At 45.3% G+C, this 144,179-nt stretch overlaps 5 protein-coding genes across 5 annotated transcripts in view; 4 read left to right on the forward strand and 1 right to left on the reverse strand.

The window, feature by feature from the left end:
- The first annotated feature begins 25,734 nt into the window (after positions 1-25,734).
- Positions 25,735-28,308, forward strand: LOC115129127 (beta-2 adrenergic receptor-like). Its single transcript, XM_065019879.1, has 2 exons — positions 25,735-25,945; positions 26,889-28,308. The coding sequence occupies exon 2, from the start codon at positions 26,892-26,894 to the stop codon at positions 28,197-28,199; it is 1,308 nt and encodes a 435-aa protein (XP_064875951.1). The 5' UTR covers positions 25,735-25,945; positions 26,889-26,891; the 3' UTR covers positions 28,200-28,308.
- A 33,980-nt stretch (positions 28,309-62,288) lies between these two features.
- LOC135572081 (serine/arginine repetitive matrix protein 5-like) lies at positions 62,289-69,734 on the forward strand. The gene is made up of 6 exons (XM_065019092.1): positions 62,289-62,344; positions 66,980-67,434; positions 67,557-68,051; positions 68,104-68,244; positions 68,297-69,136; positions 69,343-69,734. The coding sequence occupies exons 1-6, from the start codon at positions 62,289-62,291 to the stop codon at positions 69,732-69,734; spliced, it is 2,379 nt and encodes a 792-aa protein (XP_064875164.1).
- A 1,080-nt stretch (positions 69,735-70,814) lies between these two features.
- LOC115128125 (EF-hand calcium-binding domain-containing protein 9) lies at positions 70,815-73,480 on the reverse strand. The gene is made up of 4 exons (XM_029657728.1): positions 73,254-73,480; positions 72,834-72,982; positions 71,255-71,431; positions 70,815-70,895 (listed from the first exon to the last, which is right to left on the reverse strand). Exons 1-4 carry the CDS (start codon positions 73,387-73,389, stop codon positions 70,815-70,817), a joined length of 543 nt encoding a protein of 180 aa, XP_029513588.1. The 5' UTR covers positions 73,390-73,480.
- Positions 73,481-78,663: 5,183 nt separating this feature from the next.
- Positions 78,664-104,769, forward strand: LOC115128126 (interleukin-12 subunit beta-like). Its single transcript, XM_065019093.1, has 7 exons — positions 78,664-78,685; positions 87,978-88,298; positions 88,418-88,520; positions 90,990-91,237; positions 91,894-92,075; positions 92,313-92,422; positions 104,553-104,769. The coding sequence occupies exons 1-7, from the start codon at positions 78,664-78,666 to the stop codon at positions 104,767-104,769; spliced, it is 1,203 nt and encodes a 400-aa protein (XP_064875165.1).
- Positions 104,770-114,682: 9,913 nt separating this feature from the next.
- Positions 114,683-144,179, forward strand: part of LOC115128127 (transcription factor COE1-A-like) — a 124,067-nt gene continuing 94,570 nt past the window's right edge. The window contains exons 1-6 of the mRNA XM_065019880.1: positions 114,683-115,132; positions 116,043-116,199; positions 116,969-117,032; positions 120,233-120,288; positions 121,135-121,208; positions 131,785-131,853. Of these exons, the coding sequence (XP_064875952.1) occupies positions 114,999-115,132; positions 116,043-116,199; positions 116,969-117,032; positions 120,233-120,288; positions 121,135-121,208; positions 131,785-131,853 (554 nt within the window). The 5' untranslated portion in view covers positions 114,683-114,998. The remainder of the gene's footprint in view (positions 115,133-116,042; positions 116,200-116,968; positions 117,033-120,232; positions 120,289-121,134; positions 121,209-131,784; positions 131,854-144,179) is intronic.

Consider the following 144,179-nt stretch of genomic DNA (forward strand, 5'->3'; position numbering starts at 1 on the left):
GTGTCTGGGTGGGTACGTGGTTGGGTGTGTGTGGGTGGGTACGTGGTTGGGTGTGTGTGGGTGGGTACGTGGTTGGGTGGGTTGTTGCATGTGTGTGGGTGGGTACATGGTTGGGTGTGTGTGGGTGGGTACGTGGTTGGGTGGGTGGTTGCGTTTGTGTGGGTGGGTACGTGTTTGGGTGTGTGTGGGTGGGTACGTGGTTGGGTGTGTGTGGGTGGGTACGTGGTTGGGTGGGTGGTTGGGTGTGTGTGGGTGGGAACGTGGTTGGGTGGGTGGTTGGGTGTGTGTGGGTGGGAACGTGGTTGGGTGGGGTGGTTGGGTGTGTGTGGGTGGGAATGTGGTTGGGTGGGTGGTTGGGTGTGTGTGGGTGGGAACGTGGTTGGGTGGGTGGTTGGGTGTGTGTGGGTGGGAACGTTGTTGGGTGGGTGGTTGGGTGTGTGTGGGTGGGTACGTGGTTGGGTGGGTACGTGGTTGGGTGTGTGTGGGTGGGAACGTGGTTGGGTGGGTGGTTGGGTGTGTGTGGGTGGGAACGTGGTTGGGTGGGTGGTTGGGTGTGTGTGGGTGGGTGGGTTCGTGGTTGGGTGGGTGGTTGGGTGTGTGTGGGTGGGAACGTGGTTGGTTGGGTGTTTGGGTGTGTGTGGGTGGGAACGTGGTTGGGTGGGTGGTTGGGTGTGTGTGGGTGGGAACGTGGTTGGGTGGGTGGTTGGGTGTGTGTGGGTGGGAACGTGGTTGGGTGGGTGGTTGGGTGGGTGTGGGTGGGAACGTGGTTGGGTGGGTGGTTGGGTGTGTGTGGGTGGGTACGTGGTTGGGTGGGTGGTTGGGTGTGTGTGGGTGGGAACGTGGTTGGGTGGGTGGTTGGGTGTGTGTGGGTGGGAACGTGGTTGGGTGGGTGGTTGGGTGGGTGTGGGTGGGAACGTGGTTGGGTGGGTGGTTGGGTGTGTGTGGGTGGGAACGTGGGTGGGTGGTTGGGGTGTGTGGGTGGGTGCGTGTTTGGGTGGGTGGTTGGGTGTGTGTGGGTGGGAACGTGGTTGGGTGGGTGGTTGGGTGGGTGTGGGTGGGTGGGAACGTGGTTGGGTGGGTGGTTGGGTGTGTGTGGGTGGGTGGGAACGTGGTTGGGTGGGTGGTTGGGTGTGTGTGGGTGGGTTCGTGGTTGGGTGGGTGGTTGGGTGTGTGTGGGTGGGAACGTGGTTGGGTGGGTGGTTGGGTGTGTGGGTGGGTGGGTGGGTTCGTGGTTGGGTGGGTGGTTGGGTGTGTGTGGGTGGGTACGTGGTTGGGTGGGTGGTTGGGTGTGTGTGGGTGGGTACGTGGTTGGGTGGGTGGTTGGGTGAGTGTGTGTGGGTGGGTGGGTACGTGGTTGGGTGGGTGGTTGGGTGTGTGTGGGTGGGAACGTGGTTGGGTGGGTGGTTGGGTGTGTGTGGGTGGGAACGTGGGTGGGTGGTTGGGTGTGTGTGGGTGGGTGCGTGTTTGGGTGGGTGGTTGGGTGTGTGTGGGTGGGAACGTGGTTGGGTGGGTGGTTGGGTGGGTGTGGGTGGGAACGTGGTTGGGTGGGTGGTTGGGTGTGTGTGGGTGTGAACGTGGTTGGGTGGGTGGTTGGGTGGGTGTGGGTGGGAACGTGGTTGGGTGGGTGGTTGGGTGTGTGTGGGTGGGTACGTGGTTGGGTGGGTACGTGGTTGGGTGTGTGTGGGTGGGAACGTGGTTGGGTGGGTGGTTGGGTGTGTGTGGGTGGGAACGTGGTTGGGTGGGTGGTTGGGTGGGTGTGGGTGGGAACGTGGTTGGGTGGGTGGTTGGGTGTGTGTGGGTGGGTACGTGGTTGGGTGGGTGGTTGGGTGTGTGGGTGGGAACGTGGTTGGGTGGGTGGTTGGGTGTGTGTGGGTGGGAACGTGGTTGGGTGGGTGGTTGGGTGGGTGTGGGTGGGTGGGAACGTGGTTGGGTGGGTGGTTGGGTGTGTGTGGGTGGGAACGTGGGTGGGTGGTTGGGTGTGTGTGGGTGGGTGCGTGTTTGGGTGGGTGGTTGGGTGTGTGTGGGTGGGAACGTGGTTGGGTGGGTGGTTGGGTGGGTGTGGGTGGGTGGGAACGTGGTTGGGTGAGTGGTTGGGTGTGTGTGGGTGGGAACGTGGTTGGGTGTGTGTGGGTGGGTTCGTGGTTGGGTGGGTGGTTGGGTGTGTGTGGGTGGGAACGTGGTTGGGTGGGTGGTTGGGTGTGTGTGGGTGGGTTCGTGGTTGGGTGGGTGGTTGGGTGTGTGTGGGTGGGTACGTGGTTGGGTGGGTGGTTGGGTGTGTGTGGGTGGGTGGGTACGTGGTTGGGTGGGTGGTTGGGTGTGTGTGGGTGGGTGGGTGCGTGGTTGGGTGGGTGGTTGGGTGTGTGTGTGTGGGTGGGTGGGTACGTGGTTGGGTGGGTGGTTGGGTGTGTGTGGGTGGGTACGTGGTTGGGTGTGTGTGTGTGGGTTCGTGGTTGGGTGGGTGGGTACGTGGTTGGGTGTGTGTGGGTGGGTTCGTGGTTGGGTGGGTGTGGGTGGGTTCGTGGTTGGGTGGGTGGGTGATTGGGTGGGTGTGGGTGGCTACGTGGTTGGGTGGGTGGTTGGGTGATTGGGTGGGTGTGGGTGGGAACGTGGTTGGGTGGGTGGTTGGGTGTGTGTGGGTGGGAACGTGGTTGGGTGTGTGTGGGTGGGTTCGTGGTTGGGTGGGTGGTTGGGTGTGTGTAGGTGGGAACGTGGTTGGGTGGGTGGTTGGGTGGGTGTGGGTGAGTTCGTGGTTGGGTGGGTGGGTGGGTGGTTGGGTGAGTGTGGGTGGGAACGTGGTTGGGTGGGTGGTTGGGTGTGTGTGGGTGGGTTCGTGGTTGGGTGGGTGGTTGGGTGTGTGTGGGTGGGTTCGTGGTTGGGTGGGTGGTTGGGTGTGTGTGGGTGGGTACGTGGTTGGGTGTGTGTGTGTGGGTGGGTACGTGGTTGGGTGTGTCTGGGTGGGTACGTGGTTGGGTGTGTGTGGGTGGGTACGTGGTTGGGTGTGTGTGGGTGGGTACGTGGTTGGGTGGGTTGTTGCATGTGTGTGGGTGGGTACATGGTTGGGTGTGTGGGTGTGTACGTGGTTGGGTGGGTGGTTGCGTTTGTGTGGGTGGGTACGTGTTTGGGTGTGTGTGGGTGGGTACGTGGTTGGGTGTGTGTGGGTGGGTACGTGGTTGGGTGGGTGGTTGGGTGTGTGTGGGTGGGAACGTGGTTGGGTGGGTGGTTGGGTGTGTGTGGGTGGGAACGTGGTTGGGTGGGTGGTTGGGTGTGTGTGGGTGGGAATGTGGTTGGGTGGGTGGTTGGGTGTGTGTGGGTGGGAACGTGGTTGGGTGGGTGGTTGGGTGTGTGTGGGTGGGAACGTTGTTGGGTGGGTGGTTGGGTGTGTGTGGGTGGGTACGTGGTTGGGTGGGTACGTGGTTGGGTGTGTGTGGGTGGGAACGTGGTTGGGTGGGTGGTTGGGTGTGTGTGGGTGGGAACGTGGTTGGGTGGGTGGTTGGGTGGGTGTGGGTGGGAACGTGGTTGGGTGGGTGGTTGGGTGTGTGTGGGTGGGTGGGTGGGTGGGTACGTGGTTGGGTTGGTGGTTGGGTGTGTGTGGGTGGGTACGTGGTTGGGTTGGTGGTTGGGTGTGTGTGGGTGGGTACGTGGTTGGGTGGGTGGTTGGGTGATTGGGTGGGTGTGGGTGGTAACGTGGTTGGGTGGGTGGTTGTGTGTGTGTGGGTGGGAACGTGGTTGGGTGGGTTCGTGGTTGGGTGGGTGGTTGGGTGTGTGTGGGTGGGAACGTGGTTGGGTGGGTGGTTGGGTGGGTGGGTGTGGGTGGGTTCGTGGTTGGGTGGGTGGGTGGGTGATTTGGTGGGTGTGGGTGGGAACGTGGTTGGGTGGGTGGTTGGGTGTGTGTGGGTGGGTTCGTGGTTGGGTGGGTGGTTGGGTGTGTGGGTGGGAACGTGGTTGGGTGGGTGGTTGGGTGGGTGTGGGTGGGTGGGAACGTGGTTGGGTGGGTGGTTGGGTGTGTGTGGGTGGGAACGTGGTTGGGTGGGTGGTTGGGTGTGTGTGGGTGGGTTCGTGGTTGGGTGGGTGGTTGGGTGTGTGTGGGTGGGAACGTGGTTGGGTGGGTGGTTGGGTGTGTGTGGGTGGGTTCGTGGTTGGGTGGGTGGTTGGGTGTGTGTGGGTGGGTACGTGGTTGGGTGGGTGGTTGGGTGTGTGTGGGTGGGTACGTGGTTGGGTGGGTGGTTGGGTGTGTGTGTGTGGGTGGGTGGGTACGTGGTTGGGTGGGTGGTTGGGTGTGTGTGAGTGGGAACGTGGTTGGGTGGGTGGGTACGTGGTTGGGTGTGTGTAGGTGGGTACGTGGTTGGGTGGGTGGTTGGGTGTGTGTGGGTGGGTACGTGGTTGGGTGTGTGTGGGTTGGTTCGTGGTTGGGTGGGTGGGTACGTGGTTGGGTGTGTGTGGGTGGGTTCATGGTTGGGTGGGTGGGTGATTGGGTGGGTGTGGGTGGGCACGTGGTTGGGTGTGTGTGGGTGGGTTCGTGGTTGGGTGGGTGGGTACGTGGTTGGGTGTGTGTGGGTGGGTACGTGGTTGGGTGGGTGGTTGGGTGGGTACGTTGTTGGGTGGGTGGGGTACTGTGTTGCTGTTGGTTTATGTCTGTGAGCAACCATTTTGTGACCATGCTGTCATGAAGAAATGTTTGGGGCGTGGTTGTTCTGAACGTCATGTGTTAAGTTTGACCACCAGGGAGTTGATTACTGTGACAATATTCAATATGTTCATTAATATAAATCCGCTGCAGTGTTCTTTGGTTTTCAGTTGGTTTGTTTGGAGAGGCTTTTCTTATTTGACGTTGAGGCAGTTTGTTGGCAGTGCCCTCATAAGATGACTGTCTTTAAGTAGTAGTTTGTGCTTCTAAGATATCTATTGTTTATGTAAATGCAGTGCTTAGCTGTTCTTTCTTTTCTACCATCAGAAGTACAGTATTGTCTGTCACAGTTTTTGGTCATCTTGTGAAATTGGTCAGCTGAATCTCTGTGGAAGTAGCAGATGTACAGTGTGTGTCCCAAATGGAACTCCATTTCCTATATAGTGCACTACTTTTCACCAGGGCCCATAGTGAACGCACTACGTAGGGAATAGGAATGCTGTCTGGGACACAACCCAGCGGGTGAACCGGCGGCTACTGTACATTTTGAAATGCTCAACTAATTGATGGTTATCACATTCTCAGAAACAAATCTACTTGACCAGATCCAGGGCTCCCTTGAAAAGAGCGATTAGTATCTCAATGGGACTAACTTAGATCAATGAAGGACATTAAATATTGTGAAAACAAAGTTTTACAGTTATGTCTATTCTGATCATTACTATAGGAGGGGCCAAGCACCCTGGATCCATCCCCAACCCCAACCCCAACCCTGGATCTATCCCCAACCCCAACCCTGGATCCATCCCCATCCCAACCCCAACCCCAACCCTGGATCCATCCCCAACCTCAACCCCAACCCTGGATCCATCCCCATCCCCAACCCCAACCCCATCCCCAACCCCAACCCCAACCCTGGATCCATCCCCAACCCCAACATCAAACCCAACCCTGGATCCATCCCCAACCCCAACATCAACCCCAACCCCAGCCCCAACCCCATTCCCAAACCCCAACCCCATCCCCAACCCCATCCCCATCTCCTGGCTCCATCCCCATCCCCAACCCCATCCCCATCTCCTGGCTCCATCCCCAACCCCAACTCCAACCCCCATCCCCATCCCCAACCCCAGCCCCAACCCCATTCCCAAACCCCAACCCCATCCCCATCCCCATCTCCTGGCTCCATCCCCATCCCCAACCCCATCCACATCTCCTGGCTCCATCCCCAACCCCAATCCCATCCCCATCTCCTGGCTCCATCCCCATCCCCATCTCCTGGCTCCATCCCCATCCCCATCCCCATCTCCTGGCTCCATCCCCAACCCCAACCCCATCCCCATCTCCTGGCTCCATCCCCATCCCCATCCCCATCTCCTGGCTCCATCCCCAACCCCAACCCCATCCCCATCTCCTGGCTCCATCCCCAACCCCAACCCCATCCCCATCTCCTGGCTCCAGCCCCAACCCCAACCCCATCTCCTGGCTCCATCCCCAACCCCAACCCCATCCCCATCTCCTGGCTCCATCCCCAACCCCAACCCCATCCCCATCTCCTGGCTCCATCCCCATCCCCATCCCCATCCCCGTCTCCTGGCTCCATCCCCAATCCCAACCCCATCCCCATCTCCTGGCTCCATCCCCATCCCCATCCCCATCTCCTGGCTCCATCCCCAACCCCAACCCCATCCCCATCTCCTGGCTCCATCCCCAACCCCATCCCCATCTCCTGGCTCCAGCCCCAACCCCAACCCCATCTCCTGGCTCCATCCCCATCCCCAACCCCATCCCCATCTCCTGGCTCCAGCCCCAAGCCCCCAGTCCCTGGCTCCAACCCCAACCCCATCCCCAGCCCCATCCCTTGGCTCCAGCCCCTAGCCCCATGTCGCTGGCTCCAACCCCAAACCCAGCCCCAGCCCCATCACTTGGCTCCAGCATCAGCCCCCAGCCGCTGGCTCCCACCCTAACTCCTAGCCACATCTCTTGGCCCTAGCCCCATGTCAGTAGCCCCAAGCTCCAGCCCCTGTTGTCCTCTGTTACTGCATGACCAATTAGCGCTTAGATGTGACACGCTAATCCTTTGTGGAATGCCTTTGTCCAACTGCACTTAAAACAATTCCCTCAGACATCAATAAATTGTGGCAAGCTATTGCTCAAATCAGCCCCATGCTGAGTTAACTGGACTAATGTTTTATGTGTGTGTCATAGTTCATTTAAAACTGTAATTTCTCAACATACTTTCTCGTGCAAGATGTTCTCTCTCTATTATTGTAGTTTATAATCCAATCGTGGTGCGTGAATAGTCAAGGCGTTCAGTGATTAGCTGATAAAGGGCTAGTTGTCATAGAAACACTGCTGTCTGTCAGTGGGGATTCAAGTGGGGATGATACAACTGTTCCCACGGTAATTCCTATCCACATGTCTGATGCATATAGATCTGGCATGCTTTCAAAAATACGTTTGGGAAAATATGAGGAAAACCTGAAAGACTGGTTTGGGTTGAAAAATTGTATCCTTTCATTTGCGACACCAGGGTCAAGTCTTATAGCTCAGACACAACGGTAGGATTGTCAAACGTTTGCCTGCCGACTGTACTTAGCACCTCTGAACAGATTGTCAGTCAATCTCTTTCGTGTTCACACAGCAAAGACCTTGGAGTCTTCAGCCACTCAGCCTCTTTGAAATACTCCAAACCAGAAGGTGGCAGTAGCGTTGTTTGGCAATGCATGTCCGTGTGTGTTGCTAATGGTTTAGATTCTAATGCTAGCTATTTGCTATTTTGTAGATTGCCACAAATAGTTAACTACCTAGCAAGATGATGAAGAAGCAATTGAATTAACTCTCTATAATCCCATACTGCCAGTGACAGCCCATAAACAAATGTTTAGCTAGTTAGCTAATGCTAGCATATTCGCAGCTAGTACAAAATAGCTACTGTAGCTAGCTAAGGACACTGCACTAACACACGCAGCTGTTTCATGGAAATGAATCCATTGTTATTGAATTATAATGCCAATACTAGCTACAGTGGTTAGCTAGCTTGGAGGAATTATTTAGTGTTGTGCATTGCATCTGTGCACTTAGCTAGCTACCATCCCACAGCTTACAATGCAAATGTAGTGTACCTGGCTCATGACATTTAACTGGATTTACAGAGAAAATGGCCTCTTTTTTCCTTTTTGTTGTCACTCCTGTTTGCTCCCCCACGTGGGGGTTTGTGCCCTCTGATTGGCTCAAAGTAAAGTTGTTGGCCACTGATGAGCATTGCGATTCTGCAAGTTGAAATGGCAGGTCTGTTGCTACCGGATACAGCAGGTACCATCTTTGTACTAGCGAGAGCTTTTTGTTCTGTCACGTATTTATCAGCAGTCAATCAGCAGTGAGATTCTCTGTGTCTTTCATGCTATATACAGTACATTAAGGTTAGGAGAACAAGTAGGGGTTGCATCAAAGAAAACATCACGACTATGATACATCCACTTCTGAATGTACTGAAACAAGCGAAAGAGGGAGAGATAAAGAGAGAGAGAGAGAGAGAGACAGAGACGGAGAGCAAAGGGATAGAGGGAGGTTAAGTCTTACACATGAATGTGGGGAGACCATGTTTTGACAGTATAGTTATTGGGCATTCTCTATATCTGTTTCCAATGCATTACATCAAGGATTACATCAAAGAAAACACAATCATTCTTACAATATGGTACATTCACCTCTGAGCCTGGAACAAAAGAGAGAGGTAGAGAGAGAGAGAGAGAGAGAGAGAGAGAGAGAGAGTCAGAGGGAGAGAGAGGGAGAGAGAGAGTCAGAGAGAGAGTCAGAGAGAGAGAGAGAGAGAGTCAGAGGGAGAGAGAGAGTCAGAGAGAGAGTCAGAGAGAGAGAGAGAGAGTCAGAGGGAGAGAGAGAGTCAGAGAGAGAGAGAGAGAGTCAGAGATAGAGAGAGAGAGAGTCAGAGAGAGAGAGAGAGAGAGTCAGAGGAGAGAGAGAGTCAGAGAGAGAGAGTCAGAGTCAGAGAGAGAGAGTCAGAGTCAGAGGGAGAGAGAGAGTCAAAGAGAGAGAGAGAGAGTCAGAGAGAGAGAGTCAGAGAGAGAGAGTAAGAGAGAGAGAGAGAGTCAGAGAGAGAGAGAGAGAGTCAGAGGGAGAGAGAGAGTCAGAGAGAGGGAGTCAGAGAGAGAGAGTCAGAGAGAGAGAGAGAGTAAGAGAGAGAGAGAGAGAGTCAGAGAGAGAGAGAGAGAGAGAGAGAGAGAGAGAGAGAGACAGAGAGTCAGAGAGAGAGAGAGACAGAGAGAGAGGGGAAAGAAAGAGAAAGGGAGAGCTCTCATATCCTGTTGGCAGCGTCTGAGGAAGTGAAACATGATGTAGCGCAAGGTGAACGTACAGGACGCATACTCCTGTTCACACCCAGACCACACTGTACACAGTCTATGTCCCAAATAGCACCATATTCCCTTTGTAGTGCAATACTTCTGACCTGGGCCCATAGGATTCTGGACAAAAGTAGTGCACTATATATAGAAGACATGGTATCAATAACAAGTCCCCTGCGCTTCCCCACATGGCAGCTTCTTCTCATAGTTGCACTTGCGTCATTTGCGTGACGTTGTCAAAAATGCCATCGATGGGGAACAGGGTACCATTTGGGAGTCATACCACTTCTTGTCTTCAATAGATTTCTGTACTTAATTGTTAGGAACGTGCGCATTGAAATGCATTGTTTTGAGTGATTTGAATCCTTTTTTGTTCTATACATGTATGATACAGTTACAAGCAGAAGGAGTGCATTATTCTAAAGGTATACGTTTGGGTGTTTACCCAGATGACAATTGAATAGAAGAATACCTGTATTTCGCCTGTAAGATGGATACGCTGTCATGTGTAGCACAAACTTAACAATCATGCAAATCTCTAGCATATTCACAATTATTTTGATGTGAATGAAATGGGCTGAAATAGGTTGCAAATTGAATATGAAAAAAGAAACTGATTTAGAATGGAAATAAATGTTGTTATTATATGTGTTGTTAGATGTGACCCAGATACAGGTTTTTATCAGACAAAACACAGGCAGGGTTTCTATCTTGTCAGTCAGTATGATGTGGATTCTGGTTTCTTCTGGCTGGACGTACTGTACACAGCGTAGGTCTCCACACCACACACACACACATGCTTGTGTGCGTGTGTGCGTGTGTGTGTGTGTGTGTACGTGTGTAGGTGTGTGCGTGCGTGTGTGTGTGTGTATGTGGTGTGCTCCGCCAAAAGTGCAGATAACACTTCACAAGGCTGGAGCTGGAGCACAAACACACACGCACACACACACACACACACACACACACACACACACACACACACACACACACACACACACACACACACACACACACACACACACACACACTAATGATGATAATTTAATGACTGAAGATACTTTCTTTACACAGAGACACAGTTCAGAGCTGGAGATAAGGCAGACCAATACTCAGAAGGAGAAGGACTCAGATCCACAACTCAGAACCAGACCGTGAAGTACAACTCAGAACCACAACTCAGAACCAGACCGTGAAGTACAACTCAGAACCACAACTCAGAACCAGACCGTGAAGTTCAAATCAGATCCACAACTCAGAACCAGACCGTGAAGTACAACTCAGAACCACACCTCTCATAACCATGCTCTCTCTTCTTTCACAATCAACTCTTTCCCACAGGTCACTGCTGTAGAAGACAATGTGTTCTCTGTAAATGTACCTAGTGCTAAATGGATTAGATGACGTACAGTATGGGCTATACTAAATTATGGTGAAACACATAGTTCAATGTCCCGTGTGTTATTGCAGGTGTTTACACTGTTGCTCACCCATACTAGGTTCTAGATAGGGTTTACTCTATTGCTCACCCATACTAGGTTCTAGATAGGGTTTACACTGTTGCTCACCCATACTAGGTTCTAGATAGGGTTTACACTGTTGCTCACCCATACTAGGTTCTAGATAGGGTTTACTCTATTGCTCACCCATACTAGGTTCTAGATAGGGTTTACACTGTTGCTCACCCATACTAGGTTCTAGATAGGGTTTACACTGTTGCTCACCCATACTAGGTTCTAGATAGGGTTTACTCTATTGCTCACCCATACTAGGTTCTAGATAGGGTTTACACTGTTGCTCACCCATACTAGGTTCTAGATAGGGTTTACTCTTTTGCTCACCCATACTAGGTTCTAGATAGGGTTTACTCTGTTGCTCACCCATACTAGGTTCTAGATAGGGTTTACTCTGTTGCTCACCCATACTAGGTTCTAGATAGGGTTTACTCTATTGCTCACCCATACTAGGTTCTAGATAGGGTTTACTCTGTTGCTCACCCATACTAGGTTCTAGATAGTGTTTACACTGTTGCTCACCCATACTAGGTTCTAGATAGGGTTTACTCTGTTGCTCACCCATACTAGGTTCTAGATAGGGTTTACTCTGTTTCTCACCCATACTAGGTCTAGATAGGGTTTACTCTGTTGCTCACCCAGACTAGGTTCTAGATAGGGTTTACTCTTGTTTCTCACCCATACTAGGTCTAGATAGGGTTTACTCTGTTGCTCACCCATTCTAGGTTCTAGATAGGGTTTACTCTGTTGCTCACCTATAATAGGTCTAGATAGGGTTTTATCAGATGAGTTTATCCAGGAATCTTTGCATGTCTGAATGTTTGCACGAATCATATCAATGTTTTCCTTTTGGTCTTCATTTACAGAAGACCTCACAATGTGTAACATGTGCACTGGGAGTCGGGAAGCAAGTTCAGGGAGTATATATTTTAATAAACAAATGAACAAAACAAGAAACATGAACAACGCACAGAGAGGAAACTGAAACAGAAATAGAAAGACCTGGGGAAGGAACAGAAGGCATATATAGGGAAGGTAATCAAGGAGGTGACATATATAGGGAAGGTAATCAAGGAGGTGACACATATAGGGAAGGTAATCAAGGAGGTGACATATATAGGGAAGGTAATCAAGGAGGTGACATATATAGGGAAGGTAATCAAGGAGGTGACACATATAGGGAAGGTAATCAAGGAGGTGACATATATAGGGAAGGTAATCAAGGAGGTGACACATATAGGGAAGGTAATCAAGGATGTGACATATATAGGGAAGGTAATCAAGGAGGTGACATATATAGGGAAGGTAATCAAGGAGGTGACATATATAGGGAAGGTAATCAAGGAGGTGACATATATAGGGAAGGTAATCAAGGAGGTGACACATATAGGGAAGGTAATCAAGGAGGTGACACATATAGGGAAGGTAATCAAGGAGGTGACATATATAGGGAAGGAACCAAAGGGAGTGACATATATAGGGAAGGAACCAAAGGGAGTGACATATATAGGGAAGGTAATCAAGGAGGTGACATATATAGGGAAGGTAATCAAGGAGGTGACATATATGGGGAAGGAACCAAAGGGAGTGACATATATAGGGAAAGTAATCAAGGAGGTGACATATATATACGGAAGGAACCAAAGGGAGTGACATATATAGGGAAGGAACCAAAGGGAGTGACATATATAGGGAAGGTAATCAAGGAGGTGACATATATAGGGAAGGTAATCAAGGAGAAGACATATATAGGGAAGGTTATCAAGGAGGTGACATATATAGGGAAGGTAATCAAGGAGGTGACATATATAGGGAAGGTAATCAAGGAGGTGACACATATAGGGCAGGTAATCAAGGAGGTGACATATATAGGGAAGGTAATCAAGGAGGTGACATATATAGGGAAGGTAATCAAGGAGGTGACATATATAGCAAAGGAACCAAAGGGAGTGACATATATAGGGCAGGTAATCAAGGAGGTGACATATATAGGGAAGGTAATCAAGGAGGTGACATATATAGGGAAGGTAATCAAGGAGGTGACACATATATGGAAGGTAATCAAGGAGGTGACATATATAGGGAAGGTAATCAAGGAGGTGACATATATAGGGAAGGTAATCAAGGAGGTGATGGAATCCAGGTGAGTGCCAGGTGCGCCTAACGATGGTGACAGGTGTGCGCCATAACGAGCAGCCTGGTGACCTAGAGGCCGGAGAGGGAGCACACGTGACAGTACCTCCTCCCCAACACGCGGCTCCATCCGCAGGACGCCGACCAAAATGACGATCCCGGGGATCAGGACCGGACCGGACCGGACCGGTCACCTCCGCTGAGGCTCGGGAGCATGGCGACCTAGAGCGCCGGAGAGGGAGCACGTAGCAAGCGTAGCCATATCAGAAAATGACTGCCATCTGAACACACAAATCTGATTCGGCAACTTGTAACGTGCTGTTTGGACTGTCAGTAGTCCAAAAACGGATTTGAAAAACAAAACTGATATGAGCATTTAGACCTGCAGCGTGAAACAAGGCTTTGGAGACATTCAAATGATGGAACTTGAAATGGAACTTAGTCCAACTGGAGTGTGTGTAGAGTGATTTACAATGATCATGTAGCTATTTTAGAAACAAGAAAGACATATTGACGTATTACAGTCAGACGCAAACTGAGACTAACCTCCACATATTTGTTTATGCAATGAACTCAAATAGGGTAATATTCAGACACTGAATTTATACTGCAAGTTTCTAATCCAAAGATGTAAATATTTTCAGAAGACGGGGTGTGAGGAACAGCTAAAACAGATTACACGTTATTTGGTCCAAAGTTAACTTCCATTAAGGTCTTGTACTGTACAACTAAGACATGCAGCTTTATACAGACTTATCCCCCTATTGAAACAAGCTGGAATCCTGTGCTTTTCTACATGGAAAGAGAACAAACAGTGGAGTTGCTGGCAGTGTTGGCAGAGTGTTGCTAGTGGGAATAAAACCAATTTAATTAATGGTTACATCACCTTACAAACACTTTACACTTACCTGGGAGAATGAACTTGTATGTGACGTACTGCATTAGCCTGGATATTAATACTACCTAGCAGGAAACAGTAAAGCCTTTCCAATATCACAGATTATGGCATCATATTTTCTTAAAATAGGAGCGTTTCATTAATTTAAAAAATAATTGGAAATGTCCAAACCGGAAAAACAAAACTGATTTGAGCATTCATTTAAGCCTGCAGTGTGAACGAGGCTTTTGAAAAATTCAAATGACGTAACTTAAAATGGAACAGATTTCATTAACATAACCTTTACACTCACCTGGGAAAACGAACTCTTATGCACTGTCAAGACTTTACTTTCATTAATCTGATGACTCTTATATATCTAATCAACTGCCAATGTTTCATTGTTTTCCGATTCAATTAATAATGTAACAATTAACTCATTAGGAATTTGGGGCACCATGAGAGCGGTTGTTTAAAGAGTTACGCCCCAATTCAACTCTAAAGGTCTTTACCTATCACATCCATAAAACAGACACCGTATTAATCATAACATTGTATCTTATCATCATTCTGAATAATTGTACCCTCCTTGCATCTACAAAAACCACAGCCTTACTTAAGATTCATTACTACACAAATTGGTTTAATTATTTATTTACTAGCTAACAAAATGGTAACAAAATATCAACATGCACACTTAACACATTACATTTACATTACATTTAAGTCATTTAGCAGACGCTCTTATCCAGAGCGACTTACAAATTGGTGCATTCACCTTATGACATTAGAAACAGGTGGACTGACACAATATGGTGGCTTGTTACATAAGAGATGGAGAGTGTGTGAGAGAGAGAGAGGGGGGGGGGGAAAGAGAAAACAGAGCTAATTAGAAAGCTATTTTGCCCCTAAACAGAGGGAGAGAGGGGGAGAGAGAGAGTGGGGGGGAGAGAGAGAGAGATGGGGGAGGGGGGAGAGAGGGGGAGAGAGAGAGTGGGGAGAGAAAACAGAGCAAACTAGAAAGTTGTTTTGCCCTAAACAGAGAGTACACAGTGGCAGAATAGCTGACCACTGTGACTGACCCAAACTTATTCAAATCTTTGACTATGTACAGACAGTGAGCATAGCCTTGCTATTGAGAAAGGCTGCCATAGAGAGAAGACAGGCTGTGTGCACACTGCCCAGAAAATTAGGTGAAACTGAGATGTATTTCCTAACCTCCTGTCAAATGTATGACCATATTAGAGACACATATTTCCGATTTTGATAAACTTCCTCTGCACAACAGCAGAACCTGAGACAGAGCTGCATTTCCTGACAAAATGTAAAAAAATATAAAACAATTAGAATGTCGTTGTTACTATTGTCCTGTTGACAATTTTGATTCTCATTATTTTCATATTGTAAAAATCCAAAGTAAGCTTTGGCAATATGCACATTGTTACATCATGCCAATAAAGCAAATTGGAGAGAGAGAGAGAGAGAGAGAGAGAGAGAGAGAGAGAGAGAAAGAGAGAGAGAGAGAGAGAGAGAGAGGGAGAGAGAGAGACAATTAGGATCTGGCTAAAAATACTTGAATCAGTCATAGAGCCCATTGCCCTTTATGGTTGTGAGGTCTGGGGTCTGCTCACCAACCAAGATTTCACAAAATGGGACAAACACCAAATTGAGACTCTGCATGCAGAATTCTGCAAAAATATCCTCTGTGTACAACGTAGAACACCAAATAATGCATGCAGAGCAGAATTAGGCCGATACCCACTAATTATCAAAATCCAGAAAAGAGACGTTAAATTCTACAACCACCTAAAAGGAAGCGATTCCCAAACCTTCCATAACAAAGCCATCACCTACAGAGAGATGAACCTGGAGAAGAGTCCCCTAAGCAAGCTGGTCCTGGGGCTCTGTTCACAAACACAAACACACCCCACAGAGCCCCAGGACAGCAGCACAATTAGACCCAACCAAATCATGAGAAAACAAAAAGATAATTACTTGACACATTGGAAAGAATTAACAAAAAAACAGAGCAAACTAGAATGCTATTTGGCCCTAAACAGAGACTACACAGTGGCAGAATACCTGACCACTGTGACAGACCCAAACTTAAGGAAAGCTTTGACTATGTACAGACAGTGAGCATAGCCTTGCTATTGAGAAAGGCTGCCATAGAGAGAAGACAGGCTGTGTGCACACTGCCCAGAAAATTAGGTGGAAACTGAGATGTATTTCCTAACCTCCTGTCAAATGTATGACCATATTAGAGACACATATTTCCGATTTAGATAAACTTCCTCTGCACAACAGCAGAACCTGAGACAGAGCTGCATTTCCTGACAAAATGTAAAAAATATAAAACAATTAGAATGTCGTTGTTACTATTGTCCTGTTGACAATTTTGATTCTCATTATTTTCATATTGTAAAAATCCAAAGTAAGCTTTGGCAATATGCACATTGTTACATCATGCCAATAAAGCAAATTGGAGAGAGAGAGAGAGAGGGAGAGAGAGAGACAATTAGGATCTGGCTAAAAATACTTGAATCAGTCATAGAGCCCATTGCCCTTTATGGTTGTGAGGTCTGGGGTCTGCTCACCAACCAAGATTTCACAAAATGGGACAAACACCAAATTGAGACTCTGCATGCAGAATTCTGCAAAAATATCCTCCGTGTACAACGTAGAACACCAAATAATGCATGCAGAGCAGAATTAGGCCGATACCCACTAATTATCAAAATCCAGAAAAGAGCCGTTAAATTCTACAACCACCTAAAAGGAAACGATTCCCAAACCTTCCATAACAAAGCCATCACCTACAGAGAGATGAACCTGGAGAAGAGTCCCCTAAGCAAGCTGGTCCTGGGGCTCTGTTCACAAACACAAACACACCCCACAGAGCCCCAGGACAGCAGCACAATTAGACCCAACCAAATCATGAGAAAACAAAAAGATAATTACTTGACACATTGGAAAGAATTAACAAAAAAACAGAGCAAACTAGAATGCTATTTGGCCCTAAACAGAGACTACACAGTGGCAGAATACCTGACCACTGTGACAGACCCAAACTTAAGGAAAGCTTTGACTATGTACAGACTCAGTGAGCATAGCCTTGCTATTGAGTAAGGCCGCCGTAGGCAGACATGGCTCTCAAGAGAAGACAGGCTATGTGCTCACTGCCCACAAAATGAGGTGGACACTGAGCTGCACTTCCTAACCTACTGCCCAATGTATGACCATATTAGAGAGACATATTTCCCTCAGATTACACAGATCCACAAAAAAATTGAAAACAAATCCAATTTTGATAAACTCCCATATCTACTGGGTGAAATTCCACAGTGTGCCATCACAGCAGCAAGAGAGAGAGAGAGATAATAATTTGGTACTTTTAGAACCGCTCTCACAGTAATCATATTATTTGCATACAAACTGCTGCCCGTTTGGAGTAAGAAATCATGAATGCATTAATGTGGAAATGCCTTGGTTTTTCATGTATTTCTCCTAACCAGGCCTTCCTAACCACTGACTTCCGGCGCCGACAGAGATGGCCGCCTCGCTTCGCGTTCCTAGGAAACTATGCAGTTTTTTGTTTTTTTACGTGTTATTTCTTACATTAGTACCCCAGGTCATCTTAGGTTTCATTACATACAGTCGAGAAGAACTACTGAATATAAGATCAGCGTCAACTCACCATCAGTACGACCAAGAATATGTTTTCCGCGACGCGGATCCTGTGTTCTGCCTTACAAACAGGACAACGGAATGGATCGCATGCAGCGACCCAAGAAAACGACTCCGAAAAAGAGGGAAACGTAGTGGTCTTCTGGTCAGACTCCGGACAAGGGCACATCGCGCACCACTCCCCAGCATTCTTCTTGCCAATGTCCAGTCTCTTGACAACAAGGTTGATGAAATCCGAGCAAGGGTAGCATTCCAGAGGGACATCAGAGACTGCAATGTTCTATGCTTCACGGAAACATGGCTTACTGGGAAGACGCTATCCGATGCGGTGCAGCCAACGGGTTTCTCCACGCATCGCGCCGACAGAAACAAACATCTTTCTGGTAAGAAGAGCGGCGGGGGCGTATGCCTCATGACTAACGAGACATGGTGTGATGAAGGAAACATACAGGAACTCAAATCCTTCTGTTCACCTGATTTAGAATTCCTCACAATCAAATGTAGACCGCATTATCTTCCAAGAGAATTCTCTTAGATTATAATCATAGCCGTATATATCCCCCCCCAAGCAGACACATCGATGGCTCTGAACGAACTTTATTTAACTCTTTGCAAACTGGAAACCATTTATCCGGAGGCTGCATTCATTGTAGCTGGGGATTTTAACAAAGCTAATCTGAAAACAAGACTCCCTAAATTTTATCAGCATATCGATTGCGCAACCAGGGGTGGTAAAACCTTGGATCATTGTTACTCTAACTTCCGCGACGCATATAAGGCCCTGCCCCGCCCCCCTTTCGGAAAAGCTGACCACGACTCCATTTTGCTGATCCCTGCCTACAGGCAGAAACTAAAACAAGAGGCTCCCACGCTGAGGTCTGTCCAACGCTGGTCAGACCAAGCTGACTCCACACTCCAAGACTGCTTCCATCACGTGGACTGGGACATGTTTCGTATTGCGTCAGATAAAAATATTGACGAATACGCTGATTCGGTGTGCGAGTTCATTAGAACGTGCGTTGAAGATGTCGTTCCCATAGCAACGATAAAAACATTCCCTAACCAGAAACCGTGGATTGATGGCAGCATTCGCGTGAAACTGAAAGCGCGAACCACTGCTTTTAATCAGGGCAAGGTGTCTGGCAACATGACCGAATACAAACAGTGCAGCTATTCCCTCCGCAAGGCTATTAAACAAGCTAAGCGTCAGTACAGAGACAAAGTAGAATCTCAATTCAACGGCTCAGACACAAGAGGCATGTGGCAGGGTCTACAGTCAATCACGGACTACAAGAAGAAACCCAGCCCAGTCACGGACCAGGATGTCTTGCTCCCAGGCAGACTAAATAACTTTTTGCCCGCTTTGAGGACAATACAGTGCCACTGACACGGCCTGCAACGAAAACATGCGGTCTCTCCTTCACTGCAGCCGAGGTGAGTAAGACATTTAAACGTGTTAACCCTCGCAAGGCTGCAGGCCCAGACGGCATCCCCAGCCGCGCCCTCAGAACATGCGCAGACCAGCTGGCCGGTGTGTTTACGGACATATTCAATCAATCCCTATACCAGTCTGCTGTTCCCACATGCTTCAAGAGGGCCACCATTGTTCCTGTTCCCAAGAAAGCTAAGGTAACTGAGCTAAACGACTACCGCCCCGTAGCACTCACTTCCGTCATCATGAAGTGCTTTGAGAGACTAGTCAAGGACCATATCACCTCCACCCTACCTGACACCTAGACCCACTCCAATTTGCTTACCGCCCAAATAGGTCCACAGACGATGCAATCTCAACCACACTGCACACTGCCCTAACCCACCTGGACAAGAGGAATACCTATGTGAGAATGCTGTTCATCGACTACAGCTCGGCATTCAACACCATAGTACCCTCCAAGCTCGTCATCAAGCTCGAGACCCTGGGTCTCGACCCCGCCCTGTGCAACTGGGTACTGGACTTCCTGACGGGCCGCCCCCAGGTGGTGAGGGTAGGCAACAACATCTCCTCCCGCTGATCCTCAACACGGGGGCCCCACAAGGGTGCGTTCTGAGCCCTCTCCTGTACTCCCTGTTCACCCACGACTGCGTGGCCACGCACGCCTCCAACTCAATCATCAAGTTTGCGGACGACACAACAGTGGTAGGCTTGATTACCAACAACGACGAGACGGCCTACAGGGAGGAGGTGAGGGCCCTCGGAGTGTGGTGTCAGGAGAATAACCTCACACTCAACGTCAACAAAACTAAGGAGATGATTGTGGACTTCAGGAAACAGCAGAGGGAACACCCCCTATCCACATCGATGGAACAGTAGTGGAGAGGGTAGCAAGTTTTAAGTTCCTCGGCATACACATCACAGACAAACTGAATTGGTCCACTCACACTGACAGCGTCGTGAAGAAGGCGCAGCAGCGCCTCTTCAACCTCAGGAGGCTGAAGAAATTCGGCTTGTCACCAAAAGCACTCACAAACTTCTACAGATGCACAATCGAGAGCATCCTGGCGGGCTGTATCACCGCCTGGTACGGCAACTGCTCCGCCCTCAACCGTAAGGCTCTCCAGAGGGTAGTGAGGTCTGCACAACGCATCACCGGGGGCAAACTACCTGCCCTCCAGGACACCTACACCACCCGATGTTACAGGAAGGCCATAAAGATCATCAAGGACATCAACCACCCGAACCACTGCCTGTTCACCCCGCTATCATCCAGAAGGCGAGGTCAGTACAGGTGCATCAAAGCTGGGACTGAGAGACTGAAAAACAGCTTCTATCTCAAGGCTATCAGACTGTTAAACAGCCACCATTGAGTGGCTGCTGCCAACACACTGTCATTGACACTGACCCAACTCCAGCCACTTTAATAATGGGAATTGATGGGAAATGATGTAAATATATCACTAGCCACTTTAAACAATGCTACCTTATATAATGTTACTTACCCTACATTATTCATCTCATATGCATACGTATATACTGTACTCTACATCATCGACTGCATCCTTATGTAATACATGTATCACTAGCCACTTTAACTATGCCACTTTGTTTACTTTGTCTACATACTCATCTCATATGTATATACTGTACTCGATACCATCTACTGTATGCTGCTCTGTACCATCACTCACTCATATATCCTTATGTACATATTCTTTATCCCCTTACACTGTGTATAAGACAGTAGTTTTAGAATTGTTAGTTAGATTACTTGTTGGTTATCACTGCATTGTCGGAACTAGAAGCACAAGCATTTTGCTACACTCGCATTAACATCTGCTAACCATGTGTATGTGACAAATAAAATTTGATTTGATTTGATTTGATTTGAACGGGGGTTTGTTGTGCCTTTCCGCAGCATGCTTGTAAGCCTCTGATTGTCCTAAAGGGGTCCGTACCTATCTCACCGCTGCCGTCGCTCGGCATCTGGCGACCCGTGGTGTAGTCCAGAACAGAACTACAGAGCTCACTCTGCTTCCACTCGCTCTGGAAGATGACTCTTTGAAGATAAGCTGCCAGCCGTGTTGATGGTTCTCAGTGGTGATGAGAGTGGTAGCATACGATGGTTTGAAGAGAGTAGTAGAATGGTCCCCCTTAAATTTGTTTTTCTATGTACTTTACTTAGGACAGCAAATCAGCCGTACCAGTGATTGTACAAGAGGTGACGTTATTGTCTCGTTGTTGTGCTGAGAGTTCAGAGTTCAAACCACTTTGGATGTGAGCTACAGCTCAAAGCCTATGTTACTTCTTAACCCACCGTTTTATACAGTTTATTCAAAAGGGGTGGTTGGGAAGGCTGACACGCTCTTGGACCTCACTCGAAGGGCGGTGACTACCTACTTGTACAAAGTTACAGAAATAATTTCCTTTTAGAGTTTCTAAGGTCAAATCCCTCTCTTAACAAAAACACTTTCATCATTTTTTCATATTTCATGCACAATGTAGAAGATGTAGATTTTGTACATTTAGTAGGTATACTATTCAAGTTACAGTATTTACCTTAACTTCTTCGATATAGGGGGCGCTCTATTAATTTTTGGATGAAAAACGTTCCCGTTTTAAGCAAGATATTTTGTCACGAAAAGATGCTCGATTATGCATATAATTGATATCTTTGGAAAGAAAACACTCTGACGTTTCCAAAACTGCAAAGATATTGTCTGTGAGTGCCACAGAACTGATGTTACAGAAAAAACCCAGATAAAAATACAATCAGGAAGTGCCGCATTTTTTGAAAACGCCTCATGGCAATGACTCCTTATATGGCTGTGGAGGAGCTAGGAGTCAGCTTACCTTTTCCACGTTTTCCCCAAGGTGTCTGCAGCATTGTGACGTATTTGTACATTTACATTTACATTTAAGTCATTTACAAATTGGTGCATTCACCTTATGACATCCAGTGGAGCAGTAGTGCATCTAAATCTTTTAAGGGGGGGAGAGGGATTACTTTATCCTATCCTAGGTATTCCTTAAAGAGGTGGGGTTTCAGGTGTCTCCGGATAGTGGTGATTGACTCCGCTGTCCTGGCGTCGTGAGGGAGTTTATTCCACCATTGGGGGGCCAGAGCAGCGAACAGTTTTGACTGGGCTGAGCGGGAACTGTACTTCCTCAGTGGTAGGGAGGCGAGCAGGCCAGAGGTGGATGAACGCAGTGCCCTTGTTTGGGTGTAGGGCCTGATCAGAGCCTGGAGGTACTGAGGTGCCGTTCCCCTCACAGCTCCGTAGGCAAGCACCATGGTCTTGTAGCGGATGCGAGCTTCAACTGGGAGCCAGTGGAGAGAGCGGAGGAGCGGGGTGACGTGAGAGAACTTGGGAAGGTTGAACACCAGACGGGCTGCGGCGTTCTGGATGAGTTGTAGGGGTTTAATGGCACAGGCAGGGAGCCCAGCCAACAGCGAGTTGCAGTAATCCAGACGGGAGATGACAAGTGCCTGGATTAGGACCTGCGCCGCTTCCTGTGTGAGGCAGGGTCGTACTCTGCGGATGTTGTAGAGCATGAACCTACAGGAACGGGCCACCGCCTTGATGTTAGTTGAGAACGACAGGGTGTTGTCCAGGATCACGCCAAGGTTCTTAGCGCTCTGGGAGGAGGACACAATGGAGTTGTCAACTGTGATGGCGAGATCATGGAACGGGCAGTCCTTCCCGGGAGGAAGAGCAGCTCCGTCTTGCCGAGGTTCAGCTTGAGGTGGTGATCCGTCATCCACACTGATATGTCTGCCAGACATGCAGAGATGTGATTCGCCACCTGGTCATCAGAAGGGGGAAAGGAGAAGATTAATTGTGTGTCGTCTGCATAGCAATGATAGGAGAGACCATGTGAGGTTATGACAGAGCCAAGTGACTTGGTGTATAGCGAGAATAGGAGAGGGCCTAGAACAGAGCCCTGGGGGACACCAGTGGTGAGAGCACGTGGTGTGGAGACGGATTCTCGCCACGCCACCTGGTAGGAGCGACCTGTCAGGTAGGACGCAATCCAAGCGTGGGCCGCGCCGGAGATGCCCAACTCGGAGAGGGTGGAGAGGAGGATCTGATGGTTCACAGTATCGAAGGCGGCCGATAGGTCTAGAAGGATGAGAGCAGAGGAGAGATTTAGCTTTAGCAGTGCGGAGCGTCTCCGTGATACAGAGAAGAGCAGTCTCAGTTGAATGACTAGTCTTGAAACCTGACTGATATGGATCAAGAAGGTCATTCTGAGAGAGATAGCGGGAGAGCTGGCCAAGGACGGCACGTTCAAGAGTTTTGGAGAGAAAAGAAAGAAGGGATACTGGTCTGTAGTTGTTGACATCGGAGGGATCGAGTGTAGGTTTTTTCAGAAGGGGTGCAACTCTCGCTCTCTTGAAGACGGAAGGGACATAGCCAGCGGTCAGGGATGAGTTGATGAGCGAGGTGAGGTAAGGGAGAAGGTCTCCGGAAATGGTCTGGAGAAGAGAGGAGGGGATAGGGTCAAGCGGGCAGGTTGTTGGGCGGCCGGCCGTCACAAGACGCGAGATTTCATCTGGAGAGAGAGGGGAGAAAGAGGTCAGAGTACAGGGTAGGGCTGTGTGAGCAGAACCAGCGGTGTCGTTTGACTTAGCAAACGAGGATCGGATGTCGTCGACCTTCTTTTCAAAATGGTTGACGAAGTCATCTGCAGAGAGGGAGGAGGGGGGGGGGGGGGGGGGAGGAGGATTCAGGAGGGAGGAGAAGGTGGCAAAGAGCTTCCTAGGGTTAGAGGCAGATGCTTGGAATTTACATTTACATTTACATTTAAGTCATTTAGCAGACGCTCTTATATCATACCCCCAATTTAGAGTGGTAGAAAGTGGCTTTAGCAGCAGAGAGAGAAGAGGAAGGCATATCATATCATTGGAAGATTGACCATAAGAGACTACATTTACCAGGTGGTCGCTTGGTGTCCTCCGTCGCAATTATTGCGTAATCTCCAGCTGCAGTATTTTTCCGTTTGGCTCTGGTGAGAAACTGACTGCCAGGAATGATTTTTCATCGAATAGAATTGTGAAAAACACCTTGAGGATTGATTCTAAACAACGTTTGCTGTTTCTGTCGATATTATGGAGCTAATTTGGAAAAAAGTTTGGCGTTGTAAGTGACTGCATTTTTTTTTTTTCTTAGCCAAACGTGATGAACAAAACGGAGCTATTTCTCTTAAACAAATAATATTTTGGGAAAAAATGAACATTTGCTATCTAACTGAGAGTCTCGTCATTGAAAACATCCGAAGTTCTTCAAAGGTAAATGATTTTATTTGAATGCTTTTCTTGTTTTTGTGAAAATATTGCCTGCTGAATGCTAGGCATAATGCTATGCTAGGCTATCAATACTCTTACACAAATGCTTGTGTAGCTATTTTGAAAATCTGAGATGACAGTGTTGTTAACAAAAGGCTAAGCTTGTGTTTCAATATATTTATTTAATTTCATTTGAGATTTTCATGAATAGTTAACGTTGCGTTATGGTAATGAGCTTGAGGCTATGATTACGCTCCCGGATACGGGATTGCTCGACGCTAGAGGTTAATTACATTTTTAAAGACATCACAAAATAATAACTGAAATGACATAATTATTCATTAGATCGCTGCTGACCATTCTCCCGATTCTATGTTAGAAATATTGTTCCAGTATTCACTGTAGAACGTGTTAGAGTTTCAGCGGGAAAACGTCTGTGAAACAAAGGCACATTCCTGTGTGAACATTGGAGAGGGACGTTCTCGCCTTGATTTACAACAGGGTGTGAGCTGTCAACCCCCCACCAGTTCCCTCCTCCCCCCCTCTGTGGGTGAGAGAGGGTCTGGTTGAAGTCATCCATTCGGATCCTCACAGGACAGTCATGACAGTACGTAACGTACTGCATTAGCCTGCCTATTAACACTGCCCAGTAGGAAACAGCTTTCTCAATGTCACAAATTATGGCATCGTATTTTATTGAAATAGGAGCAATAGTATAAATCCTGTATAATCCTGAATGAATCATGAATAATGATGAGTGTCGAAAGTTACAGACGCACAAATATCATACCCCCAAGAGATGCTAACCTCTCACCAATACCATAACAGGGGAGGTTAGATTATTTTGTGGAGGGGTATGATATTTGTGTGTCTGTAACTTTCTCAGTCATCATTATTCACGATTCATTCAGGATTATCTATGATCATGGTAGCATCCTCAATCATATTGTATTTAGAAACATATTATATCGTTATTTACAATTAAAGTGACTCCAAAATGACAGAAGACAATATTTACAATTAATTTCTATAATCACAAAATAAACACATCCAAAACAAACAGCAAATGCATCCAACAAATGTATAGAGTCACAAGCTTCATGTAGTGATTGTGTGCTATGAATATGAGACCAAATACTTAACATTTGACTACTTTAATACACGTATAAGGGAATTTGTCCCAAACCTTTGGTCCCCTAAAATGGGGGGACTATGTACAAAAAGTGCTATAATTTCTAAACAGTTCACCTGAAGATACTGTCAAAATAAAGCTGACAGTCTGCACTTTAACCTCAGTCATTGTATCATTGCTGGAGTACAGAGCCAAAACAACAAAAAACGAGTCACTGTCACAATACTTCTGGACCCCACTGTATGTGTCTCTTAGATGGTTGTACATTTGGCAGGTAGTTAGAAAGTACAGCTAGGTTTCCTCATTCTGTGGGCAGTGACCGCATATCCTGTCTCCTCTTGAGAGCCAGGTCTGCCTACGGCAGCCTTTCTCAATAGCAAGGCTATGCTCCCCGAGTCTTGTGTAGGTTTCGGAATCACTTTCCTTTAGGTGGTTGTGGATTTTAACAGCACTCTTCTGGATGTTTATAATTAGTCGGCATAGTCCATATTCTGCTATGCATGCATTATTTTCTCCCTCCCTCTCTCACTCTCTCTCTCCCTCTGTTCAAACTCACCTCACCGCAGCCTTCAGCTCTCCGGTCAGGCTAGGCATCTGATTGGTTGAGGCCATGCTATGATGTCATCGCTGAATCTTATAAGGGCTCTGACTGACAGCCTGGGAGCGACATTAGCAGAAACACTGCACGGCAAGCTGACTGTGTGGGGGAGAGAGTGAGACACAGCAATAAGAGAGAGAGAGACAGAGACAGAGAGAGCCAGTGAAATAGTGAAATAGAGGGGGGCTGACAGAATAATGTGGGAAACTATACACTGAGGAACTACCCAAACCTGAAGAAGAATTTTATGACAACGTTTATGGGAGACCAGGACAGGGACCCCAACCTGTGGAGGTTTGTACATGTAGTGTTTGTTTGTTTGTTTTTGTCTGCTGTTGTCATGGGAGCTATTTCCTTCAAGTTGCCCATTGTTTTAGCCTGTTTAACATGTTCTTAGCACCTCACGCTGTTTCTCGCTCACTTGCTTTCTCTCTCTCTCTCTCTCTCTCTCTCTCTCTCTCTCTCTCTCTCGCTCTCTCTCACTTTCTCGCTCTCTCTCACTTTCTCACTCTCTCACACTCATTCACTCACTGCCTCTGTTTTCTTCCTCATCTCTCTCTGTCTTTCGCTCTCTCGATGTGCATTCGCTCACTTGCTTTCTCTCTCTCTCTCTCTCGCTCTCTCGCTCTCTCTCTCTCTCGCTCTCTCTCTCTCTATCTCTCGCTCTCTCACTCTCTCTCTCGCTCTCTCGCTCTCTCTCACTTTCTCACTCTCTCACACTCTCATTCACTCACTGCCTCTGTTTTCTTCCTCATCTCTCTCTGTCTTTCGCTCTCTCGATGTGCATTCGCTCACTTGCTTTCTCTCTCTCTCTCGTTCTCTCGCTCTCTCTCTCTCTCTCTCTCTCTCTCTCTCTCTCTCTCTCTCTCTCTCTCTCGCTCTCTCGCTCTCTCTCTCGCTCTCTCGCTCTCTCTCTTTTTCTCACTCTCTCACACTCTCATTCACCCACTGCCCTGTTTTCTTCCTCATCTCTCTCTCTCTCTTTTTGTTACTTCACCTGCTTCTTCTTGTTTTTACCCATCTCTCTCTCTCTCTCTCTCTCTCTCTCCTCTCTCTCTCTCTCTCTCTCTCTCTCTCTCTCTCTCTCTCTCCCTCTCTCTCATTCTCTCTCTATCTCTCTCTCTCTCTCCTTCTCTCTATCTCTCTCTCTCTCTCTCTCTCTCTCTCTCTCTCTCTCTCTCTCCCTCTCTCTCTCTCTCTCCTTCTCTCTTTCTCTCTCTCCATCTCCTACCTCTAGACCATGGGCAGCCCCACCCCCCCTGTGCGTTCCCTCAACGTCACCGAGTCAGCCAACACATCATGGGCCGGGGCGGCTGGCGGGGAGCCAGGTTACAGCGAGGTGGAAATGGTCCTCCTAGGCATGTTGATGTCACTGCTGGTCGTAGGCATTGTGTTCGGCAACATCCTGGTCATCATAGCCATCTACCGGTTCCAGAGACTGCAGAACATCACCAACTGCTTCATCACCTCTCTGGCCTGTGCCGACCTGGTCATGGGTCTCATCGTGGTGCCGTTCGGAGCCTGCTACATCATCTTCAACACCTGGCACTTTGGCAGCTTCTGGTGTGAGTTCTGGACCGCCACTGACGTGTTGTGCGTGACGGCCAGCATCGAGACGCTCTGCGTGATAGCGCTGGACCGTTACCTGGCCATAACCTCTCCGTTCCGCTACCAGTCTCTGCTGACCAAGTGTAAGGCACGCGTGGTGGTCCTGCTGGTGTGGGTGATCGCTGGACTCATCTCCTTCTTACCCATCCACATGAAGTGGTGGATCAGTGACGACGCGGAGGCGAAGGCCTGCATCCAGAACAGCAACTGCTGTGACTTCAACACCAACACAGCCTACGCCATCACCTCGTCCATCATCTCCTTCTACATCCCCTTAGTCGTCATGGTGTTTGTCTACAGCCGCGTGTTCCAGGAGGCCAAGCAGCAACTACGCAAGATTGACCGCAGTGAGGGGCGCTTCCACGCCCATAACAACAACATGGCAGGAGGAGGAGGAGGAGGAGGAGGAGGAGGAGGGGTGGAGAGTAACAACGAGAGCCGAGGAGTTGGAGGAGGCTTCAGGAAGACCAAGTTCTGCCTGCGGGAACACAAGGCCCTGAAGACCCTCGGGATCATCATGGGGATCTTCACGCTGTGCTGGCTACCCTTCTTCGTCCTCAACGTGGTGGTAGCCATCTGGAAGGTAGGGGACATCGGACTCGCCTTCAGGATACTCAACTGGATAGGTTACGCCAACTCCGCATTCAACCCCTTGATCTACTGCAGGAGCCCTGAGTTCAGATACGCATTCAAGGAGATCCTGTGCATCAAGAAGGTCCGGTTCCCCAACATAGGGCCTACTAATGGATACGTGTACAGCGGACACAGCTGGCAGAGTGAGCAGCAGGGAGGGAGGAGTAAAGGGAGCTCGGAGGACAGGGAGGACAGTGACCCAGCTGCAGACGGGTGCTCGGGGCGGGGAGAGGCCGGTGGGTGTGGAGCTGCAGACAGAACGGACCCGAACGGGAACTGCAGTAAAGGGTTAACGACTGTACTTTAACCCCTCATATTTGATCTCTGGAGCAGACAGACATATTTCATTGCCATCGGCCATTGTCACTTCACCAAGTCACTGAGATAAGACTGGATGGATGGATAGAGGGTGAATGGTGAGTGGATTACATGGTTGGGACTTGTTAGATTCAGGTCAGGAGAGGAATTTGGTTATTTTTTTACCAGAAGGTTTGATAAATAGATCACTACGTTTTGATATGTTCATTTAGAGAGAGCTCATGTAGATTGTTCCATCTACCTCACCGTGTCAATTGAGATATCTTTATTTTCTTATCATGTTTTATCTATGTCTGTCACATTGATTCACTAAACACAGAAACCAGGCTGGCTCATAACTCCTCAGAGGGTGGACAACACAACACTTGTGATGGGTTCGATTCCCGCTGGGGCCACTCATAAGGGAAATGTATGAACATTTGATAAAAGCGTCTGCTGAACGGCATATATTATGAACAGTTAAAGAGAGAGAGAGAGAGAGAGAGAGAGAGAGAGAGAGAGAGACACACACACACACACACACCTTTACTACTGAGAGACATGGACCATGCTCCATTTGTTTTTACATTAACCATTTTCTTGAGTTTCACACAAGATATAGACATTTTTCAACATCAGCGGAATTCATGCTGATAAAAACACAGTGCAGAAAATTACAAAAAAAAACATGGCCAACATAATTCCTCTGGCTTCATGATATACGAGAATGACCCAGGGGAATGGTGACAGGTGTGGTAGAACCCGTCTCTCTCTCCCCTGCCGAAACCTCACTCCTCAAAACCTCCCTTCTCAAAACCTCACTCCTCAAAACCTCACTCCTCAAAGCCTCCCTTCTCAAAACCTCCCTTCTCAAAACCTCACTCCTCAAAACCTCACTCCTCAAATCTCCCTTCTCAAAGCCTCCCTTCTCAGTCTCCCTTCTCAAAACCTCCCTTCTCAAAACCTCACTCCTCAAAACCTCACTCCTCAAACTCCCTTCTCAAAACCTCCCTTCTCAGTCTCCCTTCTCAAAACCTCCCTTCTCAGTCTCCCTTCTCAAAACCTCCCTTCTCAAAACCTCCCTTCTCAGTCTCCCTTCTCAAAACCTCCCTTCTCAAAATCTCCCTTTTCAAAACCTCCCTTCTCAAAACCTCCCTTCTCAGTCTCCCTTCTCAAAACCTCCCTTCTCAAAACCTCCCTTCTCAAAATCTCCCTTTTCAAAACCTCCCTTCTCAGTCTCACTTCTCAAAACCTCCCTTCTCAAAACCTCCCTTCTCAGTCTCCCTTCTCAAAACCTCCCTTCTCAAACATGCTGGCAATGTTCTCTCCAGAAGGCACTGCTTCCTTCTCTCCACATTAATATTTATTGCTAGTTAATTAAGGAGGAGTTTTCAGATATTATCTGAGGTTTTACATTCGTAGAATATTTACAATAGCTTTGATGTATAGAGTTGGGGAAACGAACACTTGCCTCAGGGTGCCTGTTGAGAAACAGAATTGTCTTGTGCTGTGCGATTCCTTTTGATAAGTCAATGATATGAGTCACAAATATGGTTATTGTTTGTTGTTGTTGTTGCAAAAAAGTGGTGGTAAGTTGTGACTTTAGTGACTTCAATCACTTTTCAAAGCCTGTGTGATCTTGGCACCACAGTCTTGAGGTTGGAGTACCTCTAGGCATCACCATATGCCTTATCTCTGGTGTACAATATATCTTTATATGTAGAGTTGGACACACAAGGCTTTTGCATTCATTGACATGATGATAATCGCTGCTGAGCCACACTTTCCCTTCACTTTGCCTTATTAATCTGACCCCAGTGTCACAGCAGCCATCCCGTCACCTGTTGTCAACTATCTGCTCTATCTTTACCCTGCTTCACAGAAGACCATTTCCTCTCCCAGGTCTCCCGGTGTTGCTAGCAGAAGTCAGTGGTTAGTCTGTGGTTTGTTGACTGTATCTGTCGTTGTCGTTCTGGGAAGTAGCCTGTTTTACTGAGGGAAGAGTCAGTCGTTTCCTCAGTGATCGGAGGGTAGGGTACAGACTGACTCCATGGAATAACAAACAGTCTGTGGAACCAGGCCAGAGATAACAGTGTCCCTGTCTCCTGCCCTAGAGGTGCTGCTTACAGGACCTAGGCAGGTTGCGTCAGAAATAACACACTCTTCCCTATCTAGTGCACTACTTTTGACCAGGATCCTATGTGGTCAGCCAGTAAATATGAATGAGACAACAGGTAGACTGAGATGAGATTGAGATGTTTCTGATCAGGATGTGATTGCTGGTGGGTCTTTGGATCTCAGTGAAGTTTTCCAGAGTTTTTCCAAAGTAAACGGAAGTCTGGATCGTTCAGGAAATCTGCGTAATGATCTGACTAGACACTGACCTGGTTCTACAGATGTTGATGACGTCTGATTCGCTAAGTTTCTCTCTCTTTCTATCTTTCTTCTCTCTCTGTATCTCTCTCTTCTCTCTCTGTATCTCTCTCTTCTTTCTCTGTGTCTCACTCTTCTCTCTCTGTATCTCTCTGTATCTCTCTCTGTATCTCTCTCTTCTCTCTCTGTATCTCTCTCTTCTCTCTCTGTATCTATCTCTTCTCTCTGTATCTCTCTCTTCTCTCTCTGTATCTATCTCTTCTCTCTGTATCTCTCTCTTCTCTCTCTGTATATCTCTCTTCTCTCTCTGTATCTCTCTTCTCTCTCTGTATCTCTCTCTTCTCTCTCTGTATATCTCTCTTCTCTCTCTGTATCTCTCTTCTCTCTCTGTATCTCTCTCTTCTCTCTCTGTATCTCTCTCTTCTCTCTCTGTATCACTCTCTTCTCTCTGTATCTCTCTCTTCTTTCTCTGTGTCTCTCTCTTCTCTCTCTGTATCTCTCTCTTCTCTCTCTGTATCTCTCTCTGTATCTCTCTCTTCTTTCTCTGTATCTCCCTCTGTATCACTCTCTTCTCTCTCTGTATCTCTCTCTTCTCTCTGTATCTCCCTCTGTATCTCTCCCTTCTCTCTTCTCTCTCTGTATCTCTCTCTGTATCTCTCTCTTCTTTCTCTGTATCTCCCTCTGTATCACTCTCTTCTCTCTTCTCTCTCTGTATCTCTCTCTTCTCTCTGTATCTCCCTCTGTATCTCTCCCTTCTCTCTTCTCTCTCTGTATCTCTCTCTGTATCTCTCTCTTCTCTCTCTGTATATCTCTCTTATCTCTGTATCTCTCTCTGTATCTCTCTCTTCTCTCTCTGTATCTCTCTCTTCTCTCTGTATCTCTCTCTGTATCTCTCTCTTCTCTCTCTGTATCTCTCTCTTCTCTCTCTGTATCTCTCTCTTCTTTCTCTGTATCTCTCTCTCCCTGTCTTTTATCTCCTCTCCTCTCCCATTTCTCTTTCTCTTTTCTCTCTCTCTCTCTTTCTCTCTCACTCTCGCTTTCTCTCCCTCTCTCTCTCTCCCTCTCTCTCTCTCCCTCTCTGGTCTTTTTTATCCAGGAAATTCCTGTGTTGTTGCAGAGCTGAGCCCTGTCCAGGCCGATAAACAGGGGATAAATCCATTATCTCCGCTGTTTAGCCGGGGAATCAGAAGACTCCCTCCCTTCTAAACAACAGCTGCAGGCAAGGAGCGATCTCAAGATTGGGATGTTTAACGTTCCCCCAGTCTGCCAGACAGTTAGCAGGAAGAACAAGTCTCGAATGGCACATCTATTCCCCACACTCCTCAAGTGTCGGTGGCTGTGTCCTAAATGATACCTGAGTTTACTCACCATAAGGGAAGTACTTTTGACCTGTGCCATACTGTATGGTGTGTGTTCACTATCGGCTTCTGTCAAAAGTAGTGCATAATATAGTGCATAGGGGTATGAGTCAGCCACTTGAAGAGAGGCAAAACAACATTTATCAGAGGTGTTGTTTTGGATGTAACACCCCTTCCTCTGACCAGCCAGGCAGCTCTATGATCTACAGCTTGATCACACTGCAGATGCGGAAGGAGAGAGTAGGCCAATTTTAGCAGAGGCGTTGTTTTTGACATAGCCCCGACCACTTCCCCTAGCTGTTTAAGACATAGCCCCGACCACTTCCCCTAACTGTTTAAGACATAGCCCCGACCACTTCCCCTAGCTGTTTAAGACATAGCCCCGACCACTTCCCCTAGCTGTTTAAGACATAGCCCCGACCACTTCCCCTAGCTGTTTAAGACATAGCCCCGACCACTTCCCTAGCTGTTTAAGACATAGCCCCGACCACTTCCCCTAGCTGTTTAAGACATAGCCCCGACCACTTCCCCTAGCTGTTTAAGACATAGCCCCGACCACTTCCCCTAGCTGTTTAAGACATAGCCCCGACCACTTCCCCTAGCTGTTTAAGACATAGCCCCGACCACTTCCCCTAGCTGTTTAAGACATAGCCCCGACCACTTCCCCTAGCTGTTTAAGACATAGCCCCGACCACTTCCCTAGCTAGCTGTTTAAGACATAGCCCCGACCACTTCCCCTAGCTGTTTAAGACATAGCCCCGACCACTTCCCTAGCTGTTTAAGACATAGCCCCGACCACTTCCCTAGCTGTTTAAGACATAGCCCCGACCACTTCCCTAGCTGTTTAAGACATAGCCCCGACCACTTCCCCTAGCTGTTTAAGACATAACCCCGACCACCTCCCCTAGCTGTTTAAGACATAACCCCGACCACTTCCCCTAGCTGTTTAAGACATAACCCCGACCACCTCCCCTGGCTGTTTAAGACATAACCCCGACCATTTCCCCTAGCTGTTTAAGACATAACCCCGACCACCTCCCCTGGCTGTTTAAGACATAACCCCGACCATTTCCCCTAGCTGTTTAAGACATAACCTAGCTGTTTAACCATTTCCCCTAGCTGTTTAAGACATAACCCCGACCACTTCCCCTAGCTGTTTAAGACATAATCCCGACCACTTCCCCTGGCTGTTTAAGACACAATCCCGTCCACTTCCCCTAGCTGTTTAAGACATAACCCCGACCACTTCCCCTAGCTGTTTAAGACATAACCCCGACCACTTCCCCTAGCTGTTTAAGACATTACCCCGACCACTTCCCTAGCTGTTTAAGACATTACCCCGACCACTTCCCCTAGCTGTTTAAGACATTACCCCGACCACTTCCCTAGCTGTTTAAGACATAACCCCGACCACTTCCCCTAGCTGTTTAAGACATAACCCCGACCACCTCCCCTAGCTGTTTAAGACATTACCCCGACCACTTCCCCTAGCTGTTTAAGACATAACCCCGACCACTTCCCCTAGCTGTTTAAGACATAACCCCGACCACTTCCCCTGGCTGTTTAAGACATAACCCCGACCACTTCCCCTAGCTGTTTAAGACATAACCCCGACCACTTCCCCTGGCTGTTTAAGACATAACCCCGACCACTTCCCCTGGCTGTTTAAGACATAACCCCGACCACTTCCCCTAGCTGTTTAAGACATAACCCCGACCACTTCCCCTAGCTGTAAACAGTCTTGTGATCAACAGTGTGCTATGACAATAGTATAACCACGCTAAATGTAGCTACTGTTGGCCAGGCTGTTTTCTACCTGTCTAAAACAGTTTTAGTGGCCTGTGTGTTGTGGCTTTGCGTCTCAAGTGTTGTCAACTGATGGTGTTGAAACTGTGAACTTTGTTCTTTTGGATGAATCTCTTTGTCCTGTACTGTAACTTTGGCCGGAACCAATTGTTGTCAAAAGCCCTGCAGCACAAAAAATATGTCAGTATGGGTCAATGTGTGATAGCAAATAAACACCGTTTTTTTATTTTTATTCATTAATAAATGATAAAAAGCATTCATTATTTAAATGTTTATTGTTGTGTGGAATGTGCAAATCTAGTAACCCGACCATCTCACTACATTTGCAGCAGCAGCCTACAAAAACTGAAAATTATACAGAAAAGACCCACACATTGAAAAGAAAACATGGTTTTAGACTTGGACATAAAGAACCCATATTTGAATAAATGCAAATCCAGAGGGTAGGCATTCCCCTGTAAAAGCGTGCATGTGTGCTCTGTGTTTGTCTGTGAGTATTGGACATTTCATTGCCATTTCTTTAATGCTGTGGTCTTTGTGTCAAAAAAAGAAAAGCTTCTAAAAAGGAACATCTAGCATAAACAGGTCATCTACACTGGTCTCTCCTGGTCCTCTCCTGGACATCTACTCTGCTCCCTCCTGGTCTCTGTCCTGGTCCTCTCCTGGACATCTACTCTGCTACTCTGCTCCTCCTGGTCCTCTCCAGGACATCCTCATCTCCTGACTGGTCCTCCTCCTCCTGGACATCTACACTGGTCTCTCCTGGTCCTCTCCTGGACATCTACCTTGCTCCCTCCTGGCCATGACCTCTCCATGCACCTTGGCTCTGTGTGTGTCAAAGTTCATCATGGTGTGTGTGGGTGCACATGTGTGCATGCTTGCAGGGCCAGCCCTAGCCTTTTGGGCCTCTTCCAACTCACGGGCAAAACATTTTAGTGGCTCCCCTCTTGACAGTGGAGAGATCGTTTATTTTGTCAATTAAATGCAATTTAATTAACTGCAATTCTACACATTTTGCCAATAGGGCATTGAATTATTTTATTAAACACGTTTACTGCACCTCGAGACATTGGGTGGAGAGATAAATGTGCAATTTTACAGAAAATGTCCTGCATTTCTACACAAAAACTCTGGATGCACAACCAAATTTCGAAATTACACCTTGTTTATTGTACTGTTCTAACGCTCAACATTAACCTGAGACTGAGTTCCCCAAAAACTGGTTGCCTATGTTTCCTATGCCTAGGGCCGGCCCTGTGTGTGTTTCCTAAATAAGGTGGTGTAGTATAAAATCTGTGTCTCTAGAAAGCCAAACTGAGAGAGAGACGATGTCATTATGTGCACTGATTCTAGAACCAACTATTCAGCATTCAGCCTAGCACCATGTAGGGGTTGGGGGGGGCATTAGGACCACCCAGACACACACACACACACACACACACACACACACACACACATGTCTACCAACATGAACTGCTAGACATCATACACTTAACTACTGCTAAGTTGGTGAATCAGGTTCCACTACGATACAAATCAAGGTGCATAGTTTGTGTCCACAGTTTAGCGGATGTTATGAAATGCTTACGTACATCTCTAGTTCCTGACAATATGCAGTAAAATGTCGAACAAGTACACAAATAATAATAAAACATTTTTAAAAAGTTAAACAAAAAAAAGATAAAGAAAGTCAGGACAATTAACAACCCAAATTGCCCTGTAAAAGTAATGTAGATGCAATCAATACGTATATACACAGGAGGATTTACACTAGATCTACTGAGAATGATATGTGCAGCAGTACATACTGTATATTAGTCAGTGGTTGGAAAAGTACCCAGTTGTCATATTTGAGTAAAAGTAAAGATACTGTACCTTAATTGAAAATGACTCAAGTAAAATTGAAAGTCACTCATTAAATTAAAATCCTACTAAAAATCTAAAAGTATATGGTTTTAAATATACTTCAGTATCAAAAGTACATGTAATTGCTAAAATATTCTTTAGTATCAAAAGTACATGTAATTGCTCAAATATACTTTAGTATCAAAAGTACATGTAATTGCTCAAATATACTTTAGTATCAAAAGTACATGTAATTGCTCAAATATACTTAAGTATCAAAAGTAAAAAGTATAAATCATTTCAAATTCCTTATATTAAGCAAACCAGACAGCACCATTTTCTTGTTTTTAAAATGTACAGTTAGTCAGGGACACACTCCAACATTCAGACAATTTACCAACAAGGCATGTGTGTTTAGTGAGTCAGCCAGATCAGAGGCACCAGGGAAGACCAGGGATGTTCTCTTGATAAATGCATGAATTGATCCATTTTTATGTCCTGCAAGGCATAACAAATGTAACGGGTACTTTTGAGGGTCAGGGAAAATGTATGGAGTAAAAAGTACATTATTTTCTTTAGGAATGTAGTAAAAAAAAGTTGTCAAAAATAGAAATAGTAAAGTATAGATACCTCAAAAACAACTTTTAAGGAGTACTTTAAAGTATTTTTACCAAGGTACTTCAGTATCAAAATATCACCACTGATATTACTGAGCTATGTCAAGAATCTGGTGTATAAATAAATATGTGATGTGTATAAAACAGTGTAACTAAACACAAAGTACAGTAGTAGAAATATCAGAATGAGCTGTGTCGGGAGTACAGTATTTCAATTCTCAATGTGAAACGGGAAACGTCCAGTGGTTCAATGTATTTACGACACTGGATAGCACCCGGCGGCTGCTTGTATGCCTGCGTGTGTGAGTGTATGTGCTTTGTGAGTATGAGGGGTGTGATAGCTTGTGTCAGTGAGTGTGCATCTCCTGGTAGACGGCTAGTGATGGCTGTTCAGGTAATAGAAGCTGTTTTATTTGTTGTTGTTGTTTTAGTGTACATAACTGTGTACCTATGCCAGTGTCTAGTCATTAAAGTTTATGCTACCACAGACTAAGTACTCTTAAGTTGCATCCCAAATGGCACCCTATTCCCTACAGGGCCCATAGGGCTCTCTTCAAACGTAGTGCACTACATAGGCAATAGGGTGCCATTAGAGACCGTTTAGATGTCACAATCACACTTCATACATCAAATAGGCTTATCTGTATCTGTAGGTGGACTTGCTGTGTCGTCTGAATGGAAGTGTTGTATCAGTTCAATGTTTACTATATGTTTCTTTTCAATATATTTTGTGCAAGATTTTGTCACTGTTTTGGTTGGGCTAACGTCCCAAGTTCTAATGTCCTGTGGTATTTATGAAATGCTCTGATGACGTTTGGAGTAATAAATTATCTATTTGTTGGATGTTACTAGTGTTTTTTGTTTATTCTCCAAACATCCACTCGTTCAATAACTGCAAACGCATAGTATTTTATAATACCAGTTCATCATCATCTTGACTACAAGTATGAAGCCTTGGCTGAGCCAGATCAGCTCATAGGAGCAGATCTTCTATTCCTGAGGCAGCTTGGTGTACAAGTAAACCCCCTGGACAAGGATGCTAGTTTGCCTTAGGGCCGTTACCCCAAATCTGTCTCCTTAATGTTGAGTGCCAAGCATCCTTTGTTGTGACTCGGCCCAGGATCAAATTCCCAACCTTCCAATCTCAGAACGGACACTGTAACCACAAGGCCAAAGAGTTGGTATAGTTAAAAATAACTGTCACATTATATTGCGTAACCGATAGCGTGAGTAAAACATTAGGTTTGATGGAAGATTCACATCAAATTGTCTCTAGAGAAAATCAGGATGTGTGCTATGTCTCTTCCATACATGTAATCATAGAAAACAATCTGCTGTATCCTGCCAAAACAGATCACTAACATTCTAAATCAGGGGTTGGCGATCAGGCAGCCCGCGCGCCAAAACAGATCACTAACATTCTAAATCAGGGGTTGGCGATCAGGCAGCCCGCGCGCCAAAACAGATCACTAACATTCTAAATCAGGGGTTGGCGATCAGGCAGCCCGCGCGCCAAAACAGATCACTAACATTCTAAATCAGGGGTTGGCGATCAGGCAGCCCGCGCGCCAAAACAGATCACTAACATTCTAAATCAGGGGTTGGCGATCAGGCAGCCCGCGTGCCAAAACAGATCACTAACATTCTAAATCAGGGGTTGGCGATCAGGCCAAAACAGATCACTAACATTCTAAATCAGGGTTGGCGATCAGGCAGCCCGCGTGCCAAACAGATCACTAACATTCTAAATCAGGGGTTGGCGATCAGGCAGCCCGCGTGCCAAAACAGATCACTAACATTCTAAATCAGGGGTTGGCGATCAGGCAGCCCGCGTGCCAAAACAGATCACTAACATTCTAAATCAGGGGTTGGCGATCAGGCAGCCCGCGTGCCAAAACAGATCACTAACATTCTAAATCAGGGGTTGGCGATCAGGCAGCCCGCGTGCCAAAACAGATCACTAACATTCTAAATCAGGGGTTGGCGATCAGGCAGCCCGCGCGCCAAAACAGATCACTAACATTCTAAATCAGGGGTTGGCGATCAGGCAGCCCGCGTGCCAAAACAGATCACTAACATTCTAAATCAGGGGTCGGCGATCAGGCAGCCCGCACCCCAAAACAGATCACTAACATTCTAAATCAGGGATCGGCGATCAGGCAGCCCTCACCCCAAAACAGATCACTAACATTCTAAATCAGGGGTCGGCGATCAGGCAGCCCGCACCCCAAAACAGATCACTAACATTCTAAATCAGGGGTCGGCGATCAGGCAGCCCGCACCCCAAAACAGATCACTAACATTCTAAATCAGGGATCGGCGATCAGGCAGCCCGCACCCCAAAACAGATCACTAACATTCTAAATCAGGGATCGGCGATCAGGCAGCCCGCGCGCCAAAACAGATCACTAACATTCTAAATCAGGGGTCGGCGATCAGGCAGCCCGCGCGCCAAAACCGACCTGCAAATGATTTTGTTTGGCCCCCCAAAAGGTTTATATATTTAGGAAATCTGTTCCCAAGTATTCCCACCAAATGCCTCAATGTAATCAAGGCATGAAATGATTTCTATTTTCAAGTGCAATCTTATTTTGGGCTTAGTTTTGTTCAATTTGGTGTACAAATGATTATGATTAGCTTCCGGCCCGCGGACTATTCTAAATCTAGTGGCCTACCGCTGTTCTAAATCAGCCCAATGGTATTTCTATATGATAAGCCATCCATGGAACATGAGTCTCTGTGCAGTCTGTTACATGATCCTACTGTGGTATATAATGCTGTTGTTTGTACAGAGAGTTCCCTGATGTGTCATTCCAGGTTCTGGGCCACCATTTCCCACCATACCCATTTCTCTCTCTCTATGGGGGGGGGGGTGCTGAAGCCTTATTAACAGCAGATCATAGTATATACACCCATTAACTTAAAGGGCATACAGAACAACACCGAAGCAAAACAAACAGATTAAGGCCCCTGTCACTCACTGTAGATTGAGAAATTCACCCCTAAAGAAAAGGGATATTAGTTTGTACTATGTGTATGTAGCGGTCTGACTGAACTGGGGCAACCAGCTATTTCAGTATGGGAAAGTGGGACAAGGGCATGTAACTAGAGTGAAGGCAATGGAGAGATGGAGGGATGGAGAGATTGAGGGATGGAGAGATTGAGGGATGGAGAGAAGGGGAGATGGGGAGATGGAGGGATAGAGAGATGGAGAGATGGAGGGATGAAGAGCTGGAGAGATGGAGGGATGAAGAGATGGAGGGATGGACGGATGGAGAGATGGAGAGATGGAGGGATGGAGGGAAGGATATTGTAAAAAGTAAATCTGTTAATATCGAGACCGTGCATCTGTCCAAGATTCCAAATGATCACATTTGAATGAACATCTGTATTCTGTCAGGCCAGAAGACCTAGACATACTGACCCATAAAACGGCCATAGAGAACAAGCAAGAGGATAAATAGAGGGGGGAGTGACAGACAGATGAAGAAAAAAGGTGAAAGGGAGAGAGAGAGAAACTGGGTGCTGCTTCATTCAAACAGAAAATGTCCATCTGTTGAATTAAGATGAAAATGGCTTCATATTGTGCCAGCAGAATGGAGGTCCTGGTTAGAATGCTGATTGAAAGTTCTACAGACAAAACATTATCTTCCTCTGGTTCTGGTGGACTATTACACCTTCGTGGACTAGGACATTTCAGTGGCAGCAAAATTTGATCCATTTTAATGGAATGGAAATTAAACTTCCAGATAATGAGTTCCGATGGGAGAAAGTTACATCTTTTAACTCTAAAACACACAGCTCCATCATACAATTTTTTTACTTGTCAAATTAAATTACATTAGTTGTATGAAAACACATTGTTGAATGTTAAGTTTACATACTGTGCATTACAGTAGGTGTCTCCTGTTTCTTACTCACTCTGTGTTCTCAACAAGAGATAGATAGCAGTGAGGCGAAGCCATCAACACGCTCCTTGTCTCAGACTGTTTTCCAAACGGCACCCTAATCCCTATGTAGTGCACTACTTTTGACCAGAGCCCCATGGGCCCTGGTCAAAAGTAGTGGGAGCCCCATGGGCCCTGGTCAAAAGTAGTGCATTCAAATCAATCAAATCAAATCAAATGTATTTATATAGCCCTTCGTACATCAGCTGATATCTCAAAGTGCTGTACAGAAACCCAGCCTAAAACCCCAAACAGCAAGCAATGCAGGTGTAGAAGCACAGTGGCTAGGAAAAACTAGCAAAAAAAACCTAGCAAGAAGCCTAGAGAGGAACCAGGCTATGAGGAGTGGCCAGTCCTCTTCTGGCTGTGCCGGGTGGAGATTATATCAGAACATGGCCAAGATGCTCAAATGTTCATAAATGACCAGCATGGTCAAATAATAATAATCTCAGTAGTTGTCGAGGGTGCAGCAAGTCAGCACCTCAGGAGTAAATGTCAGTTGGTTTTTCATAGCCGATCATTAAGAGTATCTCTACCACTCCTGCTGTCTCTAGAGAGTTGAAAACAGCAGGTCTGGGACAGGTAGCACGTCCGGTGAACAGGTCAGGGTTCCATAGCCGCAGGCAGGACAGTTGAAACTGGAGCAGCAGCACGGCCAGGTGGACTGGGGACAGCAAGGAGCCATCATGCCACGTAGTGCTGAGGCATGGTCCTAGGGCTCAGGTCCTCAGAGAGAGAGAAAGAAAGAGAGAAAGAGAGAATTAGAGAGCGCATACTTAAATTCACACAGGACACCGGATAAGACAGAAGTACTCCAGATATAACAAACTGACCCTAGTCCCCCGACACATAAACTACTGCAGCATAAATACTGGAGGATGAGACAGGAGGGGTCAGGAGACACTGTGGCCCCATCCGATGATACCCCCGGACAGGGCCAAACAGGAAGGATATAACCCCACCCACTTTGCCAAAGCACAAACCCCACATCACTAGAGGGATATCTTCAACCTCCAACTTACCATCCTGAGACAAAGCTGAGTATAGCCCACAAAGATCTCCGCCAAGGGGGACTCCCAAGGGGGACTGCCAACCCAGACAGGAAGATCACGTCAGTGACTCAACCCACTCAAGTGACGCACCCCTCCTAGGGACGGCATTAAAGAGCACCAGTAAGCCAGTGACTCAGCCCCTGTAATACATGTGAACTGATATGAACCTGTGCCAGGTGAGACATTAAACAGTGGGCATAAGGAAAACTTGTCATGTCCATGACAGAGAGGTTGAAACTACTACTAACCTCTAAGCCTGAAACTAACCTCCACCTCTAAGCCTAATGCTAACGCTGTGCCCACCCCACACTCAAAAGTCTTGCGTGCACCGAGCAAGTGACTGTTTTGCATTTGGCAGAACACTATATTTGTGTGCAAATCTCCAATGACATTCAATGTAACAGGTAGACATAATGTTCCTGGGGCTCTTACTGTCTTCTGATCTGCAGAACAAAAACACAGCGGAACTAATCCATTCATCTGAAAACACCAAGGGTGCATCCCAGATGGCACCATATTCCTTATATAGTGCACTACTATTGACTGGTCCTATGGGCCCTAGGTAGGGGGTCATTTGGGACGCAGTACCAAAATACACATATGACAGAGAGGCTGTTTAATTCCTTAATAACAGATGCTTTCATACACTTCAAATGCAAATTAACGCTAATGCCTGACTGCAGATGTACAGGCTCTCACACACACACACACACACACACACACACACACACACACACACACACACACACACACACACACACACACACACACAATAGAGTGTTTAATTAGCAGTAAATTCTGTTAATAGTAAACAGCTTGTAGCAGACACCTCCAGATAACACGTTGTCCTCTAGTGAACATTAGTTCTGTTATTCTGAGGACCCCCCCACACACACACACACACACCACTCTGTTACCACTAAGGCCAGTAATAGAGACAGATGTGGGACGAGGTTTAGCAAGAATACCTCAGACACTTTCAGAGTTGTTCCTTATTTCAACCAAAATAAATATTTGAAGCAAATAAATCATATGTGCACCTTATCCTGTTACCACTAAGGCCAGTAATAGAGACAGATGTGGAGGCCTTTGGATGAGGTTTTTGGGGCAAGAATGAGCCTCAGACACTTTCAGAGTTGTTCCTTATTTCAACCAAAATAAATATTTGAAGCAAATAAATCATATGTGCACCTTATCCTCAACTTGAGAAGTCCCAACTTTGTTGTGAGGCCTTTGGATGAGCCTATCTGTTTGGGTGGGGCCTTTGGATGAGCCTATCTGTTTGTGTGAGGCCTTTGGATGAGCCTATCTGTTTGTGTGGGGCCTTTGGATGAGCCTATCTGTTTGGGTGGGGCCTTTGGATGAGCCTATCTGTTTGGGTGGGGCCTTTGGATGAGCCTATCTGTTTGTGTGAGGCCTTTGGATGAGCCTATCTGTTTGTGTGGGGCCTTTGGATGAGCCTATCTGTTTGTTGTGAGGCCTTTAGATGAGCCTATCTGTTTGTTGTGAGGCCTTTGGATGAGCCTATCTGTTTGTTGTGAGGCCTTTGGATGAGCCTATCTGTTTGAGGCCTTTGGGTGGGGCTATCTGTTTGTTGTTTGGATGAGCTATCTATGGATGAGCCTATCTGCCTATTTGTGAGGCCTTTGGATGAGCCTATCTGTTTTTGCCTTTGGAGGCCTTTGAGATGAGGCCTATCTGTTTGGATGAGTGTGTGAGGGCCTTTGGATGAGCCTATCTGTTTGTGGGGCCTTTGGATGAGCCTATCTTTGGCCTTTGATGAGCCTATCTGTTTGTTGGGTGGATGGCCTTTGGATGAGCCTATCTGTTTGTTGTGGGCCTTTGGATGAGCCTATCTGTCTGTTGTGAGGCCTTTGGATGAGCCTATCTGTTTGTGTGAGGCCTTTGGATGAGCATATCTGTTTGTTGTGGGGCCTTTGGATGAGCCTATCTGTTTGTTGTGAGGCCTTTGGATGAGCCTATCTGTTTGTTGTGAGGCCTTTGGATGAGCCTATCTGTTTGTGTGGGGCCTTTGGATGAGCCTATCTGTTTGTGTGAGGCCTTTGGATGAGCCTATCTGTTTGTTGTGTGGCCTTTGGATGAGCCTATCATGAGCCTATCTGTTTGTTGTGGGGCCTTTGGATGAGCATATCTGTTTGTTGTGGGGTCTTTGGATGAGCCTATCTGTTTGTTGTGGGGCCTTTGGATGAGCCTATCTGTTTTGTGTGAGGCCTTTGGATGAGCCTATCTGTTTGAGCCTATCTGTTTGGGGCCTTTGGATGAGCCTATCTGTTTGTTGTGGGCCTTTGGGCCTGTTTGTTTGGATGAGCCTATCATGATCTGTTTGTTGTGGGGCCTTTGGATGAGAGCCTATCTGTTTGTTGTGGGGCCTTTGGCCTTTGGATGAGCCTGATCTATGAGCCTATCTGTTTTGTGAGGCCTTTGGATGAGCCTATCTGTTTGTTGTGAGGCCTTTTTATCTGTTTGTTGTGGGCCTTTGGATGAGCCTATCTGTTTGTTGTGAGGCCTTTGGATGAGCCTATTGTTTGTGGGCCTTTGGATGAGCTATATGTTTGTTGAGGCCTTTGGATGAGCCTATCTGTTTGTTGTGGGGCCTTTGGATGAGCCTATCTGTTTGTGTGAGGCCTTTGGATGAGCCTATCTGTTTGTGTGAGGCCTTTGGATGAGCCTATCTGTTTGTTGTGAGGCCTTTGGATGAGCCTATCTGTTTGTTGTGAGGCCTTTGGATGAGCCTATCTGTTTGTGTGAGGCCTTTGGATGAGCCTATCTGTTTGTGTGGGGCCTTTGGATGAGCCTATCTGTTTGTTGTGGGGCCTTTGGATGAGCCTATCTGTTTGTGTGGGTGATGGCCTTTGGATGAGCCTATCTGTTTGTGAGGCCTTGTGCCTTTGGATGAGCCTATCTGTTTGTGTGGGGATGAGCCTATCTGTTTGATGAGCCTATCTGTTTGTTGTGGGCCTTGGATGAGATGAGCCTATCTGTTTTTGTGAGGCCTTTTGGATGAGCCTATCTGTTTGTTGTGAGGCCTTTGGATGAGCCTATCTGTTTGTTGTGAGGCCTTTGGATGAGCCTATCTGTTTGTGTGGGGCCTTTAGATGAGCATATCTGTTTGTTGTGAGGCCTTTGGATGAGCCTATCTGTTTAGGTGGGGCCTTTGGATTGAGGCCTTTGGATGAGCCTATCTGTTTGTTGTGAGGCCTTTGGATGAGCCTATCTGTTTGTTGTGAGGCCTTTGGATGAGCATATCTGTTTGTGTGATGGGTGAGCCTATCTGTTTGTGTGAGGCCTTTGATGAGCCATTGGCTTTTGGATGAGCCTATCATGAGCCTATCTGTTTGTTGGGGCCTTTGGATGAGTATCTGTTTGTGGGGTCTTTGGATGAGCCTAGTGAGAAGGCCTTTGGTGTGAGAATGATATGAGGCCTGAGCCTATCTCTGAGCAAACTTTGGATGACATTCACTTTTAAATTGGATTTGAATGTTCACTCTGGCGATTTCTTTTGTATGTTACTCACCTTGGCCATTCCTCCACCTGGCTACCAGGGACAAGGGGGAGCAGAGATCCGACACACACACATTTACACACGCACAAACACGCACTTACAAACATAAACACACACAAACACACACTCTCACAAACACTCTCACAAACACACATGCAAAGACATCCACGTACACCCCTCCCCCAGATACACACACATAGAAGAGGCCAGAAGAAAGAGTAACCTTGTACCAGAAACCTTCCATCCATAGTTACAACAATAGTCTTTGGACTCCTCACCTCAATGGAATGGCTGCAAAAGGTCCTAACTGTCTCTCCACTTAGTCCTTTACAGAAGAGAGTCATGAAGGGTGTATTCTGGTATTGTGTAGTGTAGGCGTTGGTGGAGGGATAACCTTGTAGAAGAAATAAAACACTTGACCTTCTCCCATCTGTAGGAGGGAGAAGAGAGAGAAAGGGAGAATGGAGAGAGAAAGGAGGACAAAGGGAGAGCAGAATACGTTTTTTCTTTCTCCCGAGTGGCACAGCGGTCTAAGGCACTGCATCTCACTGCAGACCCTGGTTCGATTCCAGGCTGTATCACAACCGACTGTGATTGGGAGTCCCATAGGGCGGCGCACAATTGGCCCAGCATCGTCCGGGCTAGTGTTTGGCCGGGGTAGGCCGTCATTGTAAATACAAATTTGTTCTTCAATAAATACATTGAAAAAATATATATTTCTGTCAAGAGTGTTTATTATTCACCATATGGACACATTATGAATAGGTCAGTATAACTTTGATCAGAACTGTTTTTTTTATGAAAATGATCTATTTTGACTCTCAAAAGGATCGGTTGTTTTTACATGCTTCGTATTTTACAGCTGGAACTTGCATATGACTGTATGAGGGAATCAGTGTCACGACTCTTTTCACTATCATGTCTTTTTGTTCTTCAGATTCAGTAACAACATGATAACTCATAGTTCGAACACGTCATCCCTCTCAAGGATGGACCCTTCCAACATCACCATGGCAACAATCACTTCTTTCTCTCATTCTTGGTTCAATTCCCTCAACCACGGATCCTTTCAATATCACCACAATATAACGTTGTTCTCTCTGAAAAGTATTCTTAAGTCTTCTCTACCCAGTCTGACCCAGAGGTCTAACTAGCAAGGAGTCTTTCACAAACCTAATTAGATTTAAACAGACACTGGTCAGTCAACAATAGGGCGGACATATTGGAAGATATGACGGAGAAAGATCAGGTCCTTCCAGTGACAGGAATATATCATTTCCTGTCTGTACCTTGCATGCTCCACATACTCTGAAAAGGGTTTTGATAACAATTCATAGCTTAGGCCATATCTGCCTCGACCAGCTCTCACACAGACATATCCCCAAGCTGGTAATTGGACATTTCGCACTGTTTTTCTCTGTTCCTAGCCTGAATACAAAGGAAACTCCAGCAACTCTTAATGACTTCTAGCTAGCCTCTTATATAGGCTTGCATCCCAAATGGCACCTTTTCACTATGGGTCCTAGTCAAAAGTAGTGTACTTAATAGGGAATAGGGTGCCATTTGGGACGAGGGCTAAATCTAGCTGGTTTAATGGCTCTTTCACTAACTCCCTCAATTAAAGTCTGCTCTGTGAATATAAACAAAGGAGGGTGCCGCCAGGGGACATGTTTGTTGTACCTGGATTAGTCAACCCACAGGGCACAGATGTCACTTCAACATTTAGTTCTGATTTACATTTGGTTGAGTTGGCAACCAATGTGAATTCAACAGAAAATCAACAAAAATATCAGGTTTTGACTAAATGTCCTTTATGTTGATGACTTTTTGCAAATCCAATCAGTTTGGATTTTGTTGATTCAACTTCATCACTTTGATTTTTGTCGTTGAAATGACGTGGAAGCAACATTGATTCATCCAGTTTTTGCCCAGTGGGAAGGGTCCAATAGGCCTGACACTTTTGACCTTTTGTGCTGCTTCCTTCTACTTCCGAACTCTCACTGCCCTGGGAGAAACAAACAAACACACTGGCCCTCCCTTACCCTCCATGCCTTGTTAACAGTGTGTCACATAAAAAATAAGGTCCCATAAGGCTCTGGTCAAAATGATAGCCATTACAGACGCAATTAGGTCACGAGTGACTGATCAAAGGAGAAGCATTATTTGGTGGTGGTCACAATCCAAGATGGTTTGGGAACAAGTATTGCAGCCAGGTCACCCGTGACACAAGTCAGTATTCCACGTCCATCCACGTCTGAGGTTGTCGGGTGATTACGTGAAAACTGGCCTCTAGGGGCAACAGTGAGCACGATAACCTTCCCGTAGGTTTTGGTTTTGCTAGGGCGTCGTGGACAGGGATGGCAGATGGGCAAGGGCATCCGACTCTGATTTCCAGTGACAGAAAGTTGTTTTAGAGATTTTTGCTTTAAGGCTATCCAAACCTTAATCGTTACCTTAACCATTTGGAGTTAATGCCTAACCCTAAGATTTCAGAGTTAATGCCTGAACTCAACATTAAACACTTCTAAATCTGACGTTTGCAACAACTTCGATATTTGAAGTTTGAGAAACACGGATGAACGTCAAATTTTGACGTGAGACTGTGAGGGCTAGTTGAGTATTGACCAAACAGAGGGAAAAAACAGAGGGAGGAACAAAGGGACGAACAGAGGGGAAACAGAGTGGGAACAGAAGGAAGGAACAGAGAGAGGAAACAGAGATGAAAGACAGGGAGGAAACAGAGGGAAGGAACAGCGTGGGAAAAAGAGGGAGGAAACAGAGGGAAGGAACAGCGTGGGAAACAGAGGAGGAAACAGAGGGAAGGAACAGCGTGGGAAACAGAGGGAGGAAACAGAGGGAAGGAACAGCGTGGGAAACAGAGGGAGGAAACAGAGGGAAGGAACAGCGTGGGAAACAGAAGGAGGAAACAGAGGGAAGGAACAGCGTGGGAAACAGAGGGAGGAAACAGAGGGAAGGAACAGAGGAAGCGTGGGAAACAGAGGGAGGAAACAGAGGGAAGGAACAGCGTGGGAAACAGAGGGGGAGGAAACAGAGGGGAAGGAACAGCGTGGGAAACAGAGGAGGAAACAGAGGGAAGGAACAGCGTGGGAAACAGAGGGGAAACAGAGAGGAGAATCAGATGGGGGAAACAGAGGAGGAATCAGAGAAACAGAGGGAAGGAACAGAATCAGATGGGGGAAACAGAGGAAACAGAGAAACAGGGAGGAAACAGAGAAACAGGGAATCAAGGAACAGACTGAGGAATCAGATGGAAAAACAGAGGGGGGAACAGAGGGGGAATGGAAACAGATGGGGGAAACAGAGGAGAATCAGATGGGGAAACAGAATCAGGGGAAACAGACTGAGGAATCAGATGGGGAAACAGAGGAGGAATCAGATGGGGGAAACAGACTGAGGAATCAGATGGGGGAAACAGAGGAAACAGATGGGGGAAACAGGAAACAGATGGAAACAGGGAAATCAGATGGAAACAGGAGGAATCAGATGGGGGAAACAGATCAGATGGGAAACAGACAGATGGAAACATAGGAGGAATCAGATGGGGGAAACAGAGGAGGAATCAGATGGGGGAAACAGACTGAGGAATCAGATGGGGGAAACAGAGGAGGAATCAGATGGGGGAAACAGAGGAGGAATCAGATGGGGGAAACAGACTGAGGAATCAGAGGGGAAGGAGTGTGATGTCATGGTATTATGAGAAAATAGCATAGTGTGTTTATTGTCTGTTTTCACATAAATGTTTGGGTTCTCAACGTCATTAAAACTCACTCATGGGCCTCCTGAGTGATGCAGTGGTCTAAGGCACTGCTTCACAGTGCTCGAGGCATCACTACATATCTGGGTTTGATCGCAGCCGGCCGCGACCGGGAGACTCATGATGCGGCGTACAATTAGCACAGCGTTGTCTGGGTTAGGGGACTGTTTGGCCGGCCGGGACGTCCTTGTCCCATCACGATCTAGCGATTCCTTGTGGCGGGCCAGGTGCATGCTGACTTGGGTCACCAGTTGTACAGTGTTTTCTCTGACACATTTGTGCGGCTAGCTTCCAGGTTAAGCAAGCAGTGTGTCAAGAAGCAGTGTGTCTTGGCAGGGTCGTGTTTCGTAGGACGCATGGCTCTCTACCTTCGCCTCTACCGAGTCCGTACGGGAGTTTCAGCAATGGGAGAAGACTGTAACTACCATTTGGATATCACAAAATTATTTTAAAAAGAATAACATTCACACTCATGACAGGACAGGATGTGCTAGACAACTCACAAAGAAGAGTACAACCAACATCCACCAGCCACTGTCTTCTAGGAGTTACAGCAGGATTCATGGGAGGCAGAACCTAGAATGCCTGCCCTCAGGTCAGAAATGGTTCAGTCAAAACCCCTACATCAGGGGTTAACTGTCCCTCAGAAAGCTGCCCCTAATGGGGCCTGATGGGGCAGTAGATTACCTGGGGGGCAGTAGAATGTCTGTCAGGGGGAGATGGTCTGACTGGGGCAGATTAAAGTTACACCAGGATGGAAGATGAAGATAATGGATCTACCTGTCCTCCTTCCTGTTCTATGATTCATGTTTTATGATTCATATGCTTTTCAGATTGTCAGGAGTGTGCTAACCTCCACCACAAACACACACATACATGTATTCATGTAGACACACACACACCCACACGCACTGTTGATCAGAATTGATTTATCATACTTTAATAACTCTACTTTTGTGCACAGACTTCTCTCCATTGGAATTCAGTTGTAAACTAATGATAAGGACCCCGCTAACAGCAGCTGTAAATATGCTGCAAAACAAAGCTAGGCCTTCACGTGGTTCATACCCTTCACGTGGTTCAGACCCTTCACGTGGTTCATACCCTTCACGTGGTTCATACCCTTCACGTGGTTCAGACCCTTCACGTGGTTCATACCCTTCACGTGGTTCAGTCCCTTCACGTGGTTCAGACCCTTCACGTGGTTCATACCCTTCACGTGGTTCATACCCTTCACGTGGTTCATACCCCTCACGTGGTTCATACCCTTCACGTGGTACATACCCCTCACGTGGTTCATACCCTTCACGTGGTACATACCCCTCACGTGGTTCAGACCCCTCACGTGGTTCATACCCTTCACGTGGTTCAGACCCTTCACGTGGTTCAGACCCTTCACGCGGTTCAGACCCTTCACGCGGTTCAGTCCCTTCACGTGGTTCAGTACCCTTCACGCGGTTCAGACCCTTCACGCGGTTCAGACCCTTCACGTGGTTCATACCCGTAGACTAAATTACAAGGAACAACAAGTTGCCTCACGGGAATAACGTCATTAAATCTATTATTAACTAAATGTATTATTATATCTATTGATGTGAACTGTTCAGACTGTGGACTACAGTAGATACAGTAGTAATAGTTCCTCAGTGTGATTGGCTTTCCTCCATAGCATGATGTTTTTTTTTCTAAGAGCCTTTGGGCAAAAACGAATAATAAGAGAAGTGTGAATTGGGAGATTGAGTTTGTTTCAAAGAGGAAGGTTTCAAACAAATATTCCACATGCATCAGAATGATGGATGTTGAATTAGCTTCATCTCAGAGGTCAGTGATGGATCAGAATGACTGGTGTTGAATTAACTCCGTCTCAGAGGTCAGTGATGCAGAGCAGAAGGGTGGTGATAATACATACTGGTCAGCCGTGCATCCTTCATTAAAACTAAACATCACTGTTTGGGAAATTAAATCATTGTCTAGAAACCTTTTCTATAACAACTACTACATTTAAATGTACATTTTAGTCATTAAGCAGATTCTGTTATACTGAGTTAGAGATGTTGGTTATCTTCAGCTAAGCAGACTCTGTTATCCAGAGTTAGAAATGTTGGTTATCTTCAGGTAGCTAGGTGAGACAACCCCATAAAACTGTGACATAACAAGTACATAATACACATGTTAATCATAACCACAGCCGTCATGTAAAACGGAGCAGGCTATCACTAGTAGTGCTAGCCAACCTGTGTTTTTATCCACAGCTGGGCACAAATGCCTCAGGTGTGAGATGATTTCCACACAATCACAAGATGAAGAGAAGGTGGAAGTGGATAATGGACAGGTATTAGTCTGCCCTAAATGCACCAGCATCAAGCATCTTAGGGAGAGGTCCTCCGGCTGTTAGCTTGGCTGTGAGAAAAGGAAAACCTGCTTTCTAAGTACACTGACCTTGCTGTAACCCAGGCAAACCCAATCTCAGTTTTAAATGCCTCCTATAGAAAAGCTGTCGATGAGTCGGGCGGCGTTGATCTGTCCCAATCCAACAGACAGATGTGAAGCTTTGAGACAGACCTACCAGCCCCGGGAGTCAGCACGGATCCTCCCCCACGGCCACTGCAGTTCAGCAGGTCACTTCCCCGTCGGGTACCATCACGACCACCATCATTGTGGGAAGCTCAATGGTGAGAGATTTTGTCATGCCTATGATCTGTGGATCGACCAAGGTCCATTGTCACCCATGACCCCGTGTCCATGACATGCATCTCATCTGGCTGTGAGTCCCATAGGGCAGTGCACAATTGGCACAGGTTTGGCTGGGGAAGGCTGTCATTGTAAATAAGAATATGTTCTTAATTGACCAACCTAGTTAAATTAAAAGTACCTGACCAAATTTTGATTTGCTGTGGGAGGAACCACAGGATTTACCCTAACCACAGAGGTTCTATGATTATTTCCAGCAACATCGCAAACTGTTGTAGAGACTGACAGACATGGTTTGGTAGTGCTCCAGTCCCAGCAACATCAAACTGTTTTAGACTGACAGACAGGGTCTGGTAGTGCTTCAGTCCCAGCAACATCAAACTGTTGTAGAGACTGACAGACAGGGTCTGGTAGTGCTTCAGTCCCAGCAACATCAAACTGTTGTAGAGACTGACAGACAGGGTCTGGTAGTGCTTCAGTCCCAGGAACATCGCAAACTGTTGTAGAGACTGACAGACAGGGTCTGGTAGTGCTTCAGTCCCAGCAACATCGCAAACTGTTGTAGAGACTGACAGACATGGTTTGGTAGTGCTCCAGTCCCAGCAACATCAAACTGTTGTGACAGAGACTGACAGACAAAGGAGTGACAGACAGGGTCTGGTAGTGCTTCAGTCCCAGCAACATCGCAAACTGTTGTAGAGACTGACAGACAGGGTCTGGTAGTGCTTCAGTCCCAGCAACATCGCAAACTGTTGTAGAGACTGACAGACAGAGTGCTTCAGTCCCAGCAACAGCAAACTGTTGTAGAGACTGACAGACAGGGTCTGGTAGTGCTTCAGTCCCAGCAACATCAAACACTGACAGACAACAGGGTCCCAGCAACATCGCAAACTGTTGTAGAGACTGACAGACAGGGTCTGGTAGTGCTTCAGTCCCAGCAACATCAAACTGTTTAGAGACTGGTCTGTCCCAGCAACATCAAACTGTTTTAGACTGACAGACAGGGTCAGTCCCAGCAACATCAAACTGTTGTAGAGACTGACAGACAGGGTCTGGTAGTGCTCCAGTCCCAGCAACATCAAACTGTTGTAGAGACTGACAGACAGGGTCTAGGTCCAGTGCAACATCAAACTTCAGTCCCAGCAACATCGCAAACTGTTGTAGAGACTGACAGACAGGGTCTGGTAGTGCTCAGTCCCAGCAACATCAAACTGTTTTAGACTGCAACAGGGTCAGTGCTCCAGTCCCAGCAATATCAAACTGTTTTAGACTGACAGACAGGGTCTGGTAGTGCTTCAGTCCCAGCAACAGCAAACTGTTGTAGAGATCAGACAGGGTCTGTAGTGCTTCAGTCCCAGCAACATCGCAAACTGTTGTAGAGACTGACAGACAGGGTCTGTGTCAGTGCAACATCAAACTAGAGACTCAGGGTCTGGTAGTGCTTCAGTCCCAGGAACATCAAACTGTTGTAGAGACTGACAGAGGGTCTGGTAGTGCTTCAGTCCCAGTCAAACGCAAACTGTTGTAGAGACTGACAGACAGGGTCTGGTAGTGCTTCAGTCCCAGCAACATGCAAACTGTTGTAGAGACTGACAGACAGGGTCTGCTCCAGTCCCAGCAACATCAAACTGTTTTAGAGACAGACAGGGTCTGGTAGTGCTTCAGTCCCAGCAACATCAAACTGTTGTAGAGTCTGGTCTAGTGCTTCAGTCCCAGCAACATCAAACTGTTGTAGAGACTGACAGACAGGGTCTGGTAGTGCTCCAGTCCCAGCAACATCAAACTGTTGTAGAGACTGACAGACAGGGTCTGGTAGTGCTTCAGTCCCAGCAACATCAAACTGTTGTAGAGACTGACAGACAGGGTCTGGTAGTGCCAGTCCCAGCAACAACATCAAACTGTTTTAGACTGACAAACTGTTGCAACATCAAACTGAGACTGACAGACAGGGTCTGGTAGTGCTTCAGTCCCAGCAACATCAAACTGTTGTAGAGACTGACAGAAGGGTCTGGTAGTGTTTCCTGACAGACAGGGTCATCCAGTCCCAGCAACATCAAACTGTTGTAGAGACTGACAGACAGGGTCTGGTAGTGCTTCAGTCCCAGCAACATCGCAAACTGTTGTAGAGACTGACAGACAGGGTCTGGTAGTGCTTCAGTCCCAGCAACATCGCAAACTGTTGTAGAGACTGACAGACAGTCCCAGCAACATCAAACTGTTGTAGTGCTTCAGTCCCAGCAACAGTCAAACTGTTGTAGAGACTGACAGACAGGGTCTGGTAGTGCTTCAGTCCCAGCAACATCGCAAACTGTTGTAGAGACTGACAGACAGGGTCTGGTAGTGCTTCAGTCCCAGCAACATCAAACTGTTGTAGAGACTGACAGACAGGGTCTGGTAGTGTCAGTCCCAGCAACATCAAACTGTTGACAGACAGGGTCTTCAGTCCCAGCAACATCAAACTGTTGTAGAGACTGACAGACAGGGTCTGGTAGTGCTCCAGTCCCAGCAACATCAAACTGTTGTAGAGACTGACAGACAGGGTCTGGTAGTGCTTCAGTCCCAGCAACAAGAGACTGACAGACAGGGTCTGTAGTGCTTCAGTCCCAGCAACATCGCAAACTGTTGTAGAGACTGACAGACAGGGTTTTAGACTGACAGACAGGCTTCAGTCAAGCAAACTGTTGTAGAGACTGACAGACAGGGTCTGGTAGTGCTCCAGTCCCAGCAACATCAAACTGTTGTAGACTGACAGACAGGGTCTGGTAGTGCTTCAGTCCCAGCAACATCCTGTTGTAGAGACTGCAGGGTCTGGTAGTGCTCACATCAAACAGACAGGGTCTGTTGCAACATCAAACTGTTGTAGAGACTGACAGACAGGGTCTGGTAGTGCTCAGTCCCAGCAACATCAAACTGTTGTAGACTGACAGACAGGGTCTGGTAGTGCTTCAGTCCCCCATCAAACTGTTTAGACTGACAGACAGGGCAATCCCTGCAACATCGCAAACTGTTGTTCAGAGACTGACAGACAGGGTCTGGTAGTGCTTCAGTCCCAGCAACATCGCAAACTGTTGTATCAGACTGACAGACAGGGTCTGGTAGTGCTTCAGTCCCAGCAACATGCAAACTGTTGTAGAGACTGACAGACAGGGTCTGGTAGTGCTTCAGTCCCAGCAACATCAAACTGTTTTAGACTGACAGACAGGGTCTGTAGTGCTTCAGTCCCAGCAACATCAAACTGTTGTAGAGACTGACAGACAGGGTCTGGTAGTGCTCCAGTCCCAGCAACATCAAACTGTTGTAGACTGACAGACAGGGTCTGGTAGTGCTCCAGTCCCAGCAACATCAAATAGAGACTGACAGAAGGGTCTGTTGCTTCAGTCCCAGCAACTGCAAACTGTTGTAGAGACTGACAGACAGGGTCTGGTAGTGCTCCAGTCCCAGCAACATCAAACTGTTTTAGACTGACAGACAGGGTCTGGTAGTGCTCCAGTCCCAGCAATATCAAACTGTTTTAGACTGACAGACAGGGTCTGGTAGTGTTTCATTCCCTGCAACATCGCAAAATGTTGTAGAGACTGACAGACAGGGTCTGCTTCAGTAGTGCAAACTTCAGTCCCAGCAACATCGCAAACTGTTGTAGAGACTGACAGACAGGGTCTGGTAGTGCTCCAGTCCCAGCAACATCACAAACTGTTGTAGAGACTGACAGACAGGGTCTGGTAGTGCTCCAGTCCCAGCAACATCGCAAACTGTTGTAGAGACTGACAGACAGGGTCTGGTAGTGTCAGTCCCAGCAACTCGCAAACTGTTGTAGAGACTGACAGACAGGGTCTGGTAGTGCTTCAGTCCCAGCAACATCAAACTGTTGTAGAGACTGACAGACAGGGTCTGGTAGTGCTTCAGTCCCAGCAACATCGCAAACTGTTGTAGAGACTGACAGACATGGTCTGGTAGTGCTTCAGTCCCAGCAACATCAAACTGTTGTAGAGACTGACAGACATGGTCTGGTAGTGCTTCAGGTCTGAGTAGTGCTTCAGTCCCAGCAACATCGCAAACTGTTGTAGAGACTGACAGACAGGGTCTGGTAGTACTCCAGTCCCAGAAACATCAAACTGTTTAACATCAAACTGTCTACTATTTATATAGACAAAAATGTCCAAAATGCACAACTTCTTTTTTATGCTGATGATACTGTTATTACTGTTGTGCCTCGTCTCTTACAAAAGCTTTCCAGAACTTGCAAATTGCTTTTTATACTGTTCAACATACCTTGTGTCAATTGAAGCTTATCGTCAACACTGACAAAACTAAACTAATGGTGTTTTCTAAAGCAAGAAATAGACCTCTGAACCTTTCACCTATTACTACCTGTCAGGGCAAGTAGATTGAGGTTGTAACCTCATATACATATCTTGGAATTTTAATTGATGACAGCCTCTCTTTTAAATTGCATATTCAACAACTTACAAAAAAATGTAAGCTGAAATTGGGATATTATTTTAGGAATAAGGCCTGTTTTTCTTTTGAAGCCAGAAGGAGGCTAGTATCAGCTACATTTATGCCTTTACTAGACTATGGGGATATTTTATATATGAACGCTTCCGCTCAGTGTTTGAGATCAATGGACACCCTTTGAGGTTTATTTGAAACTGCAAAACCTTTACGCACCAATGCACTTTGTATACCAGGGTTGGCTGGCCTTCTCTAGTCACTCGTAGGCTCAGGCACTGGTATACTTCATTTTTACAAAGCCTTTACACACCACTGCACTTTGTATACCAGGGTTGGCAGGCCTTCTCTAGTCACTCGTAGACTCAGGCACTGGTATACATTTATTTACAAAGCCTTTACACACCACTGCACTTTGTATACCAGGGTTGGCTGGCCTTCTCTAGTCACTCGTAGGCTCAGGTACTGGTATACTTTTATTTACAAAGCCTTTACACACCACTGCACTTTGTATACCAGGGTTGGCTGGCCTTCTCTAGTCACTCGTAGGCTCAGGCACTGGTATACTTTTATTTACAAAGCCTTTACACACCACTGCACTGTATACTTTTTATTTACAAAGCCTTTACACCACCAGGTATACCAGTGGCTGGCTTCTCTAGTCACCGTAGGCTCAGGCACTGGTATACTTTTATTTACAAAGTTGGCTCTAGGCCTTCTTTCTGCACTTTGTCAGGGTTGGCTGCTAGTCACCGTAGGCTCAGGCACTCGTACACACCACTCTTTGTAGTCCTTCTCTAGCTCAGGCACTGGTATACTTTTATTTACAAAGCCTTTACACACCACTGCACTTTGTATACCAGGGTTGGCTGTCCTTCACTCGTAGTCAGGCACTGTATACTTTTTATTTAGCCTTTACACACCACTGCACTTTGTATACCAGGGTTGGCTGGCCTTCTCTAGTCACCGTAGGCTCAGGCACTGGTATACTTTTATTTACAAAGCCTTTACACACCACTGCACTTTGTATACCAGGGTTGGCTGTCCTTCTCTAGTCACTCGTAGGCTCAGGCACTGGTATACTTTTATTTACAAAGCCTTTACACACCACTGCACTTTGTATACCAGGGTTGGTCCTTCTCTAGTCACTCGTAGGCTCAGGCACTGGTATACTTTTATTTATTTACAAACTGCCTTTACACACCACTGCACTTTGTATACCAGGGTTGGCTGTCCTTCTCTAGTCACTCGTAGGCTCAGGCACTGGTATACTTTTATTTACAAAGCCTTTACACACCACTGCACTTTGTACACCAGGGTTGGCTGTCCTTCTCTAGTCACTCGTAGGCTCAGGCACTGGTATACTTTTATTTACAAAGCCTTACACACCACTACTTTTGTACACCACTGCAGGCTTTGTGCACTTTGTACACCAGGGTTGGCTGTCCTTCTCTAGTCACTCGTAGGCTCAGGCACTGGTATACTTTTATTTACAAAGCCTTTACACACCACTGCACTTTGTACACCAGGGTTGGCTGTCCTTCTCTAGTCACTCGTAGGCTCAGGCACTGGTATACTTTTATTTACAAAGCCTTTACACACCACTGCACTCAGGTCACTGGCTCAGGCATACTTTTATTTACAAAGCCTTTACACACCACTGCACTTTGTACACCAGGGTTGGCTGTCCTTCTCTAGTCACTCAGGCTTACTTTTTTATTTACAAAGCCTTTACACACCACTGCACTTTGTATACCACTAGGTAGGCTCAGGCACTGGTATTTTATTTACAAAGCCATTTTGGGTTTACATTTTCTTTGTTACCTTTTTATTTGGGCATTTTTATTGTTCAGAAATGTGGTGGGTACTCTCTTCGTTCGCTGGACTTTATCCTGCTAACTGTTCCAAATGTCCAAACTGAATTTGGTAAAGGGCTTTTATGTACTCTACACCATCGGCTTGGAAAGCCTTACAAAATACTTTTAAACTGGAAGAACTTGTCCCGATTGGTGTTTTTAAATCACTGATGAAGGATTTGGAGGCTGATTCCCTGATCTGTCAATGTTTTTAATTTGCTGTTTTATACTCTTGTGAATTCAATGGTTTTTACTAGATTACTTTGTCTGTCTGTAATTTTTTTGTAATGACTTGGTGCTGCCTATCTTGGCCAGGGCGCTCTTGAAAAAGAGATTTTAATCTCAATGAGCCCTTTCTGGTTAAATAAAGGTTAAATAAAATAACAAATACAAGACTACACGGACAGGGTCTGGCAGTGCTCCAGTTCTCCCTGTCAGAATAAGCAGAAGACTTGGAAACCATATAAACTCCTGTAAAAATGGCACTATTGTTGTTGTACGTAACCTAATTTATGTTCCTTTAACTCCAACTTCTAGTGTGTTTATACAAAACCTTTCTCATGAATGACCTCATTACTGAGCACAAAGTTAATTGCTTGCTTCTCACTGAAACATAGCTGTCATCAGATTTTTGCTAATGTTCTCAGCTGTAAGGGCATTTTGTTTTGGTGACTTTGGGTCTTTTGAGCATCATGCTATACTGTTTAAATGTCAGCCACCAGTACTGACCATAACCCTGTATAGGCCACCAAAGCACTGTGCCACTTTTTACTAAATGATATAAACTATTGTCTATTGTCCTTGAGAACTATGATACAAGTACTGTGTTGGGTGATTTTCATACTCATGTTGACAAAGAGACTGACACCAAGGCCAGTGAATTTATTAATCTTTGGAGCTCCATGGACTTAATCCAATGTGTTACTGGACCCACCCATAACCGTGGACATACTCTGGACCTGGTTAATACCAAGGGGCTTTCTATTGGCATATCCTCTATTGTTTATCTGATCACCAATGTGTATTTTCTACTACCTTGTTGCCCATAGCAACAGGGTAATACTGAACACATTATTAAGAAACACTATCTCACCTTTGAAGTTGCTACAGATTGTATTGAGTGTATGAACAATACTCCATCACCTATTCTGCCTTCCTCTTGTGATGATTTAGTGGATAACTTTAATAGCAAATAAAGGGCAACCATTGATGTCATACAGTAGCTCCAGTTAAATTGAAAAAGGTCGCAACCAAACCGAGAGGAACCTTGGATGAGTGAGAAAACTAATCAATTAAAGATAAATTGCAGAAAGGCAGTGCGGAAATTGAGAAAGTCATAGTTGCAGGTCCATTATGATATTCTGAGAGAGCAGCTTGGCATATATAACAAGGCAATTAGAAATGCCTGACAGGCTCAATTTTCTAACTTTAATCAGAACTTTAATTTTCACTATTAATCAGAATAATTAGATAGTACTTTTCTCAACCATTGATGGCCTGATTAATCCTACTCCTGCAAACCTATGTGAACTGTCTTCCACATCTAAATGTGATGAGTTTGCGGCATATTTCTGAAATAAGATACCCATCCTAATGTTGGCTATCAGTCAAGCAAGACCAGAAGAGAATTTTGATAGTATGTTCCCTAGGCTACCACGCAAAGCACTATGAATATATTTTCCCTGGACACAGCCATGCTCAAGAAAAAAATATCCCAACTTAAGCCTTTTACCTGCCTTCTCGATCCTTTCCCCAACACTTTCTTCAAAACAGGTTTTATTTGCGTATCTGAAGATGTGTAAGCTATTGTTAATCACTTCCTGTTCACAGGCACTTTCCCCATTGCACTAAAAATTGCTAAGGTGAAACCCCTTTTTTAATTAATTTTTTATTTGACCTTTATTTAACTAGGCAAGTCAGTTAAAAACAACAAAAATAACTTTTATTTTTATGCAGAAAAGTCATTTAGATTATTCTGTTCTTAACAATTATTGTCCAATCTCCAACCTTTCCTTTCTTAAGCAAAATTCTGGAGAAATTGATTTTCAAACAGGTTTTCATGCCCACCGGAGCACAGAGACAGCCTTAGTTAAAGTGGTAAATTATCTTAGAGCCAACACAGATGCCAAACAGCGTCTTTGTACTCTTAGATTTAATTGCTGCATTTCTTAGCAGTAGATGTTATTCTTCAATCACACAGACCCCAAAGCAAATCAGGGGGAGGAAAATAGGTTTATTCAAATAGGACAAATCATGCTTGGAAGTAAATGGTCATTCTCCCCTGCCCTCAGCGATGCCCTCCAATGATTCTCTCCTGTGATTCTCTCCAATGATTCTCTCCAGTGATTCTCTCCAGTGATTCTCTCCAATGATTCTCTCCAGTGATTCTCTCCAGTGATTCTCTCCAGTGATTCTCTCCAGTGATTCTCTCCAATGATTCTCTCCGGTGATTCTCTCCAGTGATTCTCTCCACAGAACAAAGGGACAGGATGTAGTTTATAACCCAGCCCTAACCTGTGCTGACCAATTAGAATACCTTGCAATAATACTGTATCCTATTTCAGGTTGGACCAATGGGAAATTGCCACACCATAAGTTCAGGACTGACAGTCCTAACAGATGTTGAACTGAAAACCAACTATTTCCATTGATAATTCCCTATTCCCTATTGTGTAGTAAATATTTCAGCTTCTATTTTCATTGTTTGTATTCATTATTTTCTGTGATGCACATTGCGTTGCATTGCATAATGTGCTGTATAAATAAAGCTTGATTTTAATGTTTTGATGTCTCTGACGCACTGTTTGTGAAATATGGATGGAGAAGATAATGCACTGTCATCTACTGTACCTATTAATACCAAATTACTCCTGAATCACCCCTGAGAGAGGATGTGTAGTGTCGTCTTAACCCCAGAGGAAGTTTGGTTGCAGAATGATTACAATTTACAGTGAAATTCCTGCTTAGAATTTACAGTGACATTGCCTGTTTAGAATTCACAGTGAGATTGTCTGTTTAGAATTCACAGTGACATTGTCTGTTTAGAATTCACAGTGACATTGTCTGTTTTTAGAATGTTTAGAATTCACAGTGACATTGTCTGTTTAGAATTCACAGTGACATTGTCTGTTTAGAATTCACAGTGAGATTGTCTGTTTAGAATTCACAGTGACATTGTCTGTTTAGAATTCACAGTGACATTGTCTGTTTAGAATTCACAGTGACATTGCCTGTTTAGAATTCACAGTGACATTGTCTGTTTAGAATTCACAGTGACATTGTCTGTTTAGAATTCACAGTGACATTGTCTGTTTAGAATTCACAGTGACATTGTCTGTTTAGAATTCACAGTGACATTGTCTGTTTAGAATTCACAGTGACATTGTCTGTTTAGAATGTACAGTGACATTGTTTGTTTAGAATTCACAGTGACATTGTCTGTTTAGAATGTACAGTGTTGTCCTGGTTAAATTCCCAGTCTGGCCCTCATACCATCACGGTCACCTAATCATCCCACTCCTCTACCCTGTAAATATTCCCCAGGTCGTTGCTGTAAACGAGAAGGTGTTCTCAGTCAACTTACCTGGTAAAATAAGGGTTAAATAAAATAAATAATCTAAAAGGGGAGAAGATGTCTGTTCTGAAGACAGAGAGGCAGGGAGGGTGATTCATAAAACACACAGCTGTGCAGACCCCATGAAACACACACACACACATCTGTGCAGACCCCATGAAACACACACACACACACACACAGCTGTGCAGACCCCATGAAACATGAAACACACACACACACACACACACAGCTGTGCAGACCCCAGACCCCATGAAAACACACACACACACAGCTGTGCAGACCCCATGAAACACACACACATGAAACACACACACACACACACACAGCTGTGCAGACCCCATGAAACACACACACACAGCACACACAGCTGTGCAGACCCCATGAAACACACACACACACAGCTGTGCAGACCCATGAAAACACATGAAACACACACACACAGCTGTGCAGACCCCACACACACACACAGCTGTGCAGACCCCATGAAACACACACACACACACACACAGCTGTGCAGACCCCATGAAACACACACACACATAGCTGTGTAGACCCCATGAAACACTCTGACAGAGCATGTGTGTTTAACAGCACTTTGTTCACTGGCCAGTTCCTTATGGTCTCTACAGCCACAGACCGGTTAGACAGCTGGCTGTGTGTATGTTTGTAATGGGATACCCTTGTAACTCCACCGTCTACACTAACTCAGGAAGAATGGTCTGTACTCTAACTCCCGTGTTCAAATCCAACCATTCTCCCGGGGAAATGCTCCATAGGTTGTACAAATGTAAAATACTGTACATCTGTACAGGTGTGAAATGGCTAGCTAGTTGGTTAATAGCGTTTCAATCGGTGACATGTGAGAACTTGTTCACGTTCTCAATAGCCTACCGTTTCAAGCCTACCGGTGACAGCCTCAGGTGTTCTCAACTAGCCTACCTGGTTAAATAAAGGTGTTCTCAACTAGCCTACCTGGTTAAATAAAGTGTTCTCAACTAGCCTACCTGGTTAAATAAAGGTGTTCTCAAAATGAGAACTTGTTCTCAACTAGCCTACCTGGTTAAATAAAGGTGTTCTCAACTAGCCTACCTGGTTAAATAAAGGTGTTCTCAACTAGCCTACCTGGTTAAATAAAGGTGAAATAAAAAAAATTAAAAACTCTGAGACCTTGAAGTAGTTGTTTCCCTTTGCTCTGCAAGGCCCACTGCTTTTGTGGAGTGATGGGTAACAATGCTTTTTGAGAGGCAGTTGTCGATGTGTGCAGAGGGTCGCTGGTTCGCGCCCAGGTAGGGGCGAGGAGAGGGACGAAAGCAAAACTGTTACACAGACACTTTTCCGGTTGCTGGTTTCCCAGTTTTCCATGCGCTCACACGGACCAGAGGAAGCAGAATGCGTCATACACAACTGGAGGTACCACAGCATGAGACGCATACATTAATGCCTTTCATATACTGACAGAGGATGGAGCTTAGGAATTGAACTGAGTCAGAAATGGCACACTATATAGGGCTCTGGTCAAAAGTCATGCACTATATAGGGAATAGGGTGCTATTTTGGATGCAGGCTGAGTCTTCAGTATAGATCATCAAAACCTTGACTGCTATTTAAGTATTTGACACAATGGCCGGTCTGGGGAAGAGACGCAGAGGAGAGGGCAGAGTTTTAATGAGAGTTTTAATTGGAAGCAGGGTTTGATTAGGTGGCCAAGGTGATTACTTCTCTCTCTCTCAAGGCTGCTGTGATGTGATTGTTTAGTCAGAAAGGCTTTATAATAATTTATCCGATGCCAGCTGACTGTACAATAGAGACAATCAATGTCAGACTCACTGCCTGGCACACCTGAACGCACACCTCAAATCAAATCAAATGTATTTATATAGCCCTTAGTACATCAGCTGATATCTCAAAGTGCTGTACAGAAACCCAGCCTAAAACCCCAAACAGCAAGCAATGCAGGTGTAGAAGCACGGTGGCTAGGAAAACTCCTAGAAAGGCCAAAACCTAGGAAGAAACCTAGAGAGGAACCAGGCTATGTGGGGTGGCCAGTCCTCTTCTGGCTGTGCCGGGTGGAGATTATAACAGAACATGGCCAATATGTTCAAATGTTCATAAATGACCAGCATGGTCGAATAATAATAAGGCAGAACAGTTGAAACTGGAGCAGCAGCACGGCCAGGTGGACTGGGGACAGCAAGGAGTCATCATGTCAGGTAGTCCTGGGGCATGGTCCTAGGGCTCAGGTCCTCCGAGAGAGAGAAAGAAAGAGAGAATTAGAGAGAGCATATGAATTAGAGAGAGCAACGCACACCTGAACTCTTCCAATCAATCCCTCACGTCACAACCATCATTGTCTTTCACCCGTCTATTAAGTAAATGTGTTTGTTTTGTTGAAGCATTATCATCTGTGCCAAAAATCACAAACTTTTGTGTGTGCTTTGTGGCAAATTCGTAGCATATTATTTAAATCAAGTTTGTTAGCGATAAACAAAAACCTAAAGATACTGTGGCTCTGCAGGACTGGGAAAATCTGTTGCACTATGTTTGGAATAGGGTGCCATTTGTGATGGAACCAGTCTAAATACTGTTTATAAGTTTCCCTTACAGGTAAGGGAACTTTCTGGTGCTGGGTGTTTCCGTCTGTGAGGATGTGATATAATGGTACGTCCTCCTCTCCAGCAGGCTACCCCTTAGCTCCTCTGTAGAGGGACGATAAACTATGCGACACTAGCCTCTGTCACCCTGTGAAGAGAAGATAAACAGTGTGACATCAGGGGACGTTGGCGTAGCTAATGACTCTACCTGTCAATCACAACAGGACAAAACTCCAGGATTCTGGAACTTAGTGAACTTAGAGAAAACTCTGAGATGCTCCACAAACATTCTCACTCCTCTGTTGGCTTGAAAGTCAAACAAAATGTCAACTGGCTGAAAATCCTAGTCCAGACTCCATGATGTAGCTGGTCTATTTGATCCTTATTTGTTTAGCTTTTTCAAGCGCTTTGAGATTCTTTCTGTAAAGAAAAGCCCTGTAGAAGTAGAATCAATTATTATTAATATTATGGTAGATGTCACATCCATCATCATTTACCCTGCCTGACCCTTCAGAATAGATTTTATCATCAATGTCTCACTCCAATGGTGATGTGCCCTACATGCATCCTCTATACACGCACTATGACCTTCTGGTGTCATTTCAGCAGACATCCAATCACACTTGTCATCTAAATGATAAGAAGACAGGGTTGAATGAATAGAGATGGGATGGAAATGGAGAGACAGTGGGTCACAGTAACACACACACACCCACACCCACACCCACACACACACACACACACACACACACACACACACACACACAGAAGAATAAATCAATCGGGAGAGTGATGAAATATAATGCACGTACAAACACTCACGAAAGCTGTAATGGTCTTCTCCATCGCGTGATTTCTCTATCGCGTGATTTAGGGCCTTGGACATACACTGTGGCACACCCTTGACCGCGTAGATGAAAAGTGGCACGGCTTCCGTTTTGAAAAAAAGCCTCTCTGAGGTAATCAGGCAGGTGTAGGCATGTGTAACATACTCTTTGGGAATGGAAGAAGGGCTTCTTAAGAGACTTCATATAACTCAACCTTTCTTCATAGAACAGAGGTATGAACTTATTCCATTTGGCACTATTCCTTTGATAATGGGCCTTTTGACTAGGGTATATAATGCACTACTTTTGACTATGGTGTATAGTGTATTGCTTTTGACCAGAGGCTAATGTGTCAGAGTTGAAAGTAACGCACGATAATGGACCTGGTCAAAAGTAGTGCATGATAATGGGACCTGGTCAAAAGTAGTGCATGATAATGGGCCCTGGTCAAAGTAGTGCATGATAATGGGCCCTGGTCAAAAGTAGTGCATGATAATGGGCCCTGGTCAAAAGTAGTGCATGATAATGGGCCCTGGTCAAAAGTAGTGCATGATAATGGGCCCTGGTCAAAAGTAGTGCATGATAATGGGCCCTGGTCAAAAGTAGTGCACTCTAAAGGGAATAGTGTGCCAAATGGAATATAGTGTGATAAGTTCATACCTCTTTTCTATGAAGAAAGGTTGAGTTATATGAAGTCTCTTAAGAAGCCCTTCTTCCATTCCCAAAGAGTATGTTACACATGCCTACACCTGCCTGATTACCTCAGAGAGGCTTTTTTTCAAAACAGAATGGGGTGTATGCTCAAACGCTACACCCCAACCAGAGCACTCCATTCTGCCAACTCTGGTATCTTGTCCCTCCCACCCCTACAGGAGAGCAGCTCCCGCTCAGCCCAGTCCAAGATCTTCTCTGTCATGGCACCCCAATGGTGGAACTTGCTTCCCCCTGAAGATAGAACAGAAGAGTCCCTGACTATCTTCTGAAAACATCTGAAACCTTACCTCTTCAAAGGGTATCTTAAATAATCCCCCAGCACCCCCCCTCACCCCCACCCTCACACCCCCTCCTCACCCCCTCCTCACCCCCCCAGCACCCCCCTCCTCACACCCCCTCCTCACACCCCCTCCTCACCCCCCCCTCCTCACAACCCCTCCTCACACCCCCTCCTCACCCCCTCCTCACCCCCCAGCACCCCCTCCTCACACCCCCTCCTCATCCCCCTCCTCACACCCCCACCCCCTCACACCCCTCCTCACCCCCTCCTCACCCCCTCCCCTCACACCCCCCCTCACACCCCCTCCTCACACCCCCACCCCTCCTCACACCCCCTCCTCACACCTCCACCCTCCTCCTCACACTCCCTCCTCACACCCCCACCCCTCACACCCCCTCCTCACACCCCCCCCTCACACCCCCCTCACACCCCCCCTCACACCCCCACCCCTCACACCCTCCTCACACCCCCACCCCTCACACCCCTCCTCACACCCCTCCTCACGCACACTGACCCCTCCTCACGCCCGTTGTCCAACCTAGCTGAATGCACTAACTGTAAGTCTCTCTGGATAAGAGCGTCTAGTAAATTACTCAAATTTAAAATGTAAATGTACTCAGCCGCATTTGGAATATAGAACCCTGCTTCACAATATGGCCACTGAAGTACAGAACTATTTTAATGACCATGAGCTTCAACCTCTCAGAAGGACCACATGACCACACACCACATAACGTCATGTCCATACCTCACAAGACAAAGGAACAACACAAGCCTTATTTGAACATGTTTACTAAGAAGCATACATCAAGCCAGGTCTAAATAAGGACACTGAAATGTCTCATACCCAAATAAAGTTTGGTACCATCACATACTCAGAGACTGTAAAGTTGAAAGAAGCAGATTATTTACTCAAACGTCCCTAAACTACTGCCACCATCTAGTGGTGAAATATAAACATTGCAGGTGCTCCATCTCCTGACTGACAGCAGTCTTAGGGACGCTGTTAGAAATGAAAGAAAAAGCGAGACAATTCATTGGTTACTTTTATCTGGACCATATATAGCCAACGAACTAAGTAGACCAGACCCAGCTGCTATCTCATTGGTGCCTATGGGAGAACCACCCCTTAAGTGGACAGGAACTGTGACATTTTTCTTCAGTGGTAAACGGCCTTTATGGGATATCTTAATTTATCCACCATCTTTGGATTGTGTGACAGCACCTTTCTATCATAAGATCTGGAGCCACGTTCACACAAAATACACACACACACACGCACACACACACACAACACAAACACAAAATACACACACACACACGAACACCAACACACAGAATACACACACACACGTGTGTAGTTGAATTAGCCCATAAGGGGAAGTGGGAATAGTTGAAGTTGTTTGGGTCTCTTCTGCTTTTTAACATTTACTTCCTTAACACAGGAGGCTGCAGAAGGCAGAGCAGGTCATAATAATCCAGCTGGCCCTGTGTGTCACAGCTGTGCAGGTGGCCAAACCTGAAACACCTGACTACAGAGAGGAAGGAGCACCAGCTGATACCTCCCAACACTGCCGCACACAAAGGCACAGAGAGGAAGGAGCACCAGCTGAGACCTCCCAACACTGCCGCACACAAAGGCACAGAGAGGAAGGAGCACCAGCTGATACCTCCCAACACTGCCGCACACAAAGGCACAGAGAGGAAGGAGCACCAGCTGATACCTCCCAACACTGCCGCACGCAAAGGCACAGAGAGGAAGGAGCACCAGCTGATACCTCCCAACACTGCCGCACGCAAAGGCACAGAGAGGAAGGAGCACCAGCTGAGACCTCCCAACACTGCCGCACGCAAAGGCACAGAGAGGAAGGAGCACCAGCTGAGACCTCCCAACAGTGCCGCACGCAAAGGCACAGAGAGGAAGGAGCACCAGCTGAGACCTCCCAACACTGCCGCACGCAAAGGCACAGAGGAAGGAGAAGCTGAGACCTCCCAACACTGCACGCGCACAGAGAGGAAGGAGCAAAGGCACAGGCACAGAGGAAGGAGCACCAGCTGATACCTCCCAACACTGCCGCACGCAAAGGCACAGAGAGGAAGGAGCACCAGCTGAGACCTCCCAACACTGCCGCACGCAAAGGCACAGAGAGGAAGGAGCACCAGCTGATACCTCCCAACACTGCGGCACGCAAAGGCACAGAGAGGAAGGAGCACCAGCTGATACCTCCCAACACTGCCGCACGCAAAGGCACAGAGAGGAAGGAGCACCAGCTGAGACCTCCCAACACTGCCGCACGCAAAGGCACAGAGAGGAAGGAGCACCAGCTGAGACCTCCCAACAGGCACAGAGAGGAAGGAGCACCAGCTGAGACCTCCCAACACTGCCGCACGCAAAGGCACAGAGAGGAAGGAGCACCAGCTGATACCTCCCAACACTCCCAGCTGATACCTCCCAACACTGCCGCACGCAAAGGCACAGAGAGGAAGGAGCACCAGCTGATACCTCCCAACACTGCCACACGCAAAGGCACAGAGAGGAAGGAGCACCAGCTGAGACCTCCCAACACTGCCGCACGCAAAGGCACAGAGGAAGGAGCACCAGCTGATACCTCCCAACACTGCCGCACACAAAGGCACAGAGAGGAAGGAGCACCAGCTGATACCTCCCAACACTGCCACACGCAAAGGCACAGAGAGGAAGGAGCACCAGCTGAGACCTCCCAACACTGCCGCACGCAAAGGCACAGAGAGGAAGGAGCACCAGCTGCACAAAGGCACAGAGAGGAAGGAGCACCAGCTGAGACCTCCCAACACTGCACACTGAAGGAGCACCACGCAAAGGCACAGAGAGGAAGGAGCACCAGCTGAGACCTCCCAACACTGCCGCACGCAAAGGCACAGAGAGGAAGGAGCACCAGCTGAGACCTCCCAACACTGCCGCACGCAAAGGCACAGAGAGGAAGGAGCAGCTGAGACCTCCCAACAGAGAGGAAGGAGCACCAGCTGAGACCTCCCAACACTGCCGCACGCAAAGGCACAGAGAGGAAGGAGCACCAGCTGAGACCTCCCAACACTGCCGCACGGCACAGCACCAGCTGAGACCTCCCAACACTGCCGCACGCAAAGGCACAGAGAGGAAGGAGCACCAGCTGAGACCTCCCAACACTGCCGCACGCAAAGGCACAGAGAGGAAGGAGCACCAGCTGAGACCTCCCAACACTGCCGCACGCAAAGGCACAGAGAGGAAGGAGCACCAGCTGAGACCTCCCAACACTGCCGCACGCAAAGGCACAGAGAGGAAGGAGCACCAGCTGAGACCTCCCAACACTGCCGCACGCAAAGGCACAGAGAGGAAGGAGCACCAGCTGATACCTCCCAACACTGCCACACGCAAAGGCACAGAGAGGAAGGAGCACCAGCTGAGACCTCCCAACACTGCCGCACGCAAAGGCACAGAGAGGAAGGAGCACCAGCTGAGACCTCCCAACACTGCCGCACGCAAAGGCACAGAGAGGAAGGAGCACCAGCTGAGACCTCCCAACACTGCCGCACGCAAAGGCACAGAGAGGAAGGAGCACCAGCTGAGACCTCCCAACACTGCCACACGCAAAGGCACAGAGAGGAAGGAGCACCAGCTGAGACCTCCCAACACTGCCGCACGCAAAGGCACAGAGGAAGGAGCACCAGCTGATACCTCCCAACACTGCCGCGCACAAAGGCACAGAGAGGAAGGAGCACCAGCTGAGACCTCCCAACACTGCGGCACGCAAAGGCACAGAGAGGAAGGAGCACCAGCTGAGACCTCCCAACACTGCCGCACGCAAAGGCACAGAGCACATCAGCTGAGACCTCCCAACACTGCCGAGGCACAGAGAGGAAGGAGCACCAGCTGATACCTCCCAACACTGCCGCACGCAAAGGCACAGAGAGGAAGGAGCACCAGCTGAGACCTCCCAACACTGCCGCACACAAAGGCACAGAGAGGAAGGAGCACCAGCTGAGACCTCCCAACACTGCCGCACGCAAAGGCACAGAGAGGAAGGAGCACCAGCTGAGACCTCCCAACACTGCCACACGCAAAGGCACAGAGAGGAAGGAGCACCAGCTGATACCTCCCAACACTGCCGCACGCAAAGGCACAGAGAGAGGACAGACAGACACAGGTCTGTTGGCTCAGAGGTACTATGAGCCAGTGTTCCTCTGTAATGAGCAGGTTAAGTGGAGGAGGGCTTTGTTGGCTCAGAGGTACAGTGCACACAGTTGATCGGGAGGTCCACGGGATGAACTGTGGCTGAACCATAGAGGGCAAGGGTCATGAACGGGCCATGGCATTTAAACTGAGTATGGATGGAGGGAGGTGTGAAAGACTGAGAAAACCCTTGAAACTGGGATTCTGCATGACATTATACTGATGGTGGTTATGGTGCATTGTGGTACTAGAGCAACTGGTGATTATCCAATAGGCAACGATAGATATCTGCATTACATCATCGTTGTTGACGATTTCTCTGTGTCTGATGGAAGTGGGGATGATGTCATGTACATCTGTGTCATGCAGTACACTTCCCTCTGAGCAAGTGGGTGGGTATGAGTGGTCAGAGAGTCTGCACATGGACAAGAGTGGTATCGGAGTGAAAGGTTAGTGAGACTGGGGTTTCTGAGAAGTGAGGGTGTTTCTGTGTGCTCGGAGTCAAGCAGAAACATCAGGATTTCCCTCAGGTCACACAGAGTCGGAGGTACAGAGGAGTTATAGGAACCCTGGAAGAGACGTGTGGTTGGAAGAGACTTGTAGTTCCTTTGGCAGAGGTGGATAGCCAGTTTCCATGGCTCATGTTGGTATAGCTGTTGCGTTTCGTCAGACACACACACATATTCACACACTTACCTGCATGAACTCTGACACACACGCACTCTACAAACACCTCTGCCAGGCATAGACAAGAAACACTTCCTAAACAAACAGCTTTATTTTTTTCTCAGCCTTGTAAACAACTTCCCTCCTCTATTCTCCTCTCTCTCCCTCTCTCCCTCTCTCCCTCTCTCCCTCTCTCCATATCTCTCAGTCAGTGTGGCTGCTGCATTGGCTTTGTGAGTCGGGAGGTGTGTGTGTGACCCCTGCATTGGTCGCACCTCTCTCCTGTCTGGGGGTGTTGGTTCTCCTCACCTGTAACCTGGGATCAAAACACATCCAACTTTATTTAAAACATATTCATATGTTCTTCAAAAAGATGATTAAATCCCAGCAGTGAAACTAAATAAATTACCAATTAAGAAAAGTAAAAGTGCTTAGAAATATGTTACAAGCAACAATGATAAAATAATCAAAACTTATCAGACTAAATCCTTACTTCTGCATCTTCTTGGTCTCCTCCTGCATGTCGATACAGGCCATAGTGAACATCTTAAACTCCTTGTAGTTCAGGTGCTAAGGGAGACACAGAGGTGTATAGTCTGCTTTGAAGACAAACACATAGAGGGCAACCTAAAGCTGGGTAGTGGAGTCATCGCTGTCTCTGGACAGCTCAGGACGTATCACGGCTTAGAGTAGCATGTCTCTAACTAGAGACATCGCTGTCTCTGGACAGCTCAGGACGTATCACGGCTTAGAGTAGCATGTCTCTAACTAGAGACATCGCTGTCTCTGGACAGCTCAGGACGTATCACGGCTTAGAGTAGCATGTCTCTAACTAGAGACATCAAACTGGAAGATCTTACCCTTGTCAAAGGTAATGCACTATACAGTATAGTGAATAGGCTTCAAACCCAGAGAGAGAGTCAGTGTACCTCGTCTCCGGAGACGTCGAACTCGTAGAAGATCTTATCGAGGGCGTGTCCCTTGAGGTTGAACAGGAAGCCAGAGGCCTGGAACTCGGCGGGGCTGATGGTGCGACCTCCGTCCATGTCCAGCAACTCAAACACCGGCCTGGAGTGACGGAAGATGAAGTTCTTCTCCACGTGGTACTGGAAGAGGTCACACACGCACGCACACACACACACACACACACACGCACGCACACACACACGCACGCACGCACACACACACACGCGCACGCACACACACACGCACGCACACACACACACACGCACGCACGCACACACACACACACGCACACACACACGCACACGCACACGCACGCACGCACGCACGCAAGCACACGCACGCACACACACACACACACACGCCCGCACACACACGCACACACACACGCACGCACGCAAGCACAAACACGCACACACACACGCACACACGCACGCACACACACGCACGCACGCACGCACGCACGCACGTACACACACACGCAGGCACACACGCACGCACGTACACACACACGCAGGCACACACACACACCCACGCACGCACGCACACAAGCACACACACGCACACACGCACACACGCACGCACACACGCACGCACACACACACACACACACACACACACACACACACACACACACACACACACACACACACACACACACACATTCAAGCCAGCAGCATACCACTATGCATCCCACTGCTGGCTGGCCGTTGAAGCTAAGCAGGGTTGGTCCTGGTTTGTCCCTTGATGGGAGACCAGATGCTACTGGAAGTGGTATAGGATGCACTCTTTCTTCTGGTCAATTTGTTTACATCCCAATGCCCCAGGGCAGTGATTGGGGACATTGGTCTTTCTTTTGTAAGGTCTTTCGGATGGTATGTTAAACAGGTGTCCTGACTCTCTGTGGTCACTAAAGATCCCATGGCACTTATTATAAGAGTAGGGGTGTTAACCCTGGTGTCCTGGTTAAATTCCCAATCTGGCCTTCATACCATTATGGTCACCTATTCATCCCCAGCTAACAATTGGCTCATTCATCCCCCCACCCCTCCCATTTAACTATTTCCCAGGTTGTTGGTGTAAATAAGAATTTCTATGAAACCTCTGTTTTCTGGTCAACATTGAATCATGTCCGTAAAAAGCCTGTTGTTATATTTGTAAACGTGACTGTAATTGTTTAATGAGATATGAAAGGGGAAGCAGGTTGTGATAAAGGGGTTTTCATCTCCTTCCCAGATATGAGAAGTTGTTTCCCCATGATAAACATGACCAACAGATAATGGACTTTAATGACCTTCATTTTGACCACAAGGTTCTGACATACAAGCTCTATTCTCCTGACCACAAGGTTCTGACATACAAGCTCTATTCTCCTGACCACAAGGTTCTGACATACAAGCTCTATTCTCCTGACCACAAGGTTCTGTAGTAACCGATATGACATAATATAGTTCAATGCTGGAAGACAAATATACACACAACACACACACACACACACACACACACACACACACACAGAGAGGGGGAGAGAGAGAGGAACACTACCTCGCTGCAGAGCAGGATGCAGACCAGCATGTAGAACTGTTCGAAGGCAATCTCTCCGCTGGCGTTCCAGTCTAGCATGTCAAAGGTCATCATGATCTCCTTCTTCTTCAGGTCAGTCACATGGTGCATGAAGTGGTAGAACTGGATGTCTGCAAGAAGAAGAGCCACTTAGCCTACTGTTTGCTGCTTTAATAAAGTTGGTGGAAAAACATTTTAATAACCAACATGATTTTCTTTTGTCAGGTTACACCCCATACACGTTACGAGGACACAAATGACCTGGATGTCTATGAATACATTGACACACATTTGAATGTTTTTACCAATGTTTTTCTGTCATGTTACTCTTGCCACATTACTCACACAAATCTAAGTACCTGAATGAACTCAGGAATACTTAGACATAAATCCAAAATCTACCATTCAGAGTGTTCCTGTTGTGGACATCCAGTAGTTTGAAGTAATCAGACAGTATTTTGGCATTGCGCAGGGAGAGAAGACAGTAGACACTGTCAAAGTCCAGATAATTTAAAAGAGCTCCTTTCTTTAGCTTCATCTTGGCTCACTGACTGACCACTACAGAAGTGCTGTCCCTCTCAGCTCTACCTGACACTGACTGACCACTACAGAAGTGCTGTCCCTCTCAGCTCTACCTGACACTGACTGACCACTACAGAAGTGCTGTCCCTCTCAGCTCTACCTGACACTGACTGACCACTACAGAAGTGCTGTCCCTCTCAGCTCTACCTGACACTGAATGACCCCTACAGAAGTGCTGTCCCTCTCAGCTCTACCTGACACTGAATGACCACTACAGAAGTGCTGTCCCTCTCAGCTCTACCTAACACTGACTGACCACTACAGAAGTGCTGTCCCTCTCAGCTCTACCTAACACTGACTGACCCCTACAGAAGTGCTGTCCCTCTCAGCTCTACCTGACACTGAATGACCACTACAGAAGTGCTGTCCCTCTCAGCTCTACCTGACACTGAATGACCCCTACAGAAGTGCTGTCCCTCTCAGCTCTACCTAACACTGAATGACCACTACAGAAGTGCTGTCCCTCTCAGCTCTACCTAACACTGAATGACCCCTACAGAAGTGCTGTCCCTCTCAGCTCTACCTGACGCTGACATCACAATGGTTCACCGTTGAATTTGATGTTCTATTACAGATTCTACATTCTATTGATAGAATTGTAACATGAATGATGATCATTACATATTATTTTGACAGTATATGACAACTTTCCAGTCTTTGCCATAATATCTTTGTCATTTGTGTCACTACACTGAAAAGTCAGTGATTCACTTGACTAATTCAAAGGTCTAAAACTGTACTGCACACTGTCAGGGAATTCCAATATTAGTTACACTACCTCATGTGTGAGGAAAGTAGACAACAACCTCTTAGTTGTATTGTTGTTCTACCTTTCACATAACTGCAAAGGTGCATCATCACAGTGTGACGACCCTCCCACTCTGTTTGCCAAATTATTTTTGCTCTTATTCCGTTATCTCCACGTTGTTTCCCTCTTTGTAACGGGCTACGAGCCGGTTCGTGACAACAGACAAACAAGTCTCAAAGAAAGTGAACCTTCGTTACATAATTTAATTCCCTCAGTCCTTTCAGGGTCACATCAACTCAATTATTACATTCTCTGAGTACTAAATGATAACATTAAAAAAGCAGAGGCTTTTATGAAACCATTTTGCTATGACTGGTGTTTAATGTACAATTACATACCATGTTTACATTTATAACGTTATGGATAAGAAGGATAATAATTGTAATCAAAGTGAAGAGATTGTTTTTGAGGGGGATGGTTGAGGCTACAAGGTAGCCAGCAACCTTACTACCATATTGTCTGAGGTAAGAAATATTTAAAAAGATAACGGAACTTAATTACAGTTGTAAAATGTTTAAACAAGTGACTGATAACTTTACAGTTAAAGTTTCTTTATAGCCTTTAAGCTATTTGACACAGCTTTTTATGTCATATTGCTGGATAATTAGCTACATTTTTAAGAGCTTTTCAATTGGCATCTCTCCCTGTTTTCAGTCACAGGTGGGGCCTGGATTAGGTGTGAGCAGTGCAGGAGGTGGACTTGTGAGTTGTAACTTTACTGGGGATAGCTTTAGCAGAGCATAAGAGTTGCTACTTCAATGTTACAGTGAATGAGTTGTTATGAAATGTTATATTCCATTGTTATTAGTTATATTCCAATACTATATTCCAATGAAAATAAAAATGAATTAAAAACAACTATTGAAAACATTTTGCTCCTGAATGTCATTTTAAAGACTGCTGGGAATTAAAATCTTGCATTCAAATAATATGTAGTGCAATTGTACGTAATGGATTGTATGGAAAAGGGGCGGCAGAGTAGCCTAGTGGTTGGAGCGTTGGACTAGTAACTGGAAGGTTGCAAGTTCAAACCCCCGAGCTGACAAGGTACAAACCTGTCGTTCTGCCCCTGAACAGGCAGTTAACCCACTGTTCCTAGGCCGTCATTGAAAATAAGAACATCCTTATCCGCTTAACATCCTTATCATTTATCGCCCTCCAGGTTCCCTCGGAGAGTTCATCAATGAGCTTGATGCCTTGATAAGCTCCTTTCCTGAGGACGGCTCACCTCTCACAGTTCTGGGCGACTTTAACCTCCCACGCCTACCTTTGACTCATTCCTCTCTGCCTCCTTCCACTCCTCTCCTCTTTTGACCTCACCCCTCTCACCTTCCCCCCCCTACTCACAATTGAAATAACCTCATCTTTACTAGATGCTGTTCTTCCACTAAATCCAAGTCTCCGACCACTACCTTGTATCCTTTTCCCTCTCGCTCTCATCCAACACTTCCCACACTGCCCCTACTCGGATGGTATCCGCCGTCCCAACCTTCGCTCTCTCTCCCCCGCTACTCTCTCCTCTTCCATCCTATCATCTCTTCCCTCTGCTCAAACCTTCTCCAAATCTCCTGATTCTGCCTCCTCAACCCTCCCTCTCCTCCCTTTCTGCATCCTTTCAAACGACTCATTGCGAGCTCACAGAACAGGGCTGCAGTGAGGAAAACTCGCCTCCCTGCGGACCTGACATCCTTTCACTCCCTCCTCTCTACATTTTCCTCTTCTCTCTCTGCTGCTAAAGCCACTTTCTACCACTCTAAATTCCAAGCATCTGCCTCTAACCCTAGGAAGCTCTTTGCAACCTTCTCCTCCCTCCTGAATCCTCCCCCCCTCCTCCCTCTCTGCAGATGACTTCGTCAACCATTTTGAAAAGAAACGACATCGATCCTCTGCTAAGTCAACGACACCGCTGGTTCTGCTCACTGCCCTACCCTGTGCTCTGACCTCTTTCTCCCCTTCTCCAGATGAAAAAATGACTCCTCCCTTTTTCAACTCATCCCTGACCGCTGGCTACGTCCCTTCCGTCTTCAAGAGAGCGAGAATGACTCGATCCCTCCGATGTCAACAAACAGACCAGTATCCCTTCTTTCTTTTCTCTCCAAAACTTTGAACGTGCCGTCCTTGGCCAGCTCTCCCGCTATCTCTCTCAGAATGACCTTCTTGATCCAAATCAGTCAGGTTTCAAGACTAGTCATTCAACTGAGACTGCTCTTCTCTGTATCACGGAGGCGCTCCGCACTGCTAAAGCTAACCTCTCTCCTCTGCTCTCATCCTTCTAGACCTATCGGCTGCCTTCGATACTGTGAACCATCAGATCCTCCCTCTCCACCCTCTCCGAGTTGGGCACTTTATCCTTGACAGGTCGCTCCTACCACGAGAATCCGTCTCCACACCACGTGCTCTCACCACTGGTGTCCCCAGGGCTCTGTTCTACATTCACTTTTCATTCATGGTCTCTCCTATCAAAAGACACACAATTGCTTTCCCCCTTCTTGACCAGGTCAGCATCTCTGCATGTCTGGCAGACATATCCGTGTGGATGACGGATTGCTGAACCTCGGCAAGACGGAGCTGCTCTTCCTCCCGGGAAGGACTGCCCGTTCCATGATCTCGCCATCACGGTTGACAACTCCATTGTGTCCTCCTCCCAGAGCGCTAAGAACCTTGGCGTGATCCTGGACAACACCCTGTCGTTCGCGGTGGCCCGTTCCTGTAGGTTCATGCTCTACAACATCCGCAGAGTACGACCCTGCCTCACACAGGAAGCGGCGCAGGTCCTAATCCAGGCACTTGTCATCTCCCGTCTGGATTACTGCAACTCGCTGTTGGCTGGGCTCCCTGCCTGTGCCATTAAACCCCTACAACTCATCCAGAACGCCGCAGCCCGTCTGGTGTTCAACCTTCCAAGTTCTCTCACGTCACCCCGCTCCTCCGCTCCCTCCACTGGCTTCCAGTTGAAGCTCGCATCCGCTACAAGACCATGGTGCTTGCCTACGGAGCTGTGAGGGGAACGGCACCTCAGTACCTCCAGGCTCTGATCAGGCCCTACACCCAAACAAGGGCACTGCGTTCATCCACCTCTGGCCTGCTCGCCTCCCTACCACTGAGGAAGTACAGTTCCCGCCTCAGCCCAGTCAAAACTGTTCGCTGCTCTGGCCCCCAATGGTGGAACAAACTCCCTCACGACGCCAGACAGCGGAGTCAATCACCACCTTCCGGAGACACCTGAAACCCCACCTCTTTAAGGAATACCTAGGATAGGATAAAGTAATCCCTTCACCCCCTCCCCTGAAAAGATTTAGATGCACTACTGTTCCACTGGAGGTCATAAGGTGAATGCACCAATTTGTAAGTCGCTCTGGATAAGAGCGTCTGCTAAATGACTTAAATGTAATGTAAATGTAAATGTAAGAATTTGTTCTTAAATAAAGGTAAAAAAATTAAAATTCAAACAAAGAAAAGTATGTGCAGGTGAGGTAAGAAGAGGGACTTTACATGAAATCTCCTCAGAGTGGGCCATTTAGCCCGGTTTTTAGAAAATGACCCTTTTCTAAAAACATTTAATGAAATAGCAAAAAAAAGTGTTAAATTGTAGCCATTCATTTCCCTTTATATTTTATTTGCATAACATACAATCCACATTCACTTTTCTTCACCAAAAGTTGCTTTTTTGTCAGTAATTAGATATTGTTCTAAGGAGGGCAAGTTACCCCCTAGTGCCCTACAGATATGAAGCAATTATGTAGGCAACTAATAAACCTTTGAAAGAATTGCAAGGCAGAATGTCTAGGGGATATGTATACAGCATATGAAAGTGAGAAGGAGAGAAAGAGCATGCCTGAACAGTCTTCTATTATCATGCCTTGTTTAGAAAGGCTAGAACGTGATTGAGTTCCTCGTTCTGCCCTTCTGTACTTTTGTCAACGGGGGAATTCTATTGGATGTTAAATGTCATCTGACACATTAAAAAGCCACTGTTTGGATGTCAGTGTCATTCAGAGGATAAGCGGTGATCAGAAGATGTTTGATCGTTGTCTAAAGGAATGAACAATTTACTTTTAAATTAACTAGTTGGTCTATAAATGTATCATGCAGATCAATTATTAATTGTGTACATCCTATTTTAAATTTGTTATGAGCACTTTAATTAAGTAATGAACATGGATAGAAACTTAGATTTGAAATTGGACATTTATTTGACTAAACCATATTATCTCTCTCTTTCCTCCCTCGTAGATGAGGTTTACTTTACTCGGCACCCTGCCTACTTTACTAGGCATTCTGATCCTACACCAGGCCAAAAGCCAAAGCCCCAAGTTCACTCAGAGCAGCTGGAATCTTCTACCCAACGGTAGGAAATAATCATCTCTTATCAGAACACGTACATTACTGTCATCTGTTAGATCAGTACAGTTTCTAACAATAATGGCAGCCTGTACACCTGTCGGTATGTTGTCAGTTCATTATTAAGACTTAAATGAGTTTCCAGTCTGGTATAGTGCAGTGCTTTCAGAAAGTATTCATACCCCTTGACTTATTCCACATTTTGTTGTGTTACAGCCTGAATTCAAAATGGATCAAATATTTTTTTTTCTCTCACTCATCTACACACAATACCCCATAATGACGAAGTGAAAACATGTTTGGAGAAATGTTGGAACATTTATTGCAAATGAAATACAGAAGTATATCATTTGCATAAGTATTAATATCCCTCAGTCAATACATGTTAGAGTCATCTTTGGCAGCAATTACAGCTGTGAGTGTTTCTGGGTAAGTCGTCGCTAAGAGCTTTATACACCTGGATTGTACAATATTTGTATATATTTCTTAAAACAGTTCTTCAAGCTCTGTCAACTTGGTTGTTGATCATTGCTACGTCTTGCTATAGATTTTCAATCCGGTTCAAGTCAAAACTGTAACTATGTCTTCTTGGTAAGCAACTCCAGTGTATTTTGGCCTTGTGTTCTAGGTTATTGTCCTGCTGAGAGGTGCATTTGTCTCCCAGCATCTGTTGGAAAGCAGACTGAACCAGGTTTAGTTCTATATCTGTTATTTCTACTCCTGAACATATTTAAGTTTGCCATAACAAAGGGGTTGAAAACCTATTGACTCAAGATATTTCAGCTTTTCAATTGGAATTAATTGGTAACATTTCAAAAACAAAATTCCACTTTGACATTATGGGGTATTGTGTTGGGCAGTGACACAATGTATCAGTTTAATCCATTTTAAATTCTGGTTGTAACACAACATGTGTAAAAAGTCAAGGAGTGTGAATACTTTCTGAAGGCCCTGTATAAAGATGAGTTAGTTATATGTTGGTTTTGCCAGTCCGGTGTATAGAAGGTATAAAGTTGAGGGTGTGTTTATGTCAGTATCATAAGGCTATATAAAGTTGAGGGTGTGTTTATGTCAGTATCATAAGGTTATATTTACATTACATTTACATTACATTTAAGTCATTTAGCAGACGCTCTTATCCAGAGCGACTTACAAATTGGTGCATTCACCTTATGACATCCAGTGGAACAGTAGTGCATCTAAATCTTTTAAGGGGAGGGGGTGAGAGGGATTACTTTATCCTATCCTAGGTATTCCTTAAAGAGGTGGGGTTTCAGGTGTCTCCGGAAGGTGGTGATTGACTCCGCTGTCCTGGCGTCGTGAGGGAGTTTGTTCCACCATTGGGGGGCCAGAGCAGCGAACAGTTTTGACTGGGCTGAGCGGGAACTGTACTTCCTCAGTGGTAGGGAGGCGAGCAGGCCAGAGGTGGATGAACGCAGTGCCCTTGTTTGGGTGTAGGGCCTGATCAGAGCCTGAGGTACTGAGGTGCCGTTCCCCTCACAGCTCCGTAGGCAAGCACCATGGTCTTGTAGCGGATGCGAGCTTCAACTGGAAGCCAGTGGAGGGAGCGGAGGAGCGGGGTGACGTGGAGAGAACTTGGGAAGGTTGAACACCAGACGGGCTGCGGCGTTCTGGATGAGTTGTAGGGGTTTAATGGCACAGGCAGGGAGCCCAGCCAACAGCGAGTTGCAGTAATCCAGACGGGAGATGACAAGTGCCTGGATTAGGACCTGCGCCGCTTCCTGTGTGAGGCAGGGTCGTACTCTGCGGATGTTGTAGAGCATGAACCTACAGGAACGGGCCACCGCCTTGATGTTAGTTGAGAACGACAGGGTGTTGTCCAGGATCACGCCAAGGTTCTTAGCGCTCTGGGAGGAGGACACAATGGAGTTGTCAACCGTGATGGCGAGATCATGGAACGGGCAGTCCTTCCCCGGGAGGAAGAGCAGCTCCGTCTTGCCGAGGTTCAGCTTGAGGTGGTGATCCGTCATCCACACTGATATGTCTGCCAGACATGCAGAGATGCGATTCGCCACCTGGTCATCAGAAGGGGGAAAGGAGAAGATTAATTGTGTGTCGTCTGCATAGCAATGATAGGAGAGACCATGTGAGGTTATGACAGAGCGAAGTGACTTGGTGTATAGCGAGAATAGGAGAGGGCCTAGAACAGAGCCCTGGGGACACCAGTGGTGAGAGCACGTGGTGTGGAGACGGATTCTCGCCACGCCACCTGGTAGGAGCGACCTGTCAGGTAGGACGCAATCCAAGCGTGGGCCGCGCCGGAGATGCCCAACTCGGAGAGGGTGGAGAGGAGGATCTGATGGTTCACAGTATCGAAGGCAGCCGATAGGTCTAGAAGGATGAGAGCAGAGGAGAGAGAGTTAGCTTTAGCAGTGCGGAGCGCCTCCGTGATACAGAGAAGAGCAGTCTCAGTTGAATGACTAGTCTTGAAACCTGACTGATTTGGATCAAGAAGGTCATTCTGAGAGAGATAGCGGGAGAGCTGGCCAAGGACGGCACGTTCAAGAGTTTTGGAGAGAAAAGAAAGAAGGGATACTGGTCTGTAGTTGTTGACATCGGAGGGATCGAGTGTAGGTTTTTTCAGAAGGGGTGCAACTCTCGCTCTCTTGAAGACGGAAGGGACGTAGCCAGCGGTCAGGGATGAGTTGATGAGCGAGGTGAGGTAAGGGAGGAGGTCTCCGGAAATGGTCTGGAGAAGAGGGAGGGGATAGGGTCAAGCGGGCAGGTTGTTGGGCGGCCGGCCGTCACAAGACGCGAGATTTCATCTGGAGAGAGAGGGGAGAAAGAGGTCAGAGCACAGGGTAGGGCAGTGTGAGCAGAACCAGCGGTGTCGTTTGACTTAGCAAACGAGGATCGGATGTCGTCGAACTTCTTTTCAAAATGGTTGACGAAGTCATCTGCAGAGAGGGAGGAGGGGGAGGGGGAGGAGGATTCAGGAGGGAGGAGAAGGTTGCAAAGAGCTTCCTAGGGTTAGAGGCAGATGCTTGGAATTTAGAGTGGTAGAAAGTGGCTTTAGCAGCAGAGAGAGAAGAGGAAAATGTAGAGAGGAGGGAGTGAAAGGATGTCAGGTCCGCAGGGAGGCGAGTTTTCCTCCATTTCCGCTCGGCTGCCCGGAGCCCTGTTCTGTGAGCTCGCAATGAGTCGTCGAGCCACGGAGCGGGAGGGGAGGACCGAGCCGGCCTGGAGGATAGGGGACATAGAGAGTCAAAGGATGCAGAAAGGGAGGAGAGGAGGGTTGAGGAGGCAGAGTCAGGAGATAGGTTGGAGAAGGTTTGAGCAGAGGGAAGAGATGATAGGATGGAAGAGGAGAGAGTAGCGGGGGAGAGAGAGCGAAGGTTGGGACGGCGCGATACCATCCGAGTAGGGGCAGTGTGGGAAGTGTTGGATGAGAGCGAGAGGGAAAAGGATACAAGGTAGTGGTCGGAGACTTGGAGGGGAGTTGCAACGAGGTTAGTGGAAGAACAGCATCTAGTAAAGATGAGGTAGAGCGTATTTCCTGCCTTGTGAGTAGGGGGAAGGTGAGAGGGTGAGGTCAAAAGAGGAGAGGAGTGGAAAGAAGGAGGCAGAGAGGAATGAGTCAAAGGTAGACGTGGGGAGGTTAAAGTCGCCCAGAACTGTGAGAGGTGAGCCGTCCTCAGGAAAGGAGCTTATCAAGGCATCAAGCTCATTGATGAACTCTCCGAGGGAACCTGGAGGGCGATAAATGATAAGGATGTTAAGCTTGAAAGGGCTGGTAACTGTGACAGCATGGAATTCAAAGGTGGCGATAGACAGATGGGTAAGGGGAGAAAGAGAGAATGACCACTTGGGAGAGATGAGGATCCCGGTGCCACCACCCCGCTGACCAGAAGCTCTCGGGGTGTGCGAGAACACGTGGGCAGACGAAGAGAGAGCAGTAGGAGTAGCAGTGTTGTCTGTGGTGATCCATGTTTCCGTCAGTGCCAAGAAGTCGAGGGACTGGAGGGAGGCATAGGCTGAGATGAACTCTGCCTTGTTGGCCGCAGATCGGCAGTTCCAGAGGCTACCGGAGACCTGGAACTCCACGTGGGTCGTGCGCGCTGGGACCACCAGATTAGGGTGGCCGCGGCCACGCGGTGTGGAGCGTTTGTATGGTCTGTGCAGAGAGGAGAGAACAGGGATAGACAGACACATAGTTGACAGGCTACACAAGAGGCTACGCTAATGCAAAGGAGATTGGAATGACAAGTGGACTACACGTCTCGAGTGTTCAGAAAGTTAAGCTTACATAGCAAGAATCTTATTGACTAAAATGATTAAAATGATACAGTACTGCTGAAGTAGGCTAGCTGGCAAAGGCTGCGTTGTTGACTATGTAGGCTAGCTGGCATTGGCTGCGTTGTTGACACTACACTATATAAAGTTGAGGGTGTGTTTATGTCAGTATCATAAGGCTATATAAAGTTGAGGGTGTGTTTATGTCAGTATCATAAGGCTATATAAAGTTGAGGGTGTGTTTATGTCAGTATCATAAGGCTATATAAAGTTGAGGGTGTGTTTATGTCAGTATCATAAGGCTATATAAAGTTGAGGGTGTGTTTATGTCAGTATCATAAGGTTATATAAAGTTGAGGGTGTGTTTATGTCAGTATCATAAGGTTATATAAAGTTGAGGGTGTGTTTATGTCAGTATCATAAGGTTATATAAAGTTGAGGGTGTGTTTATGTCAGTATCATAAGGTTATATAAAGTTGAGGGTGTGTTTATTTCAGTATCATAAGGTTATATAAAGTTGAGGGTGTGTTTATGTCAGTATCATAAGGTTATATAAAGTTGAGGGTGTGTTTATGTCAGTATCATAAGGTTATATAAAGTTGAGGGTGTGTTTATGTCAGTATCATAAGGCTATATAAAGTTGAGGGTGTGTTTATGTCAGTATCATAAGGTTATATAAAGTTGAGGGTGTGTTTATTTCAGTATCATAAGGTTATATGAAGTTGAGGGTGTGTTTATGTCAGTATCATAAGGTTATATAAAGTTGAGGGTGTGTTTATGTCAGTATCATAAGGTTATATAAAGTTGAGGGTATGTTTATGTCAGTATCATAAGGTTATATAAAGTTGAGGGTATGTTTATGTCAGTATCATAAGGTTATATAAAGTTGAGGGTGTGTTTATGTCAGTATCATAAGGTTATATAAAGTTGAGGGTGTGTTTATGTCAGTATCATAAGGCTATATAAAGTTGAGGGTGTGTTTATGTCAGTATCATAAGGTTATATAAAGTTGAGGGTGTGTTTATGTCAGTATCATAAGGTTATATAAAGTTGAGGGTGTGTTTATGTCAGTATCATAAGGTTATATAAAGTTGAGGGTGTGTTTATGTCAGTATCATAAGGTTATATAAAGTTGAGGGTGTGTTTATTTCAGTATCATAAGGTTATATAAAGTTGAGGGTGTGTTTATGTCAGTATCATAAGGTTATATAAATTTGAGGGTGTGTTTATGTCAGTATCATAAGGTTATATAAAGTTGAGGGTGTGTTTATGTCAGTATCATAAGGCTATATAAAGTTGAGGGTGTGTTTATGTCAGTATCATAAGGTTATATAAAGTTGAGGGTGTGTTTATGTCAGTATCAAATGGTTATATAAGGTTGAGGGTGTGTTTATGTCAGTATCATAAGGTTATATAAAGTTGAGGGTGTGTTTATGTCAGTATCATAAGGTTATATAAAGTTGAGGGTGTGTTTATGTCAGTATCATAAGGTTATATAAAGTTGAGGGTGTGTTTATGTCAGTATCATAAGGTTATATAAAGTTGAGGGTGTGTTTATGTCAGTATCATAAGGTTATATAAAGTTGAGGGTGTGTTTATGTCAGTATCATAAGGCTATATAAAGTTGAGGGTGTGTTTATGTTCAGTATCATAAGGTTATATAAAGTTGAGGGTGTGTTTATGTCAGTATCATAAGGTTATATAAAGTTGAGGGTGTGTTTATGTCAGTATCATAAGGTTATATAAATTTGAGGTTATATAAAGGTTATATTTGAGGGTGTGTTTATGTCAGTATCATAAGGTTATATAAAGTTGAGGGTGTGTTTATGTCAGTATCATAAGGCTATATAAAGTTGAGGGTGTGTTTTTGTTATCATAAGGTTATATAAAGTTGAGGGTGTGTTTATGTCAGTATCATAAGGTTATATAAAGTTGAGGGTGTGTTTATGTCAGTATCAAATGGTTATATAAGGTTGAGGGTGTGTTTATGTCAGTATCATAAGGTTATATAAAGTTGAGGGTGTGTTTATGTCAGTATCATAAGGTTATATAAAGTTGAGGGTGTGTTTATGTCAGTATCATAAGGTTATATAAAGTTGAGGGTGTGTTTATGTCAGTATCATAAGGTTATATAAAGTTGAGGGTGTGTTTATGTCAGTATCATAAGGCTATATAAAGTTGAGGGTGTGTTTTTGTCAGTATCATAAGGCTATATAAAGTTGAGGGTGTGTTTATGTCAGTATCATAAGGTTATATAAAGTTGAGGGGGTGTGTATCATAAGGTTTTAGTTGTGTTTATGTCATCATAAGGTTATATAAAGTTGAGGGTGTGTTTATGTCAGTATCATAAGGTTATATAAAGTTGAGGGTGTGTTTATGTCAGTATCATAAGGTTATATAAAGTTGAGGGTGTGTTTATGTCAGTATCATAAGGCTATATAAAGTTGAGGGTGTGTTTATGTCAGTATCATAAGGCTTTATAAAGTTGAGGGTGTGTTTATGTCAGTATCATAAGGCTATATAAAGTTGAGGGTGTGTTTATGTCAGTATCATAAGGTTATATAAAGTTGAGGGTGTGTTTATCATAAGGTTATATAAAGTTGAGGGTGTGTTTATGTCAGTATCATAAGGTTATATAAAGTTGAGGGTGTGTTTATGTCAGTATCATAAGGTTATATAAAGTTGAGGGTGTGTTTATGTCAGTATCATAAGGTTATATAAAGTTGAGGGTGTGTTTATGTCAGTATCATAAGGTTATATAAAGTTGAGTTGGGTGTGTTTATGTCAGTATCATAAGGTTATATAAAGTTGAGGGTGTGTTTATGTCAGTATCATAAAGTTGAGGGTGTGTTTATGTCAGTATCATAAGGTTATATAAAGTTGAGGGTGTGTTTATGTCAGTATCATAAGGTTATATAAAGTTGAGGTATCATAAGGTTATATAAAGTTGAGGGTGTGTTTATGTCAGTATCATAAGGTTATATAAAGTTGAGGGTGTGTTTATGTTATATAAAGTTGAGTTTATCATAAGGTTATATAAAGTTGAGGGTGTGTTTATGTCAGTATCATAAGGTTATATAAAGTTGAGGGTGTGTTTATGTCAGTATCATAAGGTTATATAAAGTTGAGGGTGTGTTTATGTCAGTATCATAAGGTTATATAAAGTTGAGGGTGTGTTTATGTCAGTATCATAAGGTTATATAAAGTTGAGGGTGTGTTTATGTCAGTATCATAAGGTTATATAAAGTTGAGGGTGTGTTTATGTCAGTATCATAAGGTTATATAAAGTTGAGGGTGTGTTTATGTCAGTATCATAAGGTTATATAAAGTTGAGGGTGTGTTTATGTCAGTATCATAAGGTTATATAAAGTTGAGGGTGTGTTTATGTCAGTATCATAAGGTTATATAAAGTTGAGGGTGTGTTTATGTCAGTATATAAGGTTATATAAAGTTGAGGGTGTGTTTATGTCAGTATCATAAGGTTATATAAAGTTGAGGGTGTGTTTATGTCAGTATCAAATGGTTATATAAGGTTGAGGGTGTGTTTATGTCAGTATCATAAGGTTATATAAAGTTGAGGGTGTGTTTATGTCAGTATCATAAGGTTATATAAAGTTGAGGGTGTGTTTATGTCAGTATCATAAGGTTATATAAAGTTGAGGGTGTGTTTATGTCAGTATCATAAGGTTATATAAAGTTGAGGGTGTGTTTATGTCAGTATATCAAAGGGTGGTTATATAAAGTTGAGGGTGTGTTTATGTCAGTATCATAAGGTTATATTTATGTCAGTATCATAAGGTTATATAAAGTTGAGGGTGTGTTTATGTCAGTATCATAAGGTTATATAAAGTTGAGGGTGTGTTTATGTCAGTATCATAAGGTTATATAAAGTTGAGGGTGTGTTTATGTCAGTATCATAAGGTTATATAAAGTTGAGGGTGTGTTTATGTCAGTATCATAAGGCTATATAAAGTTGAGGGTGTGTTTATGTCAGTATCATAAGGTTATATAAAGTTGAGGGTGTGTTTATGTCAGTATCAAATGGTTATATAAGGTTGAGGGTGTGTTTATGTCAGTATCATAAGGTTATATAAAGTTGAGGGTGTGTTTATGTCAGTATCATAAGGTTATATAAAGTTGAGGGTGTGTTTATGTCAGTATCATAAGGTTATATAAAGTTGAGGGTGTGTTTATGTCAGTATCATAAGGTTATATAAAGTTGAGGGTGTGTTTATGTCAGTATCATAAGGTTATATAAAGTTGAGGGTGTGTTTATGTCAGTATCATAAGGTTATATAAAGTTGAGGGTGTGTTTATGTCAGTTATATAGTTGAGGGTGTGTTTATGTCAGTATCATAAGGTTATATAAAGTTGAGGGTGTGTTTATGTCAGTATCATAAGGTTATATAAAGTTGAGGGTGTGTTTATGTCAGTATCATAAGGTTATATAAAGTTGAGGGTGTGTTTATTTCAGTATCATAAGGTTATATAAAGTTGAGGGTGTGTTTATGTCAGTATCATAAGGTTATATAAGGTTGAGGGTGTGTTTATGTCAGTATCATAAGGTTATATAAAGTTGAGGGTGTGTTTCTGTTGATGAGCTAAGGTCGGAGCCCAAATTATTGGCACCCTTGAAAAAGTTGAGAAAATAAGAATGTTTAATAGAAATAATGCTCAACAAATGGAAAACTTATAATATTTTGTACCAATTAAATAAGTCAGAGAAAGATATTTTGTTTAATTAACAAGTCATATTTTTATCTCTAAAGATAGGGATTAAAATTATTGTCATTCCTGTGCCGTTATCCTCGCATGTGATATATTGAAAAGTATTGAAAACAAGGTTGCCAATCATTTGGACCAATCTTTTTGAGAAAGAAAAGCATAGTTGTTAAACAAAATCTTGTTTAAAAATACTATACTATAAATTATAAAAAACTGAACTATATTAAATGCTCAAATGAATTTGAAAATTGTATTATTTTATACCAATACAATAATATAATTTTCAAAGGAATTTGAGCATTTCATATAGTTCAGTTTTTTATAATTTATATTATAGTCTTTTTTGCTAATCTTTATCAATAATGTTGGACCTAACTGAATATGTTGGTGTTAATTGAAGTGTGTGTTGTCACCAGTTGTTGTGGTGAACGTAGATGGTTCGCTGGTTCAGCATCCTCTAACCTGCCTGGGTTCCTTCAACCGAGAGGAGGAGGGTTGGAGGAGAGATAATGACTGGGTGTGGCGGAGAGATGGAGAGGAGGATGAGGAGATCCTATGGATGATGGGTGGAGAGGAGAAGAAGAAGGGGAATAGCTTCCTTGTCAACCTGGAAGAGAGAACTGGAGGGGGGATCTTTACATGTCACAGCCTGGATAGAACCCTCCTGAAGAATACTACGGTGCTGGTCAAACACCTGGATGAACAGAAACGCATTCTAGAAGGATCCACCAGAACAGGTATACAGGATGTCTGTCTGTCTGTCATCTGAAATCAAGTCAAATATTAGTTTTCATTTATTCTCCAATTGTAACATCTTCTGTATATCTATTGTTCATTTGTTTGTTTCTATTCTAAGGCTATATGAAATGTTCTACATGGAACTACCAAGGAGAATTCCACTGCTCCTGGAAATTCACCACTAAACGTGTTGGGACCATCATGTCTGTCAGAGTGGCACGGTACTATCACCACCAACCTTTTCAATGTATTCTTACTACACTCTTAGAACAACAAGGTGCTAAGTAGAACCATATAGGGTTCTACGGTTTGTCCCCCTAGTGTAACCTTTTTGGTGCTGGGTAGAACCCTTTGAGGAGGGTTCTACCTAAAACCCTCTATGTAGAGTTCCTCAAATAATCCCTTATATATGGTTCTACCTAGATCCCTCCATGAAGGGTTCTGCCTAGAACTGTCAATCAAGGGTTCTTTCGAGAACCCTTTTATCTTCAAAGGTTTCTTCCTAGAACCCTCTATGAACGGTTCCACCAGCCTTATTAGCCTTTAAAATTGTAATAAGGCCTTTCTTTGACGGCCTAGTTATAGCCTAACACAGTGTTGTTAGGAATCTCCTCATTTACAGTCCACATCAGGCCTGCAAGTCACATTATGCTGGCTTGCAAAGTGATGTGTAATTCTTATTGGAATCCAAAAAGAGTTAGGATATCCAACAAGTGTAATTGTTAATCACCTGCAACCTGCATTCAGAATGACTGCCAGGGTAGGGAAGATTGAATACTGAGACTACCTCAATCATCTAAACTGGAACAACCTCAGTAATGGGTGCAATACATCCAAACACAAACAGATTGGATTAGTTTAGAAAACTGTATGTTATTTATCTTTTTGTGTAGCATAAAATGAATCAACCAATCAATGTACATGCAGGGGTGCGTACTGGCAGCAGAGAAGTCAGGTGCAGGAGAGCAAAAACTGATTTACAACGGTGTTGTTTAATATCCATAAACCACCGTCAACAGAACAATACAAATAAATGGGTCAAACAAAACCCGGTAATACCAGCATACCGTTGCACAAGCAATACAATAAACAATTACAGACAAGGACATGGGGGGGAACAGAGGGTTAAATAGACAACATGGAATTGATGGAATTGAAACCAGGTGTGTGGGAAGACAAGATAAAACAAATGGAAAGGTGGATTAACGATGGCTAGAAGACCGGTGACGTCGACCGCCGAACGCCGCCCAAATAAGGAGAGGGACCAACTGCGGCGGAAGTCATGACAGTATCCCCCCTTGACGCGCTGCTCCAGGAGTGCGCCAACACCGGCCTCGGGGACGACCCAGAGGGTGAGGCGCAGGGCGATCCGGACGTAGACGGTGGAATTTCTGCAGCATTGAAGGGTCCAACACGTCCTCGACCGGAACCCAGCACCTTTCCTCTGGACCGTACCCCTCCCACTCCATGCGATACTGAAGGCCCCTCGCCCGACGCCTCGAATCAAGTATGGAGCGAACGGAGTACGCCAGGGCCGCCTCGATGTCCAGAAGGGGCGGAGAAACTTCCCCCACCTCAGACTCCTGGGGTGGACCAGCCACCACTGGCCTGAGGAGAGACACATGGAAGCAGGGGTTAATACGGTAATCTGGGGGAAGCTATAACCTATAACAAACCTCGTTCACTCTCCTCAGGACTTTAAATGGCCCCACAAACCGCGGACCCAGCTTCCGGCAGGGCAGGCGGAGGGGCAGGTTTCGGGTCGAGAGCGAGATCCGGTCCCCCCGTTGTGAACACCGGGGCCTCACTGCGGTGACGGCCTGCGTTCTCTTTTTGGCACAGCACGGCCCGCAGTAGGTGAACACGGGCAGCTTCCCATGTCTCCTCCGCACGCCTGAACCAGTTAACCACTGCAGGAGCCTCGGTCTGAGCGAGTTCTGTGCCGTCTCGGACATCTTCATGTTGAAATTCCATGCTAATTTCGTTAGGTTCTTGTCTCTCAACCAGAGCTCACGCTGAGGTTGGCTTAGTTCTGTTGGTGATCTTGTCCTTTTAATGTGGGGACCGCCATCCTCTCGTCCTTGGAACAGAAAGTAGAATTTTCGTCAACGGTTCATATAGTGGTGAAAGAAGGGCGTGTTTCATAGTTTACAACCAATGTCCGAGTTTCTCTACGACAAACCGTTCTCTCATTTAAGAAGCTAAAATTACATTTAATCTTTTCACAAATTGTTTTATATTTAAACAATTCAATTGCACAACAATTCCATGTGAATCTGATAACTAGAATGTGTCGACATTCCAAGATACAGTTTATGTCATTCTGGCATTAGTGGTATTGTCTAAGACAACAACTATTCTGAGATCATATTCCTTAAGTACCAACGCATATTTTCAACTGGTTGGATTCCCGAAATATGTTTCCATTTCCCACCTTTTGATGTTACCAGACTCTCTATGTTACAAAGACTTTACAAGAGCCAACTCTAAAAAGTAGAGAGAGAGAAAAGGGGAAAGGTATTTAGGGGGTCATTAACCCTCCCCCAACAGGCCAACGTCATGACAGCTGTATAGGCTATAACATTTGCATAATATCTTGACTTGACTTCAAATTAAATATTAGTGAATGGACTACAGCAGTAGCCTATGTTAGTCTAATTTTATTCATCCATTTCTTGGCTTTTCTATAGTGGCCTGTCTGATTCGGAGAACATCAGCTGTTCTGTGGACGCCAGTGGACAGCAGTGGACATGTTCCTCTTCGTCTGGCCTGAGTGACATCATGTGTTCTGTGAACAGTAGTGGACTGGGGCTGTCCTGTGTGGACAGACAGTATTGTCCCTATGCTGAGGAGACTGACCGGATCACCCTGACCATCTACATGAGGACTAACTACCTGCTGGAGGAATACTCCCAACGCTTCTACTTATCAGAAATTGGTGAGGACACACACACACACAGACACACACACACAGCACTTCTACCTATCAGAATTTGGTGAGGACACACACACACACACACACACACAGCACTTCTACTTATCAGACATAGGTGAGCATTAGAGGGGGTCCTTGTTGCAGCCATAAGGGCAGACATGTTGCAAGAGGCTGGCAGAATCAGTTGCACAAGTTGTGATTTTAGGCTACTTAAAGTTGATGATAATGGTCCAGATGTGCACTTCATTATATTTACAAACTAATACAAAACATTATATTTACAAACTTCACAATGTAACTGGTCTCTGAAAAAAATGCCTTGGAGAGCTGGCAAGCCTGTCTATCCCATAACAAACATTTACAATGCGGAAACAAAGTGCTCTGAACCTGAAGGAGTTTGTAGCGCAGTAGTGCAGAGACACTCTAATAATGGCGTCGTCGTCACCACAGATAGGAATCCTACCTCTATAAACAAATATCTGGCACATATATGTAGGCCTATCAAAATATTATATGCTGAGATATTGTTGGTTTAGGTGCTTCTGAAAGGTAGTTTTATAGTACAGAGTGCTGGTAGAAGTTATGGTAATTATCTCTCTCCCTCCCTCCCTCCCTCCCTCCCTCCCTCCCTCCCTCCCTCCCTCCCTCCCTCCCTCCAGTGAAGCCAGACAAGGTATCCATTAAGAAGGTGAACAGCAGTACTATAGAGTGGAGCTATCCTGTCTCCTGGAACAGACCCATCTCCTACTTTCCCCTCTCCTTCCAGGTCAAAGAGATCAAAGGCAGAGAGCGCAAGAACGGGTGCACATGTGATTCTCCCTGCACAAAGGTGAGGACTACTGTTTACATACTGTACATCCTACTAGGCCTTGTCTCTAAAGCTTGATGAGAGCCATTACTCCAAGAGATCCAGACCGCATACTCTTGAACTGATAGACGTGGTCACTCTGGTCCCTGGTTATATTCATTAGGGCACATTGTAGCAAAGGATTTTGCAACGAAAAGTGAAAAGGAGTGTTTCTTATTCTTATTGTCTTCCATTTGGTGCTTAATGATTTCAACCACTGTGTTCCCTCAGGTCCACACCACAGAGAGCCGCCAGTGGTCAGTAAAGGCCAAGGTGGTGGTGTGCGTCAGGTCCCAAGATGCCCTATGTGACTCCCCCTGGAGTGACTGGACAGAGTACAGGTCAGTACCACATTCTCTAGTCTACTGTATTCAGCAGAACCTCTCCTCGAGGACCCCCAGTCGTTCCATGTATTTGAACTATTGAAGAGCTAACACACCTGATTCAATCTGTCAACTAACCATCAAGTCATTGACTACTACTGAATCAGGTGAGCTAGTTCAGTCCTAGAAATAAATTGGGAAACGGCAGGGGGTCCCAAAGGAGAGGGTTTAAAACCCCTGCTCCAGTCTACTGTTTTATCATGCTACATCTACCAGGGTCAGGTCAATTGGGCTTTTCATTCAGTAGTTTCAGGCAGTGGATCAAAATTCCATTTCAAGAATTGAAAATATGCCATTGTTTATCAGTTCATGAATTTAATTTCTGAGAAGACATTGCAGAACAACACGTTTTTCAATACGATGTTTTCTTTCAGACACAGCAACAAGGGAAACAAGAGAAGCAGAAGAAACAGAAGCAGAAGTTTGTGTCTCAATACTAGATCTTTACCATACTGATGGCCAGCAAATATTATCCTATTTCTTCAAAGGTGACTTCATTCACACTCTAAAACATCAACTATGACAAAGGTGACTTTGTTGTCAAGACCAGAGATTGTATTTCTGAACTAATTTTATGACACAATCTTTACTTTTACATTCTTAATGCGTTATGACATTTATTTATTGATATTTATTTTATCATTATTATGTATTTATTGATTATTGCTTTTTATCTGAAAGATTGTGACATGACTTGCACTAACATAAACTGAACTGATATTGTTGTGACTTTAATACTGTAAATCTAAATAAACTTACAAACCTGCTCAGTGTGTATGAGTTCTTTCCACTACTCTGTGCTCATAGTCATGATTTAATTTCAGGATTGGAAAAAATAACAACATGAAATCAAGCATAGTCAGAAAGGAAGTAACCTATGACTAATCTCATTGTTAAATACAATATAAATACCGATGCTAATACACTTCCTTTGACTCTGACAAACTACAGCTGGCTGTCCTGGAAAAGGGTGGCATGGCTTAGACCAATGGTGTGACAGCTGAGAATTCTAGAACGCATTGACTGTTGCTTTTCACTCTATTTATCCAACATGAGGTTTTGGGGTTGCTGGGTGGTATGGGATTGCAGTTATCTTGCAACACTGTGCATGAGGTGCTCTGACTCCCACACAACGAGAAAGCTGTTTGGAATTGGTATAGTTTTGAGTTCCTTTTGTTTTCATACATGTACCGGCTGGGCAAGCGGAGGGGCAGGTTTCGGGTCGAGAGCCGTTGGAGGGATTCCTGGACGGCCCTCCAGGTCTCCTTGGAGTGCTGCACTCATTCCTCCACCGCAGGAGCCTCGGTCTGGCTCGGATGCCATGGTTCCAGGACCGGCTGGTACCCCAACACACACTGAAAGGGGGACACGTTAGTAGAGGAGTGGCGTAATGAGTTCTGGGCCATTTAAGTATTAATTAATTTTGTTATTTGTAAACTCAGGTTCCCTTTATTTAATAGTAGGTTTTGGTTGAAGATCTGATAACATTCTGTACCAAAAATATGCACAAAAAAAAAACAGAAAGGGGCCAAATGCTTTTTCACGGCACTGTACCTGTTTACACCTGTCACTTCCAGAAATACAATTCGGGCCATTTGTTTTCCTATCTATGGTATCCACCTTCTCCTAGAGGATATGGCAAACGGCAACATGGTTCAATCTGCTTTGCATCATTGTTGAGCACAGCCACATCTTCAACCTCCATAACAACCACATTAAATCAGAATGCCGGTAACAACATCTGTTATAGCACTTGGGCTACAGTCAGCAAAGATGAGGAGCTGAACCGGTAGTTTCAATCTGTGTGTGATGTAAATTGTTTTGTAATGTGTTTTACCAGACTGCCTTATAACTCAAATTCCAATTTCTCACCTGCCCAGTTAGCACAGTAGATATGGGCCGATTCCGGCTGAGAGTCGGGGCACTCGGCTGAGAGTCAGAATAGGCCTATGTCTGGGCTGCCTTTGGCAGTATTACTCATGGCTAGTATTACGTGTGGCTAGGATCCGGGGATTGAGCTCGGGACAATTCCTGTGAGAGTTATCTGGCCCAAATGTATATATTACCTGGGGCTCCGACCAACTGGGGCCTCTCTACTCTGGCAGATGATTACACAGGCTGCATATTTTCTCATTGTTTCTGTGACAAAAAAATACAATTAACAATTCAATGAAATTCTTTAAGTGTCCTGTGAGGTATATTAGTATTTTAATACTAAGGCAATTGATAAGCATTAAAAACGTTTTGGGTGGAGCCTCCCGAGTGGCGCAGCGGTCTAAGACACAGCAATCGCAATCAAAATTGCATTGCTACAGATGCTGGCTCGCAGGACGTCCTTGTCCTTGCCCCCTCGCGCTGTAGTGACGCCAGGCGCAGCACGGTCACCAGGTGCAAAGTGTGTTTCCTCCGACACAAAATGTTTTTGTGGATGGGTATGATTTGTATTTATAAAATGTATAATAGTAACATTTAAAATGACTAAATCGGGTCATTTTGTATACATTTATTTAAATTTGCATCAGGCCGCTTCTGGCGGGGATTCTGGAAAGATGCCGGCAAAATCGGCTGAATTCCGGTAGACGGAAATGGCCAGTAGTACTTGGGCCGATTCTGGGCAGTCATTCATTTTTATTCTGGGCCAAATCCGACACCAGATTCATTCATTTAGTTCCGGCCCCCTGGAACAGGGCTGATTCTGGGACAATTCCTCATTGCTAGCTGGGTTGATCCTCTCCCTGCCTCAACATGGGTGGTGCTCTCTCTCACACTCTCTCAATTGACCAAATACCTTTATCATGTAACAAAAATGGCTGGCCTTAACAATGATGGGATAAGCTTATTAAAATTAATTAGATTCTGCTTTTGTTAGCTAATTATTTATTTACTGCCTGGACATAGGTATAGCTAGCTAGTTGAGTACATAAGGAAGCAGGGAGCCTAGTGGTTAGAGAGTTGGGCCAGTAACTGAAAGATTGCTGGATCAAATCCCTGAGCTGACAAGGTAGAAATCCCCTGAAAAGGGCAGTTAACCCACTATTCCCTGTTAGGCTGTCATTGTAAAATAAGAATTTGTTCATTACTGGCTATCCTAGTTATAAAAATTGTACAGGGTAGCTAGTTACCTTTGTAGCCATTCATTCCTTTACTTACAGTCTTCTGCACTGCTCCAAAAAACATTAGGTGCTGCACTTTTCTCCTCTTTGGGCACTAGCTACCTTTTTTACCAGCGTGAACTAGCTGCTTATTTGAAATTGCAATTGAAAAGGAAAAGGGGAAGATCGAGACACTGCGCTAGCTTTGGTGCTAACTTAGCTAGCTAACATCAGCCTGGCTAAAATAGCTTTGGTGCTAACTTAACTAGCTAGCTAACGTCAGCCTGACTAAAATTTATTTGGTGCTAACTTAGCTAGCTAACATCAGCCTGGCTAAAATAGCTTTGGTGCTAACTTAGCTAGCTAACATCAGCCTGGCTAAAATTGCTTTAGTGCTAAAAAAAACCACCTTGTTATGGCAAGCCTAAATAACTTCAGGAGTAGAAATGTGCTTTACAAGTCATATAATAATGTTACACTAAGTTACATGGACTCACTCTATGTGAAATAATAGGGTTTAACATGATTACGTCATCTCTGACACTACTTGTCCCGTGACACTAATGGGGGGTCGTACAGCGAAACGGAGAACACCATCGTGTTCCTCTTTCCATAGAGTGGTCATAACCATTCGGACGCTACAGATGTTTCCATAAGAATACCTATTTTCAGGATGTCTCATGGTCTGACAAACACTGCTGTAGCTCGGCCACCTTCCGCCACAAATGCGGAAGGGCGACATCGGAGAATGCTGTGGATTGAGACACAACATATTATCAATGCACTGAAAGCAGTGTGTAGGACACACTACTGTTTTGTTATTTGTGTCTTACTTTGCAGACAGAGTTCAGTGTGTCAAATCGGAGGGCATGCTGTCCGGTCCTCTGGCAGTCTCTATGGGGGTGCCACAGGGTTTAATTCTTGGGCCGACTCTTTTCTCTGTATATATCAATGATGTTGCTCTTGCTGCGGGCGATTCCCTGATCCACCTCTACGCAGACGACACCATTCTATATACTTTCGGCCCGTCATTGGACACTGTGCTATCTAACCTCCAAACGAGCTTCAATGCCATACAACACTCCTTCCGTGGAATCCAACTGCTCTTAAACGCTAGTAAAACCAAATGCATGCTTTTCAACCGATCGCTGCCTGCACCCGCATGCCCGACTAGCATCACCACCCTGGATGGTTCCGACCTTGAATATGTGGACATCTATAAGTACCTAGGTGTCTGGCTAGACTGCAAACTCTCCTTCCAGACTCATATCAAACATCTCCAATCGAAAATCAAATCAAGAGTCAGCTTTCTATTCCGCAACAAAGCCTCCTTCACTCACGCCGCCAAGCTTACCCTAGTAAAACTGACTATCCTTCCGATCCTCGACTTCGGCGATGTCATCTACAAAATTGCTTCCAACACTCTACTCAGCAAACTGGATGCAGTTTATCACAGTGCCATCCGTTTTGTCACTAAAGCACCTTACACCACCCACCACTGCAACTTGTATGCTCTAGTCGGCTGGCCCTCACTACATATTCGTCGCCAGACCCACTGGCTCCAGGTTATCTACAAGTCCATGCTAGGTAAAGCTCCGCCTTATCTCAGTTCACTGGTCACGATGGCAACACCCATCCGTAGCACGTGCTCCAGCAGGTGTATCTCAATGATCATCCCTAAAGCCAACACCTCATTTGGCCGCCTTTCATTCCAGTACTCTGCTGCCTGTGACTGGAACGAATCTCAAAAATCGCTGAAGTTGGAGACTTTTATCTCCCTCACCAACTTCAAACATCAGCTATCTGAGCAGCTAACCGATCGCTGCAGCTGTACATAGGCTATTGGTAAATAGCCCACCCATTTTCACCTACCTCATCCCCATACTGTTTTTATTTATTTACTTTTCTGCTCTTTTGCACACCAATATCTCTACCTGTACATGACCATCTGATCATTTATCACCCCAGTGTTAATCTGCAAAATTGTAATTATTCGCCTACCTCCTCATGCCTTTTGCACACATTGTATATAGACTCCCCTTTTTTTCTACTGTGTTATTGACTTGTTAATTGTTTACTCCATGTGTAACTCTGTGTTGTCTGTTCACACTGCTATGCTTTATCTTGGCCAGGTCGCAGTTCCAAATGAGAACTTGTTCTCAACTAGCCTACCTGGTTAACCTCTTAAGTCGACCCTCTACTTTTTTGAACATTCTGTTAAAAATCGCGCAACATTTCAGCGCCCTGCTACTCATGCCAGGAATATAGTATATGCATTTGCTTAGTCTGTGTGGATAGAAAACACTCAGACGTTTAAAAAACTGGTTAAATCACTGCTGTGGCTTTACCAGAACGGCATTTACATCGAAAAGCACAGGAAAAACTGATCACTGAAAATGGGAAAATATATCCATGCGCTACTTGATCCCATTGATAAAGGTGAACCACAATTAATTGACTGAGGTTGCAGTACCTACAGCTTCCACACGGTGTCTAGAGTCTTGTCATTTCCCTTCAAGTTTTTTCTTGGTCAAACACATGCAGGACACCGTATCTAATCCGGTCTAGGACCGGATATTTTCGTTGAGTTTCTAGCCGGACATTTTTCCAGACGGACAGCTAATGATCTTTACATCGCCTCCTGATGGATTTTATCGCTTATTAACGTTTACTAATATCTAAAGTTGCATTACAAACGTATTTTGAAGTGTTTTGTGAAAGTTTATCGTCGACTTTTTGAATTTTAAAAAATGACGTTACGTTTTGAAACAATGTTTTTTTCGTTTATCACACAGCCTACATATAACGATATCTAGGCTTTATATGGACCGATTTAATCGAAATAAAGACCCAAATAGTGTTTATGGGACATCTAGGAGTGCCAACAAAGAAGATGGTGAAAGGTAATGAATGTTTTCTATTTTATTGTGCGGTTTGTGTAACGCCGAAATGCTAATTATTTTGTTTACGTCCCCTGTGGGTCTTTTGGGGTGTTGCATGCTATCAGATAATAGCTTCTCATGCTTTCGCCGAAAAGCATTTAAAAAATCTGACTTGTTGCCTGGATTCACAACGAGTGTAGCTTTAATTCGATACCCTGCATGTGTATTTTAATGAACTTTTGAGTTTTAACTAATACTATTAGCATTTAGCGTAGCGCATATGCATTTCCAGAGCTCTAGTTGGGACGCAAGCGTCCCGAGTAGAAGCAACAGGTTAAATTGTTATGCACTTGAGTGAGGACCCAAAAGCGGTTTACCAAAAACAGAGTCATTTAATGTAAACACAGGGAAGACATAGATCCTCTTCAGATGTAGATAATGGAAAAATAGACAACCCGCAGAGAGGGCGACAAATGAAATAAAAAGTCCTTCTGATAATTACAAAAGAGCCCCCTTCTTAGCAGCAGAGGAGAATAGCTGGGTTAGCGGCGACAGGCTGCAGGTCTCTCTGGGTAGGCGCGGGTCGTAAAGGAACAGTGGTACCTGATCTCACGTAGCATCAGATGAACTGGACACAGTACCAACGATAAGACAGTTAGCTGAGTACAGGATGCACTTGCCAGGCAGATTCCGACAGGACGGGACAAGGGTGAAGCAAACGAGACGATAGTTTGGTTCTGGCATGAGAAACTCAAACGAGAATCTGACAAAGAAAGAAGCAGGAACAGAGAGAGAAATAGAGACCTAATCAGAGGGGAAAAAGGGAACAGGTGGGAAAAGGGTGAACGAGGTAGTTAGAGGAGATGAGGAACAGCTGGAGGAGGAGAGAAAGAGAAGGTAACCTAATACGACCAGCAGAGGGAAACAGAGTGAAGAGAAAGAACAGGAACAAGACATAATATGACAATACATGACAGTACCCCCCACTCACCGGCGCCCCTGGCGCACTCGAGAGGAAACCTGGCGGCAACGGAGGAAATCATCGATCAGCGAACGGTCCAGCACGTCCCGAGAGGGAACCCAACTCCTTTCCTCAGGACCGTGCCCCTCCCAATCCACTAGGTACTGATGACCACGGCCCCGAGGACGCATGTCCAAAATCTTACGGACCCTGTAGATAGGTGCGCCCTCGACAAGGATGGGGGAGACGAGCGGGGGCGCGAAGAACGGGCTTAACACAGGAGACATGGAAGACCGGTTGGACGCGACGAAGATATCGCGGGAGAAGAAGTCGCACTGCGACAGGATTAATGATCTGAGAAATACGGAACGGACCAATGAACCGCGGGGTCAACTTGCGAGCAGCTGTCTTAAGGGGAAGGTTTTGAGTGGAGAGCCATACTCTCTGACCGCGACAATATCTAGGACTCTTAGTTCTACGCTTATTAGCGGCTCTCACAGTCTGCGCCCTATAACGGCAAAGTGCAGACCTGACCCCCTTCCAGGTGCGCTCACAACGTTGGACAAAAGCCTGAGCGGAGGGGACGCAGGACTCGGCGAGCTGAGACGAGAACAGCGGAGGTTGGTACCCGAGGCTACTCTGAAAAGGAGATAGACCGGTCGCAGACGAAGGAAGCGAGTTGTGGGCGTATTCTGCCCAGGGGAGCTGTTCTGACCAAGACGCAGGGTTACGAAAAGAAAGACTGCGTAAGATGCGACCAACAGTCTGATTGGCCCGTTCTGCTTGACCGTTAGACTGAGGGTGGAAGCCTGACGAGAGACTGACGGAAACCCCAATCAAACGGCAAAACTCCCTCCAAAATTGAGACGTGAACTGCGGGCCCCTGTCCGAAACGACGTCTGACGGAAGGCCATGAATTCTGAAAACATTCTCGATGATGATTTGTGCCGTTTCTTTAGCAGAAGGGAGCTTAGCGAGGGGAATAAAATGAGCCGCCTTAGAGAACCTATCGACAACCGTAAGAATAACTGTCTTCCCTGCTGACGAAGGCAGTCCGGTGATAAAATCTAAGGCGATGTGAGACCACGGTCGAGAGGGAATGGGAAGCGGTCTGAGACGGCCGGCAGGAGGGGAGTTCCCGGACTTAGTCTGTGCGCAGACCGAACAAGCAGCCACGAAACGACGCGTGTCACGTTCCCGAGTGGGCCACCAAAAACGCTGGCGAATGGAAGCAAGCGTACCCCGAACGCCGGGGTGGCCGGCTAACTTGGCAGAGTGAGCCCACTGAAGAACGGCCAGACGAGTAGGAACGGGAACGAAAAGAAGGTTCCTAGGACAAGCGTGCGGCGACGGAGTGTGAGTGAGTGCTTGCTTTACCTGCCTCTCAATTCCCCAGACAGTCAACCCGACAACACGCCCCTCAGGGAGAATCCCCTCGGGGTCGGTGGAGACTACTGAAGAACTGAAGAGACGAGATAAAGCATCAGGCTTGGTGTTCTTAGAGCCCGGACGATAAGAAATTACGAACTCGAAACGAGCGAAAAACAGAGCCCAACGAGCCTGACGCGCATTAAGTCGTTTGGCAGAACGGATGTACTCAAGGTTCCTATGGTCAGTCCAAACGACAAAAGGAACGGTCGCCCCCTCCAACCACTGTCGCCATTCGCCTAGGGCTAAGCGGATGGCGAGTAGTTCACGGTTTCCCACATCATAGTTACGTTCCGACGGCGACAGGCGATGAGAAAAATACGCGCAAAGGTGGACCTTGTCGTCAGAGAGGGAGCGCTGAGAAAGAATGGCTCCCACGCCCACCTCTGACGCGTCAACCTCGACAACGAACTGTCTAGAGATGTCAGGTGTAACAAGGATAGGTGCGGATGTAAAACGATTCTTGAGAAGATCAAAAGCTCCCTGGGCGGAAACGGACCACTTAAAGCACGTCTTGACAGAAGTAAGGGCTGTGAGGGGAGCTGCCACCTGACCGAAATTACGGATGAAACGACGATAGAAATTTGCGAAGCCGAGAAAGCGCTGCAGCTCGACGCGTGGCTTAGGAACGGGCCAATCAATGACAGCTTGGACCTTAGCGGGATCCATCTTAATGCCTTCAGCGGAAATAACAGAACCGAGAAATGTGACGGAGGAGGCATGAAAAGTGCACTTCTCAGCATTCACATAAAGACAATTCTCTAAAAGGCGCTGGAGGACACGTCGAACGTGCTGAACATGAATCTGGAGTGACGGTGAAAAAATCCGGATATCGTCAAGGTAAACGAAAACAAAGATGTTCAGCATGTCTCTCAGGACGTCATTTACTAATGCCTGAAAGACAGCTGGAGCGTTTACGAGGCCGAAAGGAAGAACCCGGTATTCAAAGTGCCCTAGCGGAGTGTTAAACGCCGTTTTCCACTCGTCCCCCTCCCTGATGCGCACGAGATGGTAAGCGTTACGAAGGTCCAACTTAGTGAAAAACCTGGCTCCCTGCAGGATCTCGAAGGATGAAGACATAAGAGGGAGCGGATAACGATTCTTAACTGTTATGTCATTCAGCCCTCGATAATCTATGCAGGGGCGCAGGGACCCGTCCTTCTTCTGAACAAAAAAAAAACCCGCTCCGGCGGGAGAGGAGGAGGGGACTATGGTACCGGCGTCGAGAGCTACAGACAAATAATCTTTGAGAGCCTTACGTTCGGGAGCCGACAGAGAGTATAGTCTACCCCGGGGGGAGTGGTTCCCGGAAGGAGATCAATACTACAATCATACGACCGGTGCGGAGGAAGAGAGGTGGCCCTGGACCGACTGAACACCGTGCGCAGATCGTGATACTCCTCCGGCACCCCCGTCAAATCACCAGGCTCCTCCTGTGAAGAAGAGACAGAGGAAACAGGAGGGATAGCAGACATTAAACATTTCACATGACAAGAGACGTTCCAGGAGAGGATAGAATTACTAGACCAATTAATAGAAGGATTATGACGAACTAGCCAGGGATGGCCCAAAACAACAGGTGTAAAAGGTGAACGAAAAATTTAAAAAGAAATGGTTTCGCTATGATTACCAGAGACAGTGAGGGTTAAAGGTAGCGTTTCACGCTGAATCCTGGGGAGAGAACTACCATCCAAAGCGAACAAGGCCGTGGGATCCCTTAACTGTCTGAGAGGAATGTCATGTTCCCGAGCCCAGGTCTCGTCCATAAAACAGCCCTCCGCCCCAGAGTCTATTAAGGCACTGCAGGAAGCTGACGAACCGGTCCAGCGGAGATGGACCAAAAAGGTAGTGCAGGATCTTGAAGGAGAGACCAGAGTTGTAGCGCTCACCAGTAGCCCTCCTCTTACTGATGAGCTCTGGCTTTTACTGGGCATGAAGTGACAAAATGACCAGCGGAACCGCAATAGAGACAGAGGCGGTTGGTGATTCTCCGTTCCTTCTCCCTAGCCGAGATGCGGATACCCCCCAGCTGCATAGGCTCAGAACCCGAGTCGGCGGAGGAAGATGGTAGTGATGCGGAGAGGGGGACAACGGAGAACGCAAGCTCCTTTCCACGAGCTCGGCGACGAAGATCAAACCGTCGCTCTATGCGAATAGCGAGTTCAATCAAGGAATCCACGCTGGAAGGAACCTCCCGGGAGAGAATCTCATCCTTAACCTCCGCGCGGAGACCCTCCAGAAAACGAGCGAGCAAAGCCGGCTCGTTCCAGTCACTGGAGGCAGCAAGAGTGCGAAACTCAATAGAGTAATCTGTTATGGATCGATTACCTTGACATAGGGAAGACAGGACCCTGGAAGCTTCCTCCCCAAAAACAGAACGGTCAAAAACCCGTATCATCTCCTCCTTAAAGTCCTGATACTGGTTAGTACACTCAGCCCTCGCCTCCCAGATTGCCGTGCCCCACTCACGAGCCCGTCCAGTAAGGAGAGATATGACGTAGGCGATACGAGCTGTGCTCCTGGAGTAAGTTCCAAAATAAAACAACTCACAAAGCGAGCGTCCTCTCTCTTTGAAATAGGGGCTCACTGGGCTGTTGGGGTCAGAATATAGAACTTCACATTGTAGTACGTAACTCCCTTGAAGTTTTAAAATATGCCGCACAGGCAGCGAACCACATAGATCACGTTGCGATCTTTATGTCTCGACCCGAACTGGGGTGCAAGAAAATGTTCATACGTTTGGTTTTCTGGCAGTGGCAGTGGCAGTGGCAGTGGCGGTGATCTGCGGAGCCGCGGGCCCCCTATGTCATTTCAATACTGCTCCACCATGCCCAAGTATTAATTGTTGATGCGGGTCCATCACATCCACGATTTGACTTGAAGATCTTTCTTTAACATAGGCTACATGATAAATGATCCCACTTGTAACGAGTGATGAGAGTCGGGAAGCAAGTACAGGGAGCGAGTGTTTTAATAAATAAACAAAACAATAATCACAAACAACGCTCCGACATGAAGCAGAGTCAATAACACCTGAGGAATGAACCTAGGGGAGTGACAGATATAGGGAAGGTAATCAAGGAGGTGATGGAGTCCAGGCGAGTGTCATGAGGTGCTGACGAAGGCGCTTGATGATGGTGACAGTTGTGCAGGATAATCAGCAGCCTGATGACCTAGTGGCCAGAGAGGGAGTATATGTGACAGCACTGATGGTTTCACCAACAAAATGTTTTTTTTTACATAAGTCAGCATGATATTTTAATGTATTGATGACAAAAAAATCCAATTAATTTGTTAAATAAATCATATTATTCAATAGTTTCAGTACCATGTTAAGATAACAACATGCATTCTGGGATTCATTGTGCAAATACTCTCCAAATACATTGTTTTATTTGTCATCGTTTTAAGCAACAGTTGAGCTAGTTATCAAGAAACAACAGCCCGAAAATAAAATTAAGAGAGAAAGTCGAGAATAGAAAATTACGTATTTAAAAATCAGCAATGTATCAACACAAAAGTAAAGCCCAAAAGAGGAAGGCCAAAAATGAGAAAGCAAAGAAGGTATAAAATGAGTTAAATGAAATTCCTTTTTCAAATGCAGTTCAAGTCCAGGCTTGCTTGCTAGCACAAACAATGACCAGAAGAGGATGTAGGTTTATCATCGCCAGCAACAGCTTTTAGCGGGTCAAGTGAGCCAAGGCCAAGCTGCTCCATCGTGCCAGAAGAAGCAACATTGACAGAGGAGGATACAGGTTGTCAGGTATCGGCGGATACGACCCTCACCAAGATGATGCAGCAGCACGGAAAAAGAAAATGGTTTTAGAAAATGTGAACGTTGTCTCCAAAATGCTACAGGCCAAAGACGCAGAGCTGCACAGGGCAGTCAGCCTACTCAAGGACATGATAGAGGTCCTGTCCGGAATCCCACAGGACTTGTAGAAGGCCAAAGTCACTGCAAAGACACTTGCTGACAAATGGGGAGCTCAGAATGCATTTGAAGACACTCGGAGAAGAAAGGCGAGGCATCATTTTGATTAGCTATGAGAGGACGAGCGGCTTTCTGATGGGGAGAGTAGTTTTAGAGTCAACGTCTTTAATGCAAACCTTGACATCGTTATCCACCAGCTGTCAAACAGATTTAAAAAGTCTGCGGGTAACATGGAGTCTGTTTGACTCCATCCATCCTGGCCAACGCAGATGATGATGATGCGCTCTACGAGACCGTCAGCCGGCTGGCTGAACATTACAGCAAAGATATATCAGCAAGCTTCCCTGGCCAATTACTCTCTTTTAGGGCCTGTTTTAAGAAGGAAATGGCAAAGCGCACTACAGTGAGAGACCTGGAAGTTAATTTGGCCAAAGAAAATTAAAATGGCTCAACGGAATGAAGAAGAAAAACACATTTGCGAACTGGTTTAAACCTTCACAAAAGTTTTGAACATTCAATATTGGAAGGTGAACCTTTGCCCCAGTCTGAGGTCCTGAGAGCAGGTTTATGCTGCCATGTTTGAATGCTCCACTTGATTGATTTGCTGGTGTTTTTTCTATAGGCCTCTGTGGGAGGCAGATCATTTGAAATACCAGTATGTCAGTTTTGCCACCGTGCATAACTTCAGTGAACATGTACTGGGTCATTAGCTGTGTTTCTGTTTTTCTGTCAATAGATTGAGCTATATGTTTGTTTTATAATATAGGCTATTGCCTATCAGTTGCAGATAAAATAGGGTGTTTTTTGACCGCTTTGTGCTTCCGTGGTGCTGATAGATTTATACTGGTTCATTTCTGACCTCCGTCCATGGTGCTCAATGTATTGGCTATATTGTGGCTTCTCTGGTAACAGCTTCAAATGTGCCCTGAGATTAGGTTCTGCTCTGCTGTTACAATGTTTAGTCATATTAACACACAGCCAACACTATTATTTACAATATGGGTGGTGAAAGGGGCCCGTAATTTTTTTGGCCACCTGGGCCCGTCATGATTAAGCTACGCTACTGTGTACTGGCATTGAGTACAATTGCCACACTTGTAGTTGACTGTGGGAATATGCAGGAGCATGGTCTTGTTTGCGCCTTGGCTGTTGTCGGATTGGACAACACTGTCTTTAACGTTGTTAACTCTATTGTAGGCAGCAGCAGGAGGCTGCTGAAGTGTATTCCCTAAAGTCTAAGAGTAGAATATGCCAATGTTTTTGTAATGATGCCAAATAGTTCTGAACTTTGTGGGGTGTAGGTGATGAGTTGGATAGGTCTTGCTCTCTAGGGCTTGTGGGCTTCCTCAGCAGTTGTGCTCTAGGAACATCCATGAGTTTCCTTTCAGCCATGTCTGACTGTAAGCCCTTTACATGCTTGCAAAAAAAACTGATTTACATAAGTATTCAGACCCTTTGCTATGAGACTCGAAATTGAGCTCAGGTGCAGCCTGTTTCCATTGATCATCCTTGAGATGTTTCTAAAACTTTATTGGAGTCCACCTGTGGTAAATTCAATTGATTAGACATGATTTGGAAAGGCACACACCTGTCTATATAATGTACCACAGTTGACAGTTCATGTCAGAGCAGAAACCAAGCCATGAGGTCGAAGGAATTGTCCATAGAGCTCCAAGACAGGATTGTGTCGAGGCACAGATCTGGGGAAGGGTAGCAAAAACTGTCTGCAGCATTGAAGGCCCCCTAGAACACAGTGGCCTCCGTCATTCTTAAATGGAAGAAGTTTGGAACGACCAAGACTTATCCTAGAGCTGACCGCCTGGCCAAACTGAGCAATCAGGGGATTTGTCAGGGAGGTGGTCAAGAATGCGCTGGTCACTCTGACAGAGCTCCAGAGTTCCTCTGTGGAGATGGGAGGACCTTCCAGAAGGACAACCATCTCTGCAGCACTCCACTAATCAGGCCTTTATTGTAGAGTGCCCAGATGGAAGCCACTCCTCAGTAAAAGGCAGATGACAGCCCGCTTGGAGTTTGCCAAATGTCACCGAAAGAGAAACAAGATTCTCTGGTCTAAGGAAATCAAGATTGAACTCTTTGGCCTGAATACCAAGTGTATCTAGAGGAATCCTGACACAATCCCTATGGTGAAGCATGGTGGTAGCATCATGCTTTGGGGATGTTTTTCATAGGCAGGGACAGGAAAACTAGTCAGGATCAAGGGAAAGATGAAAAGAGCAAAGTACAGAGAGATTCTTGATGAAAACCTACACTCAGGACCTCAGACTGGGGCAAAGGATCTGCTTCCAATATAGCCTGTTCAAAACTTTTGTGAATGTTTTGAACAGTGGGTTGAACAAGTGTTTTTTTTTATTATTCATTCGGTTGAGCCATTGTCTTTGACCAAATGAACTTCCAACTGTAATGTTGTGTTTTCCTCTATGTAATATTCAGATCGTACTTTCTGAACAATGGCTTGACTTACTTTCGATATTACCGATATTCGATATAAAGTTGATGAACTTTTGTGAAGGTTTGGTGTGGTGTGGCTATTAGCCTGTTATACTGCAGTCCTATGATATGAAGGCAGTGCATTCCAATGCTTCAACTGTCTCTGAAGAATGTTCCAGGCCTACCAGTGTTACTCCTATAATCCAAAAATATAACACTTATCTTTATAAAAAATATTTGTATTAAAAAAATAACAAATGACCTCATTCTGTACGCCCATGTCTGTATAAGAAACACAGTAGCCTGTCCGACAGGTATACAGGATACACGTTGATAGCATGCCCTCGACATATCGCTATATCTCTCTCGCTCTAAACTAAGCTTTCTTTATATGTATTTGTTTAGTATTAATGTTATACAGTGGACTCCTAAGCCTACATGCCCTGATGCATTTAGTGCTCAAATATGCCTCTGACAGCTGAACCATTTTTGAGTAAAGTAAAAGCAAATTAAACAATAGGCTACACAGTTTTGCATATGTTACACAACAAAACACAAGGAATAAATGTGTCTCATTTGGCCAATATGCCTCATTTATTGATGTCTCTGTGTGGGTGGACACCCTAATGACCCACAATGCATATGGATTAATGGTACATTTCTCAAATGTCAGCTGAATTCAAACCTTCCCAGTCACTTGTCCAGCTCGAACTTTTCATAACGGAAACCCTGATAAGTTTGATCTGTCATGTTAATTGTGTGCTCCATATTCAGTTTCAGGTTATACAGTGCATTTGGAAAGTGTTCAGACCCCTTGACTTTTTCTAAAATTGATTTTTTTTTAAATGTCATCTATCTACAATCTATCAATCTACACACAATACCCCCATGATTGTGCAAAGCTGTCATCAAGGCAAAGGGTGGCTACTTTGAAGAATCTCAAAAATAAAATATTATTTAGATTTTGTTAACACTTTTTTGGTTACTATATGATTCCATATGTGTTATTTCATAGTTTTGATGTCTTCACTATTATTCTACAATGTAGAAAATATTACAAATAAAGAAAAACCCTGGAATGAGTAGATGTGTCCAAGCATTTGGTGGTAGTGTATATGTATAGTATATAAAATACTCTTTCCAGTGACACTGACTCACCCAATGATGAAGATGAAGCATTGGCTACTCAGTGGTGATGGCCGATGCACTAGTGGCAATATCTCCAGATAAGCTACTTTGAAAAACAGTGCTGTTTGCTCAGAATCACTCAGAAGTAGAATTAAGGGGGGGGGGCTTCTACAGATAGATCAGTCTTCTCTTTTCAGCAGTAGTCATTTGCTTTCCAAACAGTAGGCCTATGTTTTTCTCGCAATTGTATTTTGTAATTTGTGAAAGACAAACTGACAGCCACAACCAACCATAGAAATATAATCCACAAATGTCAGGACTGGCAGCCACTGCTGGTGTACCCATGAGTTTAACTTTCAAAAGACCAGGGTTAAAGGTTTCAAAATACTGCTATGGATCATATCTACGGCCACAATGCAACAAGAGGTTCTATATATGGCGTGCCTGCTTACAAAATACTGCTATGGATCATATCTACGGCCACAATGCAACAAGAGGTTCTATATATGGCGTGCCTGCTTACAAAATACTTCTATGGATCATATATACGGCCACAATGCAACAAGAGGTTCTATATATGGCGTGCCTGCTTACAAAATACTGCTATGGATCATATCTACGGCCACAATGCAACAAGAGGTTCTATATATGTCGTGCCTGCTTACAAAATACTACTATGGATCATATCTACGGCCACAATGCAACAAGAGGTTCTATATATGGCGTGCCTGCTTACAAAATACTGCTATGGATCATATCTACGGCCACAATGCAACAAGAGGTTCTATATATGGCGTGCCTGCTTACAAAATACTGCTATGGATCATATCTACGGCCACAATGCAACAAGAGGTTCTATATATGGCGTGCCTGCTTACAAAATACTACTATGGATCATATCTACGGCCACAATGCAACAAGAGGTTCTATATATGGCGTGCCTGCTTACAAAATACTACTATGGATCATATCTACGGCCACAATGCAACAAGAGGTTCTATATATGGCGTGCCTGCTTACAAAATACTGCTATGGATCATATCTACGGCCACAATGCAACAAGGGAAACGTAGCGGTCTTCTGGTCAGACTCCGGACACGGGCACATCGTGCACCACTCCCTAGCATTCTTCTTGCCAATGTCCAGTCTCTTGACAACAAGGTTGATGAAATCCGAGCAAGGGATGCATTCCAGAGGGACATCAGAGACTGTAAAGTTCTCTGCTTCACGGAAACATGGCTCACTGGAGAGACGCTATCCGGGGCGGTGCAGCCAACGGGTTTCTCCACGCATCGCGCCGACAGAAACAAACATCTTTCTGGTAAGAAGAGTGGCGGGGGCGTATGCCTCATGACTAACGAGACATGGTGTGATGAAGGAAACATACAGGAACTCAAATCCTTCTGTTCACCTGATTTAGAACTCCTCACAATCAAATGTAGACCGCATTATCTACCAAGAGAATTCTCTTCGATTATAATCACAGCCGTATATATCCCCCGCCCCCAAGCAGACACATCGATGGCTCTGAACAAACTTTATTTAACTCTTTGCAAACTGGAAACCATTTATCCGGAGGCTGCATTCATTGTAGCTGGGGATTTTAACAAAGCTAATCTGAAAACAAGACTCCCTAAATTTTATCAGCATATCGATTGCGCAACCAGGGGTGGTAAAACCCTGGATCATTGTTACTCTAACTTCCGCGACTCATATAAGGCCCTGCCCCGCCCCCCTTTCGGAAAAGCTGACCACGACTCCATTTTGTTGATCCCTGCCTACAGACAGAAACTTAAACAAGAGGCTCCCACGCTGAGGTCTGTCCAACGCTGGTCCGACCAAGCTGACTCCACACTCCAAGACTGCTTCCATCACGTGGACTGGGACATGTTTCGTATTGCGTCAGATAACAATATTGACGAATACGCTGATTCGGTGTGCGAGTTCATTAGAACGTGCGTTGAAGATGTCGTTCCCATAGCAACGATAAAAACATTCCCTAACCAGAAACCGTGGATTGATGGCAGCATTCGCGTGAAACTGAAAGCGCGAACCACTGCTTTTAATCAGGGCAAGGTGTCTGGTAACATGACCGAATACAAACAGTGCAGCTATACCCTCCGCAAGGCTATCAAACAAGCTAAGCGTCAGTACAGAGACAAAGTAGAATCTCAATTCAACGGCTCAGACACAAGAGGCATGTGGCAGGGTCTACAGTCAATCACGGATTACAAGAAGAAACCCAGCCCAGTCACGGACCAGGATGTCTTGCTCCCAGGCAGACTAAATAACTTTTTTGCCCGCTTTGAGGACAATACAGTGCCACTGACACGGTCTCTCCTTCACTGCAGCCGAGGTGAGTAAGACATTTAAACGTGTTAACCCTCGCAAGGCTGCAGGCCCAGACGGCATCCCCAGCCGCGCCCTCAGAGCATGCGCAGACCAGCTGGCCGGTGTGTTTACGGACATATTCAATCAATCCCTATACCAGTCTGCTGTTCCCACATGCTTCAAGAGGGCCACCATTGTTCCTGTTCCCAAGAAAGCTAAGGTAACTGAGCTAAACGACTACCGCCCCGTAGCACTCACTTCCGTCATCATGAAGTGCTTTGAGAGACTAGTCAAGGACCATATCACCTCCACCCTACCTGACACCCTAGACCCACTCCAACTTGCTTACCGCCCAAATAGGTCCACAGACGATGCAATCTCAACCACACTGCACACTGCCCTAACCCATCTGGACAAGAGGAATACCTATGTGAGAATGCTGTTCATCGACTACAGCTCGGCATTCAACACCATAGTACCCTCCAAGCTCGTCATCAAGCTCGAAACCCTGGGTCTCGACCCCGCCCTGTGCAACTGGGTACTGGACTTCCTGACGGGCCGCCCCCAGGTGGTGAGGGTAGGCAACAACATCTCCTCCCCGCTGATCCTCAACACGGGGGCCCCACAAGGGTGCGTTCTGAGCCCTCTCCTGTACTCCCTGTTCACCCACGACTGCGTGGCCACGCACGCCTCCAACTCAATCATCAAGTTTGCGGACGACACAACAGTGGTAGGCTTGATTACCAACAACGACGAGGCGGCCTACAGGGAGGAGGTGAGGGCCCTCGGCGTGTGGTGTCAGGAAAATAACCTCACACTCAACGTCAACAAAACTAAAGAGATGATTGTGGAGTTCAGGAAACAGCAGAGGGAACACCCCCCTATCCACATCGATGGAACAGTAGTGGAGAGGGTAGCAAGTTTTAAGTTCCTCGGCATACACATCACAGACAAACTGAATTGGTCCACTCACACAGACAGCGTCGTGAAGAAGGCGCAGCAGCGCTTCTTCAACCTCAGGAGGCTGAAGAAATTCGGCTTGTCACCAAAAGCACTCACAAACTTCTAGATGCACAATCGAGAGCATCCTGGCAGGCTGTATCACCGCCTGGTACGGCAACTGCTCCGCCCTCAACCGTAAGGCTCTCCAGAGGGTAGTGAGGTCTGCACAACGCATCACCGGGGGCAAACTACCTGCCCTCCAGGACACCTACACCACCCGATGTTACAGGAAGGCCATAAAGATCATCAAGGACATCAACCACCCGAGCCACTGCCTGTTCACCCCGCTATCATCCAGAAGGCGAGGTCAGTACAGGTGCATCAAAGCTGGGACCGAGAGACTGAAAAACAGCTTCTATCTCAAGGCCATCAGACTGTTAAACAGCCACCACTAACATTGAGTGGCTGCTGCCAACACACTGACATTGACACTTACCCAACTCCAGCCACTTTAATAATGGGAATTGATGGGAAATGATGTAAATATATCACTAGCCACTTTAAACAATGCTACCTTATATAATGTTACTTACCCTACATTATTCATCTCATATGCATACGTATATACTGTACTCTATATCATCGACTGCATCCTTATGTAATACATGTATCACTAGCCACTTTAACTATGCCACTTTGTTTACTTTGTCTACATACTCATCTCATATGTATATACTGTACTCGATACCATCTACTGTATGCTGCCCTGTACCATCACTCATTCATATATCCTTATGTACATATTCTTTATCCCCTTACACTGTGTATAAGACAGTAGTTTTGGAATTGTTAGTTAGATTACTTGTTGGTTATTACTGCATTGTCGGAACTAGAAGCACAAGCATTTCGCTACACTCGCACTAACATCTGCTAACCATGTGTATGTGACAAATACATTTTGATTTGATTTGATTTGATTTTGAGGTTGTATATATGGCGTGCCTGCTTACAAAATACTGCTATGGATCATATATACGGCCACAATGCAACAAGAGGTTCTATATATGGCGTGCCTGCTTACAAAATACTGCTATGGATCATATCTACGGCCACAATGCAACAAGAGGTTCTATATATGTCGTGCCTGCTTACAAAATACTGCTATGGATCATATCTACGGCCACAATGCAACAAGAGGTTCTATATATGGCGTGCCTGCTTACAAAATACTGCTATGGATCATATCTACGGCCACAATGCAACAAGAGGTTCTATATATGGCGTGCCTGCTTACAAAATACTACTATGGATCATATCTACGGCCACAATGCAACAAGAGGTTCTATATATGGCGTGCCTGCTTACAAAATACTACTATGGATCATATCTGCAACGTTCTATATATGGCGTGCCCACAATGCAACAAGAGGTTCTATATATGGCGTGCCTGCTTACAAAATACTACTATGGATCATATCTACGGCCACAATGCAACAAGAGGTTCTATATATGGCGTGCCTGCTTACAAAATACTTCTATGGATCATATATACGGCCACAATGCAACAAGAGGTTCTATATATGGCGTGCCTGCTTACAAAATTGCAGCCTTTCCCGACTGTAAGTGATAAAACTTAATCCACAACTAGATTTTTTAGAAGCTATTGAGCCTCTGTAGCTAAATGTCAAATGAGGAGTCAAATGTTCAGGCAGGAGTCAAATGTTCAGACAGGAGTCAAATGTTCAGACAGGAGTCAAATGTTCAGACAGGAGTCAAATGATTTTTTTGACTAATTTTGGCAAAATGATTTCAGTTTATCAGGGTGCTGCAGCATCCCAACTTCCTGCAACTATGGTGAGAGTGAGAAGAGACAAACTACAGGTTGAGATTTTCTCTGGTTGGGAATGAGACAGTAGATGGCAATATTGCATTAGAAATGTGTGTGAGTGTGTTTGTGTGTGTGTGTGTGTGTGTGTGTGTGTGTGTGTGTGAGAGAGAGAGAGAGAGAGAGAGAGAGAGAGAGAGAGAGAGAGAGAGAGAGGGAGGGCGAGAGAGTGACATCTCTCCCTCAGATTACACAGATCCACAAATAATTTGAAAACTAACCCAATTTTCATAAACTCCCATATCTACTGGGTGAAAATTCCAGTGTCCCATCACAGCAGCAAGATTTGTGACCTGTTGCCACAAGAAAAGGGCAACCAGTGAAGAACAAACACCATTGTAAATGCAACCCATATTTATGCTTATTTATTTTCCCTTGTGTACCCTTAACCATTTGTACATTGTTAAAACACTGTATATTATGTATGTTTTGAAACTTCTGTATGTGTAATGTTTACTGTTCATGTTTATTGTTTTTTATTGTATATTTCACATTATATATTATCTACCTCACTTGCTCTGGCAATGTTAACACATGTTTCCCATGCCAATAAAGCCCCTTGACTTGAATTGAATTGAGAGAGAGAGAGAGAAAGAGACAGAGAGAGAGAGAGAGAGAGAGAGAGAGAGAGAGAGAGAGAGAGAGAGAGAGCGAAAGAGATGTCAAATCCCGAAGGCATGCCCTGTGATCACGCACACACACACACACACACACACACACACACACACACACACACATACACACACACCCTGGTTAAGTGGTTGGGGCAGGACTGTGCGCATTAGGCAGGGGATACAACATGGCTGGGTTGAGGACCATCGATAGATGATGATGAGCGACCGTGCACGCACTGTGTATGGGGGTGTTGCCCCACCTCTTCACCAGACACGCCCGCTTCCCTTCCAGCTGAGTTCACTCGTGTTCGGTTACCGGAGACCTTTGGGAAGGAGAGACCACAGACCACTCCAGGAGCAGCGAACGGACAGGAGCAACAAACGGATCTATGGCCTAGCGTCTCCTCACGCGCTCCTTTCATCTGAGAACTGAGAGAGATTTCTGAAGACAATAAAGCAACAGTAGGTTAGAGGAAGAAAGAACTTGATTGGTTGATGCTTGTTTCCCTTCTCTAAAATGTTGGCTCTTTTTTGAAGTTACGTTTACTGATTTCTGGGAGCCCCCCCCACCCTATCGCGTTCACCTGATGGTCCTGGAGGACTTTTCTTCTTCACAAGACTTGTTGACGCACAGCCCACTAACCCCTGGACGTTGACAGCACCCTTTCCAGACCCTCTTCGCGTTCATAGTTCTCTCTCTCTCTCGTTTCTGAGTGAAAACTACAAAAATAAGTGAGAAACACCGCGCCACTTGCGCACCGAACATCTCTCTTTAGTCTGCGTGATCAAAAGCCACCGGGAAGGAATAAAAAGGAAGCGAGAGAGACAGGAAGCGAGAGAGACAGGGAGCGAGAGGCACATATTGTGACGGGAGGAGGAAACGTGTGTTCTGATGTTTGGGATCCAGGAGAACATCCAGAGGAGCGGGAGTGTTATGAAAGAAGAGCCCTTGTTGACCGGGATGAACGCCGTGCGGAGCTGGATGCATGGCGCCGGGCTGCTGGACGCAAACACAGCCGCCCAGAGGTAAGCCCGAGGTGGCTAGCCAGTCAACACTGGCCCCGGGGAATGGAAAAGATATATATTGGAGATTTTTATCCCAGACCCGTTGTCTGAGACGTACCACATGTGTTTTGGGACAGCATTGCGCTCCCAGTGGACGGTTGGTTTCCTTTTCTAGGCATATAGCCTAATATTGACTTGGGGGATTTGACTGTAGCTTGCAGGATTCATGTGATTGAAGCTAGGCTAAGGCATAGTTTACTCAATGGTTTTGATTCTGTTCATTGTAACTTATTCAGGTAGCCTGTAAGCTAGTAGCCTATCAAATCAATCAAAATATACACTATAGCCAAAGGATTTAAACATGTCAGACACAGGGCTAATTTTACAGCCTAGTTATTATTTCTAATCACACGTCAATAATTATAACGTAGTAAAACAATAATATAATCATTATTTTCGAGACACGTTGACTATTACAGTCCGTCGACAATTAGTATTATTTATTTTTATTTGACCTTTATTTAACTAGGCAACTAGGCAAAAGGTCCCCACATCTAGCATTGGCTATTCATATAGCGACCAAATCCCAACTATTCATATAGCGACCAAATCCCAATTATCCATATAGCGACCAAATCCCAACTATCCATATAGGGTAAGGCTATACTTTGACAATTTGTAAATCATCTTTGTTTGGCCCATAACTCTTTTCAGACATGTGCAAATTACCTAGTGGAATTATGACATTCCAGCCTGAATTTATTTTCAAAATGGTTTAAAATGTAAAATGAAAGTCAAGCTACATTGACATTTTCGGGGCCAGAATTTTTGTGTTTTACTATTTTACTTCGAATTGTTGAAATGATGTGTAATTCAGTGGCATCCATGTGGACGTTGTGGTAATGGGTCTTGGTGCTGCTTGTATCCGCAGCGGAGTGGCTCTAGCCCGGGCACATTTCGAGAAACAACCGCCCTCCAACCTTCGCAAGTCCAACTTCTTCCACTTCGTGCTGGCTCTGTACGACAGACAAGGGCAGCCGGTGGAGATAGAGAGAACCAGCTTCGTTGGATTTGTAGAAAAGGAAAAGGTGATTTTTCACAAAACATTATGAAAGCCATAACCCTATCAGCAGCCTATATATATTGATTTGACATCTGCAGCAGTTCCTTTACATGCATGAGGCTCATGAATATATTGCTTAATTTATTACTACAATTAAAAATACAAATGTTGTCTTACAATAATTTTAATATATATATAATTTTAATAGATATGGTTTTGAGTTGTTTTTATATTAGCTTGGACTACATGGAAGGAACCATCTGTTTTATTCGATACTTTGTGTATTTATTATTCATATCTTTGACCCACAACCCGCCGCTTAAAGCCCCTGTCCGCGTCGATCATTTGCTCATATTCCAGCGTTCTAACGATAAATTGTATCATCATTAATTGCTATTGACAATATTACAGCACTAAACGTCTGTAATTGTCACCAGAAACTCTTTAGACATGCAATTTTCTTTCAGTAGGATATTGTTCCAGTATTAAAATCGAATATTTTTGGTTAAACACAAATAATTTATTAGTAAGGTATATACGCCGGCGTTCTGTTGCCTAACTAGTTATATCACTTTTATATGGCTCTAAGGTACTGAATTCATTACCATGAGTTATATTTATCGTGGGACATATTTTGAAAATTATTTACATATAGTTAAAAAAAAAAGTTGTCATATCGTTTCTGATATTGATATCGAAATATATATTTGGTACATTTAAAGACAGCCTTTTGTAAATCTGTGTGTGTAGTGGGTTTTGTTCTTTGTGACCTGACTGAGTGTGTGTGTTGGCAGGAAACGTCAGGGGAAAAGACCAACAATGGGATACAGTACAGGCTACTGCTCCTATACAGCAATGGTAAGGTCAGCACACACACAAACACACAGATTTATTACATATATATTCCCCAGGGAATTCCAATGCAATAGAATTCATTTGAATTAAATATATGGGATAAAAAAATTACAGTAATTGCAAATGTGTTATTTACATACGAAAATAACATTGATTGTTATTATCATAAAAAAATATTAACTTAATGTAAGCATTAATATTAGCCTATTAATATACACTACCGTTCAAAAGTTTGGGGTCACTTAGAAATGTCCTTGTTTTCCATGAAAACATACATGAAATGAGTTGTAAAATGAATAGGAAATATAGTCAAGATTTTGACAAGGTTCTAAATAATCATTTTTAATTTAAATAATAATTGTGTACTTCAAAATGTTCTTTCGATAAAAATAATCCTCAATTTGCAGCAATTACATCCTTGCAGACCTATGACATTCTAGTTGTCCATTTCTTGAGGTAATCTGAAGAGATTTCACCCCATACTTCCTGAAGCACCTCCCACAAATTGGATTGGTTTGATGGACACTTCTTACATACCATACGGTCAAGCTGCTCCCACAACAGCTCAATAGGGTTGAGATCCGGTGACTGTGCTGGCCACTCCATTATAGACAGAATACCAGCTGACTGCTTCTTCCCTAAATAGTTCTTGCATAGTTTGGAGCTGTTCTTTGGGTCATTGTCCTGTTGTAGGAGGAAATTGGCTCCAATTAAGCGCCGTCCACAGGGTATGGCATGGCGTTGATAGCCTTCCTTCTTCAAGATCCCTTTTACCCTGTACAAATCTCTCACTTTACCGCCACCAAAGCAGCCCAGACCATCACATTGCTTCCACCACCTCTGTATGCCTATGTAGATATTCCATCAAAAATCAGCCGTGTCCAGCTACAATATTCATTTACAACATTTACAATGTCTACACTGTATTTCTGATCAATGTTATGTTATTTTAATGAACAAAAAATGCTTTTCTTTCAAAACAAGGAGATTTCTAAGTCACCCCAAACCTTTGATGTTAGTGTATATCTTTTTTTTTACATGAACGTTTTGTAGAGCCACAGACTTATGTGCTCGACAAAAATGGGCAATCTTCTATATACCTATTAACAATAACAAATTAAGAATATTGTATTTTAATTGAATCTGAAACCAAAATGACCATTAGGCCCATGAATACTAATAGCATACATACATACCGTACAGGCTAACTATCTTTGTATGTTTCTCTATGTATCTCTTTAACATCTCTCTTTACTGTATATCTCTCTCTCTTTACTGAATATCTCTCTCTCTTTACTGTATATCTCTCTTTACTGAACATCTCTCTTTACTGAATATCTCTCTCTCTTTACTGTATATCTCTCTTTACTGAATATCTCTCTTTACTGAATATCTCTCTCTTTACTGTATATCTCTCTTTACTGTATATCTCTCTTTACTGAATATCTCTCTCTCTTTACTGTATATCTCTCTTTACTGAACATCTCTCTCTCTTTAGTGTATATCTCTCTTTACTGAACATCTCTCTCTCTTTAGTGTATATATCTCTCTAAACTGTCATTCTCTCTCTCTCTTTAATGTTTCTCTCTCTCTCTGCTGTATATCTCTCTCTTTACTGTATATCTCTCTCTTTACTGTATATATCTCTCTAAACTGTCATTCTCTCTCTCTTTACTGTATCTCTCTCTCTCTACTGTATATATCTCGCTTTACTGTATATCTCTCTCTTTACTGAATATCTCTCTCTCTTTACTGAACATCTCTCTCTCTTTACTGTATATATCTCTCTAAACTGTCATTCTCTCTCTCTTTACTGTATCTCTCTCTCTCTACTGTATATATCTCGCTTTACTGTATATCTCTCTCTTTACTGAATATCTCTCTCTTTACTGTATATATCTCTCTAAACTGTCATTCTCTCTCTCTTTACTGTATCTCTCTCTCTCTACTGTATATATCTCTCTTTACTGTATATCTCTCTCTTTACTGAATCTCTCTCTCTCTTTACTGTATATCTCTCTCTTTACTGTATATCTCTCTTTACTGTATATCTCTCTCTTTACTGAATATCTCTCTCTTTACTGTATATCTCTCTCTCTTTACTGTATATCTCTCTCTCTTTACTGTATATCTCTCTCTTTACTGTATATCTCTCTCTTTACTGTATATATCTCTCTCTTTACTGTATATATCTCTCTTTACTGTATATCTCTCTTTACTGTATATCTCTCTCTCTTTACTGTATCTCTCTCTCTCTTTACTGTATATCTCTCTTTACTGTATATATATATATATATATATATATATATATATATATATATATATATATATCTTTACTGTATATCTCTCTCTACTGTATAAATCTCTCTTTACTGTATATCTCTCGTTACTGTATATCTCTCTAAACTGTATATATCTCTCTTTACTGTATATCTCTCTAAACTGTATATATCTCTCTTTACTGTATATCTCTCTTTACTGTATATATATATATATATATATATATATATATATATATATATATATATATATATATATCTTTACTGTATATATCTCTCTTTATTGTATATCTCTCTTTACTGTATCTCTCTCTCTTTACTGTATCTCTCTCTCTTTGCTGTATATATCTCTCTTTACTGTATATCTCTCTCTACTGTATATATCTCTCTTTACTGTATATCTCTCTTTACTGAATATCTCTCTCTCTACTGTATATATCTCTCTTTACTGAATATCTATCTCTCTCTCTACTGTATATATCTCTCTAACTGTATATATCTTTACTGTATATATCTCTCTTTACTGAACATCTCTCTCTCTTTAGTGTATATATCTCTCTTTACTGAATATCTCTCTCTCTCTCTCCTGTATATATATCGCTCTTTACTGAATATCTCTCTCTCTCTACTGTATATATCTCTCTTTACTGAATAGCTCTCTCTCTCTACTGTATATATCTCTCTTTACTGTATCTCTCTCTATCTTTACTGTATATATCTCTCTAAACTGTCATTCTCTCTCTCTTTACTGAATCTCTCTCTCTTTGCTGTATATATCTCTCTACTGTATCTCTCTCTCTTTACTGTATATATCTCTCTACTGTATCTCTCTCTCTCTCTTTACTGTATATATCTCTCTTTACTGTATATCTCTCTCTTTACTGTATATATCTCTCTACTGTATCTCTCTCTCTCTGTATGTAGGTATCAGGACAGAACAGGACTTTTACGTGCGCCTCATCGATTCCATGACCAAACAGGTACCATCTCTTTCATGAAAGGCAATGTGTGCGTGGGTACGTGTGTGTGTGTGTCTGTCTGTGTGTGACTCACAGGTCTGAGAGCATGTAGTGTGGTTGGCGAGAGGTGAAACTGGACCGAGGATGTTGGAAGAGGTGCTGGACGGGCCAGATGGTGCACTATACTACAGTCTGGCAGATCAACTGCTCACAAACGCACGCACACATGCACACGCACGCACGCACACACACGCATGCACACACACACACACACACACACACACACACACACACACACACACACACACACACACACACACACACAAACACATTATGTATATCATGCTACCAGATGAAAACCACTTGGCAAACTCTATTTTACTAACAAACCAAACCTCTCTCGCTCTCTCTCTCTCTCTCCCTCACTCTCAATCTCACTCTCACTCTCACTCCCACTCTCACTGTCTCAATTCAATTCAAAGGGCTTTATTGGCATAGGAAACATATGTTTACATTGCCAAAATAATTGAAATAGATAATAAACAAAAGTGAAATAAACAATAAAAAATTAACAGTAAACATTACACTCATAAAAGCTCCAAAGGAATAGAAACATTTCAAATGTCATATTATGTGTATATACAGTGTTGTAACGATGTGCAAATATTTAAAGTACAAAACGGAAAATAAATAAACATAAATATTGGTTGTATTTACAATGGTTTTTGTTCTTAACAAATCTTGCTGCTGTGATGACATACTGTGGTATTTCACACAATAGATATGGGAGTTCATCAAAATTGAATTTGTTTTTTTTCTCTCTCTCTCTCTCTCTCTCTCTCTCTCTCTCTCTCTCTCTCTCTCCAGGCGATCACCTATGAGGGACAGGATAAGAACCCTGAAATGTGTCGGGTTTTAATGACTCATGAGATCATGTGCAGGTAAGATAGATAATGCGTGCTGAGAGAGAGAGGGAGACAGAAAGAAAAAGAGGGAACGGAAGAGAGAGAGGGATTATGCAAACATAAATGATCTGTGTGTGTGTGTGTGTGTGTGTGTGTCTCCCCCAGGTACAGTCAGAAGATCGGTTTATTCAGAAACGGCTTGTCAGTCTGCTTCCCCCTCCCCCTGTACCCAGAATGCAACGCTCCCCAGGTCCAGTGGGACCACAACATGACCCAGTTCTGAGAGGGAGAGAAAGAGAGAAAGAGAGAGAGATAAATAGGGGGGGCAAAGGAAGAGAGGGGGAGAGGAGGTCAAGAGATAATGAGATATAGGGAGGGAAAGGGGGAGAGGAGGTCAAGAGATAATGAGATATAGGGAGGGAAAGGGGGAGAGGAGGTCAAGAGATAATGAGATATAAGGAGGGAAAGGGGAGAGAGAGAGGTAGAGAGAGAGTGGGGGCAGAGAGAGGGGGGCAGAGAGAAAGGTAAGAAGAAGGGAGGGAGGGGGAACAGGAGGGAGGTGGTAAGAGAGACAGGGAGAGGGGTGCAGAGAGAAAGGTAAGAAGAAGGGAGGGGGGGGACAGGAGGGAGGTGGGGAGACAGGGAGAGGGGGGCAGAGAGAAAGGTAAGAAGAAGGGAGGGAGGGGGAACAGGAGGGAGGTGGGGAGACAGGGAGAGGGGGCAGAGAGAAAGGTAAGAAGAAGGGAGGGAGGGGGAACAGGAGGGAGGTGGTAAGAGAGACAGGGAGAGGGGGTGCAGAGAGAAAGGTAAGAAGAAGGGAGGGAGGGGGAACAGGAGGGAGGTGGGGAGACAGGGAGAGGGGGGCAGAGAGAAAGGTAAGAAGAAGGGAGGGAGGGGGAACAGGGGGAGGTGGTAAGAGAGACAGGGAGAGGGGGTGCAGAGAGAAAGGTAAGAAGAAGGGAGGGGGGCAGGAGGGAGGTGGGGAGACAGGGAGAGGGTGCAGAGAGAAAGGTAAGAAGAAGGGAGGGAGGGGGAACAGGAGGGAGGTGGGGAGACGGGGAGAGGGGGCAGAGAGAAAGGTAAGAAGAAGGGAGGGAGGGGGAACAGGAGGGAGGTGGTAAGAGAGACAGGGAGAGGGGGGCAGAGAGAAAGGTAAGAAGAAGGGAGGGAGGGGGAACAGGAGGGAGGTGGGGAGGCAGGGAGAGGGGGGCAGAGAGAAAGGTAAGAAGAAGGGAGGGAGGAGGAACAGGAGGGAGGTGGTAAGAGAGACAGGGAGAGGGTGCAGAGAGAAAGGTAAGAAGAAGGGAGGGAGGGGGAACAGGAGGGAGGTGGGGAGACAGGGAGAGGGGGCAGAGAGAAAGGTAAGAAGAAGGGAGGGAGGGGGAACAGGGGGAGGTGGTAAGAGAGACAGGGAGAGGGGGTGCAGAGAGAAAGGTAAGAAGAAGGGAGGGGGGCAGGAGGGAGGGAGAAAGGGAGAGGGGGCAGAGAGAAAGGTAAGAAGAAGGGAGGGGGGAACAGGAGGGAGGTGGGGAGACAGGGAGAGGGGGGCAGAGAGAAAGGTAAGAAGAAGGGAGGGAGGGGGAACAGGAGGGAGGTGGGGAGACAGGGAGAGGGGGGCAGAGAGAAAGGTAAAATGGGAGGGAGGGGGAACAGGAGGGAGGTGGTAAGAGAGACAGGGAGAGGGGGGGCAGAGAGAAAGGTAAAATGGGAGGGAGGGGGAACATGAGGGAGGTGGGGAGAGAGACAGGGAGGACTAAGATGTCTGGTTTTCTAATGATGTCAGAATAGAGACATGGTGCTAACTGAGAATAGAGCACCAGAGGCTTCAGAGAGTTGTGAACCTGAAGCTGTCTCTGTCCCAGCATCTCCTAATATCAATCAGTATATATATATAATCAGTCACCTCACCTTACTTACTGATACCTTGTTGATTTCATTGATTGATTGATCATTTAGGCACAGTTTTGATTGAACACACACATATTCTATCTCGCTCTGTCTCCCTCCCTATCTCTCACTCTCTGTCTCCCAATCGCTCTCTCCCCATCTCTCAATCAATCGCTCTCTCCCCATCTCTCAATCAATCACTCTCTCCGTTCTCTCTGCCTCTCAATCTCTCACCCCTCTTCCTGTGTCTCACTCTTTTAATTCAATTCAATTCAAGGGGCTTAATTTGCATGGGAAACGTGTTAACGTAGATAATATACAAAAGTGAAGTAAACAATACAAGTAAACAGTAAACATTACAGTATACATTACACATACAGAAGTTCCAAAACAATAAAGACATTACAAATGTCATATTACGTAAATATACGGTGTTGTAACAATGTACAAATGGTTAAGGGTATACAAGGGAAAATAAATAAGCATAAATATGAGTTGTATTACAATGGTGTTTGTTCTTCACTGGTTCAAATCAAATCAAATGTATTTATAAAGCCCTTCGTACATCAGCTGATATCTCAAAGTGCTGTACAGAAACCCAGCCTAAAACCCCAAACAGCAAGCAATGCAGGTGTAAAAGCACAGTGGCTAGGAAAAACTCACTAGAAAGGCCAAAACCTAGGAATAAACCTAGAGAGGAACCAGGCTATGTGGGGTGGCCAGTCCTCTTACATTTACATTTAAGTCATTTAGCAGACGCTCTTATCCAGAGCGACTCTTCTGGCTGTGCCGGGTGGAGATTATAACAGAACATGGCCAAGATGTTCAAATGTTCATAAATGACCAGCATGGTCGAATAATAATAAGGCAGAACAGTTGAAACTGGAGCAGCAGCACAGTCAGGTGGACTGGGGACAGCAAGGAGTCATCATGTCAGGTAGTCCTGGGGCACGGTCCTAGGGCTCAGGTCCTCCGAGAGAGAGAAAGAAAGAGAGCATTAGAGAGAGCATATGTGGGGTGGCCAGTCCTCTTCTGGCTGTGCCGGGTGGAGATTATAACAGAACATGTCCAAGATGTTCAAATGTTCATAAATTTCCAGCATGGTCGAATAATAGTAAGGCAGAACAGTTGAAACTGGAGCAGCAGCATGGCCAGGTGGACTGGGGACAGCAAGGAGTCATCATGTCAGGTAGTTCTGGGACATGGTCCTAGGGCTCAGGTCAGTTGAAACTGGAGCAGCAGCATGGCCAGGTGGACTGGGGACAGCAAGGAGTCATCATGTCAGGTAGTCCTGGGGCATGGTCCTAGGGCTCAGGTCCTCCGAGAGAGAGATAGAAAGAGAGAAGGAGAGAATTAGAGAACGCACACTTAGATTCACACAGGACACCGAATAGGACAGGAGAAGTACTCCAGATATAACAAACTGACGCTAGCCCCCCGACACATAAACTACTGCAGCATAAATACTGGAGGCTGAGACAGGAGGGGTCAGGAGACACTGTGGCCCCATCCAAGGACACCCCGGACAGGGCCAAACAGGAAGGATATAACCCCACCCACTTTGCCAAAGCACAAGCCCCCGCACCACTAGAGGGATATCTTCAACCACCAACTTACCATCCTGAGACAAGGCTGAGTATAGCCCACAAAGATCTCCGCTACGGCACAACCCAAGGGGGGGGGGGGGGGGGGCGCCAACCCAGACAGGATGACCACAACAGTGAATCAACCCACTCAGGTGACGCACCCCCTCCAGGGACGGCATGAGAGAGCCCCAGTAAGCCAGTGACTCAGCCCCTGTAATAGGGTTAGTGGCAGAGAATCCCAGTGGAAAAAGGGGAACCGGCCAGGCGGAGACAGCAAGGGCAGTTCGTTTCTCAAGAGCCTTTCCGTTCACCTTCCCACTCCTGGGCCAGACTATACTCAATCATATGACCCACTGAAGAGGAGTCTTCAGTAAAGACTTAAAGGTTGAGACCGAGTTTGCGTCTCTGACATGGGTAGGCAGACCGTTCCATAAAAATGGAGCTCTATAGGAGAAAGTCCTGCCTCCAGCTGTTTGCTTAGAAATTCTAGGGACAATTAGGAGGCCTGCGTCTTGTGACCGTAGCGTACGTGTAGGTATGTACGGCAGGACCAAATCAGAGAGATAGGTAGGAGCAAGCCCATGTAATGCTTTGTAGGTTATTAGTAAAACCTTGAAATCAGCCCTTGCTTTGACAGGAAGCCAGTGTAGAGAGGCTAGCACTGGAGTAATATGATCAAATTTTTTGGTTCTAGTCAGGATTCTAGCAGCCGTATTTAGCACTAACTGAAGTTTATTTAGTGCTTTATCCGGGTAGCCGGAAAGTAGAGCATTGCAGTAGTCTAACCTAGAAGTGACAAAAGCATGGATTAATTTTTCTGCATCAATTTTGGACAGAAAGTTTCTGATTTTTGCAATGTTATGTAGATGGAAAAAAGCTGCCCTTGAAATGGTCTTGATATGTTCTTCAAAAGAGAGATCAGGGTCCAGAGTAACGCCGAGGTCCTTCACAGTTTTATTTGAGACGACTGTACAACCATTAAGATTAATTGTCAGATTCAACAGAAGATCTCTTTGTTTCTTGGGACCTAGAACAAGCATCTCTGTTTTGTCCGAGTTTAATAGTAGAAAGTTTGCAGCCATCCACTTCCTTATGTCTGAAACACATGCTTCTAGCGAGGGCAATTTTGGGGCTTCACCATGTTTCATTGAAATGTACAGCTGTGTGTTATCCGCATAGCAGTGAAAGTTAACATTATGTTTTCGAATAACATCCCCAAGAGGTAAAATATATAGTGAAAACAATAGTGGTCCTAAAACGGAACCTTGAGGAACACCGAAATTTACAGTTGATTTGTCAGAGGACAAACCATTCACAGAGACAAACTGATATCTTTCCGACAGATAAGATCTAAACCAGGCCAGAACATGTCCGTGTAGACCAATTTGGGTTTCCAATCTCTCCAAAAGAATGTGGTGATCGATGGTATCAAAAACAGCACTAAGGTCTAGGAGCACGAGGACAGATGCAGAGCCTCGGTCCGATGCCATTAAAATGTCATTTACCACCTTCACAAGTGCCGTCTCAGTGCTATGATGGGGTCTAAAACCAGACTGAAGCATTTTGTATACATTGTTTGTCTTCAGGAAGGCAGTGAGTTGCTGCGCAACAGCCTTCTCTAAAAAGAAGATTTTAAAGATTCAATATAGGCCGATAGTTTTTTATATTTTCTGGGTCAAGGTTTGGCTTTTTCAAGTGAGGCTTTATTACTGCCACTTTTAGTGAGTTTGGTACACATCCGGTGGATAGAGAGCAGTTTATTATGTTCAACATAGGAGGGCCAAGCACAGGAAGCAGCTCTTTCAGTAGTTTAGTTGGAATAGGGTCCAGTATGCAGCTTGAAGGTTTAGAGGCCATGATTATTTTCATCATTGTGTCAAGAGATATAGTACTAAAACATTTGAGCGTCTCTCTTGATCCTAGGTCCTGGCAGAGTTGTGCAGACTCAGGACAACTGAGGTCTGGAGGAATACGCAGGTTTAAAGAGGAGTCCGTAATTTGCTTTCTAATAATCATAATCTTTTCCTCAAAGAAGTTCATGAATTTATCACTGCTAAAGTGAAAGTCATCCTCTCTTGGGGAATGCTGCTTTTTAGTTAGCTTTGCGACAGTATCAAAAAGGAATTTCGGATTGTTCTTATTTTCCTCAATTAAGTTAGAAAAATAGGATGATCGAGCAGCAGTAAGGGCTCTTCAGTACTGCACGGTACCGTCTTTCCAAGCTAGTCGGAAGACTTCCAGTTTGGTGTGGCGCCATTTCCGTTCCAATTTTCTGGAAGCTTGCTTCAGAGCTCGGTTATTTTCTGTGTACCAGGGAGCTAGTTTCTTATGAGAAATGTTTTTAGTTTTTAGGGGTGCAACTGCATCTAGGGTATTGCGCAAGGTTAAATTGAGATCCTCAGTTAGGTGGTTAACTGATTTTTGTCCTATGGCGTCCTTGGGTAGACAGAGGGAATCTGGAAGGACATCAAGGAACCTTTGTGTTGTCTGTGAATTTATAGCACAACTTTTGATGTTCCGTGGTTGGGGTCTGAGCAGATTATTTGTTGCAATTGCAAACGTAATAAAATGTTGGTCCGATAGTCCAGGATTATGAGGAAAAACATTAAGATCCACAACATTTATTCCATGGGACAAAACTAGGTCCAGCGTATGACTGTGACAGTGAGTGGGTCCAGAGACATGTTGGACAAAACCCACTGAGTCGATGATGGCTCCGAAAGCCTTTTGGAGTGGGTCTGTGGACTTTTCCATGTGAATATTAAAGTCACCAAAGATTAGAATATTATCTGCTATGACTACAAGGTCCGATAGGAATTCAGGGAACTCAGTGAGAAACGCTGTATATGGCCCAGGAGGCCTGTAAACAGTAGCTATAAAAAGTGATTGAGTAGGCTGCATAGATTTCATGACTAGAAGCTCAAAAGACGAAAACGTCATTTTTTTTTTTTGTAAATTGAAATTTGCTATCGTAAATGTTAGCAACACCTCCGCCTTTGCTGGATGCACGGGGGATATGGTCACTAGTGTAGCCAGGAGGTGAGGCCTCATTTAAAACAGTAAATTCATCAGGCTTAAGCCATGTTTCAGTCAGGCCAATCACATCAAGATTATGATCAGTGATTAGTTCATTGACTATAATTGCCTTTGAAGTAAGGGATCTAACATTAAGTAGCCCTATTTTGAGATGTGAGGTATCATGATCTCTTTCAGTAATGACAGGAATGGAGGTGGTCTTTATCCTAGTGAGATTGCTAAAGCGAACACCGCCATGTTTAGTTTTGCCCAACCTAGGTCGAGGCACAGACACGGTCTCAATGGTGATAGCTGAGCTGACTACACTGACTGTGCTAGTGGCAGACTCCACTATGCTGGCAGGCTGGCTAACAGCCTGCTGCCTGGTCTGCACCCTATTTCATTGTGGAGCTAGAGGAGTTAGAGCCCTGTCTATGTTGGTAGATAAGATAAGAGCACCCCTCCAGCTAGGATGGAGTCCGTCACTCCTCAGCAGGTCAGGCTTGGTCCTGTTTGTGGGTGAGTCCCAGAAAGAGGGCCAATTATCTACAAATTCTATCTTTTGGGAGGGGCAGAAAACAGTTTTCAACCAGCGATTGAGTTGTGAGACTCTGCTGTAGAGCTCATCACTCCCCCTAACTGGGAGGGGGCCAGAGACAATTACTCGATGCCGACACATCTTTCTAGCTGATATGCACGCAGAAGCTATGTTGCGCTTGGTGATCTCTGACTGTTTCATCCTAACATTGATGGTGCCGACGTGGATAACAATATCTCTATACTCTCTACACTCGCCAGTTTTAGCTGTAGCCAGCACCATCTTCAGATTAGCCTTAACGTCGGTAGCCCTGCCCCCTGGTAAACAGTGTATGATCGCTGGATGATTCGTTTTAAGTCTAATACTGCGGGTAATGGAGTCGCCAATGACTAGAGTTTTCAATTTGTCAGAGCTAATGGTGGGAAGCTTCGGCGTCTCAGACCCCGTAACGAGAAGAGTAGAGACCAGAGAAGACTCGGCCTCTGACTCCGACCCGCTGCTTAATGGGGAAAACCGGTTGAAAGTTTCTGTCGGCTGAATGAGCGACACCGGTTGAGCGTTCCTACAGCATTTCCTTCCAGAAACCGTGAGAAAGTTGTCCGGCTGCGGGGACTGTGCCAGGGGATTTATACTACTATCTGTACTTACTGGTGGCACAGACGCTGTTTCATCCTTTCCTACACTGAAATTACCCTTGCCTAACGATTGCGTCTGAAGCTGGGCTTGTAGCACAGCTATCCTCGCCGTAAGGCGAGTACAGCGACTGCAATTAGAAGGCATCATGTTAATGTTACTACTTAGCTTCGGCTGTTGGAGGTCCTGACGAATCGTGTCCAGATAAAGCGTCCGGAGTGAAAAAGTTGAGGAAAAAATAAATAAATATATGAACAGTAATTAAAAAGTGAAAACCGTAAAGTTGTCAGGTAGCAAAATAGGTTGGCAACAAAACGCACAGCAACTCGAAAACAAGCCTGCAAGTTGGTTGCCCTTTTCTTGTGGCAACAGGTCACAAATCCTGCTGCTGTGATGACACACTGTGGAATTTCACCCAGTAGATATGGGAGTTTATCAAAATTGGGTTAGTTTTCAAATTCTTTGCGGATCTGTGTAATCTGAGGGAGATATGTGTCTCTAATATGGTCATACATTGGACAGGAGGTTAGGAAGTGCAGCTCAGTTTCCACCTCATTTAGTGAGCAGTATGCACATAGCCTGTCTTCTCTTGAGAGCCATGTCTGCCTACGGTGGCCTTTCTCAATAGCAAGGCTATGCTCACTGAGTCTGTACATAGTCAAAGCTTTCCTTAAGTTTGGGTCAGCCACAGTGGTCAGGTATTCTGCCGCTGTGTAGTCTCTGTTTAGGGTCAAATAGCATTCTAGTTTGCTCTGTTTTTTTGTTAACTCTTTCCAGTGTGCCAAGTAATTATCTTTTTGTTTTCTCATGATCTGATTGGGTCTAATTGTGTTAGTCTCCTGGGGCTCTGTGGGGTGTGTTTGTGTTTGTGAACAGAGCCCCAGGACCAGCTTGCTTAGGGGACTCTTCTCCAGGTTCATCTCTCTGTAGGTGATGGCTTTGTAATGGAAGGTTTCGGATTAGTTTCCTTTTAGGTGGTTGTAGAATTTAACAGCTCTTTTCTGTATTTTGATAATTAGTGGGTATCGGACTAATTCTGCTCTGCATGCATTATTTGGTGTTCTAAGTTGTACACGGATGATATTTTTGCAGAAATCTGCTTGCAGACTCACAAGTTGGTGTTTGTCCCATTTTGTGAATTCTTGGTTGGTGAACGGACCCCAGACCTCACAACCATAAATGGCAATGGGTTCTATAACTGATTCAAGTATTTCTTTGACAGATCCTAATTGGTATGTCAAATTTGATGTTCCTTTTGATGGCATAGAAGGCCCTTATTGCCTTGTCTCTCAGCTCGTTCACAGCTTTGTGGAAGTTACTTGTGGCGCTGATGTTTAGGCCGAGGTCTGTGTAGGTCTGCTCAGATAGCTGATGTTTAAAGTTAGTGGGGGAAATATAAGTCTCCAGCTTCAGCGATTTTTGCAATTCGTTCCAGTCATTCCAGTTTATCCATGTATCTCCGTTTTGAAAAGATAACTCTTTGTGTTGTTGTTTGTTTAGTGCTGTTCCTTCTTTTTCCGTAGTGTATTTCTATATTGTTTTAGTGATTCACCATAGTGAAGGCGTAGGCTCAGGTTTTCTCTATGTTTTTGGTTGGATAGGTTTCTCAATTTCTTTCTTAGGTTCTTGCATTCTTCATCAAACCATTTGTCACTGCTGTTCATTTTCTTAGGTTTTTATATTTTATAAGGAAGCTGAGAGGTTTACTGTTATACTGAGAGGTATACCAATATACTGTTTATGTTTTCTACTAAGTTTACACCTTCACAATTACAGTGAATCGTTTTGTCCAGGAAGTTGTCTAAAAGGGATTGAATTTATTGTTGTTTAATTGTTTTATGGTAGGTTTCCACACTACTTTCCTTCCATCTATAGAATGTCTTAATGTTACTCAGTTCCTTTGGCTTTGATGCCTCATGATTGAGTATTGCTCTGTTCAAGTAGACTGTGATTTTGCTGTGATCTGACAGGGGTGTCAGTGGGCTGACTGAAGGCTCTGAGACTATGGGTTGAGGTCAGTGATAAGGTAGTCTACATTACTACTGCCAAGAGATGAGCTATAGGTGTCACTACCATAGGAGTCCCCTTGAAGCCTACCATTGACTATGTACATACCCAGCGTGCGACAGACCTGCAGGAGTTGTGACACGTTTTTGTTGTTTTTGTTGTCATAGTTGTGCTCAGGGGGGCATATGGGGGAGAGAATGCTGTCACCTCCAGGTAGGTGTTTGTCTCCCTGTGTGCTGAGGGTGTCAGGTTCTTGTCCAGTTCTGGCATTTAGGTCACCACAGACTAGTGCATGTCCCTGGGCCTGGAAATGATTGATTTCCCCCTCCAGGATGCAGAAGCTGTCTTCATTAAAGTATGGGCATTCTAGTGGGGGGATATAAATAGCACACAGGAGGAAATTTTTCTCTGTTAAGATAATTTCCTTTGTAATTTGTAGCCAAATATAAAATGTTCCTGTTTTGATTAATTTAATAGAGTGAATTAGGACTGCTCTATACCAAATTAGCATACCCCCCGAGTCCCTTCTCAGCTCTCTGTGACCTTGGGGGCAACCAGTGGGTCCATCTCCTCTATACCATTTTTCTTGTAGGATGACAATGTCTGTATTTCTGATTTCTTTGGTGAAGTCCAGGTTCCTGGTCTTTAGACCAAAGGCAGATGACCTTGGGACTTGGATTTTCCGGGATGAGATAGTGAAGGCTTTGTGTTCCATAAAGTGTCCAATGTTATTCGTCTCACTCTCTCTCACTCTCTCTCCCCTCTCCCTCTCTTTCACTCTCTCGCCCCTCTTCTTATCTTTCTCTCTCTCACTCTCGCTCTCTGTCTATCTATCTCGGTCTATGTTTATTTCTCTCCATCTCTCTTTCACCTCTCTCTTCCTATTTCTCTCTCTCTCCCTATCTCTCTCTCTCTCTCTCTCCCTCTTTCTCTCTCTCCCTCTCAGTCGGTGTTGTGATAAGAAAAGTTGTGGCAACAGAAACGAGACACCCTCTGACCCCGTCATCATTGACAGGTAAGCAGGCTCCCCCTCTCACCTGTCCCAGTTGTCATGGTGATGTACTTGTGTATAACACTGTGCAGCGATGTGTACAGAGGAGGAAGGTAAGCCAGGGTGTGAGAGTGTGTGGGTTTGTGATGAGCATTGAGCAGCTCAGGGTTGCTTCTGTCAAGTCTTGGTTGTTATGTTGAGTTGTCTCAGTGAAACAACCTGAACCTCATACAGTACCTGTATCAGCCCTCCTAACAATCCCATACAGTACCTGTATCAGCCCTCCTAACAATCCCATACAGTACCTGTATCAGCCCTCCTAACAATCCCATAGAGTACCTGTATCAGCCCTCCTAACAATCCCATACAGTACCTGTATCAGTCTTCCTAACAATCCCATACAGTACCTGTATCAGTCTTCCTAACAATCCCATACAGTACCTGTATCAGCCCTCCTAACAATCCCATACAGTACCTGTATCAGTCTTCCTAACAATCCCATACAGTACCTGTATCAGTCTTCCTAACAATCCCATACAGTACCTGTATCAGCCCTCCTAACAATCCCATACAGTACCTGTATCAGTCTTCCTAACAATCCCATACAGTACCTGTATCAGTCTTCCTAACAATCCCATACAGTACCTGTATCAGTCTTCCTAACAATCCCATAGAGTACCTGTATCAGCCCTCCTAACAATCCCATACAGTACCTGTATCAGGCTTCCTAACAATCCCATACAGTACCTGTATCAGTATTCCTAACAATCCCATACAGTACCTGCATCAGCCCTCCTAACAATCCCATAGAGTACCTGTATCAGCCCTCCTAACAATCCCATACAGTACCTGTATCAGTCTTCCTAACAATCCCATACAGTACCTGTATCAGTCTTCCTAACAATCCCATAGAGTACCTGTATCAGTCTTCCTAACAATCCCATACAGTACCTGTATCAGTCTTCCTAACAATCCCATACAGTACCTGTATCAGTCTTCCTAACAATCCCATACAGTACCTGTATCAGCCCTCCTAACAATCCCATACAGTACCTGTATCAGTCTTCCTAACAATCCCATACAGTACCTGTATCAGCCCTCCTAACAATCCCATAGAGTACCTGTATCAGCCCTCCTAACAATCCCATAGAGTACCTGTATCAGCCCTCCTAACAATCCCATACAGTACCTGTATCAGTCTTCCTAACAATCCCATACAGTACCTGTATCAGCCCTCCTAACAATCCCATAGAGTACCTGTATCAGCCCTCCTAACAATCCCATACAGTACCTGTATCAGTCTTCCTAACAATCCCATACAGTACCTGTATCAGCCCTCCTAACAATCCCATAGAGTACCTGTATCAGCCCTCCTAACAATCCCATAGAGTACCTGTATCAGTCTTCCTAACAATCCCATACAGTACCTGTATCAGTCTTCCTAACAATCCCATACAGTACCTGTATCAGTCTTCCTAACAATCCCATAGAGTACCTGTATCAGTCTTCCTAACAATCCCATACAGTACCTGTATCAGCCCTCCTAACAATCCCATACAGTACCTGTATCAGCCCTCCTAACAATCCCATACAGTACCTGTATCAGTCTTCCTAACAATCCCATACAGTACCTGTATCAGCCCTCCTAACAATCCCATACAGTACCTGTATCAGTCTTCCTAACAATCCCATACAGTACCTGTATCAGCCCTCCTAACAATCCCATACAGTACCTGTTCAGTCTTCCTAACAATCCCATACAGTACCTGTATCAGCCCTCCTAACAATCCCATAGAGTACCTGTATCAGCCCTCCTAACAATCCCATAGAGTACCTGTATCAGCCCTCCTAACAATCCCATACAGTACCTGTATCAGTCTTCCTAACAATCCCATACAGTACCTGTATCAGCCCTCCTAACAATCCCATAGAGTACCTGTATCAGCCCTCCTAACAATCCCATAGAGTACCTGTATCAGTCTTCCTAACAATCCCATACAGTACCTGTATCAGTCTTCCTAACAATACCATAGAGTACCTGTATCAGTCTTCCTAACAATCCCATAGAGTACCTGTATCAGCCCTCCTAACAATCCCATACAGTACCTGTATCAGTCTTCCTAACAATCCCATACAGTACCTGTATCAGTCTTCCTAACAATCCCATACAGTACCTGTATCAGTCTTCCTAACAATCCCATACAGTACCTGTATCAGTCTTCCTAACAATCCCATACAGTACCTGTATCAGTCTTCCTAACAATCCCATACAGTACCTGTATCAGTCTTCCTAACAATCCCATACAGTACCTGTATCAGCCCTCCTAACAATCCCATACAGTACCTGTATCAGTCTTCCTAACAATCCCATACAGTACCTGTATCAGTCTTCCTAACAATCCCATACAGTACCTGTATCAGTCTTCCTAACAATCCCATAGAGTACCTGTATCAGTCTTCCTAACAATCCCATACAGTACCTGTATCAGCCCTCCTAACAATCCCATACAGTACCTGTATCAGCCCTCCTAACAATCCCATACAGTACCTGTATCAGCCCTCCTAACAATCCCATAGAGTACCTGTATCAGCCCTCCTAACAATCCCATACAGTACCTGTATCAGTCTTCTTAACAATCCCATACAGTACCTGTATCAGTCTTCCTAACAATCCCATAGAGTACCTGTATCAGTCTTCCTAACAATCCCATACAGTACCTGTATCAGTCTTCCTAACAATCCCATACAGTACCTGTATCAGTCTTCCTAACAATCCCATACAGTACCTGTATCAGCCCTCCTAACAATCCCATACAGTACCTGTATCAGTCTTCCTAACAATCCCATACAGTACCTGTATCAGCCCTCCTAACAATCCCATAGAGTACCTGTATCAGCCCTCCTAACAATCCCATAGAGTACCTGTATCAGCCCTCCTAACAATCCCATACAGTACCTGTATCAGTCTTCCTAACAATCCCATACAGTACCTGTATCAGCCCTCCTAACAATCCCATAGAGTACCTGTATCAGCCCTCCTAACAATCCCATACAGTACCTGTATCAGTCTTCCTAACAATCCCATACAGTACCTGTATCAGCCCTCCTAACAATCCCATAGAGTACCTGTATCAGCCCTCCTAACAATCCCATAGAGTACCTGTATCAGTCTTCCTAACAATCCCATACAGTACCTGTATCAGTCTTCCTAACAATCCCATACAGTACCTGTATCAGTCTTCCTAACAATCCCATAGAGTACCTGTATCAGTCTTCCTAACAATCCCATACAGTACCTGTATCAGCCCTCCTAACAATCCCATACAGTACCTGTATCAGCCCTCCTAACAATCCCATACAGTACCTGTATCAGTCTTCCTAACAATCCCATACAGTACCTGTATCAGCCCTCCTAACAATCCCATACAGTACCTGTATCAGTCTTCCTAACAATCCCATACAGTACCTGTATCAGCCCTCCTAACAATCCCATACAGTACCTGTTCAGTCTTCCTAACAATCCCATACAGTACCTGTATCAGCCCTCCTAACAATCCCATAGAGTACCTGTATCAGCCCTCCTAACAATCCCATAGAGTACCTGTATCAGCCCTCCTAACAATCCCATACAGTACCTGTATCAGTCTTCCTAACAATCCCATACAGTACCTGTATCAGCCCTCCTAACAATCCCATAGAGTACCTGTATCAGCCCTCCTAACAATCCCATAGAGTACCTGTATCAGTCTTCCTAACAATCCCATACAGTACCTGTATCAGTCTTCCTAACAATCCCATAGAACCTGTATCATCCTAACAATCCCATAGAGTACCTGTATCAGCCCTCCTAACAATCCCATACAGTACCTGTATCAGTCTTCCTAACAATCCCATACAGTACCTGTATCAGTCTTCCTAACAATCCCATACAGTACCTGTATCAGTCTTCCTAACAATCCCATACAGTACCTGTATCAGCCCTCCTAACAATCCCATAGAGTACCTGTATCAGCCCTCCTAACAATCCCATACAGTACCTGTATCAGTCTTCCTAACAATCCCATACAGTACCTGTATCAGTCTTCCTAACAATCCCATACAGTACCTGTATCAGCCCTCCTAACAATCCCATACAGTACCTGTATCAGTCTTCCTAACAATCCCATACAGTACCTGTATCAGTCTTCCTAACAATCCCATACAGTACCTGTATCAGTCTTCCTAACAATCCCATAGAGTACCTGTATCAGCCCTCCTAACAATCCCATACAGTACCTGTATCAGCCCTCCTAACAATCCCATACAGTACCTGTATCAGCCCTCCTAACAATCCCATACAGTACCTGTATCAGTCTTCCTAACAATCCCATACAGTACCTGTATCAGCCCTCCTAACAATCCCATAGAGTACCTGTATCAGCCCTCCTAACAATCCCATACAGTACCTGTATCAGTCTTCCTAACAATCCCATACAGTACCTGTATCAGTCTTCCTAACAATCCCATACAGTACCTGTATCAGGCTTCCTAACAATCCCATACAGTACCTGTATCAGTCTTCCTAACAATCCCATACAGTACCTGTATCAGTCTTCCTAACAATCCCATACAGTACCTGTATCAGTCTTCCTAACAATCCCATACAGTACCTGTATCAGTCTTCCTAACAATCCCATACAGTACCTGTATCAGTCTTCCTAACAATCCCATACAGTACCTGTATCAGTCTTCCTAACAATCCCATAGAGTACCTGTATCAGCCCTCCTAACAATCCCATAGAGTACCTGTATCAGCCCTCCTAACAATCCCATACAGTACCTGTATCAGTCTTCCTAACAATCCCATACAGTACCTGTATCAGTCTTCCTAACAATCCCATACAGTACCTGTATCAGCCCTCCTAACAATCCCATACAGTACCTGTATCAGTCTTCCTAACAATCCCATACAGTACCTGTATCAGTCTTCCTAACAATCCCATACAGTACCTGTATCAGTCTTCCTAACAATCCCATAGAGTACCTGTATCAGCCCTCCTAACAATCCCATACAGTACCTGTATCAGCCCTCCTAACAATCCCATACAGTACCTGTATCAGCCCTCCTAACAATCCCATACAGTACCTGTATCAGTCTTCCTAACAATCCCATACAGTACCTGTATCAGTCTTCCTAACAATCCCATAGAGTACCTGTATCAGCCCTCCTAACAATCCCATACAGTACCTGTATCAGCCCTCCTAACAATCCCATACAGTACCTGTATCAGTCTTCCTAACAATCCCATAGAGTACCTGTATCAGTCTTCCTAACAATCCCATAGAGTACCTGTATCAGCCCTCCTAACAATCCCATACAGTACCTGTATCAGTCTTCCTAACAATCCCATACAGTACCTGTATCAGTCTTCCTAACAATCCCATACAGTACCTGTATCAGGCTTCCTAACAATCCCATACAGTACCTGTATCAGTCTTCCTAACAATCCCATACAGTACCTGTATCAGCCCTCCTAACAATCCCATACAGTACCTGTATCAGTCTTCCTAACAATCCCATACAGTACCTGTATCAGCCCTCCTAACAATCCCATAGAGTACCTGTATCAGTCTTCCTAACAATCCCATACAGTACCTGTATCAGGCTTCCTAACAATCCCATAGAGTACCTGTATCAGTCTTCCTAACAATCCCATACAGTACCTGTATCAGCCCTCCTAACAATCCCATACAGTACCTGTATCAGCCCTCCTAACAATCCCATACAGTACCTGTATCAGCCCTCCTAACAATCCCATAGAGTAACTCCCTCATTAGTTGACTTTGCTTAATGTCCTCCTTCCTGTGGTTTTGCTGCAGTGACCTGTTTCTCAAAAATGACTCTTAACGAGACCACGCTAATTAGACAATCACTCCCATTACTCTTCCAGAAGTGTGTGTGTGTGTATGTGTTGTGTGTGTGTGTGTGTGTGTGTGTGTGTGTGTGTGTGTGTGTGTGTGTGTGTGTGTGTGTGTGTGTGTGTGTGTGTGTGTGTGTGTGTGTGTGCGTGTGGCTCATTATCCTGTAAATCTGGGAATTATTATTATTTATAGGTATTCATTGTTATTGTGAATGATTGTTATTTTATTGTGTTACTATTTCCTTTTTTTATTTAGCAAATTTTTCTTGCTTTTTGACTCTGCATCTTTGGGAAAGGGCTCGTAAGTAAGCATTTCATGGTAAAGTCTACACCTGTTGTATTCAGCATATGTGACAAATACAACTTGATTTAATTTGAAACAGCTGATAGCTGACCAACTCTTATTTAACAAACTAAATAACACCAGAGGATGAGAGAGAAGAGAGGAGAGAGGAGAGAGAAGAGAGGAGAGAGGAGAGAGGAGAGGAGAGAGAGGAGAGAGAGAAGAGAGAGAGAAGAGAGGAGAGAGGAGAGGAGTGAGAGAGGAGAGAGAGAAGAGAGGAGAGAGATGAGAGAAGAGAGAAAGAGGAGCGAGATGAGAGAGGAGAGAGAAGAGAGGAGAGAGAGAGAGGAGAGAGAGAAGAGAGAAAGAGGAGAGATAAAGAGGAGCGAGATGAGAGAGAAGAGAGGAGAGAGAAGAGAGAGAAGAGAGGATAGAGATGAGAGAGAAGAGAGGAGAGAGAAGAGAGAGAGAGGAGAGAGATAAGAGAGAAGAGAGGAGATAGAAGAGAGAGAGAAGAGGGAGAGAAGAGAGGAGAGAGATGAGAGAGAGAAGAGAGGAGAGAGAAAGAGGAGAGAGGTGAGGGAGAGAAGAGAGGAGAGAGATGAGAGGAGAGAGATGAGAGAGAGAAGAGAGGAGAGAGATGAGAGGGAGAGGAGAGGAGAGAGAAAGAGGAGAGAGATGAGAGGGAGAGGAGAGGAGAGAGATGAGAGAGAGAAGAGAGGGGCTGTTGTTCAGCGTAAGACAGGTGGTTATAATAATGTTTCAAGGGGAAGTTGAAGTTGTATAATTGAGTCTCTTTCAATGACAAAAACTGACCAGGTGAATCCAAGTTAAAGCTGTAATCACTTATGGATGCCACTTGTTAAAATCCACTTCAATCAGTGTAGATGAAGGAGAGGAGACGGGTTAAAGAAGGATGTTTAAACTAGATAGAATTGAGACATGGATTGTGTCTGTGTGCCATTCAGAGTGTGAATGGGCAGTATGTGTGCCATTCAGAGTGTGAATGGGCAGTATGTGTGCCATTCAGAGGGTGAATGGGCAGTATGTGTGCCATTCAGAGTGTGAATGGGCAGTATGTTCCAAGAACTACAACACTTCTGGGTTTTTCACACTAAAACAGTTTCCCGTGTGTATCAAGAATGGTCTACCACCCATTGTCCTATCCAGCCAACTTTAAATGTTCATTTGACTAGGCAAGACAGTTAAGAACAAATTTATATTTACAATGATGTCCTACACCGGCCAAATCCGGGCGACAATGGGCCATTTCTGTGCCGCCCTATGGGACTCCCAATCACGGCCAGTTGTGATACAGCCTGGATTCAAACCAGGGTCTGTAGTGACGCCTCAAGCACTGAGATGTAGTGCCTTAGACCGCGGCGCTACTCGGGAGCCCAACTTGACACAACTGTGGAAAGCACTGGAGTCAACATGGGCCAACGCTTTTGACACCTTATAGAGTCCATGCACCAACAAATTGAGGCTATTCTCAAGGCGAAAGGGGTTGCAACTCAATATTAGGAAGGTGTTCAGTGTAATTTGTTTACTTGTTTGTGGAAATGCTGAATAGGCTACTACAACTGCTAAGAATGTAGTGCTGCAAAATGAGCAAGTAGATCCTCCTCAATTTTTTCTCTGTCTCTCCTTCTTTCTCACTCTATCCATCCCTCCTTTTTCTCTCTCTCCTTCTTTCTCACTCTATCCATCCCTCCTTTTTCTCTATCTCTCCTTCTTTCTCACTCTATCCATCCCTCCTTTTTCTCTCTCTCCTTCTTTCTCACTCTATCCATCCCTCCTTTTTCTCTCTCTCCTTCTTTCTCACTCTATCCATCCCTCCTTTTTCTTTATCTCTCCTTCTTTCTCACTCTATCCATCCCTCCTTTTTCTCTCTCTCCTTCTTTCTCACTCTATCCATCCCTCCTTTTTCTCTGTCTCTCCTTCTTTCTCACTCTATCCATCCCTCCTTTTTCTCTATCTCTCCTTCTTTCTCACTCTATCCATCCCTCCTTTTTCTCTCTCTCCTTCTTTCTCACTCTATCCATCCCTCCTTTTTCTCTATCTCTCCTTCTTTCTCACTCTATCCATCCCTCCTTTTTCTCTATCTCTCCTTCTCTCTCACTCTATCCATCCCTCCTTTTTCTCTCTCTCCTTCTTTCTCACTCTATCCATCCCTCCTTTTTCTCTATCTCTCCTTCTTTCTCACTCTATCCATCCCTCCTTTTTCTCTCTCTCCTTCTTTCTCACTCTATCCATCCCTCCTTTTTCTCTATCTCTCCTTCTTTCTCACTCTATCCATCCCTCCTTTTTTCTCTCTCTCCTTCTTTCTCACTCTATCCATCCCTCCTTTTCTCTCTCTCCTTCTTTCTCACTCTATCCATCCCTCCTTTTTCTCTCTCTCCTTCTTTCTCACTCTATCCATCCCTCTTTTTCTCTATCTCTCCTTCTTTCTCACTCTATCCATCCCTCCTTTTTCTCTCTCTCCTTCTTTCTCACTCTATCCATCTCTCCTTTTTCTCTCTCTCCTTCTTTCTCACTCTATCCATCCCTCCTTTTTCTCTATCTCTCCTTCTTTCTCACTCTATCCATCCCTCCTTTTTCTCTATCTCTCCTTCTCTCTCACTCTATCCATCCCTCCTTTTTCTCTATCTCTCCTTCTTTCTCACTCTATCCATCCCTCCTTTTTCTCTATCTCTCCTTCTCTCTCACTCTATCCATCCCTCCTTTTTCTCTATCTCTCCTTCTTTCTCACTCTATCCATCTCTCCTTTTTCTCTATCTCTCCTTCTCTCTCACTCTATCCATCTCTCCTTTTTCTCTATCTCTCCTTCTCTCTCACTCTATCCATCCCTCCTTTTTCTCTATCTCTCCTTCTCTCTCACTCTATCCATCTCTCCTTTTTCTCTATCTCTCCTTCTCTCTCACTCTATCCATCCCTCCTTTTTCTCTATCTCTCCTTCTTTCTCACTCTATCCATCCCTCCTTTTTCTTTATCTCTCCTTCTTTCTCACTCTATCCATCTCTCCTTTTTCTCTATCTCTCCTTCTCTCTCACTCTATCCATCCCTCCTTTTTCTCTATCTCTCCTTCTTTCTCACTCTATCCATCCCTCCTTTTTCTTTATCTCTCCTTCTTTCTCACTCTATCCATCTCTCCTTTTTCTCTATCTCTCCTTCTCTCTCACTCTATCCATCTCTCCTTTTTCTCTCTCTCCTTCTTTCTCACTCTATCCATCTCTCCTTTTTCTCTATCTCTCCTTCTCTCTCACTCTATCCATCCCTCCTTTTTCTCTATCTCTCCTTCTTTCTCACTCTATCCATCCCTCCTTTTTCTTTATCTCTCCTTCTTTCTCACTCTATCCATCTCTCCTTTTTCTCTATCTCTCCTTCTCTCTCACTCTATCCATCCCTCCTTTTTCTCTATCTCTCCTTCTTTCTCACTCTATCCATCCCTCCTTTTTCTCTATCTCTCCTTCTTTCTCACTCTATCCATCCCTCCTTTTTCTTTATCTCTCCTTCTTTCTCACTCTATCCATCTCTCCTTTTTCTCTCTCTCCTTCTTTCTCACTCTATCCATCTCTCCTTTTTCTCTATCTCTCCTTCTTTCTCACTCTATCCATCTCTCCTTTTTCTCTATCTCTCCTTCTTTCTCACTCTATCCATCTCTCCTTTTTCTCTATCTGTCCTTCTTTCTCACTCTATCCATCTCTCCTTTTTCTCTATCTCTCCTCTCTTTTTTCACCTGACCTATTTTCTAATCCAGGAGGTGTGTGTTTTTCCATGTCCTAATTTGATGTTAGCCAATGCTACCCTCACACCTGAGCCTCAGCCTTGTAGGCCAACAGCCCAACACAGCCCAGCCAGCCTGGTCTCATGACTAGACGTAACATTAGTACGATATGTAACGTGTTGTATGGTTACATAACACAGAAGGCCCAAAATGAAAAATAAAAGTAGTGTGATGGATGGGTAGGCATGTAATGTGAATGTCTTGCAACCCAAATGTTGAGTGTTCAAATCTCATCATGGACAATTTTAGCTAATTTAAAAATGTTAAACTACTTTCTACTTTTTTAGCTACTTTGCAACTACTTAGCATTATAGCTAATCATTCCCCTAATGCTAACCCTAACCTCAACCCTTTAACCTAAATCCTAACCTTAACCCCTAACCCTAATCCCTAGCGTTAGCCAAAACAAATTGGAATTCGTAACATATCATATGAAATGGATGATGGATATTTACAATGAATACATACCATATGAAACGTAACTATCATACTAATTGGAATGTCCCGGATTTACATTTACTATGTTACATCTACCCATGAGTCCAGGTTGGTCGAATTCAGCCCACCACAGCACATACAGTAATTTAATTAATCTACTGATCAGATCAGAGTTTCACTATAGAATTAAATGTGTGTGAAGGCTTAATATGCTGACACCTAGGCTCAATCAACATTCTGGGATGACAGGGGTAAGCCCCTATGCATGAGGCTAAAGAGACGAACACACACACACGCACACACGCACGCACGCACGCACGCACACACACACACACACACACACACACACACACACACAGTGATGAGCAGGCTGTGGGGTGCAGCTGTCTCAGAGCGCTGAGGTGAGGCCTTCCACTTCACTGGAGCAGAACAGTGGCTCCAAACACACACACACACACACACACACTCGCCTGCACACACACACACAAACCCGAGCCAGGTATAGATCCCCTACTAACCCAGCCACAGTGATAGCAGTACAGCTGTTAATTTCATCAGTTATAATACTGGTCATTGCTTCATTAAAACACACACACACGCTGGTATTTGTGCTCATTGACTGGTTTCAGTCTCAGTTGAGTTCAGCACATCTCTCTCCACCCAGAAAAGTCTTAAATCAACTCACCTCGCTTCTGAACAATCACTCTACTGTAGACAATACGCACACACACACACACACGCACGCAAGCACGCACGCACGCACGCACGCACACACACACACACACACTAAATCAAAAGGTATTATCTTTGCTCTGATTGGTAAGAAATCGTGTAAACTGCAGCTTTGGGCTGAGCTGTTTTATGATGTGTTTGTGTGTGTGTGGGTGTGTGTGCACACTTGTGTTTTGTGTTGGTATATGAGGGTACGTCTCAGTCTTCAGGCAGGGCTGTCAGTGCAGCTGAAAGGTGACACACCTGTGCGCCTCTCTATGTCTTCCCCAGGTGAACGTGTGTGGCCCACTTTACCCCCTGACACTGGGGGAATAATAAGAAGGACGCACATTGTCCTTGTGTGTATGTTGATGGAGGTTTTCTGGCAAGTGTGTGAGTGTCTTCAATGAAGAAAGTCAGACAGGAAGTGCTCCTCCCGGGCAAAGTGATGTCATCACTAGCACCTTCCTGTTCCAGAGGGCCCAATCTCTCCCTCCCTCTCTATCTCTTTCCCTCCCTCTCTCTCTCTTCCTTCCTCTCACCCTCCTTCCCTGTCTCTCTTCATCCTTCCTCATTGTTATGCAGACAGACCTTCCCTAAGGTGGTGGGCGCTTCACAGCACTGACCTGCACACACACACACACACACACACACACACACACACACACACACACACACACACACACACACACACACACACACACACACACACACACACACACACACACACACACACCCACACACAATTTTCTGCATGTGTTTAGTCTGCACCCAGCCCCAGGGGACTGAGGAGGAGAGTTGTGATTGACAGGTGAGAGTTGGGACGTCGAGGCTTTTTTAAAGCACCACAGTCCACCTCTCTCTCTCTCCTTCTCTCACTCTCTTTTTTGTAATACTGTATAACTCGTGTTATTCAAGTAAAACTCTCCTCTTCTCTGAAATCTACTCTTTAGTCATTGTTCTTACACTTCCATTTGACCTCTTTACTTTATTTATTTACCCCTTTATTTTGTTTGTGTTGTGTGTTGGGAATGAAGGGGTGTATCAGGCCAGAGCAGAGCTGGGAATGAAGGGGTGTATCAGGCCAGAGCAGAGCTGGGAATGAAGGGGTGTATCAGGCCAGAGCAGAGCTAGGGATGAAGGGGTGTATCAGGCCAGAGTAGAGCTGGGAATGAAGGGGTGTATCAGGCTAAAGTAGAGCTGGGTATGAAGGGGTGTATCAGGCCAGAGC

This window comes from Oncorhynchus nerka, linkage group LG6, assembly GCF_034236695.1.
Source record: "Oncorhynchus nerka isolate Pitt River linkage group LG6, Oner_Uvic_2.0, whole genome shotgun sequence".
Classification (NCBI taxonomy): Eukaryota; Metazoa; Chordata; class Actinopteri; order Salmoniformes; family Salmonidae; genus Oncorhynchus; species Oncorhynchus nerka.

Coding starts and splice junctions, on each gene's coding strand:
- LOC115128125 (XM_029657728.1), bottom strand. CDS start 73,389: ATGAAGCTAAAGAAAGGAGCTCTTTTAAATTATCTGGACTTTGACAGT. Junction 72,983..73,253: donor CAACAGGAACACTCTGAATG/GTAGATTTTGGA, acceptor TTCTTCTTGCAG/ACATCCAGTTCTACCACTTC. Junction 70,896..71,254: donor TCGACGTCTCCGGAGACGAG/GTACACTGACTC, acceptor TGTCTCCCTTAG/CACCTGAACTACAAGGAGTT.
- LOC135572081 (XM_065019092.1), top strand. CDS start 62,289: ATGCTTTTTGAGAGGCAGTTGTCGATGTGTGCAGAGGGTCGCTGGTTC. Junction 68,245..68,296: donor GGAGCACCAGCTGCACAAAG/GCACAGAGAGGA, acceptor TGCACACTGAAG/GAGCACCACGCAAAGGCACA. Junction 69,137..69,342: donor CAACACTGCCGCACGCAAAG/GCACAGAGGAAG, acceptor GCCGAGGCACAG/AGAGGAAGGAGCACCAGCTG.
- LOC115128126 (XM_065019093.1), top strand. CDS start 78,664: ATGGCAGCCTGTACACCTGTCG. Junction 78,686..87,977: donor GGCAGCCTGTACACCTGTCG/GTATGTTGTCAG, acceptor TGTTGTCACCAG/TTGTTGTGGTGAACGTAGAT. Junction 88,299..88,417: donor AGAAGGATCCACCAGAACAG/GTATACAGGATG, acceptor TTCTATTCTAAG/GCTATATGAAATGTTCTACA.
- LOC115129127 (XM_065019879.1), top strand. CDS start 26,892: ATGGGCAGCCCCACCCCCCCTGTGCGTTCCCTCAACGTCACCGAGTCA.